At 43.6% G+C, this 144,179-nt stretch overlaps 1 protein-coding gene across 1 annotated transcript; it reads right to left on the bottom strand.

The window, feature by feature from the left end:
• Positions 1 to 24,053: 24,053 nt before the first annotated feature.
• efna5b (ephrin-A5b) lies at positions 24,054 to 120,712 on the bottom strand. The gene is made up of 5 exons (XM_062380039.1): positions 119,627 to 120,712; positions 43,496 to 43,788; positions 28,860 to 28,925; positions 28,357 to 28,437; positions 24,054 to 26,451 (listed from the first exon to the last, which is right to left on the bottom strand). Exons 1-5 carry the CDS (start codon positions 119,749 to 119,751, stop codon positions 26,327 to 26,329), a joined length of 690 nt encoding a protein of 229 aa, XP_062236023.1. The 5' UTR covers positions 119,752 to 120,712; the 3' UTR covers positions 24,054 to 26,326.
• Positions 120,713 to 144,179: the final 23,467 nt, after the last annotated feature.

Raw genomic sequence — 144,179 nt, 5'->3', positions numbered from 1 at the left:
TGTCGTCAATAACGTTGCATCATATTTAGTCATAAGAGAAGTAGGCGGTTGTGTAAAGGCCACAAAGTACCAGCAGCAGTAAATTCTGTAAAAGCTACCACACATGCTAATTTGTGTTTATGCAAAGCCAAGTGTGAGGGGTGCAATTCGACCCCACCAGCGCTAATCCAACACACGCAGCTCGTGATTTATTTCACTCAGCTCCTATATGATGAATGGAGTTAATTTATTTTTAATCTGTTACAGATCTAGCTTGGGAGGAATAATGAAAAGTGATCATGCAAACTAGACCAGCCAACCCCATCTGTTCACACTGGGGTCGACTGACTAATGTGTAATACCTTGTGTGCGGTGCAAAAGGGCAAATGCAGGATTACAGCAGTGAACGATCGAATTTAAGATTTGGAGAAATTCTGTCATAGTGAGATTGAAAAAGAGGGATCAATCATGTGCCGTCTCAGTGATAACAACTGCTGTGTTATTTGATTAATAATAAATCGCATGTGACATCAAATTTGCAATGACATGATGTGGATGTGTGTGAAATGTGTGGCCATAGTAATAAGATATATGCGGGTTTTTTTGTATCTATGACCTTACAGCACAATTAGTGATTTTCCCACCACGACACAGGGATTATACATCAGACATCAAACAAACCACGATAACCAACTTATCTCATCCAGACCAAACAGTTAATATTTATTGGTAATAAATTATATTGGTATATTTCCACTGATCAGATGATGAAAGGCGATCAATATAATGAATGGAGAAAAAAGTCAGAGGGGGAATCAAACATTTGGCCAGACTGACAAGACCCGAAAAAACTTGTACCTCATGACCGAGGACAGAAAATGTGGTGAAAAGAGACTCCTGTCCTCCTGTCCTCCTGCCTGGTGGGGCTCTCATTCTGTGGTGATGTATTCAGCAAGGTGATGTGATTGCAAAATCCCATCTCATTCTTCCACACCTATAAAAAAACAGAACGAGTAGGACAACAGCCATACTGATGTGTGCCTGTGTGGCCCCGAGCGCAGCAGCGGCTGAATGCCCCAGAAAAAGCCAGAAAACACAATTTTGCGCTTAACTATGGATTGTGTGGCATCTTTCTGAGAAGGGAAGAATAAAAAAAACCTACACTTTCATTCACGCCACTGGAATACCACACATATTTGCTTCGGGGTTTACAGAAGACGGGAAGAAAAAGTTGGTAATATGAAACTGGGAATAATGTATAATGCACTGTTTACAATAGCGAAATACCAAAATGCCTTAACATTCTGATACTGACGCTGAAACAATACACTGAGCCTGTTCTCATTAATTGTCGTCCTTAAATCTAATTTGACTAAACAGAAAACTAGAGAATGTGCTCATCGGTGCGGAGACGTGGACCGAGGAGGTTTATAGAGTCATTTGTGTTCAGTCGACTCGAGCAAATGACTGCAGGCTAATAATCCTGGCTTTGAGCTTCATCATCAAGAACGGTCAGACTTACAATAAATGCCATTTATTTATTGTTATTTTCATGCTCAATAAAATTGTAGTGTGTGTTCTGTTAATTGTTTTATTTGCTCTTTCATGTACTTGGGTTTCTGACAGATTAAGAAATTAGTAGTTGGATCAACAACACAATGTTATTTTCTACAAGATATGCAGAAGTAATGTCACCGATGCGATTCTTGTTTATAGTTACTAAAGAAACTATTAAATAGTTAATAATCTATAACTGATTGGACTAGACTTTCTGACTTTTTTAGTTTGAGCAATAATGACATGAAAGACGCCTTAAATCAATTGTTTATAGCTGGTTATTGATCATCATACTTGTGACCATCTGATTATCAGCAGCTTGCGAGTTAAAGTCAGGTTAATGTTACCAATGGCAAAGTTGCATTCACAAAGATACGGACACCACATACATTAGGTAAAAAGACGCCAAATCAAACAACTATCATTTCCCTTAACTTCCTCTTCAAAACACAACTTTATCTAATCTCTGAAGGTCCGTGGGCATATGATTATATCTGTCACATTTGCTAACAAGTTGTTTTTTTAAATATTAAAACAGGTTGCCATGTCTCAGTGTGTTTGGAGCCAGCGTGACAACACTGGAAGTGAATACACAACTAAAGCAGTGACCTTGAGATGAGCTGCCGGCACCGTGTATATAGAAGGGGCCACAGGAGAATGAGGGGAACAATACAGCAATCGAAGGAAATAAATGCATCGCATGTTCAGGGAAAAGAGACAGAGATAGAATGCTAATGCAAAACATGAAAAAAAAATACGGTACAGCTGAATTAGAAGTACTTAGCAGGGCTCTGAGAGAAGCAGACTAAGAGTAGCTGAAGTGCTCCAAGCGAGGAGAAAGTAGAGGAAAATCAAAGACATGTTTAGGCTGCACAGGGCCACATATACTTTTATAGCCAGGCCTAGGTTTTTAGCTAGTGGGAGGGCTGTGTAATTCTTGAAGTAAAGCTTGATACACGCTCTGAAAGCTTTTTACAATGACATGGAAAGTAGAGTCTATTGTACGAGCGTGTTCTAATGGAACCCACATTACTGCCATGGCAACAGGGACAGCAAAACATAACGTCACAAAACAATACGGGAGGAATATAATTGAGATCAGGAAATGGGGGAAATAGAACTGCATTCCCTGGATGAAGTGTATCATCTGAAGTAAAAGACTGGTCTGTGGTCGGCAGTGGGAGAGAGTTCTCCCCCAAAGGAGCTTATTATCCACATATAGACACATCACTCTGCTGCTGAAAGACATAGAGGACTGGGGAGAACTGTAGTAGATCTCATACACACACGCACACACTCACACACACGTGGTAACACACATGAAGACTGGTTTTATAGAAGAAAAGCTGCGGAGATCTTATACACATGTGTGCAAATATATCTGTGTTATGAGAGAACATATACATTTGTCTGTGAGAGAGAGAGAATTTCTGAATCTATTTGAATCTGGTTTCCACATTGTAAATAATCGGCACCCAAGAGGGGTTTGGTGTTTTTTAGTTTTTTACTGTTATATATATTTTGTATATGTATATTTAGTGACAGGCTTTATGAACTCAAACAGCTTCTGTTGCAACACTGGAGCCAGAGTTTTTACTGCATCTACTGGAACAGCTGTTTGCATTCATGACCTTAAGGACAAGCCCTGGCGGCAGCAACGGACAGGTACTTTCCAACTGTACTGGGAATGTAACACCACATAATGTGTCTTTGCGTGCTGAGAAAAATTTGTTCTCGCGCCGACAATTCAAGACAACCGTTTTTTAAGTCGCAGTGTTCTTCACAGCTCGGGTCGGTGTGAACTCACACCATCGTGTTATTTAAGATGCTGCGGCTATGTCAAGAACTTGGCTCCGTTACCGCTGCGTGCAGAAATCCCAGTTATTTTAAGTTGTGGTTTTCATATTTGGTACAAAATCAGACTCCCATAGGGCTAAGATAACATTTCCTGTTGCACACTTTCAATGAGATTTTGAAGATCAATATTTAGATTTATTATTTCATCCTTGTATGGAAGTAGCCTTCGGTTGCTCAAGAGACGTGGGAGTTATAAATTCTGTGTTGTTGGTGGATCAGTGCTGCCGCCGAGGAGGATCGGTTTTCATGGCGTTTGTTTGTCGATCTGTCGGCACGATTACTCAAAAAACTGATTCACACGGAAATCTTGTGTAGGGGTTAGCATTGTGAGATAGTGTCAGCCTCGTTGGAGCTCTCTCCCTTGCTATACCTGTGGACAGGAGAACTCGGGTGATTTACTCATGACAACTGGGATCATGTTAGTGACGTATTTGCAGCTTATTAAAAACCGTGAAAGCAAGTCAAACAAGACCTGGGGCGAGATCTCCCCTGTGGATCAAGATATAAGGAATTCATTCTGACAGACTGCTAACATCTGTATTTCCGTCACATCAAAAGCCTCATCAAAGCAACATGTAGCTCTCGTTGCCACGGTAATCACCTAAAGTGAAGGAAATCTGATTTGTGCGCCAAATCTGATATCTCATGCTCATTTTCCACACTGTTATTTACTATTCACCCGGATTAATGTGCTGTAGCCGTGCAGTTCTTTGCTCTTTATCTATTTTGGTACTATTAAGGCATATTTACTCGATAGAACAGATTTTAATGTCACTGTTTGAGCCCAAACACATACAGCTGCAGCCTGGTTTCAATTTCTATTGACTCGTGAGTTTAATAAATTGTCATTTGTGTACATTGTGTTGAGACACGGGCACTGGATGATGTTGATGTTCATGTTCGGTAATGCACATTTAAGCTTTTTGCTGTGTTCACGCTGTTTACCAGCCTGGATGCCAGACGAACTTAGCCCCACCCACAACATTTGAGTTCGGGAAGTTCGGTCTGGAGTCGCTCCGTTGGGGAGAAATTATGCCCGAACAGAAACTGTCCGGACCAATCAGATTGTCAGGGCGGGCTTTATACGATGATGGACAGATGATCAACGGTAACGTAATCAACCACGTCATCAAAGTGCCCTTGGGTTGAATTCGTTTTCAACAAACATGCCTGCCGCTGGCGAGCTGAGATGTGTAGATGCTGCCATTGAGTCTGTTTTAGAAGACATCGACAGCGCATTCATTTTGAAAGAGGAACAGAAAACGTGGAGGCGACGCCAAAGCACCGCGCTAATCCCTATCTCGCCGCAATTGGCTGTTCACACCGGACACTGAAGCGACGCTGAACCGCCGGGCAGCGCTAATAATATCACCCGTTGATCCAGTTTACTAACACAGAAGTTTCCAGGGTGGCAGACATGAGCCCCACTGGGCCACCTTCTACCACCTTAAACAAACTTAACACACTTAACAAAACCATTGATTCATCCAACACTCCCCCTTCCTGAACATTTACATCAGATGTTTCATTCAAAAACAAGACAATTTGGTTCATGATGGAGATAAATATTTGGATGAATATGTTCACACAAGCAATAGAAGATAGTGTGATACTGAAGAAATCAAAGCGCATGCTTTGAATGAGGAATTAATCCGATCAAAAGAGAACTGTTTTTGGCAAGCTGCTGTCTGCTATATGTGACCACACGCATCTCAATAAATGCATCAAACTGCTACCAGACCCCGTTCTGTCTTTCTTGAAGTGAGTTGTATAGAGGTGGATTGTAAACAAAAAGAGAGAGGGAAGGGGGGAAACTTCTTGTTGTTCCTTTCCCCCATTTTAAACCAAGGAGCCCCATTGTGGAGCATCTGAAAGGGGAACAATCTCTGCCTCCTTGTGCTTCATCCTTGAGTGATTGCGAAGAAAAATAATCAACACCATGAAATCAAAGTTTCTCTCTGACAGCAGTGCAAGAAAAGACTGAGAAGCAAATAAGCAAAGCTGATATGATTGCACATGTCTCTCTCCTGTGTCAGTTCAGGCTCATGTAACTGAACATGACACCAAAAAAAAGCGAGGTGCGTTATGTGTCCGCATAGTTGCACGTATGGACAGATATAGGATGGATGCAAGAATCATTTCCGGATGGACAGGTAGATAGCGGACGCATGGATAAGCCCACATTAATAGCCTGGATGGTTGGATAAACCCACATTAACCAGCCCCGGACCAAAAAGGACAGGCAACAAGAGAGGGCAAATGAAAGAAAGACAAACATTGGGCATGCAGATGGAAGAAGTGACAATACGATAAAAGAGAAAAGGCTTTGGAGAAACAATTGGATCCCTGCGGCGCCAATATTGGTTTTAATCCTGACTCTGAACAGAAGAAAAAGACTCATGTGCAGCCAGATGAGAAAGATTTAGCCACAGCACCTCACATGAATAATAATAAATTGAGCAGGGATAAGAAAAACCAAAAAACTCCCCAGCATTTTATTGTCATGTAAACTGAGTGAAGCTCCCGTTGGAGAATGTTTATCTTTCGCATTAATATCACATGCTGAACATGAACAATCTGCTCTTGAGAGAAATGATTCATCACTTGAGCGTCAAAGAAGAACAGCATCGTGCTCAGACACTTTTACTTTGATGAAGATGAAGATGAATGAATGGACACTGTCTCACTTCCTGTCTTTGATTGTGCTCTCCAATCCTCATGTGTTTCACCTGGTGTAATTGCCCCGGCCTTCCTGCTCTGTATTTAAGCCTCTGTTTCCCTTTGTCTGGTGTCGGGTTGTACTCGTTGTTTTCTCAACACGTCGAGAGAGATGGTTTGTTTGTTCCTGCGGTTTCGACCAGCTCCTTCTGCTTCCTCATTCCTTGTTCTCAGTGCGCCTTGTCGCCAGTGTTACTTTTGTTAGTGTTCTTGTTTTGTTTTTGTCTTGTTAAAGACGTTTTTGTATATTTCATCCCCTTTTTGTTATAACCTTTGCATCCTGGGTCCATCTCCTCCCTCAAACCGTAACACAACACTAAAAAAGACACATGTTGGGACGCTGTTGCTTAATGTTGGAGCAACAAGTAAGTATATGCTTGAATACTACTGGAACTCCGCGTTGTCTATTCCTCTTTCAGGAAGGGCGCTGTCGATGTCTTCTAAAACAGACTAATTGGCAGCATCTACACATCTCAGCTCTCCAGCGGCAGGCATGTTTGTTGAAAACGAATTCAACCCAAGGGCACTGTGATGACGTGGTTGATTACGTTTCTGTTGATCATCTATCCATCATCTTATAAAACCCACCCTGACAATCTGATTGGTCGGAACAGTGTCTGTTCGGGCATAATTTCTTCCCAACGGAGCGACTCCAGACCGAACTTCCTGACCTCAAATGTTGTGGGAGGGGCTAAGTTCGCCTGGCATCTAGGCTAGCTGTTTACCACTCAAAGAAGAGCTTATGAGCAAGCATGTAAACAAAACTTTAGGAATACTTAAAAAATGACTGAGCTACATGTGACTTCAATTGCCTCTGAAATCACATACAAACAAAATTACGGTTAAAATAAAGAAACACTCTGAGAGCACGTACCTCCGTCAAGGCCAATTCCTAGCCATTTTAAAGCAGTGTGTTCCATTATTTATATAGACTGTAGCAGCCCATAATATTCTAATGTACCGCCACAGTTTCATACTGAACCAAAACATTTTTATTTTTACACTTCTAATAATAACATCAGTGATTTCTAAATTGGTATTTTGCTCCATTGCTGCTTTTTCTGCACTATTTGAAGCAGTGCTATAGTCCATAAAGTTGTTACCATCAAGGAAGACAGTCACCACCCATAGTTTCAGCTGCAAGTGTGCAAGTAGCATGTAATGCGGTTGATCTTTCCTCAGACGTTTGACTGAATATATGTTGATAATATTTCCCAGCCTTCAGCCCGGTGCATTCTGGATCTGCTCCATGACACTTCTAAACCTCCATAAGCAGGTGCAGGGAACGGATGGATGAACAATTGATTCCCTGCACTCTCCCGATTAAAACGACTCTTTGGTGATTTTTTTCTGAAAATATATTGTTTGGTTTTCACGTTTCTTAAAACATCTTCACTGCATAAATATTTGTCTTGGATGTGTCTGGTCTTTGCAGTTTAGTCGGGCCATCGGTCTGAATCATGAAATGCTGACTTAAGGGTTACATTGCTCTAAGTGGCCGAGATAGAAATAAATTAACTGAAAATGCCATTATCTGGAGGAAGAGACTAAAATGTTCAAAATAAATCGGTTAAAAAAACCCACCACTGTATGTGATTTTTTTTATTTCTTTGCGTAAGCATTTAGTAATAGTGCACATAAACTGATTATTTCTCTGTAATCCTTTCAGGATTAAGCCTCTTTCAAGACTTGACTGTTGCTGGCTCAGCCCAGAACATGTGTTCAAACACTTCATTGAGAGTTTCCATGGTCGCTCTGGCTTCCAAGATGAACTGCCATTCGGGCTTTTTTTAAATGCCCCCTAAAAAAAATTCACAGCAGTCCATTTATCTCTAATTCTGGTGTGTGTGATGTGTGCCACGGCGCTGTGGTAAGATCTGGGGAGGTTTCCTTTGTTCTTTTCTGTCTTAAGTCAGGATATGATTCTTTGTTGTCGGTCCTTCCCTGGTGACCCCAGAACTTACAATATCTGCTTATGCATAATGAAGGGAAAAAAGTCCGGCACCTCACTGTGCGGACCGACACCCTCAATCCTCTCCTTTTGAATTTTTACTGCCTCCTTATCCCCACGTTCCCCGGCATCACCATATTCATGTTCATTGATTCGGCAATATTAACATGATGTCTGTAATAGAAAAAATCAAAGCTGTCTAATAAAACCAGTCCAGTGAAGTAAGTCTGATCAATACTGTCGAGACAGTAGAATCACAGACGACACTAAAACTACACTGCTTTAGTGGTGATTCGGGAGGAATAACATCTGAGGGCACTTTGCCTTCAACACATGGGTGTAATTTATGGTTATTACAATAGGTCATCAAATTATTTTTATCCACTGAATAAATTCTTAGACAGACGGCACATTAGAAAGGGCTGGTGGGGTGTCGCTCCTCTTATGCATCAGTATATCAAGCTTTATGTTTGGCGTATGGATTCTCTCTCTCTCGCTCTCTCTCTCTCTCACAGTCAGAGGAGGAGAGAAGTTGGCACCTTATTTTGCTTTTGTTTGTTACTGAAGTGATTTAAGTGATACCTATATATTCTTCTGTCATCTGAGATGAATGATGGAGTGAATGAGAAGCTTTGTGCGAGGGGTGAAATAAGGAAAAATCAATAAGACTAATTCAGGGAATGAGTATTATTTAAAGGAAGAAAAGAACATAAGTCATCGGCCCTCAGAGGCCGACGCCAGATGATATCATTGAGAGCTCGCGTCCAGCTGCAGCAACTGCTCCTGAGTTTGTTTGTATAGTGTTTGTCTAAATTATCAGAAAAACAGAGAAAAGTTGATGATTTGCAGACAGTGTTGTTTTTTCCTGCAAATAATTAGCTTCATATCAACTTTGCTAGATCGTCCATCCATCTGTTCGTCCATTATCTACACCAGTTATCCTTTGAGAGTTGTGAGGGGGGGTTGACATTGACTAAGAGGTACGCACTGAGAAGGTCGTCAGATTATTATCAAGGAGTTTTCACCCCCGTCCATTTCTTTGTTTCTTTGTGTCTTTGTAAACAGGATCACACAACAAATCCTAGATGGATTACATTTACCTTTCAATTGATTTATCATACAATAATTCATGGCTTGTGATATTATTATTATTATTACTGCTATTAATATTATTATTACAGTTTAATCTCACATTATCCAAATTGCCAACCTCTCACCTCAACACACATATACACACACACACACACACACACAGCTCATGCAATGACAATGAGCTTGCTCGATTTCACTGAAAGCAGAGTGACATGCTATTAGAGACTCATTTTGACTACAGTGCTGCTTGGTGGCTCTGTGAGAGGCCAGAAACTCTGAAAAGTGGTTATGGCTTTGTTTGCTATCTGGTTTCAGAGATGGATGTGAGTGATAAATTATAATGGGAATGGGCCTTGACACCGGTGCCACGGTTTTGATTAATACTCTTTTCATATTTTTCCACATATGTGATTCAATTTAGGACAGAGATTGAAAAAAAAAAAAAAACACTAACCGCTGCTTTTCGGCGATTTAGAAAAGAAATGATGATTCACTTGTCGCCATGCACAGCTGTTGTCCGGTGATATGAATTCTGTAATGAATGCTGAAGGGCAGAAATGAAAAATGCGAGGATTGCATTAGTGTGTTGTTGCTCACTTGGACTCTATTTGTGCTATAGGTCATTTACTCCTGTGTCCTTTCTTCACATACAACATTATAGAAACCACAGCCTGGATTTAACCTCATCTCACAGCTTTGCAGTATTTTGCAGACCAATGACTTTCTTAGAATTATCCTGGAAAGAATTGTGTTATTGATGCTAATTATTGTATTTGTAAAAACCTAATTGGTAAAATTTACAAGTCGGATTATTTAACGACAGTTCATTTGTAGTTTAACCTACAAAAGTCACTCAATAAATACACAGTTAAATAATTGTAAAATGATTCTAATTGAGCATGTGTGAAGGATAAAGATTTCACTAATAATCACAAATTGATGGACTTAAATGGAGCAGTTAATTATCATCTGCTTATAAACTCAAGATAACAGACTCAATTTCAACTATCTCGCAATTCTCTGTGTTTTCCTAATGTCTGAATCAAATGGCTTCAGTCTTTTCACAAAGAAATCATCAGAAACCATACTAAATACAAATAATGGACATGAGAGAAGGTTTAGTTTTACACTGCTTAACTTAAGGAAGAGGACATAATTACCTGTCAATGTGATGTGAATGGTGTTGTCGCCACCTTTGGACTGACTATAAATAAAGATTGATGATGCACCACAATATCCTGGATGTTTCCATAATTCTCATATGCTGATTACATTATCTGGAGCCAGAATCTGCTCAGTAATTACTTGGAGCCACAATAACCAGATACAAATACCTCAGAGACTACCTCGACCAGTTGTGAGTCTGTTTAAATAGCATTAAATAACTTATTTAAACCACACGTACAAACTTAGAAAAAATATAAGTTGGACAAACATTAGTGCAAATCTACATAAGATGATAGAAACCGTTTTCGAGAAAGTTAGATTTGATGTACATTTTGATTTGTCCCATCTATGGAGGATGCGGGCTGTGTCCCCTACACATAAGCCAGCCAGGGGTTGACGGAGACGGAGACGCTTTGGCTTCACTTTTGGAGAGCTGCCATTCCTTCCATCTTTATGTAAAGTCTGTGCATTTAATTAACCAGCTGTTCACTATTATATTTGACTTTTTCCTGCACACAGTTTCTTTATCGGATAAACCGAGGGGGAAATCTGCATCGTCTGAACATTTGCTTTATCAGAAACCAGTGATCATTTTCATTGCATGCAGTTTAACAGGGAAGGGACAGCTCTTTCCTCAGTATGATATTTATATAAATAAAAAAGGAAAATAATGAAATGTTTTTTGTCAGTTTTTTGAGTTTCTCGGCTGAGTCTTTGGGGATTTTCCTTGAAATCTTGTGTCTCTGATCTTCACATACTGTACTGCACCCACAGATCGTGGCGTGGGTTTGTGGTTTCAGCCGCACATTACCACAGTTCACTCGACTTTTATCCGGAATTAGTAGCTGAGCCCACCTAAGAGGCTCCCACCCACCTGCTTAATGCACATCACACCAAACCTTTGCTCTGTCATCATCCAGCAAACCCACAAACATCCCAACACGTTCTCCACCACTCACTCCAAAGCTTTAACACAGACAGGGTTTAACTGCACAAAATATAACACACGCACAGACACATTAAAGCACAAGTGTGTGCACTTCACTCAACAGCTACAGTCCGGGTGGGATAATTTAATTTTCTGTGACTATAATGGCGTGGGTCTCCTTTGTCCTTGACCTTTGTTGCTGCCGGTCGTCACCCCCTGTGTCAGCATGTCTGTCTGGAATAAATAGAACTGGACCCCAAGAGCTAGATAAACACAAATCCCAAATCTGCCAGTCATCATTTACGTTTCAACCAGAATGGAACCCAGCAGAGTGCATACCTCACCAAGGCCCTCGAGTCGCCTTGAATTCAGTCAAGCTGATTACAATTTCACACATTCATAAACATAATTTTTCCAAATGTTTCTGATTTATTTTCATTGGGATCCCTGAATTATTCCCATAATTAAACCAAATCAACACCTTCAAGCCAAAATAACCTCTGGAGGAGCAGTGCTGCTGGTTAAACAGGAACAAATGTGGTTACATTTGAAAAATAGAACATGTATAAAAGAGAACATATATAAAAGAGAACATATCACCTCTTCATACACTGGTTGTGTTGCCCTGAGTCATTTCCTTACACGTAAGTGTGAAAGCTTTAGGTGTCATCACATAGAGCTTCCTTTCAAACAGCACAAGTGTGATTCTAAATGTAGAACATGAAATCCAGAACATCCTCTCAGGGAGTGTCTATTGTTTTCTGCTGCTAACCAGGTCAGCCCCAGTTGTTCAGGCTTCACGCTCCTGTTGTTCTAATCATGTTACATCGAGACTGTGAAACACGAACATGACTAATCCTCCTACATCCCATCCCAAACTTCTGTATCTGACCATAAGGTTACAGTCATGACAGGTAGCGAGCTGCACAGCATTTGCTCACACAGTGTATGCAAAGTCCCTGTCATATCTGCTGGCCACACACCAAGCAGGGCCTACTGCACCTGTCAGATAACATCTGTTCATCTGTCCTCCGTCTCCCTCCTCTTCCTCTTTCCCTCTGTCAAAGCTGCTGTCATATCTGCACTCACTCTTTGTCTATGTACAGTAACTAAACTCATTGTAGAAACATGTTTAACTTTTACTCTGTTCCAGCATATAAACAACATCTAGGCTTTTCAAATGTTCATACAAATGCTCTTTACTTTTCCTTGCACAGACGAGAAATGATGTGTTATGATAATTTCTCCGTTTCAATAACTTCTGTGGAGGTTTGCAAGTGTCCAGATAGAAATTGCTAATAATTAAACCTCACTACAGCAGGAAAGTTCCCTGTGAAGGCAACTATCACCTTAGAGGAGTTTTAGATGAAAAAGCAATTATTCGTTTCCTGCATTATCTTTGCTTATTAGATAAATGTATCACATACATACTTTCATTAAGTTTCCTCTAAAGGGCCATAGGGGCCATTTTTAATACATAAGGACTCGTTAACTTTATAAGTCTCAATCCACAGATCGCTGAAGCATATAAACATATATATTTTATTTTATGTATTTATATTGATCCTATACCATGTCCAAATCACACCATGTTCATAACTGCACTTCTTGGCTCAATATGCCAAGTGTGAAGCCGACAAGATGAACAGTTCTTAGATATTTGAGCCACAGACAGATGGGAAATTGCTCTCAGAATGGTTATGCCCAAAATCTATGATTCATTAAGGGTCTAAGTAAAACCTTTTCAGCCGTGTCACTGGCTTGTTGCCCCCCCCCCCCCCCCCCCCCAGGTTAAATTAGCAGAAGAGGATTTGGACATATATGCACTTGCACCCTGCACTTAAAACCAGGCCCTTGTTTTTCTGGGGTTTTGTCCTCTCCAGTTGCCAGATGCTTTGCCCATGATGCGCATTGTAACTTATCTCTATAAGGCCTCAGCCTCAGTTAAGTGCCTTGCAATAATGCTAGTTGTGATTTTGAGCTACACAAATATAACTGAAATAAAAACCTCCTGGTACCAGAGGCATGTGAATGCTGTGTACCTAGCTATTGGTTTCATCACCTGTACCCTCCCATTGAAGTAAAAGTTTTCACCACTTCATTAGAAATGAGTAGCAACACATTTCAACTTTTAGAGATGTTGCAATTGTCCATGTGTGCTTGATCTTTCTTGCAGAATATTTTAACAGCCATGACACTTTTAGCTTTCAGTAATAAAAACATTCAGGTTTAAAACTCCTGCGAGACCCCACAGCATATCTCTCTCTCTCTCTCTCTCTCTCTCTCTCTCTCTCTCTCTCTCTCTCTGATGTGCTGTGATATCAATGCCTAGAACACACACATATTCAGTATATCTACCGTCCCTATGACTCTGCTATTCAGATGTGGTTGTCAGGTGTTTGTATTAGGGATGTAACAATTCTCTAAATACACAATTGAGTTCAGATGAAGGTTTTATTCAGGTCACACCTCATTTTTTTATTTGTTTTTCGACCAAAATGTTCCCACAGTTGTGACTTTAATGTGCGTGGGAGGTCCCGAATCAGGGTTATTCTCCATCTTGAGTTAATCAAACCAGGCTCCCTGACTGCAGGGGCGTGATCAATTGTTTATAATTAGCCCAAATAAGTCAGGTGACTCATGCAGCTGGAAGACAATACAATCAGTGTAATATGTAATATCTACAAAATGTTAGAATCACTCTTATTTTGTATAAAGCATTAATTCTATGATGAACATGTGCTGTAGCGATGATATTTTAAATCAAGGAGGTTTGTGTATCACAGTTCCAGCTTCATGAGACCAGATCCTGAATGTTTGGACCATAGTTCTGTTCTCTGATTTAAAGCCGTTATATCCATAGTATTTATACAGATGTGTGGTCACCCATAAACACCACATATTTGTTGCTACGTACTGTGTCTTATGTGCCTATGCATTCAGTATGGTGACCTAGTTATCAGATCAGATGGGAGAACTCATGGACCTTTGCTTGAACGGTGACATTATTATCCCAGCTTAATACAGGAGCCCTTAGAGACCAGACTAAAAAGTCACGGGTCGGCACTGGTGTCGGTCATGTGAAGATCTGACCTCAAAAAATTTATGAGTGGCCACAAAAGTGAGCGAGCCAGTTTAAAGCATCTGTTTTATTATCTGAATAGTCTGAATATCGAGCCAATATGGTATCTGATCGGCAGTTTGCATGTTAATGATCTCCGTGACATTAGGTGTAATAGTAAGTGGGTCATGCTTTCGCTAAAATGCAGTTCCACAACTATCCAGCCGTCCTATTAGGAAATAAAAGAATAAAGGATCAAATTAGAGGATTTATCAGCAGCCCTCCAGTGTGTGTGTGTGTGTGTGTGTGTGTGAACAGAGGATATATGTACGTGCTGGTCGGTGGAAAGGAGTGAGAGTCGACAGAAGGGAGGAGCAGAGAGACGCAGACGTGAGAGAGGTCGTTTGTGTGATCTTTGGAAATATTGCTATTGCCTCAGGCTTTTGCTAAGAATACTGAGTTTAGACTAGAAAATGGAATTATTATTACAATCATATCATATTCTGTCTACATTCTGCCGGTGCATGATGAATAAATTCACATCCACGGTGCATTAAAACAACCACATCAAGTTGTACTCTCACATTAGCTTTGCCTTTTTCACTCAATTAACGTTATTAAGTAACACTTCAGAATAATGAAACTTAATCAGATCCAGTCAGGAAGAATATAATACGCAGTTTTACTATTGGTGTATTTATTATAAGAGGATAAAACAAAAGTTGCACTATAATATGAAATCTGTTTAAATGCATTTGATCTGCTCTGTTGAAAATAAAAAGAATAGTTAGTTAATTAGGTTAATATGTGATGTTGAACAGGTCATAGAAGTGCTTATCAAAGAGTTCTGTGAAGAGTAGAGTTTATTCAACACTGCAGTGTAAGGGAACCGTCACACATATACAAATACAGGCAAAGAATAATAACCTGCTGAGTATATATACTGTATAAAAAAGGCCATGTGAGGTGTCAACAATTTGCACAGATATTGACATTGACAAGAGAGCAGCTGCCAAGCCGCCTGTGCATAAGAAAGACATGTACAACATATAACACAAACACGAAAAAACATTTGAGTTTTAACAGTTTTGATTTCTATTAAACCAGGCTCTTAATGTGGAGGAGAAGGAATGGGAGTTGGCACAGTTTCGTTTGTGTCTGACAGTGAAACCAGATTGGCCAAAACTACTTAGTCTAAGACAAAGTGTAAGACCAGCACCTCTAGTTGTTGCTCTGGTAGTTTGGCTTGTCTTGTTGCAGATTTGATCGCCCAAGGAAGCAAATGTTTAATTCACTCCTTTGCTCACAGAGAAGAGAAGTGAAAGGGAGGTGAAGGTTGGTGTATGTATGACCTAAAGGGGCAAGAGTTATGTGGGTATATTTATAATATTATAATATATATTTCTAAAAAGTTATTTAATTTCTTTGTCACCTTCTTGATGAGAGTATGGGTTGATAATGCGGTGACAGAGTTTTGATTGCATAATATTCTGTGTAAAAAAACATGTTCATATAACAGAGCTAAACAGATTCAGGTGGTTTTGTCCTTTGCTGCCTCTGACAAGAAGGTTCATTCCAATCAGGTCCATCCATGAAGTTACTTAAGACTCGTGAATGTTAATTTGGTCACACTTTTAATTTCACAGTGCGCTAATAAGACTGAACAAGACATTTTGTATATCAAATTAAACTCAACTAATAATAGTATGTTTTTCATCATACATTAGACAAACACACTCTTGCTTTATTTGCGTGCTGGAAAATATAGTTTGACGTTCCGTTTTATAAATAGTTTAATTTAATTATTTAATAGTTTAACTGTAAAGGTAACTGAAAGGTCGTCAGTTAACTACTTTTCAAAGTTAAGTCGTAAAAGTTTTCACCTTCTTGCGTTATACGAAGAATGGAGATGACTTGAGCTGCAGATCACAAAGATCTGAACATTCACACTGGCAATCATAACGTGAATGTCAGGTTTTTTATCGTCTTGATGTCTTGTTCCTGGTATGAAGGTTCCGGATTAATGAAAAGCTGGAGCGCTAAATCACGCCGACCTAATCTGCTAATCTGATCTCAGACATGCCGCATTCTCATTTGAAATACAATATGATGCTATCAACAGCGGGAGTGATAATCCACCTGGAGAAACATTTGCAGAGATGGAGGCTTCAAAGAAAATGGGAGAGAGTGATGTGATATACTGTCGGAGAAGGCAAGTCTTGAATTAAGAATCAGATTAAAGTCATGGCGAGCTTCATGAATAATGCAGCCGGCGTTCACTTCCCCAGAAGTCAACTGTAAAACAGAGTCCTCTCGCCAAGTCTCCCTGCTCTCAGTGCTCTCCACATTTCCTCCTCACCAGTCGTGATGGATGGCATTTTAAAGTAAACTAATTAAACCTGAAAAGGAAAATGGATTGGGACAATATTTCATTCCATCAACATCATAATGGCGCAAGTGTCAGACTGTTTCTTGCCATCAAAAAATTAAAAGCATAAATCAAAGATTATAGAGCCAAAACAAAGGAGACTAGGTTTAAAAGTTAATGTTTTAACAGGATGACAAAATCATTAGAATCTAATTTATGACCCTGAGGCAAAGAGTTTTCCATGATCTAGTGTTGGCATGTCAGTGTAATATCCCTGTCATCGCTGTTGCCTGGTTCATTCAATGGGCCCTGACAGGAAATACTCTCATTTCAATGGCCCACTCACTCCAGCTGATTGGGAGATGTCGGAGGTCACCTCCCCTCAAATCTGGTAAATTGGTGGGATCAAATTTGCCAGCATTACTGATAAATATCATTCACACATTCTGTGAGGGAGACAGATCTGCTGGATATAATTGGGACTCTGATCGTCTGTGATGACTCAATTCTGTAACTGTAAAAATGAGCAGAACTTCACTTTTGAGTCCTCGCGAACAAAGTTGAATTAAAGCTGCTTTCATACTTACACTGACTTTCCCCTGATGTTATCCAGAGGGGCTGTATGTGAGAATGAAAATGTCCAAGTCAGTTGCTCTTTACATTTTCCATTTCAGCCGATGGCCTGGAAATGTCAGAGTAACATGCGACCGACATGAAACCGTAATATTACAAATATCTCAAGACAAAAAGGAGGTGCAAGGCATGTGGAAGATACTGATGAAGATGTCAACTTTGAAAAACAATAAAAATTCTGGATTGACGCAAAAGAACATGTACCTTATGCAGTGGGTTTTTTACTCATTGTCCTGCCAACTACATGCTCGACCCAAATCGCCACCTGTTGCCCTTATGTTCTGACCCCATTTTCCTGACCTTGTTTTGCAGTTCAGGACTTTGAAACACTAGAAACAGAATTATCAGCTCCATCAGTGGGAAAAACAAATCCCCTGTTATCACCATTTTATTGAAGAACCAACACTTACTGACAGTGGGAAATGTGCCATATAAATTTGTTTGCAACCATTTGACACCAAAACTACTTTATTCTATTGTGACCAGTTCTGAATGTTGTTGCATTTCAGAGAAAAAACCAGCCCCCCCCCGCTGTTCAAAACCTAACCAGCCAGTGTTTTAATGGTTTCACAGTGCAAGTTGTGGGGGCCTCATCATTTTTCTCACAGCACCCTGTGGAATTAGCTGTCACATCAAATGAGGAACTCTCAATTTCAGCATGTGTGAATACTTAGTGTAACACATCAGACGTGGTGTGAAACGCTGCGTGAGAACCTGCTGTTTTAATAGCTCCGCCTAGCATCCGACTGGAAAAAAACATCTCTACGACTCTCATATCACCAGGAATAATAATCGTTGTTTTCCTCACGATGTCAGACGTGGGAGGTGGAAACATGTGATCCTCTGAGTCAGCCCCTGTCCTCGTCCTCCGCTACCACCTCTCTCCATCTCTGTCTCATCTGCCTTGAAGTTGATATTTTTGCAGTGGCGTCACATCTCCCCATAATCCTCCTCTGGATTGGCTGCAGCGCCTCATCTCTTAGCTGTGAAGGTCAACATGTGAGAGGCATCAGTAAAAGAAAATGACCCGCCTGCAACACAGCGCAGTGACCTCCACCCGAGCTGAGTAACTTACCTCGGATGCGGGCGAGAGGAACCTTGGTCGTCGAGCGCTGACAACTGATTATGTACCTAAAGCATATATCTTCATGCAAGCCGCTGTGGCCCGTTCCCTAAAGGACCTCTGCAACACAAACATGTCAGCGTGTTGTTTAGAGGACCGGGTCCCTCCAGTATTTAGAGACCTTCCAGCGGTTGGGACAGTTTATTGGACTGGGTTAGCCGTTAAGTGGAGAACTCAATAATACATGGTGAAAACCCCGATCTCTAAATGTGTGTGTTTTCTCTCAGGTACCGACTCTGAAAACACACCATGAAAACCACTGAGACATTTTATTCTGACGAGTATTGATCACACACAGCTGAGCGGAGAGAGGCATCGCGGCTGCTTTGACATAAACGACGTGTTTCTAATAAATTTGTTTTGCGGCTCTTCTGATAAATCTGTGCTGATCGCTTTGTTCAGATTCCCCCCCCCCCCCCCACCGCCCACCAGGCTCTTCCTATTTTATTTTCACTTCCTCCCTCTGTTATTATTTATATTCGTCTTTTTTTAACTTATTCATCAAATGTGTCAAAGCCGACATAAATCTAAATCCTGACCTTGAATGCAATTCCAACTTTCTCACCCAGTAACACTGTGACATTCCCCAGTGTGACTAAGAGTCTGAAACGTATTCAGCTTATCTGTTATTTCTGGCACAAGCAGCCCCCCCCCACCCGCACCCCCACCCGCACCCCCACCCGCACCCCCACCCCCGCCTCACCAAACTCCCTCTCAATAAATATGGGGTTGACTCCGTTGATATGCCTCGGAGGCATTTTAAATATTCCCCCCGAAAATATCTATTCATAAAGCGGGGCCACGTAATTGGGTGATTCATGACCTTTTCACACCGCTGGAGCGATTAACTGAAGACATCATTCAGAGCTGTCAGTCAAACAGATTGTTCACATGGAGACGAGAAGCCATGCAGCCGGTAGCGATGCCGACTGACGCGGGAGCAGCGTCTTCAAAAGGCATCCTCACTGAAGTGGCCTTTTCAGGAGTGGGCCGCAACTTTGTGTAGCTATCGTGTTAACGCTGAAACTTCTCTCGGAAAGCGAATCAGAATCAAGGCCTCTCCAGGGTGACGTGGTTTCAGCCGAACACCATCTCATCCCGAGCGCCCCCATCACCGCCGGTCACAGACCCTGACTACGTTCATAGTTTAATAGCACACCTGGGACACATCTCCACATAAAGCTATCATTACCCTAGATTTAATGATCAGGCGCGGTGATTTGTCTTTATTGGTCCTCGCAGACACAGACACACACACACACACACACACACACACACACACACACACACACACACACACCTGCATCTTCAGAGCCTTCCTTTGCTAGTACCACCGAGAGGAACAACTTGACACTAATTGGCTCATCATGTCAAGTGTGTTCATGCATAAAGCATTTTCTTCTTCCGACGCTCAAAAAAAGGAGCGGCTTTGGAACGGGAGGACATTGGAGAGAATTGCATCCTGGGAGAGATTTTGTGCCTTCTTGCGTCAACATATCCCGTTGCACGTTTCAGAGGTTTTCAGTTTTATGAAGCTGGTAAATCACCATGTTTACGCATATGCTAAACCGTTAATCTTCTGGTAAAGTTCATGATAATGGATCAATATCTGTCAATGGCCCAAGTACTGGCCAATCAGATCACTGCAAGACACTGCAGTCATGATTCCTACAGGATCCTGACGGGGACACAAACATTTCCTCTAAAATGAGGAACAATAAACGTCAACAGATATTTGAATAGATGAGTGGAATCATTTTGCTGCTCCAGAATAGAGCTTTATCAAACTAAATAAATACATAACTATTAAAGCTTCATTGAATTCTTAAATTTGATGGAAAGACACACAAATGATATCATTGCAACCCAGAATAACACAAGACTATGTCTCTATTATGGAAATAAAACCCTAACCCTCTTATGTCTTTTTAGCGGAAAAAATATCCCCACAGTGTATTTATTGATAATATTTTCAGGCATTATAAATGAGAGTTTCAGTCCAAGTGACGTCATCACATATTAACTACCTCTCTAATCTTTGCTTTAGCAGAAACAGTCCGACAAGACTTCAGCTTCCTTTCATTGACAAAGGGGCAAAAAATACTATATATAAAAAACACAATAAAGGCTGAATTATTTGGAGTGTTTCCTTTCACTTCAATGTGATTATATTGTTTATACTTCACTTGTTGAATTTAACTGAATTTACCAGTATGCATTTGCTTTTATTCTCATGCGATGAGTCAAACCTGTTTCATGGTCCTGGTGATTTTGCTTATTATTGACGCTTCTGCCTCATGAACTGAAGATAGAAGATAAACCCAGGATTCACTGAACAGGTGATAACCAGCTCAGGCTCTCCAGACGGCCGAGGTTAGGTTTAGTGAAGCCACGTAACAAAAGCATATTTGTAAACTTGCTTTTGCAACAGAGGCCCCCCGGAATCCAATCTTACTTTCTTTATCAACTCTAATATCTTAAATCCACTGGTTTGTATGCACCTCCCATTCAAACAATGGTGTTTACCCATTAAAAAATCATATTTCACTGATCTTCATGATTTCACTAGGGTCCAATCCGCCTGTCGAAGAGGGGGGGGGGGGCTCTCCCTCCCCCGGTTGGTCCTCGGGGCTTGCTGGCACTCAGTCTAATTACCAGAGATAATGGAGGGTGAAGCTAAATGGCACTGATGGGGTCCAGCAGAAGGTTATTAGGTGTCCTCATTAGTGCCCGAGTGAAGTGAAAGGAGGTTTAAGGTCTTATTCTGATCCTGATGGATGGTGTTCCTCTCGGTGTGTCTTAAGAGGTTGTGTGTGTGTGTGTGTGTCACGGTGTAGACGGAGAGGCACAGACTGGGAAAAACATACTTGTGTGTATAACATTCAATTTACCTCTTGATGAGACACGATTCCAGGCTTATTCTTTTTTTGTATTATTTAGACTTTAATGCAGTAAACAATCCTAATGCAGTGAGAAATATTAGTATATTTATTATACGTTATGAATTAAAGCAGTATGCATTAATATATTATGTATAATATGATATCATGACAGTGATATCATATTGTAAATAGTCTGACTAATACCGTGATTGCAGAACATTTACGTTGTACCCTGTGAATTGCTTAAAGAGAGAGAAAAACAGAAGCACGGTCATCAAAGCAATGTATTTCTGTTTTATTGTATTACTCATAGTTGCTCAGACACGTGTATATACAAATACAGATTATTTTTTTGTCAAAGTTTTTTTGTTGTCGTTTATATACTGTAAAAGAGCAGGTTGGAAATATTCCCCCACTGATGGCAAAGTGGGAGCGGGGTTCAAAGGTGAGGGGGACAAGGACAGCAGGTGGTGTGGTGGAGGTTATACAAGCACAACGAGGGATGGGACAGGACAGTCGCACAGACATGAACAAGTGGCTGGTCAGCAAGAGCGTCGCTGACAAAGAGAGGCTGTGGACCTGGATCGATGATAGGCCCCTCCACCCCCTTACAATCCACTCTAGGATTTGGTGGAAGGGGCCGCACTGATCCTCGAACTGTATACCTTAGGGACAAGTGATTCTGGGGCGTTCAAAAGGGAGAGAAACGTGAAGGGCCCTGTTGTAGTCTCTCCGACGCCAGCACCCATTCCATGTAAAAGCACAATGGCAGAGAGCGTCTTGTACACAGACGGGGCTGCCAGGGCAGAGGCTGAAGGGCTAAGGCATGGGAAACACTCTTCTTTGCCAAAGAGGGTTGCCGCTTCCCATTCACTGCGGCAACAGCGAATGAGACACGCACACACATACACACAAACTCAAACAGTCTCACACATTTTTTTCCAAGCTGAAAAACATCCACACATCGATGTATACACTCGACAACACGCCTCCTCTTGTGAGAGCGGCAGGAGGATGTATAGTCGGAGGAGACTGCAACTACATGGGATGAATGCTGGAGATGAGCACAGACGAGAGTCATACTCAGGAAATGAAAAAAGGTTGTTTTTGAACTACAAAATGACCTACCCCCACTGTAACTTCACAACAATGGATTGTGTTATGTACATTTGTCATCTGAAACTACACAGCTCTATGACATCACTCAAATGGGGATGCAAAACACACACACAACATGAATGTGATCAAAAAATCTAGTACGCCTTAAAAAGGAAAATAAGAGCAAAGGAAAAAAAACATTATTTTTAAACCTTTTTGATCAATTTTTTTTTTTTTTTTTTGTCTTTTTCTTTTTTACATGTCATCAAAGTCCATGCGCATGCCACATAATGAAAACCGGCGAGATCCTGCAGTTGAAAAGCTGACCGTCCACTCAGGGCAGATCGTTGAGCTGCTTTCAAAACGTTGAAGGCAACACAAAACAAAAAGAAAGCGTACAAATAGGCCGTCCAATCTGTCCCAAAGGGTTTCTCTCCGAGGCAGGATCCTTATGTGAAGAGATGGTGGAGGGTCGGTGACTGGTTTGAAACATGTAACAGGTGAGCCACTTGTTGACCAATGTCCAGCCTTCTGCACACTGGTGCGTGCACAGTTCCCACAGGTTCCCCTTCGTATGAGCTCAAAGTTTCATCAGGCATCGAGGATCGAAGCACACAATGCGTTTGTTTGAGGACAGTACACACTCCGCAAAACCCAGAGATAATACCGTGTTCGTTTTTTAGAAAAGACATAAGAACCAAATTAATACTTTAATATCAAACACTATTTACATCAAGAAGTTGTCCTAATAATAATAATAGTCGTAATCATCATCATCATCATAACAATAATAATAATTATACAGTTTTAACAATGATGTATCTCACTTTTTTCTTTTGTCCTCCAGAAAGGTACAAAACGGATACTACCCTAGCACTACATGTTTTATGGTTGACTACCTCAGGATACACAGTATCCAGTTTATATTTTGATCCTCATTTCCCAAGTTTAGGTGTGTACAGAAGAAACCATGGTAATAATAGTAATAATGACAAAGAGTAGTATTGGTAACTATAAGAGAATACAGTCGAAGCTGGTTTCTGATAAAGAGTCTAGTGTTAATCTGCTGACAAGCCTCCATTTTGGATCGTATGCGGTGCTCATTTCCCCACGGTGTTATCCTGAAAATTAGTACCTCATTAAATGGCCTGGTCTCCTATTACCCCCCCGTTGCTGAGCTGCTATTTCCACTGCAATAGCATTGTTACCGTAGCACAAAAAACATATGGCAAAAGGCAAAGGCAGTCTTTCTTGGGAGAAAACAAAAACAACAACAAAAAAAACAGATTAAAGGCAGCCACAAAAATAAAATCAACTCAAAAACAAAACAGTGTGTGCCTTTTAAGACTGAATGGTACTGAACAGTATGTTTGTCATTGAATCTGGTGTTTTTTTGTGTTTGCAGTGGGGGTGCGTGGATTTCGACCCGGTTTGTTAGGCACTCTAGTCACACTACCTTCTGCTGTACCTCCCATGACTCCTCTCTGCGTGTGCGTCCCTCTGTTTTATTCTTTCTGTCTCCTTCACTCAGCGATTCTCTCAAACAGCAAGGTCATTGGTGCTTTAAACCCCCCCCCCCCCCCCCCACAGTGGAAATCCACACCCTACCCTCCTCCTCCTCCTCCCGAGACCCCCCAAGCCTTCCACCATCTATTTTTAATACCAGAAATAACTCCCCTTGCCACAACATGGGGTCTACATGCCTGTCATTTTGAACCTCATTAAAGAGTTACTTAAACCAGTAACACTAGGAGCTGAAGGTGGACACGCGACATGCGCCTATGTCTTGCGCCACTTCTCTCTCTCTCTCTCTACCTCTCCTCAAACCAACTGGTGCCTTATTTGTCATACAACGCCAGGCTCTGAAAAAGTAAGGCAGAGTTTATTCCTCCTTCTGTCAGTACTTGACTTTAGCTCAGAAACATGCCCCTCCGATGTAAAAAGAAACTCACCATGTGCATCTGTGGGAGATGATGGAAGCTGAATATCATTCAAAAAACACAGTGAATTTTAGAATATAAGTGCTAAAACCAACCTGGCTCGACTAGAGCAGTGCATTGCCCTTACTTGAACTTCCTCCTTTGAAGCAATGCGGTTTAAACTAATTGGAGCTACGTTGTAATTATCTGAATCCGAGAACCAACTAACTATCATCTGAGCATGATTAAAAGCTGTAAAGGGACAAAGATGTGAGGAAAAAGTGTATTAATGTAAATTAATAGTCGTGAACCTTCCTTTCTATTCTGTGGCAATGAGGGGGCGAGCGGCCCACTTGCTTCCTGTGACGAGTGGAGTGGAGTTCAACTTTGGTGAATTCAAACCAGCAACATCACAGCCTCGACCAGAAGCAACAACGTTTGTGTGGTCGGCTTTTGGCCGTCATTGGCTGTGACTGTCATAGTGAGCCCAGACCGTGTAGAGATAGAGACCCTGATTTCAGATGCGTTGAACTCGCCGCAACAACAACACCCTCAAACAGGCTATATGTGGCTCCACAACTGGTTTGCATCAAATCCTGCATTGCCCCCAGTAATGTGCCTCAGCAGGTGATTATCATTCACCTGCGTTTGCGTATGTGTGATCGTGGCCTTATTGTTTTTACTACAGAGGAACTCAGACGGAACAAAAACACTAAATTTAATGGGTCTGCAAAGCTAAAGGCAATGTCTGGAGAAAATAGTATTAGTAAAATAACTTGAGGTCCAATTTAGCTGTGAATCATTTTTCAAACAATAACTTTATCAATCAATAGTGAAGGAAAAGAAAAAGCTGTGGATGCAAATTTTCGTGGGAGTGTTAAATATTGACTACAGCTCAAAGGAAACAGGCAACAATTGTTGCCCAGCTGAGTCAACGCAGCATAAAATGAGTGTGACTGTTGTCGGGCAATTATTTGATCAGCTTTCAAAAGATATGGATCCTCGATCTAAATAACAGTCCCACAAAGTATCTGGTGAGAAAGTTTCAGTTTGGTTGGTTGGTGAGTCAGATTCAACCGAGTGCTTTGAGAGGTGTTTGAGCAGGGACTGCACAAAGAGGGACAAGAACCAGTTGCCCAATGGTTCTCGCTCCATCTCTAAGTAGTTTACTCACAAGCAAATGCAATTCATATTTAAGAGAAAACTGAGCACCATCTATAAATCAGGACAGTCTGAAGATCAATAGACTAATGTGCAGGCCATTTACTTAATTTCTCAGCGCTGTGTTTTCCAGTCTGACCTTTGCTTTAAACCATTACTCCTAATTTCCTTCATCGTTCCACTTTTAATCGCATAGCCCAGTTCAGCGGTGGTACAAGAAATCTGCTTCTAATGACGCATCAGAATTCTATCAAGATCTATTCTGAAAGGCTTCGTGAGAGGTCTCGGGATTAGCTATTTATTTTGTGTATGTACAATCATTCTAAGACCTAGAATCTTCACTTTCCTACTGTGTAAGGCTGCTACTGAATACAACTGTGTAAAAACCCTACTGCTATTGACTGTTTGAGGCAATTTGTATGTGACTTTGTAAGCAGGATGTGTGTGTGAATAGGTGTGTGTGTGTGTGTGTGTGTATGTGTGGGTAAACATCAGTGCTGCAATGACATAAACATGATGTAAAGGGATGTCAAGTCACGGGAAAATAAGAATCACTAAGTGTCAAAAAACGAGATTTGGCATCTTAGTTGAAGGTTTAAGAGGGGGAGGTGTCTCCCCCCTCCCCTCCAACATCAACTTTTTTCACTCACAGACGGAGAAAGACCACTTAAATATTTTTTTTGTTCAGAAAAAAATAGAGGGTTCCTTGAGAAGCCTGCTCTGACGCCCAATCAAGCCAACACGCTATACCCAAAGCCCGCCCCTTCCCTGCAGCCCCGGGCAGATTCAGGCCACGCTAGGTGTTAAATGCCCTCCTGGACAGAGGGAGGCGCTATAAAGTGAAGAGTGCTGCTAGGCAGGCCAGCAACAAAGCCAGGAGTGGACTTGTGTTGTGCAGGTGCGGCGCAGCATTTGTTTCCCTTCGAGAAGGCTCTGCTGGTTCGTGACTGGTATCATCTGAAAAGGGTAGAAAAAGAAATACAGTCAACAACTCTTATACAACAGTTCCTTGAAGACAATAATATTTTGCATTTAATTCCCAGGTGTTTGTATATTTCTATAAAGCCATAATCTGACAGTGTTGCTTGCTGAAGTAACAACGGAATGTTTGTAAAGTTTCCACAGTCTAACAATGATATTTAAACCGGTTGCCATATGAACTTTAGTTGCTGTGTAATGATTCTACTCTCATCCTCAGAAACCATTGAAAGCAACTCTCAGGTGAGGGCGCCTCCTGTGTGTGTGTGTGTGTGTGTGTGTGTGTGTGTGTGTGTCTGTGTGAGCAGCCATGTTTCTGGTGCACCAAGGAAAATAGGCTGAACCATGCACAGCAAAGGACAGATTGACAGAACAAAGGGCCGGAGTTACATAAGTCTGTGTGAGTGTGAGTGAGTGTGTGTGTGTGTGTGTGTGTGTTTCTGTGTGTGTGTGTAGGGACAGGGCAACAGCAGATGACAGATGAATGTTCTAATTTCCCTCGTTTGGAGAATAAGAGAATGAGCCAACAGTTGCATGCGAAGGTGAGAGGCAGACGTCGAGATGCAGGTGGGAGAGCGAGGCGGACAGAGAGGCAGATAGAGAATCAGGCGGGGGGGGGGGGCATCACAAAGGTCTTAGGGGTCCGGCCTTGTGAGTGTACTTGATGTGTGTGGCCCATTTAGATGGCAGGTGATAGTATCTGATGGTTACAGTGAGTTTTGCAGTAATGTCATCTTCCCTTTGGTTTCAGAATGGAACAGCTACTGTTTTACTTTAATTTGTAAAGAAGAAAAACTAAGGTCAAGTCAAACATTAGCTTTGAAAATCTGCTGTTATAAACTGTGTAGGAGTGAAGATGACTTAGTGTTGTTTCAGGCTCTGGAGGGAGCTGGTGCTGGGAATCTATCAGCAGCATGTGTTTCACTTCAGTGACTGGGTGGGGGGGTCTGTGTGTGTGTGTGTGTGTGTGTGTGTGTGTGTGTAGGGGGGGGGGGTACTGAATGAAGACATAAACATGCTGTGTGTCCTGAGCACAGACAATAAGGAATGTTCCTCTGCAGAACCAAACAGCCAATCAGTGAAGAGTATAAAGTGCCATATGTATGTTTACTATGTGAATGTACATGCAGCAGGCAATGTGAATTAGTTGTGTGTTTTAAAAACATTGTGGATGTTGCATTATTTGTGTTTGTTTGAACTTTAGTGAAGGGTTGAACTCTGGTCATGAGTCAATCAGGCTGCTTTGCTGTGAAAGGGAACTGGACATCAGAAAGAAAAACTCCTAATCTGCCGCTTTCAGCATTATCATTATATCATTCATAACTCCTGACCACCAATCATCTGTATTGTTTTTATTTATAATAAACATATTTACCAACTTGGTTTTGAACATTTTCAGCTCTTTCTAAACACGATAATTGTGGCGATAACATCTTTTTATAACACCATTATCTAGAATATGTAAATGACTTGTTTCATGATTGTGTGTTTTTAAACTGGTCGTGTTAATCAAAATAATCAAGTGAGTGTATAAGGGCAGACCAATTTCCATTCTAAAAATCAAGACCAGAACATGGAGCAGATGAAAGTGAGTCTCTGTGGCGAATTAGTGAAAATGCTTAACAACCGTGTGAGAGAGCAAAACACAGTATAATTACATAAAACAGCCATTTTAAACATGTAAGCGGCGAGAGTAAGGGGACACCACTGTGGTAATCGGGTGCGGAATCAGATTAGGAGAAGCGTCAGGCAGAGAGGAGGAAGGCCAGATCAGCTTTCAGACAAACGGCATGAAAAGGAAAGAGGCGCAGAACAAGAGACACATGTACAGATGCATGGAGGTCACACTGAAGAGAATCAAAAAAAGCAGGAAGCCATACTAACCTCGTGGTTCTAATGTATTGTCTACTTTGTCGTTTACATCAAAAACACGGTCATGTACGCCTATAGTTTTCACACAGCTGTCTATAACAGAGAATAGGGAGAATGAGAGATCATTAGAGGTATATGCCAAATAGGTTAGTGACATTTGAAGCCCCCCCCCGCTCTCCCCCACCCACGTCTACGCCCTGAAATGAAAACAACCCAAGCAACAAAGCTCATGGCAACGTTCAGATGAGGTATGAAGCGACCTGACTTTCATTTTAATGTGATCGTCTGTCAATCCTTTCTCATGTTTTCATTCAAAAGAGGATAGACAATATTCCTATCAATGAAATAAAGGGGTTTGGACAGTGAGAGCGAAAAAGGTAACTGAAGAGGCAGTGAAGTCAAAACAAAAAACAACAGAAAAAGAAGTAGACATAAATTGTTTTGATTTTCAGTTCATAACGTAGACTCAAACGAGCTCTGTTACAAAGCCTCCGTGTTGCATGGCAAACACTTACTTGATGGTCGAACGAAAACTTTCAGCTTCAGGCAGGTTTTCCTCCCGTTCTCAGCGATGGTGGAGGCTGGAAACAAATAGAGACAAAGGTAAAAAAGCGGTGTCACAGCAGCACTAGATATAGAACAATAGAACATGTGCAGTTAATAACAAAAATGTGTTTCCTCACAACGATCTGCATGAATCTATTCCTAAAGATGAATATTTCATGTCGTATTCCTTCCTGTGGGCAACGGTTAAAACTGAGGTTTATACAGGAGAAGAAGAAAAAATCAGCTTTGAGATAGTTAATGTTGCCTCTTAAGTGGGTTTTAGTGGGTTAGTCATGGTTCTTGGGGAATAATGGCTAGAAAGTATTTACAGATGTGCCTGAAAGTCTCTCTGGGGGGAAGTGGAGTGCTTCGCTCACAGTTTAATTCTCGCATCTTAGATTTGTGCAACTGGCTGCAGCTCAGGAAGGATCAGGGAATTTGCATCATTTTGACTTGTTTAAAATAGGAAAAAATAAATTGAAAAGTCAAAAGCTGGAAGAAGATGTGTTTGTAGTTTATTTGTGTTTCCTTCCACAAAAACCTCAGCACTTTTTTTTCCGGAGGGAGACAAAGTTCACGACCGGGGAATTTACTCGGTGCATGTATGGATGGTTTGCGGCCGCTGTCAGGAAATGGATCCTTTCCTGTCAAGCCCGTCGGGGGTGAATCCCTGAGCGTGAGCCACCGTAGTGGTTCTATCTCATCCCCTTAAAATATAATGCGTAGAGTGTGAGTGTGTGTGTGTGGGGTTGGCCGCTAATAGCGTGGAGGATGTTGAGGCACCAGGTGCCGTCTCGCCAGGAGAGTAAAGGGGTCAAACATTTGGCACCTGGAGCACAGGGGGTGCATCCATCATGGCAGCAGATCATACAGTAGTTTAGAAAATATATTTTATTGTCTTGGGTAATGACATTGTTTCAAATAGCAAATAGTCTCGGGTCTTCTCCCACTCTGGTGACATATTATTGATATTTACTGTAGCTTGTTTTCATTTCCACTTCCCCCTCCGGCTCCGCGGAGACCACACTGTCTGCAGAGCTGTCTGTCGGGCATCGTTTCACGTCTTCTGTGGATCATTCCACAGCTGATGCAATGAAGCCAAGCATTTCCAAAGGCTACCATTTGGGAACTGTCAACTCAAGTCCAGTGAACCTGTACCTAACCCCTCTCTTCCCTTCCCTGGGTCCCAGCTGTGTCACCCTCTCTTCTCGTCTTTCAGCGCCGTCACATCCGCTCGTCAAGGCTTAGCCGAACTAGACTCAGACTTTCACATCAGTCTGGTCCTGTTGCTCTTCATGCTCCTAATTAACAGTTTTTATCTAATCCCCTGTTCTCTCCTTGTCTGCACAGTGTTAAATATTCAAAGATTAATCTGTATACATTACTGCAATCAATGGCCCAGCATCTATTTTTCCATGGAAAAAGCAGTGAGCAGCCTCTGTAGCCATGGGGATGTGTTCATTAAGAGAATTACTGACTAATAACTACGGGAAAGGGTCGGAAGAGATGGAAATATATTCCTCTTTCTTACATTTTGTTGTTCTCCACTCTTGATTTACCCTGAGTTTGGATGCCAGCCTCTTTTCAAATGCATGCTGCATACTCTTTCAATCAGTTTGGGAATCCGTCTGTACAGCTCTTCAAGCTCTCTCTCTCTCCCTCTCTTTCTCTCGTTCTCTCTCTCCCTCCTGCCTCTCGCCCTCGCTTTTACCATTTACATGTTGTTGCTTCATCAGCTGTTCTCTGTTTCTTAGTCATGTGTCAGTGTGAGAGAGAGGCGACTTGAGATCAGATGTTCTTTTTCACAGCTCGGTTCATATTCAACAGATGCTGGTGGGGAGGAGAGTGGAAGGGAGGGAGAGAGAGAGAGAAAGAGAGAGAGAGAGAGAGAGAGAGAGAGAGAGAGAGAGAGAGAGAGAGAGAGGGGGCCTTATTATTTCGGGGTGGATGCAGCCGATGACACGCTAATGAACCTTGGCCACCGTCGCTCACCCACTCATACACACCAGTACCCACACAATTTATGTCACTCTTCCTGTTGCTCCAGTTCTCTTTTCCTACACTACTTTATGCTCCCACATACAATATGCACACACACACACACACACCCTCTCCAGATGTCTTATCTTAATCGTTGTTGAGGGCAGAGCTGAGTCACAGCCATCCACACCAGCCACTTAGCAAAGGCAGCTGATCATGAGAGAAGTATGGCGCTGATGAACATGGCAGAGAGCATGTGGGAGTCTCTGTCATGACGACAGTCTGCCGAGCTGTTTGTGATGTTCTAAGATTTGGCCTTAACACCACACGTAAAGAAAACATTAAGTTAAAGAGTGAACGGATATCTCAATTGAGTATTGATCGAAGTGGCTATCGTCAATTAGAAAGTTCATAGGAAGTATTGAATTTTGCATGTTTCCTCGAGCTGTTTGCATTAAGTATAAAGATTTTTCAGTAGGAGCCCGAGCCTGTCACAGACATATCAATATCAGCATATAATTACAAACATAAACAGTGCAAAAATGTGCATTCATGTTTACATTTTGCAGAAAAAAATTTTAAGACATTTTTATGTATGTTCCTAATTCAAATTCTATACACTTCGCTGTATCTGTGTGTTATTTTTGTTTAAAGTTATTTATAATGATTTGTATGGTTAAATATAAAATATCAAGCTTCAATTACATATTGGCCTGTCCCTTATAAAAACAGAATCTGACATTGACCAGCACCCGTCTCTGTTGTTCTGTTAATGTGAGAAAAATGAAGTCAATGAGATTAACTGCGCCTGGACGTGGCCGCTGAGTTGACATGATCCAGACGAACGAGGTGTGTTTCTGGACATTCTTCACTACAAAGGGAAGATTACGATTGGCTCCACATTCCTTTTCTTGGTAGCAGGCTCTATATTCTGTGTTTGATGAGGGATCTCCCCACCCGGGCCCGAACCGCCTGGGCCAGCGCCTGTTTATTTTGGAATCACACGCTGCCGAGGGCCAGCCTATTGTTCCTTTAGGCCGCAACATCAACACCTGCTATTCTGGTTCCCATCAGGCCCTGCACATGTAGCCTAAACCATCAATCCATCCAGCCGGGGCAAGTGGCTGCCGCTTTGAAGGACAGAGACGCTGAAAAGAAATCTCAGGGATGGGTGGATGGAGGGGGGTCAGGGGGGTGGTGGGGTGGCGGGGACGAGGTCAGGTTACTCCTCCAGGCCGTGTCCCCTGGCTGGTAATGGCTGGTCCCCTCAGTACACTGCATTATGCATCAGCATTAAGGCAAATGGAATGAAGCAGAATCCAATTACGGAAGAACAAACAGGTGGGCTCAGTGCGGCTTAGGCGCAGTATTGTTTCAATCACAGCCCGAGCCAGGCTTCTTCGCAACTGTAATGTTATCTGGAAAACACATTTCCTCTTTTCCTTTCAGTGGGGGAGTCAACAGCGTATTCCAGACGCGAGGAAAGACAACCACGTGTCTTGGCAAGATGGAGAGCTAAATGCAAAGTTTAACTTGGCTAAATAAAGCGCAGAATCTCCCGGTCGGAGGTGTAGTGGCTCTGCAGTAACACAATACTGCAGGTTGAGGCAATCCAAGTGCTACAAAAAGCTTTATTTGATGTTTCTTTTACATTAAATCTGGTATCATTTAGGGTCTCCTCATAGTCTCTTATACTTTAAACAAATTTTGAACATTTGGCAGAACCAGGGCTTAATGCAGTATTGCAGACCGACACTCTGCGAGGTACAGATGGTTTAATAATTTGTAGTATGGAAGTTTCAGGTTCCCCCTTTTGACAACTGTGTTTTAGGCTGTCCTGCTTATAGAGCGGCACTACAACATCTCTTAATAATCTGTGGAGAGTACTTTTCCCAGAGGTCCACGAACTGTCAACACTTTGTATGAAACAGTATTTCACTATAAAGCATTCCTTACATTTCGGCGTCAAAAGCCAAGCCTCGCATTGACTCGTATGCCATCATGTGAAAGTGTAACATGAATATCATCATGTTAGCATTCCTGTTAGTCTGACTTTTCCAGCCTTAAGCGCTCCTCGCCAGCTACCTCTGCCAGCTCACTGAAAAACAGAGCGCTGGCCTCGTCTTGGAGAAAACTCTTCTGTCTCACAGTGCACAGACCAAGTCAAAGTTTAGATCCCAGCAGACTGAGTTCACAAAACCTGGTGTACAAAATACACAATTTGACGTTTCCAGACTCTTTGTGACATCCTCTACTGATGTTTCCATCTATTGTTAATTGGACAGTTTTGCAGCTGGAGGACATTTCTTCTATTCGGTGCATAAAAATCACTTCTGGGATTCTTTAATATTGGTTTCATTGTGTGGGTGCAGTCAAAAGAAGCCAATTTATAACTGAACACATGTTGGAAAGAAAACCTTGAATTCAAAAGTTCCAGCGCTCCAATAGGTAACATCAGCTGCTCCCCTGTCTAGGATATTCTCTTTATGAGGCCTACTAAAGCACACTCATATATAGAATATACTCATATTCAATAAAAGGAACATATGCACTGATACAGTTACTGACTGACACAAAAACCTTCACAAAATGTCCTTCCCACATACAAAGCAGTAGACTTTAACTAGGTCACCTTTACAAGAGAAAAATAAATATTCTGAAAAGATTTGTATCCACCGTTAAAGGGAGAAGTGTTTGTGCATTTGTGTTTGCCTTCCTACACAAGGTGTGATAGTGTGTGTGTGTGTATTAGAAGATGGAGGAGGCTATCCACCGAAGAGGCCCATTAACCAGATGTTACTACAGCGAGCACACAATAGGAGGGGAATGAGGGAGCTGGGAGGTGAAAGACGATGACTCGGATTCCGGCAGCAGAAGGAACATAAACTTCCCTCCCTGATGATAGTTGCCCTCTTGCTCCTTCCTTGCATCTTTCAGCTTCCATCACAAGTGAACCGAAGTCCCCCCCCCCCTGTGCTATTTGCACGACAAGGTCAAAAGCAATGAAGGAAAGAAAAGCAGAATATGTTCAGGGAGGACAGTGGGTTGAATCCTTTTTGTACCGTATTTCAATGCAATGATTCAGATTACATTTATTTCCCCGTCAAGCATCTTAATTCTGTTAAAAACATCATAATGGCGCCCAATCACCTCTCAGCATTTTTTAAAATGAAAAGCTGGAGAGTGAAAAACTGAAAACCCTTGAACTCCATCAACCCCTTCATGTTTACTTAAATCAGTTTATTGGAACTTAACAATCTAAGGGGAAGTTCAGCCTTTGAGAGCAGCCATAGAGTATTAAATCACTTAACATAATAATGTTTCATTACTGCACTTAATGCATCACATGGAATCAGAATATTATTGTTATGGCCTAAGTGTCCACCCACCGAATAAAAGAGAAATACTGTGTGTCTGTCACAGTGAAGTAATAGATGGAAGAATTGAAAATAAATAATAAATAAACGAAGAACAGGCAAATCATCATAATGAGTAATGCACTGTGTAAACAAAGATACAGTATATGTTAATGGTTCAGTGGCCAAGGATAAAATGTCCTTGCCTTTTGCTTTGTGATGATGAATCATAACCAGGGTTCTGAAGATGGCTGTTAAACGCATGAATCATAATGGGCTGAGAGGAACCTTATGCCCTTTGAATCACAGCTCCCGCCTGCACCACTTCTCTCTCATCTCTTGCATTTCACTCTCTCTCTCTCTGTTTTTTCAGGCAGGCAAAGTGATGACTACTTTATTGTGATCAAACTGAAATAACTTGATTAGAGACTTTTCCCCCCCATCTCGCCTTACATTCTCTGGCCTGTCAACAAGTTGTGCTACGACTTAGCTCCTGGCCTCTTATTACCCCGAGTCCTTGCAAAGGGCTGGGTCATTTGACTGTTTTCAATTTAGTTTGAAAAGGGGGGGGCACTCCAATGAGCTCGTCATAGCCAGACTTTGAACATGCTTAGTTCTTGTGTCTCAGAAGTCAGTAGACCAAACTTATTCATCTGAAAAATGTTACTTTGCGTAAAAAGTGACGGATGTTTACAAGCAGTGTTGTCAAATTATAACTTACTTGTCACCAGATTTATAGCCCTTTCACCCCCCCATTAGCATTGTGCTTTAGTTTAAATTAGCACATAGCGAGAAATCTGGAAACTTTTGGAACAAACCAAGGAGAGTTGGCAGTGTTGCTTGGGGAGTGCAAGTTACAACTCTCTGTCTCCTCTCTGTCCAGTGAGCGGCTGAGCAGCAGTTTGTTACCCAGGCTGTGCAATATGTGACAAAAAAAACAAGAGAGAGATTCTGTTGCTTCTAACTTTCTCCCAGGAGGATCATTTGCATCTACAGAGGGATGGGAAATGTTTCTGAGCACTTTGGATTTACCTGGATTTCTGCACAGTAAGATGCTCAGGAGGCGTTCTGCACTTTCCTATAGAACTGCTTCAGCTCGGACATATTCTAAGCATGCCTGGTGTGATTGTCTCTCCTGAGGTCACTCCTCTACATCTCTATAGGTTCAAGGTCTGGGCTCGGACTCAAAATATCGGATTCACTTCATTTGAAGTCATGCTCGAGAAGATTTACTTCCATGTTAAAGGTCACTTTCCTGCTCCCTCACCTAACTTACTGAGCTTCAGCTGGCAATCAGCCACCCTGGAATGATCCTCTAAGATATCTTTATGAAAGTGAGATTTCATTTTTTGCTCAATGATGCCGGCCTGCCCAGCCCCAGCGGCAGAAAGGTAGTCTCAAATCATGATGCACACATCCAACCTAATGTTCCCATGTTGGAATGCACTGCCCTTTTTAAGACACAATACTGTTTTCTTTCAATTCAACTTTAGTTTCGCCAATGCACAAAACATCTTCAAAGTAGTTCTGCAAAGTTTCATAGTCATCTTTGGACAACTTCCATTACGCTCTGATACTTTCCTGGAGCAATAGCTTCCTCTGTGGAATGACACTATGGACAACATGCTCCACCCAACATGATTTGCCAATGACCGACTCACAATCCAGAGTCAAGTTGCTTATGGCCACATGCACAACTCCTGAAGATACCCTCGGCTTCCTTCTTACCTCATTGAGCAATTTGTGTTGAGCCTTTGTAAACATCTCTGCTGGAAGTCCCACAGATTTAAACCATCAGCCTCTATTAGGCAGTTTGTTTAACTTTGGACTGATCAGTATCTATAAGTCAAACGAATCAAGATTATAAGTCTTTGGATATCTCTCTTTCCATTTGTAAGGCACAGTTCACATAAGCTACTTCTTGTGAATTGCAAACCCATATGCCTAAGTGTTTTTATTACTCTAATTAGCTCTAATCAACACCTCCAATCTGCTTTCATTGACTCCTGACTCCAGTTAGCTTTGGCTGATGTCAAAGCTGAGCAATTCACTTTTTCCAGTTGAAGCTGTGAGCATTTGAATTATGTATTCAGTATGGACGAGGACAATACAGTGATTTGAATAGTAAATGGTCTGCATTTATGTTGAGCTTTTCTAGTCCTAATGACCACTCAAAGTGCTTCACAGCAAGAGTCACATTCACCCATTCACACACAGAGCGCGTCTTTATATAGCACTTCTCTATCGTGCATCATTCACACACTGCCAGCCGACTATCGGGGGTAATTTGGGGTTCAGCTTCTTTCCTAAGGACACTTGACCTGATGACCTGTTCTGCTTATTAGAGTTGATGAAAGAGATTGTGTTTGTTCATAATTGCAACTTACATGAAGGTCGGATCATGTGTTAAGGAACATTTATACATACATGTAAGTCGTTTCCAAGGATTCTCTTAGTCCACAAGAAGCCTCATAGATCAACCAAACTGTGGCATAGATAGACCTGTCACATTGAGAGGCCCAATTGATCATCTACAGTATTTATTTATTACAAAAAACAAGCCTCTATGTCATGTCCACAGCATGTTGATGTGTACACATAGCAATCATATGATTAACTTTTTTTTTATCCTAGGTACCAAAGTACCGGAGCTTTGGATAACGGTCCTCCTAGAATATCCAAAGGGGCTTTTATTTAAAGGACGTATCCATAGAAAACTGGTTTTGTTATAACATTTTAACTTGGACCAAGTAAGTCTTCATAATTTGATCCCATAAAGTTTTCCGAATAATAAGTTCCTACAACAGGCATCTGAAGGCAGAACTAAAATCATTTCACCTCTTACTAGTATGTTTACACCTGTATTACACAGACTGTAAGAGAAAAACAGAGAACAAATCCATCTACGTTCTCTTGTGCTTTCACAGGATTATTAAGGAATTAACTAATGTGAGTGGTGATTTTTATCCCACATATAAAATCAGTGTAGAGCAGCAGCTTGGGAAATGGCTTGGAAGTGACGGCTGGTTAACCTGTTGTCTGCCAGAAGAAAATGTAAATGGGATTCATCTATATTCAAATATTGTATACACTGTATAGGACAGAGAGTTGGGAAGGTGCAAACAGATAAAGGCCTGGAACCTGGCTAAGCATTGACAGAATGTAAATAAGATGTCATGCGTTTTTCAATGAGTCCAGTCGTAAACATGGTTTTGATCTAGTCTTGTTTTGTCGCCAGTCTTTACAGTGACTTCATGTTTGCAACTTAGGGGCCAACAATGAATAGCTGACAGTTCTCTGGTGTAAAAGTGGAGGGTAAGTTAAGTAGTACAGACCAAACAGTGATGTAGTAACCAGGGGAGTTAGAGGTGCTGGAATGTCTATCTATCAGAATTACCATAATGCATTCCAGACAGGGTGCTTCTGTGGCGTCTTGTTCATGCAAGTGTTTGCATATTGTACACGAGGGCAGGCGGATCCGTCTGTGTGTGGCTCTCTGTCACATTATTCCATGTTGTCGGATCATTTCTGAATGTTGATGACAGGCTGGATCTTCATGTGAATGGATGAAAGCTCTTGAGTTATGATGGTGTCCATATGCTGGTACCACAAATGGAGCTGCGCTGGCTCTTTATCATTATTAGCAAAGCCTAGCATGGCTCCAACAGAACACAGACAGCACACACCGTCCCCTGCCTCTATTTCATTTGTCCATTAATACCATTTTCCTGCCGCTGCCTTCTCCACTGTCTCTGCTGCCTGCTCCTCTTGAGAGCGGCTCGAAGGCACATGGTACATCACAGGATTTATGATCCATCACAACACAGCTACAGTGCATGTCTTGGGGAATCTGTTTGTGCTACACGCACAAACAGATTGTGCGTGTAGCAGTCCACTAAAGTTGAATAAGACCTTATGAGATTGTGTGTGTTCGGTGGGGAGGGGGGGCCCTTCTGGAGGTTTTCTTTCTTATTAACTTGGTTTTATGATCGCTCTTGTGTTGCGTTTTGCATATTGGCCTAAAGGCGTCTGCAGAGCGATCGACGTCTCGCAGAATGTGTTTTATTTTGTAATTTAACATGTGTAGAGTCATCGCCCACCATTTCCCTCTGGGTTTCGTTTGCCACTTGCTAAGAGTTCATTTGCAATCAGGCCCAGCTTCTCCTCAGGACTCCTGTGCGTTACTGTAAACCTCCTCTTTCTTGCACCGTCAAACCCAGAAGCATCTATAAAATAACTCCAGCCACAAACCAGACACAAATGTGTTATTGATTGTGTGATTCTGCGAGACGCAGCTCCAGTCCATGTAGGTGAGCAAGTCGCACGGCGAGAAAACGTCATTTCTCCAGACGCCAATCTGCCGCCGCATGATCACACCGAGCGGTTTCCCAGTTACCACAAATCTTGCACGCCTAAAACACCGTAACTGCTCTCACTCATCTCTCGCAGGGAGCTGCCACGGATATTGGATTTCTGCCCTTTTCAGATTAAAATCACTCAAATACTAGATTGTGGCTCGTGTCCGTATTAGAAAAACGTGCTCGCATCAGCATTCCGCGGGATGGGTTTCACTTGAACCTTGATTGCACCGTGAACTCCGACACGAGAAGTGCTCCCGCTGTCCTTGCTCATCCTCCCTGTCTGTCATGAAGACATACAGGCCGAGCTGTAACTCACTCACTGCTCAAGCTGCCTTTTGCTGAACTGCCTGCATGTGTTTCCAGGACTAAACGGCTCCTTGCGTCGCTCTGAATCTTGTAAATTTTACATCTTCAATTTATTTTATTTTATCTCTCTGCCTCCCCCCGTCTTGTGAGTCTGTCTTGTGTTGACCTGTAGAAAAAAAAAACTCAGCAGGGTGTCGACTACAAAAAGGATCAGGCTCCTGAATGATTGTAGTTTTCTTCCTGTCTTCAATTACCCGCCACAGGCAGAAAGAGGAGGCTGACGCAAACAAAAATGAAGAATTATGACCTCCATTTGAGTAAATCCCCTCCGTCCTGCGAGCATTGATTAAGCTGTTTCTGTTGTTGAGGCGGATGACAGCAGAAGCCTGTCTCCGCTATCTAATTTTGTTCGGCAATGCAACAAATCAACGTTCGACCCGCATCAAACTCGCAGGGCGAAAACACCATTAACGGGTATTTTCTCCACATGAATATGAGTTGACATCTTAATTTTCCTCTACAAACAAGAAAGCTACTCAGTCACGTCACTGAGGGCAGGCGTCTCATCCCCCATTCCTTCAGGTCATTCGGCTGCAGAACGTAATTAGAGATGAGGAGAAGAGTCATATTTTGTTACTGCATTAGTTTATACACGATATTATGTCCCCTCTGCTCTGCATGTAGTTAAACATTGACTTCTAGAAGTTAGTTAAAGCACGGAAATTCAGCTTGGGGACAGATTTTCTATCAGCACACTTACATAAATGTCACAACTGTATTTCTTGAATTCCTCTTGATGATATATCATGTTAAGTCTTACTTCTATGAACCCATTCACACTTAGTTCTGCTAGCCTGGGCCTCATATGCTCCTGAATGGTGCCCTCTGCCTCAGGACACATTGACATTTCTGTGCAGTGCAGGAGCTCAGTATAACCGGCCTCTGCAGGTAATGATGCGTGAGGTTTTCTCTGTTAGCCGTGCTACACTATAAGCATTCACAGAATGTAGGCAACTCTGCTACAAGGGCAAAGTCCTGACCACTGACTTTCTGCTGAACTGAAGATATCACCCTAACTTACACAGTCGAACCCTCTATGCTGTGTAGAAGCTACATGTTGTCACTGTTTGTGGTAATTTGTTGAGACAGAGACAAATTCATTTTAAATCATAAGTTATAACCAACCTCATAAGTTATTAAATATCTCAAAAATTAAAACAAACAGTGATTGATTGCGATTAGAGATCCATTATTCACAGACATGACCCGAGGTTCTTAATCTCCCTCAATGCACGGAGTAGAAACGTTGAACATTTAATGATTCTCATGGCAACAGAATCAAATATAACCATCTAAAGAAAGTTGGTTATTCCACCTTGTTCCCCTCATCAAGTAAGACCTTTCTGGACTTTTGATATCACTCTAATATCTTTAGTGTCCTTCTCATTAAAGTCACATCTCAACCAACGGTGATCACCGTAAGCTGAAAACTCACATCTCCCCTAGAATGACCTATGTAAATTCCAAACTCAATCAACCGGTGTCCCAAAAAGCTGTCGGGTTTAATCAACGTGAACTCGTGGCCGCACAACAGAACAACTTGAAAACTTCAAATGTGACAGCGGAGTGTTAAATCTCAATTCTGACAATAATGAGACTGGATATCATCACAGGAGGGCTGGCTCACAGCCGTCACGTTTCATAGCTCAACAGGCGTCAGCATCTCGGAAATCAACCTCTTCATACAACGTTAAAATGAGTTAAGCAATGCCTTTACTTCATTAAACCAGCCCGATGTCATCAGACACTGACAATCTGCTGGCACTGTATCACTTAGAATGTTCCAGCACAAGGCTTTGGAGTCTGTTCTGAAAACAAACACCACACTAGCCTCCCACAACATACCTGCTCCCGACAATATCTGCTGCAGAAATAACATGCAGGCTGACCTGTAAGGATTATTGTTCCTGGACTCAGACACTGTTTTCCTATCTCGGCTCTGGCCCTATTATGTATGCTGTGAGTGAGGCTAACCGATATGTCTGGAAGGTTATTTGTTTCCACACTGGACAGTATCTGCAAATCATGCTTTACTGTGAAGTGACATGCATATTACGAAATTCTGAAATATTCAACATCTTGCTCGGGAACGTGACACAGAGGAGCTGATTTTCCTTTTTACACAACCACGCTGCGATTAAACAGACTCCAAATATAAAAGTCTTTGTGTTAAAGTTTGTAAATATCTTAATGTGCACTCACTTGCTATTGTGCCATGTACTTAACAGACCAAATCTTGTTTTACTTCATCGTATAAGCAGTGTTTTGTTAATGAATTAGTGGGAATAATTTAATAAGCCGATAAATATGAATGCCAGAGGGAGCGCATTAGGAATAATTTTACATTTTTATAGGGAGTTTAAGTGAGAGTGCAGGAAAAACCCATAAAACAAACTACCAGCATAAACTTGACCAGCAGTTGAACCTGGTAAAACTGTATGTGCATGTATTTGGTCCACAGAGGGAAACAGAACTTGAAATATGTCTATGAAAAGTTTTCTCCGGCTCCAGTGACCATGAGTTGATGCAGTCTACGCCGAATAGACCGGCTCCTGTTGAGCAAACACGATTAGGGAAGATTTTCCAATGCTGTGGCGTTCGGATCAGGTTTTTCTCCTTTGAACAGATTAGAGATAATCAAGTCTTGGCTTGGCTTGTTTTTCGAAGATTTATAATAATAATATGTAAAGCGAAAATATAATCCTTGAAAAAAATATAGAATTAATTTTATACTCTTATTGATATATGTTAATTTTGTGGCTTGTTTACAGTTATCACTGAATAATTATCACTGAATTCTTAAGTAAAAAATCAGTTTCTCGTGATGAGGAAAACTTCCACATTGTGATGATGAGAGAAATGGAAGCTGCAGATTCATTTCCAGATGTGGAAACTGTGTCCTGTCCCCCCCCCCCGTTCATCTCCCTTCTTCATTTTTGAATTCGTTCCACGACAGAGCTCGTCTTCTCCTCCTGCTTCTTTTGGACATTCAGGTTGGACACAATGGCGCTGGGAAATCACATGTCGTATGACTTCATGGTGGATGACTTTAATATCCGCCACAGTAGCCAGAGAGGCTATACGCTAGAATCGTTCAATAGCCAATGAAGCCGCGGGCAACTAAACCAATATGGCGTGCTACGGCAGAATGGATGTGTTCCATGGAAGCTCTGTCGGTCGCAGTGTAATTTAATCTAGCCCTTAGGACAAGCATCTCTCAACAGAAATGGAAAGGAATATGTTGGGAGTAGAGACTTGAGGGAGTGGCTGAATCGTGTAACCCCGTGCCTGCCACTTTCCCCTCGTCTCATTTTGTATGACTGTCGATGTAAATTGGCTATAAAGGCAAAAGGGAAAATCTGGTTAGTTTTTTTATCAGACAAATGGGTAAACACCTGGCTGTGGAAGCAGCCTACAGAAAGGCTTTCAGGCTATTTGTTCTGCGCACAAGCTTGAGAAGGGAAACACTTACTCACCATGGAAACACGGGCAAACATGTTTTACTCAGGTCCCTAACTCAGAGAGAGAGAGAGAGAGAGAGAGAGAGAGAGAGAGAGAGAGAGAGAGAGAGAGAGAGAGAGAGAGAGAGAGAGAGAGAGAGAGAGAGAGAGAGAGAGAGAGAGAGAGAGAGAGAGAGAGAGAGAGAGAGAGAGAGAGAGAGAGAGAGAGAGAGAAACATGTGAAATGACTAAAGGACAGGAGACTTGGCTGGCTGTCGGCCTAAGCGCTTCATAAAAAGGTGCCAATTTAGAAAACAGATCTCGGCGTGTTGCGCTCGGCTTCGCTCCTGAGTCTTTCAACGCCGTCACCGAGAGAGAGGGAGAGAGAGCAAACACGAAGAGTTTGCTCTTCGTGTTTTGGACTCGTGACATAATGCAGAGAGGACGGCCCTTTTTTTATTTATACAGTATTGTGCATCGGGGGGGAAGAGTGTGCTATAACTTTCAAACTGTCTCAATTTAAGTCCCCCGTGAATTCCATTGCCATTTTAGGGAAGAGTTTTCCCCCCAAATGATTAGAGCGGTGTGAAAGGCTTGGCAGAAGAGCGGAGCATGAAAGCACCCACTCGGATTCACGGTAATGCCACACTCAAAGCTCTGTAGTGAACTTGTGAAAACATGGGTGAGGGATTGTGTGTGTGTGTGTGTGTGTGTGTGTGTGTGTGTGTGTCGCCTTGCTCTGTTGTGTTAAAGGAAAACCTTAAGGTCATGAAAAGGCCATGTCGCTTTTTCAGTTCACGACTTGTGGGGTTATGTGCTTTCAGGGTTTTCTGTGAATACATGTGGGATCTTTAAGCAGCTTTTAGAAAATATACCAGACAACATCATAGTACTTCCAATACCTATGAGAGTAAAAAAATAGAATTCACTGCAGTATCCCCGCAGCTCTCTGATATGTCACTATACATAAAGAGAGGTGATGGATTAAAGGAAAAGCCAGAACAAATATGAGGGGAAACCTCAAACTTGAACTGTTTTTTCCTTTCAATTGTCAGCTTTCTGTTCATAAGCTCTTTGTAATGCAATCAAGATAAGCACTCACAGATGTAGTAGTATTCTCTGCCCGGTCGGAACTCGAAGCCCAGGGAGAAGGGAGTGAAGAGCTGGAACTTCTCCGAAAACTTGAGCGGCCCGTTCGGGGAGTGCGGCCTGTTGCACTCCCAGCGCTTGAAGCCCTTGGCGGTGTGATCACACGTGCTGTAGCCGTCATAGTTGACCATGTAGAGGACGTAGCGCTCCGTCCGCTCCTCCGGCACCGTGTCTTCATAGTGAGGACAGTAGACGTCCAGGTAGTCGTTTATGCAGACGTCAATGTGGTAGTCCCCACGATGGAACCTGAAGGGAAGAGACACAGGAAGAGGTTAATCTTTTTGCTATTTCTATGAAGTACAGACCTCTGGATTCTGAAGGATTTTCCAGCACTTCAGAAGTTACTTGGGGCGAATCCGATAATCATAATAATTTATGTGTGTTTATGCACCAGCGTTGCTACAGTCATTGTGGTTTGAATCCAGGACGTACTCATAGAGAATGGAGGTTAGATCCATCAGTACTCTTTCAGGGCTCTGTGGAAATTTACAAGCACCAGTGCTCTTGTCCTCTGGCTTCAATAAATACGGGAGGGTTGGTTTATCCATAAATCTATCAGTGCTACAGATATTTACTCACACGTACACAAATCTGCCTTCCGAGTGATGGCAAGCTGACGTCTTCCACTCTGAGAAATATGCTTTCAAGAAAACAGCTTTTTTTCTGTTGGTCTTTTCTTTTCTCTTTCATAAAATAAGAGACTGAACTTGGTTAAAAACACCTTAGACAACCTCGGGCTGAGTGCGAAGTCGACATAATCTGAGGGATACAGGAAGGTCCGGACAGTAAATGTCATGGCCGGAAAAATACGCGGCCTGGCTGAGCAGTGAGGCATCTTTACAGCTGCAATGATCTAGAACAGGCCACACCGGGTCAGAGGGCTTCCAGATATAAAGGCATATTCATCAAAGGGCATGCACTGTCACAGCCTTAAATCACACACACACACACACACACACACACACAGTTTTATGTCTGTTGCCCAAAATACAGCCCTTCTACCTGTGGAATTTGTCACAGATACTAAATTTAGAAGAGCAATTCCTGTGTTGTTAGTTTGGGGTCTTGAATTGAACGACCCTGACTCTTGGGTCACAGGAGACTTCCCAAAGAAAACATTGGACACCTGTAAGCTAACGATTTGGAACACACACACACTTGAAGACCTTTCGGAGTGACGTTACAAATCACAAAGTTGAACAAGTAAACACACACACACACACACATGCAGCTGGTGCCACCGACTCATTTTACCTGGGGGCAGGTGGTGTGAGTTGACACCTCTTTAGTGTTGTCAAAACACAACCTAACAAGACTTCTGACAGAACTTTTAATTGAAAAGCACCACTGCTGCCTATAGGTAAGGGCACCTGGAGCCACAGGAAGCACAAGGGGGCCGGGCGCCTGACAGGCTGAAGTCCTTTTATCCTGCGGACCTTGAGGATGGTGACCTCTTCCACCTCCGCTGTTGACCTCATGTACAAAAATCCATTAACGTCCTTAAGATTTTTTTCAAGGTACAAAATTCATGGCGCCTTTGAAGGGTGAATGGGTTGTATGAAGAATATGTTTTTAATTTGTTCTTTTATTCAGTCTTAAAATTCCAGCTGAGGGAAAATTTGGATTTTTTTTCGCTGATTGGCACCAAATGTCTCAGGCTTCTTCAGATGCTGATAAAATTACAGTGCCGCACAATGCTTGTGAGAACGTCTCTTTCTCGTCCCTGTCACTCATTCCACCCACTTATAACGCTTTTCCAAACGGCACTGCTGTTCTAGTTTTTCTTCTTCTTCTTCTTCTTTTCTGTTCTTTTCCTAATGTGATGTTCGAGTTCATTCTCTAAAGGATGGATTTTGAGATCAAATAGCAGTTTGTGCACTGAACGCTCTCGTCCTGCTCGGCTGCGTCGGCTTCAATCTCACAAAAACTGCACAGAATTACAAACGCAATGAGAACCAGACCACTTGTTCTGAAGATCAAATAACAATTTTGGTGCCTGCCCCTTGTCACTTAATTCATGTTGGTTTAATCAAATGATTAATGTAACAGCCAAGCGACAAATCCAAACAACAGTCATTTCCCATTACTGTGATCACATGTGTCCTCTGGCTCGGCTCTGTATGTATGTGTATGTGAGCATGAGCTAGCATCAAATGTTGTTTATCCGGGTTTACCCATGTAGGGTAAATACCAATGCGAGGGTGTTTACAACCAAGCCATGGAGGAGCTCATCTGTAAGATCTCATTTAAAACATGTCTGTGGAGGTCCAGGAAGAGAGGAATTAATGATCACATCCTCCCATCCGCTTACCACAGCATCTGTGTGTATGGGAGTGTATATACGTATGTGCATGTCTTTATGCGTGTGTGTGTGTGTGTGTGTGTGTGATGTTTCAGCTGTCCTTCTCTCTCTGCCTCTGCAGCCAGAGTAGTGGCTTGTGGCCCTGACTGCAAATTAAGCTGAGGATGTTTGGGTGAGTGAGCACATAAAAAGGGACAGGACGGGCATTTGTTGCACATAACACCACCCCCACACAAATATATACAGTAAAGCACGTGCAGACATATATTTAATACACACAAACCTCCACGGACATACGATTTAAGTTTGTGTTATCAGTTCACGGAGCTGCCTGGCACATTGGCAAAGGAACAGAAGTGAGACAGCCAGAAGCTGCTAATGGCACTGAGTGAGAAAGAGAGCGAGGGTGAGAAACAGACAGGGAGGGAGAGAGAGAGAGAGAGAGAGAACCCGAGAGAGAAAGAGAGGACCTGGTTCCAAAAGTGAGTGAGGGAATAAAAAAAAGAGGCAGCAAGACTGAATACTGCTGATAGTACTGCCAGGCTCCCGCAGCGAATCCAAGTCCTTGCAGGAGTTATTCAACCATGCGTTTATCACTACACAAGATTCTAGTACAACTGCATGTGCATGGCATAGGGTCTGCAGTCCCGAGCTGTAAACTCTCCCCAGATCTCTTCACTGCAGGATGTCGTTAAGATTTATAGCAAAAAATGTATTGTATTTTTTAGAAGGCCATGTTTATAGTCCTTATAAAACCCCCTCTTATCAGGGGACTAATTTGGGAGTTTTAGATGTGGCCGGTGTCCTGTTTTATAGTGATGGCAGACTTAATCGGCTGCTGCTGTTCCATTAACAGTCCCCCTCTTTTTCCAGCAGGAATAGGGAAAGCGTTCTCCTCCAATGTGTTGTTCAACATGCATCGGCCTCCCTGTGTGGAATACACAAGCACCGAAGGGGTCGCACCGGCAGAATGTAGATTAAGGGCAGTGCTGTGTGAGAATCCCACAGAGTGAAATATAAGCAGGAACAGTAACCCTGGTTTAATAGAAGAGAGTAATTGCACAGATACTGTACAATCAACTGATCCACGTGGGTACAAAAGAAAATGTAAATTAAACCTTCATTCGAAAAATGGTCTGTTTTGTGCGAGTGTGTCTGTCAGCGATGCACTGCACTGTGTGGAGTGGGGCTCAGGCATAATTGCATTTTCTCCGACTTTAATTAATAAACTCAGCAATTTTAATTAGCAGTTACATGTTGATGTATTAAATCATAAAGATAATCCATTGAAACTCATATATAACCAGCATAATTATATATAATTAAATGGAACAATGAAAAATAGATTCCTAATTGTGTCATCGATAGGTCAAAGATATATAAAACTCATGAATATTAAAATGACAAGCTGCTTTTGTGTATTTGTGTATAAAAGAGGTAAGCAACAATGTGCAACGTGCAATAAGTCAGTCAGAGTTTCAGTGACGCACTCCACAATCACGCAGCAATAGCTTACGTGTTCATTTCTATTAATGTCGCAGTAATGAAAGCTAGAAGCTGGTACACATCACCTCCGATTTTGTCCAGATGGAGTTGGCACCTTGTACCCGTCGCTCTGCTGCCAGTGACGCACACATGCACACACTCCACCCGGCCACCACAGTCGCTTCCCCGCTTTTGAAAAGATGTTGCTAGTGATATTGTGAGCTTCAATCTTTTCCATTTTTCAGAGCAGAGTGACGCAACGAAACCTTGTCCCCGTAAAATAAGTAATTAAGGCGCCAAGTTGGATGGCAGGCTAATTGTCAAATGGTGATAATTACACGTCTTTGTTATGCCACAGCTGTCCCAGTGAGCCGCGGGTCACAGCACAAAGCCAAGGAAAAATCAGCTGGACTCAGAGTGTGTGTTTGTCTGTGTGTGTGTGTGTGTGTGAGTGTGTGAAAAAGATGGGAAGATAATCTTTATTACCAACTGATTACATTTTCATACCACCTCCTCGGGCTCTGAAGGAGTGAAACTGAAGGGCCAAGTACTGTCAGCACAAACACACACACACACACAAAGAGATGCCCAGGGAAACACAAACAGAGTCACAAACACAGAGAGTGAGTTTGGAAGAGCTTGAATCTTAAAGTGAATGCTGGGTAAGGTGGCACACCACTGCAGTCACTGATTGGCTCATTTCCATTTCAATTACACAGCCCAGTGACATTGCTGTGCATACGCTCGAGCACCCCCCCCCCCCCCCCCCCCCCCACACACACACACACACAAGTACATGTATAAATACAGGCCCTGCACATACACACACACACACACACACACACACACTGTACCCAATGAATTCCCATCAGCCCCTTCTCCGAGCTTTGCACCGGTGGCTGCAGACAGAAAGCAAGAAAAGGGGGGCTGGGGGTGGAGATAGCTAACCTCAGTAAAAGAGAATGACAGAGAAAAGGAGGATATCAAGAGCTCAGGGGCAGAAAGAAGCAGAGAGCAATCCCAGTCATCAAACCAGTCGAATAGGCGAGCAACTTTTCAGCGCTGCTCTAGATACGACCGCTCAGAGGTATATGACCGAGAAGGCGGCAGAAGGGAGTGACTACTAACACGACATGTCAGGGGAGTAAACCGATCCTCTAGGAAAACCTTGTTCGGCGTGGGCACAGATGCTCTAGAAAATTCCCACTCTTCAATGCTTCTCTTCTTTTTTTCCCCCCCTCCGTGACATAAAGGGCGACACGGTATAAAATCACAGCAATGCCGAGCGAGCCAAACAGCAGGTCTCAGGGGTAAACCTGAGGGCATCTCTGGATGAAACAGCACTCACTGGTGTCACTCTGAAGCTGGAATGACATTTTGCCTCGAAGGAGCGTCGGTTCATGAATACACCGTCACACTGTAAAGATGCTCAACTTCTTATGGAAAAATAAAAGAAACGCCGGAAAACAATCAACATGCTTTCATGTTCGTTAGCTGCAGAGACTTTGACGAGGACGCTCTGTAAGTGCTGACAGCTGTGTTTGCATTACAGAGCCAGAGCCTCATCTACCTGAGTGGAAAAGATCCTCTGTGTTTGCCTCTCCCTCCCCCCCCCGTTGTCTTTTCTTGCTTTTTTTGTATTTCCTTCTTCCAACCACTCCTCTTTCTCAATTTTAGTTTTTTCTGTTTCTCCCTCGGCCCTGCTGTGACCCCAAATCAGATCCATTTACATTATTTCACCTCTCCCTGTTGAAATTCATACATCTGATATATTTTCCATTCAATGTCCTCGGGCGGTTGGAAGCGCAGCCTGATAAATCAAATCGCAGAAACCTAGAAACTAGAAACGCACTTGGACCTAAAAAGGCAAATCTTTGATTGTTTGGTTCCCAACTTTTCTTGTGTGTGTGTGTATCCTGTTGAGCGTGGGTGTGCTTATGTGGAAGTGGAGTGTGTATCCTGTATGTGTGCTTGTTCCTCACCGAAAGATCATTTGTTGATTTTGGTCCGGAGGGAAAATATGTTTACCCAAGAGGGGATGAACTCTGCCTGAACCCTGACGAGACATGCAAAGGCCTTTTCAGGAGCTTTCAACACATACTCAACACATGTAAGTCACACACACCTCCTGATATAGTTTGTGCAGTTGTCTAATTACAGATAATTGCTCCAGCTGAGGATGAAAGACTGAAGAGTACAAAGAACGACTTGAAAGATAGAGAGGGACAGAAGGAAAGAAGAGAGGATGCTGCATTTGATCGTTCTTGTTTTTTCTAATTTACAGTGGTCGGAAAAGGACTTGTTCTATCCAGAGAGGTATTCACTTTGTTGTAATTGAAAGTGCGGAAGGGGGGGGGGCTTAGGAACAGATAGCTGCATCCTATATTTAAACTTCATAATCTTCTCTACTGGAAAATGTAATTCTTCACCAGACCAGGAAATAGACAGTACCACTTTCTTCTGAGAAATGGAGATGGAATTCTTTTTTTTCGTTTTTTTCTGAAGGGACTGGCAAGAAAAGACAACCCCCCCCCCTTCTGGGATATTCATGTTACAATTCATAACACACAACTGAATTTGCCTTAACCTGTCTAACAATCACACAAACTGTGCAGTGTCAACTTTAACAGTAACTGGGCTCCATTAAATACCAAACGTCAGAACGTCTCATGGTTTCGAGAAACCCAGCTTCAGGCAGGTTTTAAACAAGCCGGGGGTTTAGGCCAGATTCTCTAAACCATCCGTAATGTTGTTAATAATCCCTCATTGCACAGTAAAACTATGTGTGTGCACAATACAGTAGGTTATAGTTGGATCCAATGTTGGTTTGTATTCTCGATCTTTCAAAAAAGGACTGACCATTATCTGTGTGCTTGTGTTTCCTGCTGCTTTTAAACTGGTTGTAGCAAAGTTGCCATGGTTATATCTCCAAATGTCCAGTCACTCTGCCAAAGCAACAAAAAATCAAATAATGAACTTTTCAAATCCAAGATCTCATTCCACCTTCTTGCTCGACACCAATTTAGTAGCAGCACCTTCTCATGGGGCTTTCACACCTAGCTTTGTCTGGTCTGGACCTCCAGACTTTTCAGTTTAGTCCGAACTCAAATAACTGGTGTGAAACGTGCCTCCGACCACAGCCCTGAAAACTGGGGCCAAATTTCAGTCGGGGAAAAATTGGTGGTCTCCGTCCAGATAAAACAAACCATGGTTTGGGTTTGACGCAACATGTTTTTGGATAGTTTGAACGTTTGGACCAATTGCAAGGAAGTTGCAACAGAATTAAACAGTAGAGGAAGAAAAAGAAGAGTAAGCAGTCTGCATGATTGCTTCCCTTCACACGGTATAATGTTTCAACCACACAGACATTTATTTTGCTGTTAGCAATACATAAATCCATCACAGTGGCAATGAAGGTAGATTGTTTTTATTCTATGCAGTATTTATAGAAAAGTAAGCGAAGCCGATCGGCGTATTGACACCTTGCTGACTTCGAACGCACGCCCGCCTACGAGCCAATCAATGTCAAGTATAGGTGGACGCAGCCTACACTGGAGATGCTGAAAAGAAGCAACCACCAACATACTGCTAACGATGTGCTGAGGTAAGTGGCTATAAGGACGAGTAAACAGCAGTGAAGTCAGCGGGAGAACATGCGGGAGTGTCACCGGTTGATATACGAGCTGACAGCCACATTCCTCTCTGGCTAACTGGCTGATAGGCTTACAGCACTGGGAGGGGTTCGGGAGAAGACGTGGAGAGTTCAGACCTATAGGGTATCACACATTACTGGTGCTGCCTCGGGGACAGGGTGGAGGGCTGGGATGTGTGTATGTGTGAACGCAGGCTTATTTTTTTATATGTTTATGTGAGGTAGCCTATATGCCGTAACGGACACACACACACACACACATACATAGCTGCTGGTCACGGTGGGTTTTACTGGTTCCATCTGCTGTAGCTTTATGGACGCTGTACTCCAGGCTCAGAGCAGGTGGTCAGCCCAGTATAATATACAGACTGTCATCAGTGAGGGACACAGAGAGGTAGCCATGCATTCCTTCATCTCTCTCTCTCCCTTTCTCTATCCTTCTCTCTCTCTCTCTCTCTCTCTCTCTCTCTCCCACTCTCACATCTAGCTTCACTCATTCCCCCAACTCAAACCTTCCTCCTTCACGTCTCCTCTCTGTTTCTGTCCCTCTTTCACATCTCTCCATTCATTCCTTGCCTCGGCCCCCTCCCCTCCGGTCCCCCGCCACCACCGCCACCCTCGACTTGTGATCTTACGATATTCATTTCTGCCATTTATGTCCGTCAGCGCTCATTTTGCCCCAGGGGGAGACAATGAATTAAGAGCAGTGACAGACAAGTTCTTGTTCTGCTCCGGGTGCTGAGTGAAGCTGTGAGATGTACGGCTCCGCTGAGTGCTCGATGTCGTCTGCATCAGCATGCTGCAGCTCAAACCCAAATCAGAGGGGGGGGGGGGGGGGGGAAATAGAAGGGGACACATAGATACTTCCTGTGAGCTCATCTACTCATTACTCTGCCAAACAACCATTTTTATGGGTGTATAACACTGATGTGTGTAGGCTATATATGTGAGTGAATGGCTGAGTGTATGTATGTGGGTCTGTGTTTATCTCTCGGCGTGTAAAAGGGTTTCTTTATGTCGCCGCTCGTCACCATGGGATTCAGGGGAAAAATGACACATCCCCCCAACATCCTGTCAGACCCGGGGGCCATTCCCCTGAATCATTGCTGCCCCGCGGACCTACTTCAATCCCTTTGTAAATACTGTACTGCTCTGACATGTTTACTAGGACCATAGTGGGCATATGTGCACGGATGCATGTGAGTTTATGCACAGTCACGCATGGCCTGTTAGTGTCAATTAATAGCGATATATCAAAGGGTGTGGAAAAGTGTTTGCCATTAATCATAAGTCATTGTTTTATAGTGACGTGGTATTTGGCAGCTGAGACAGAACAGCGGCAAAGAAACGGCTCTGAGCCATGTAACATGTCCTCCTAATGTGAGAGACGGAGAGAGAAGCACATCCCATACTGTCAGTGAGAGAGCTGACACCTTGGTCAGTTGTTCAGTCCGTTACTTGCACTCGACTCGGAGCAGTCGGCGAGCTGTGAAAAGCTGCCAGAAGGTTAAATCAACACACACACCCCCAGTGGCCGGCGAAAAGTCACCGTGTATCTGCAGCAATTAATGCTTACATAAGTATAAGTGACATAACACTGGGATGGGTGAGGGAGCACACATGTGTAAATACAGAGAGAAGAGAACATTCCCGGGTGCTTGTGTGCAAACAGGAGGCGACATTGAATAATATCCCTGGTGTAAAAGGGTCTAAATGAAGCAGCTACTGGACTGGAAAAAATCTCACGTGCCACAATTATGGAGTCATGTGTTATGTTTTCAGAAAAACAATTTTGGGATGATGAGCTATAGTAGCAAAAAGGACCTGACGTCATGAACCCTGAAAGTTACTGTTTTATCCGTAAAATTTGTCGGGTGACATGCGGCATCTTCCGGGTGATGTAATTTATTCAATAACCTTAAAAGGATGTATTGAAAGGACCAGGAGTGTTTCACTCAAGGTCCTTAAATACAAACAGTTATCACTGAACGGTGCATTAGACCAGTTGAAAGATAAATGATGGAGGCAGTGGCTAATAGCTAGTTAGGGATATGGTGCCATTAAAAGCAACATAGGATTTAAGACACTGGTGCACACTTCAGACGCACTGTGTGATCCAATAGTGTCTTTAATGCAATATTGAATTGTTGAATGCTGCAAATAGATATGTAGGATTTTGGACAGTTCGTTATCGTGTGATGCATGTTCAGGTTTTTTTGGCAGGGGTTGTTGCTGTTGTTGTTGTTGTTGATGGTTTTTTTTTGGGGGGGGGGGGGGGGGTTGTTACCTACGAATAGACTCAACATAGTTTTGCTTTGGCCCCTCTCCAGTCTACTTCCTGGAGAAACAGAGAGCGCATGTGTTCATCATATCTCCTTCATGTTTTCTCCACCACTTGTGTGTGTGGCCCATTACAGAAGGACGTCAGCCCACTAGTCTTCTGTTGTTCCCATGTAAGCCTCACTCACTCCTTGTCTCACTGCTTCTGCTGGATGAACGAGCAGCAGATGGGTGGAGGAGTGATTTGACTAGCAAAACTGGCAGAAATGGCAGAGATGGACAAAAACAAATAAGAATAAAGGAAGCGCACCGTGTGAGAGACACAGGGGAGACGCAGAGTGGGAGTAGGGGGGAAGAAGAAAAGGCATTTATGAACGTTTTATAGATGCAAAGAAATGGAGGAAAACATAACGTGGAGGGGTAAACATGTGGGTAGAAGAAAACAGAGTAAACAAAGCTGTGTCCTGTGTGTTTCATCTTTGTGTTTTAACCTAAGGTATCGATCAACAAGACGCACGTGCACTTACTGATCCATACTGACACCCTCATATACTGTGTATATACACACCTGGAAACACACACTGACCTTCAAGCTAGGTTGCCATGGAGCTGTGTCAGGGTGTTATAATGTCACCACTTTCATAAAACCCTTGCCCCTTTCACAGTTCACAAAACACTGACTGTGTGCGTGTGTGTGTGTGTGTGTGCGTGTGTGTGTGCTCTCTGTGAATGGAGGCTGGGTTAGTATACAGTATGTAAAACTTAACGAAGAAGCCATTGGAAGCCAGATGTTAACAGTCAGGAAGTATCTGTGGGCTGATGTTGCTTTACTGACAGATTGCAGCTATAGTTGTGCCCCTTCTCCAAATCACTGCTGTCATGTGAAAGCCGTCTTGCCTTCAGGGATCCCCTCACTGAGGGAGAGGAATATACAGCTGATATACAATAATATAGAATCCCCTCAGATATCATGAAAAAAGTATTAGCGTCAATATACCAAAAAATAGCTGTTTTACTTTGTTTTTGCTCAAATATCCAGAACAATTTAATCCGGATTCAACTGAAACTAAGTGTATTAATAGCTGTTGTTTCCAGAAGTTATTCATATGATTCATATGTAATAAGATGAACATCACAAACTTCCTGTACACCTTATATGCATCTTATCAAGGGCCATTAGATTTATTTATAACATCCTTCACTTGCCATTCTAAATTATTGAACACATATATTTATAAAACACTATCACCTCTAATGCACTGGCTGGAACTGCTTCTCTGTGGTGAGGCGGATGTCCAATGGTTGTGATAATGGTGATGCTACTCACAGATGGCTATAACCAAAACAACAAATCCTGCCCTAGCATGGTTTGCAAAGAGAGCTATTTATTTATTATAGTTTCATTACTGTGCAAGCTTCATGTTTATAAACTTTATAAAGAATATTTCATTCAAGGCTGTGTATTTGAACATATTCTTATCTCGGCATTTTTTTACTGTATGAAATATATCGAATTACTGCATATGAATTTGAATAGTTGTTTATGAGAGTGAGCAAAGGCTGCTGGGAATCTTTCAGACGTGAACAGTCTTGTTCAATAAGGGTTAGGGTTAACCTGTATTGGTTAATACCGTCCTCCTCCCTTAGCTTAACACTCATATTTTCAGGGTCATTCCTAGATTTCAGTCTTGATTACTCCGGGAAGGCTTCATATTACCTAGGCGTCACCGGTCTGGTTTAGATAAAATTGTGTTTGGAAATGTTTTGTTTGGCATCAGGCGCCCTCCCCGCTGAGTTCAGACTATATGACAAAGCTTGTTGGGATTGCTATCACAAATGTTTGCTCTAGGCTCATTTTCTCACTCTCCCCACTGTAATCTACATCTTCCCACTGCCTGTTCTCCAATGCCTCTTGTGTTCAAGTATTTCATTTAATGGATTTAGCTTGTTCGCATAATGATGTGAACCATGTGTCATGTGCCAACCCATGATTTAAACTCTACCTTATTTAACAAAAGTGTAATTTGCCACACAACAAACCGAGACAGGTTTGAACTCTACCAGGGGCTGTGGTTTGATTTCCTCCATGGTTAATATAGGTACATTTTTTGTATTCCTTCACTGTAGTGGTGGATCCTCTGAATAAATGCTTGTGCCCACAGAATGTTTTGTCAGATCTTGTATACATGTGTTCCCCCTTTGTTATCTGCATCAGTCTAGACAGTGAACACCTTCCTTAGTCACAAGGCAGTCTACACATTCAGCATTAGGAGACAGTGTTGACACAGCCATCAGATAACAGGGGAAAAACAGCAATATAACCTGATAACTATCACCCCTGGAAACGATCCAAATCGTTTTAAAATTTGAAACCAGGGGTTTTAGCTTTTTCTGAAAGGGCTAATACTTTCATCTCAACAGAGAAAACGCATCACAGTGATCAGAATCAGATTAGAGGGGCTGCACGGACCCCTTTTTTTTCTCACCAGTCAGGTAATAACTTTCAAGTTCAATCATAACTTTTAAGAACAATCGACATTCACCAGCTTTCTCAGCGTTACGGCTTTGTTATTAAACTGGAGATCTGGCAGACAGGAGATGTGGTTGATGTGGCAGCAGAGGGGAAAAGGGGGGTAATTTCCAGAGCATCTGCTGATTGTTAAAAATGGCAGAATGTTTTAAGAGCAGGTGAATACGAGGAGATGATGGAGCTCTTTCATAACCAAAAATGGACTGCTGTTTCTAGATATCACAAATCAAGCATTTATGCAAACATGCACACATACCTTCATAGGCAAGTGCATGCATGAATACTTTCTATAACAACTTGCATTATCAGGGAATACACTTTTTATTGCTTTTCAGACAAAAAGTGAAGAATACCAGTTCAATTTGCAAGGACCCACAGTCCTGTCTTCAAATGTCTTGTTTGGTTTGGCAACAATTCAAAATGCACAAATATTATATTTCTAACGATAGAAAACAGATGTGGCAGTACATCTTAATATTTTAGGTACAAGAATGTTTGAAATGCTTGCTTTAAAAACATTGTCACACATATGTGTGTTTACACATACGGTATTTCAGTGTCCGTTACTGCACATGTGTCCGACAGAGGAAGATGTATAGAGGCAGGGAGACATGGCGAGGCGGTCGAGAGCACGGAGCAGTAGCTGTGACTCCAGGGGGATAAACAGTGGGGGGCTGACACATGGGCCTCTCTCCTAATTCCTCATGCCTGTTTAAAAGCTATATGCTCTGTAAGCCCACTACACTGTATACGCATATGTGAGCGCATGCATGTGCAGGGTCTAAGTCTGCAATACAGACGTGTGTGTGTGTATGTGTTTGGTATGAACAAAGCGTTCTCCTGGACCTTCAGGGTCAGCCTCCCATGGAGAAGCTGTCAAGGTCCCAGGCAGGGGGTTAAGTGGAGTGTCGGGTGCTGGGGCCGTGTGTCTTCTTGTGGGCAAAGCCTGTGTTATATAGGGCACCAAAGGTCTGTATGTAATATAGACATGAGCACACACACACTCACACACACACACACAGACCCACACACACACACACATCTGAATGCTTACAAACATGCATGTGCACACATAAATCCCTCAAAAGTTGAAGCGTGGAGTTCAGGGCCAGTTTGCACTTATCCTTGTGTTGCCTATGTTATATATGGCTTATCTCGCTGAGGCCTTGGTGTGTCCATTTTTTTTTTTGTATTTATTGCACACAGACCTTGTTCAGTGTTAATGTACAGACAACCAGCATGTTTGTTGTACTTTGAAGACAACTCTATTCAACTGAAAAGGAGCTATAACGTTCCATATTTTAAAACAAACAAATTCATGCATTGGACCAATCTAAAAAAAAAGTGTTGGGTGACCTCAATGTGAGAATATTATCTGTTGACAAAGTTTCTGTTCGATGCAGTGACACCTGCTTGTGAAAACTTTGCACGGCCGCTGGAACTTCCCTGTTCTGTTCTCCTGTGAGCCGGCCTGGTGTGTTTCCCCTTTGAAAGAGCAGCAAACAGGATCAAAACGCACAAAGTGGGAGCAGTCAGTCCCGTCCTTGCCTTTGATCCCGAGTCGGCCCCGTTTAAAAAGCCTGAGTTTGACAGAGCAGGAACTCTGCCAGTTTAGCGGAGCTCTGTGTCACGTCAAACAAGCTAAAAGATGCTCAGTGTGCCTTTGTTCTGCCGTCCTGGAGAGTGGGGCCGCAGGCGATTAGTGTTACAAACGCACTGCCTGCGTGTGTGTGGGTGTGTATGTGTGTGTGTGTGTGTGTGTGTTGGCGGAGGTGACCTTACTGTAAAACTGCTTTCAGACATGCACTGAACTCTAGATACTCTTCTGAAATTATCCAGAGGGGCTGTATGTGAGAACAAATCAGTTGCTCATTCTCTGGAGTTTTTCCTGCCACCTCCCCCGGAACGTTGATGAGTGACGGACACAAAATGTTTAAATCTCCTATTTTTTTCGTATTTGTCATATTTGTATGAGATTCAGGACAGAGACAAACAGTCCTTATCCAAGCCATTAACTAGGAGGAGAAACAAATACATTAAGCAAATGAATAATGCTCAACATCCACATGTTGCCTTTGGGCTCAAACCTCATCACGTGTTTCAAATATATGCACACACCCACACACAAATCCCTTCCCAAATCATTTCTCCGATAATGGAAATCCTGATTGTTTCTCGCTGAACCAAAACTAGTTCTGCGTTCGAACTTAATTGGCCCAGTTGTGTTTATCCCCGTGGACGGAGACGGAAGGTTTCCTGGCACTGGAACAAGGTCTGTAGGTCACGTCTTGGTGGGCACAAGCTACATTCTGTTCACACTTCCAACCGTGAGTTTGTGAACTCTTGAACTTCGCCTCGCAAAGCAGGAAATTGAAACAATAAGCTTCTGGAGGGAAGATGAAATTTCAACACAGAGGAAGGATTTGTTAATCTAGCAAATGATTTGACCCCTTTGTGCCATTTATTTATTCGCACTATAGTCGGTTCGGGCAAACAGAGAAATGCTCACCGAAATTCGCCAAACACACACGCACACCCACAGACACACACACACACACACACACACACTCACACAAAGGGGGGTTTATGGAGGCAAGTGGTGACACACTGTGGACAGGTTTTAGGAGGTTTACCGACATGTGTGGTCTAAAGTTAGCGCAGTTGGAGAATGCCTTCCATCCTTGTGTCCATTTATCCCTGAATACACACTTCTCCCCAGCTGTCTCCTTCATCTCATCCCCTGACCTGAGCTGCCTGCCCGGGCCTCCTTCTCCGACACATACTGTACGTTCACCACATACCACGGCCGGGTACAGCGAGGCCTCATAAAATTAAAATTTCCATCAATCTGTGTTAGAAAAGAGCCTCCATTTGTTGCCTTGCAGCTAAAACTAATACCACATGTTGCTCTGGTACATATGGTGTGTTATTACAGTGTTTTTTAATGAGGCTGAGGGGATTCCACATTATTTGGTTGCAGAATTCAGATAATATGAACCGTCTGTTGATGTGTGGTTTCCAACTTTCTCACAAGTTTATTGGGGCGACATTATGTTCATATTCACGTTTACGACACAATGATCGTTCTGTCCAGCGCGAACCCGCCCGCCCGCCCCCCGGTTCACTCCACCTGCTGCTCTCTCTCCACACTCCGATTCTGGTGTGTCGAAAGCCTAAACCGTCTGGTATTGATGTCCCCATCAGGGCACAGCAGGGGCCCCTTCATCATGGACACACACAGATGCCTGGGTGAGATGTCCCAGTTGAAGCATTGGTCAAGTGTGTCCGTGTATATGTGCGAGAAGATGGTCTGTACCAAGTCGAGGCGGCGGGGGCTTAGCGGGGTTGGCTGAAACCTCCCACAGGTGTTAGGGATCAATTCAAACACGAATCATTTCATACGCTAATCCCGGCTCACGCCCTCACCTGCATGTTTTACAGTCCCTGACATTACACAGCTGTTAACAGATCCAGCGCTATCTCCTCCCCTGTTTTCCCACCGAGAAGTCGGCCTTTTTCTGAAGCCACGAGATAAAAAAATAACTGAAATTCCCATAAATACTGCTGACCTTTTGTTTTCATTGCAGGGAAAAGAAACATCAGGCAGATATTTGGGGAGTGAGCAGGAAAAAAAAGACAGATCAAGATAAGGAGAAGAAGAAAAAGACGGAAAAGGTCCAAGAAAAACTGTTCTTTTTTTGTTCCTCTCTTGTGCAAAGAGAAGTTAATATTTCACAGTATATTTGGTGCGAGCTGAAGAAATATGATAATGAAAGAGTGAATATTATACTGGAACAGACAAAAGGAATAAAGGAGATTATGAAAGTGTTGGAAATGGAAATCATATGTCGCTATCTAATTGACCATCTCTGCAGTTCAGCACGTCAGTGTGCAGTGTGAGGCGTTCACAGGGGTGGGTTTAATATCAGACTCTGACTTCATGCTCCCTGAAAGAGGCTCATGTGAAAGACTAACGGACAAAGAGAGAGCGAGAGAGAGAGAAGAGAGGGGGGGAGAAAAAGAGAATTTACACGTCTCATTTCAGCAAATCTGACGGATGACAATGTATCAAAGCAAAACAAGACACAATCAGTGTTTTACAAAATATAAATAAAAGTTAAACCCACTGGCTCATGTTGCAAATGGTCTTTGAGACACACCGGCACACACACACACACACATTCACACGTCAGACATTTTCATAATTCAGCCTTCACCGACTCAATATTTTTCCCAGTGAATGGCAAAATATTTGAAGTGCATCATAAATAAACAGCCGAGGAAATGATTGGCTGGAGAAGCTTATTTATCGGGAGGATGCTGCTGCAGGGGGCAGGGAGGTGATGGGGGCAGTGAAGGGAGGGAAACCTGGGATTTAGTGAAATGGGTTGTGGGTAATATCTCCACATGCTTCCACGGTCACAGTTGGATGGCCTTAAATTAAGCCAGCACACGGGAGGCCGCTGCAGCACTTTCAAACATGCATGCACGTACACACACGTGCAGGAAAACAACACGCACTTACTGTACAAACACACATTTTCAATCATACAGATTAGCCAGGGACTGAGTGAATCAACAGAAATTGTGTTTGTGTTCCTACATCCAATTGAGCTGCTCAGACTTTCATTTTCAGCACCTACGCTAAACAAATTACTCAGAAACAATCCGACAGCCGCAACCACCAATGAGCATCGTGAGGAGAAACACGCTGAAACTCATGCACTTAGGGGAACGCTGTAATGTAGCAGCCCTATATAGCCACAGTACATTTCTGGAGCTGGGCGGGCTCTTGCATAAAACATCAGGCATTGAACATTTTAAGTGCTTCTATTGTAATCAGGCCGAAGCCATAACAGCTCCCATAAAGGCCTGGTGCGAGTAGCTGCAGGTCCATTTAGGCATTCCAAACAAAGAGCATCACTTGATCAATAGACAACCTCGTTAGGGGCCAATATGCTGTGGTGGGCAAAAATTCTGAGACGCAGGAGACTGATGGGAGGTGGGTGATGGGAGGTGGGAGGGTGTGACAGGGGAGGTGTGGCTGGGAGATGGGCTCCGTGCTTTTCCTTTGTGTGAACAGGGTTTGAGCAGAAGAGCAACAGGGTCCAAAATGAATATACAGACATGAACCAAAATGCGTGAATAAGGTGTGTGTGTTTATCTTTGTGAGGACGATTTAATCCGGACTCCCTTCCTGACCCTTTTTTAAATGGCTTGTTTGAGGCAGGTTTAGACTTGGTTTAAGGGTTAGGGTTAGGTTTAGTTCAATTGTGAGGGTTAAGGTTAGGGTAGGGGGTTAGGGACTCCATCATGTCAATGAGTGTCCTCACTATGATAGATGTACTAATGGGTGCGTGTGTGAGTGTGTGTGTGTGTGTGTGTATGTGTGATCGAAAGCCACTAAAAGCTCTTTAGAGGCACCTTTGGGAGCTATCCTTCATGACTTATCAACTAGGTAGACAGGCAAAAGTGAGCGCACACATGGACGCGGACACACACACACATAGAAGCGCCACACACACTTACACACACAAAGTGGGTCCTTAATGAACCCTTGTCAGTTTGAAGGGAACAAAGGTTAGAGAGAAAGAACCGAGAGAAAGAGGAGTGGAGAGTGGAAACGAAAAATAAGAAAAGAGTGGAGGTAAGGGGAGAGGGTGGGAGGGAGGAAGAGGGTGGGAGGGGGGTGAGGGGAAGATGGTGGGAGGGAGGGAGATCCACCCTGGGCTGTTTGGCCTTGAGATCGATCGCTTATCACTGTCACCTAATCTGTCTATCTCCATCTCTCTCTCTCTCTCTCTCCCTCTCTCTGTTTCTTTCTCTCCCTCCATCTCGCTGTGGTGCAGAAAGGTGTAGAGAAAATGAAGGGCAGAGGGAGATATAGGGAGACAGAATGATGGAGTGTGCACCTCTCATGAATAGAATTAGAGGAGGGGGGGGAGAAGAGAAAGAGAGAGAGGAAGTCAGTGCGGAGACGGAGTAAAAAACAAAGGCAAATAAAGACCAACGGAAAGTGAGGCGGAATGACAGTAAGCAGCGAGTGACCGAGTAACAGAGTGAGAGAGAGAGACAGAGAGAGAGAGAAGGGACGTTGTGCGGTGAACCAATACATCTACAGTCAATCTTTTCAGATGCACAATTCAGACAAATCAACAGAAACAAGAGGAATCCGAGAAATTGAGAATCTCACACGATCAGACGCTCTGGAAACTCAAATCCACCCGCCACCCGGTGAAGGCCTTCATCTGTGTGCATTGGAAACCTGAGGAGCAGCAGCAGCATCTCCTCATTTACACCAAACAGCATCTATACTACTGCCAGAAATCGACAGTGACAAACTTATTAGAAACTACATGAACTTGTCCACATGTTCCGGACATTGTACTTTAGGGGGCTGGCAGGAAGATTCAGGGAAGATATTGACTCGTACATATGCGTTCAGCCCCACAGGAACATTTCAGGAGAAAGCCCAGAGATCAGTGCATTTCAGAAAGCAGCAGAGTGAGCTTAACAATCAAACTTAACTAAAATATTGATCTCAAACTATACATGATGTTCTGTTCCTGCCATAACTCAACATGTAACACCATCTGAGGCAGAACCCTGGGCTCCCTGAACGTCCACAGTGCAGCAGGAGGAAACCATCACTCTGTACTTTCTCTCTGTTGCACAATTATAACAAATCGCTTCCCCCTGTCCTCTCTCTATCTCCCTCCCTTCCTTCCGCCCTCTCTCCCTTCCTTACTTTCCTTCCTTCCTTACTTTCCTCCCTGTTATTATCCCTCTCCTCTTTCGGCAGCGCAGGAGGGATGACAGATGAGAGGGAAGAGAAACGAGAGACGGTGGATACCAAGGAGAGAAAGAATAAGCTGTTGTTTGGTGTTGCACCTCGAATCTCAACCATAAGCTATGGTTTGGATTTAGTCCAGTGCTGTGAGGAAACTGGTGTGCATGGAATTTTGTTTTGGTAAAATGTGTAAAATGTGTGTACAATGGAGGGGCAGGCATAGATGTGCAGTGTCTGCCCGTCCTAAAGGGCAGCTGATGGCATGAGAGACAGAATAAAGGACAGAAAGGATGGTGTGAATACTCCCTGAGCAGCTGCAGTGGGGGGTCTCCTCTTAGGGCTGCAATTAACCTGAACACTTAACCCCCATCAGGGAGAGACGGGCGGGGAGAGAGAGAGAAAGACAGTCAAAAACTATGTGGGGGGGGAGAGAACCAAAAAGTTCCCCTTTTTGGATCCATTAGAGAAAGAAAGAACACAGACACTGCCCGTCAAAGGAAAAGAAGACTTCTGATCAAATGAACATTCAAATTACACAAGCTACATCCCCGGCGTGGGAGCACTTTTGTCGCTTCCCTCGTGTGTTTGTCAACATATGCTGTTTTATGCCGTATTAAAAGAACCCTTCGCCAAACTGCCAAGTCCACAGCACGACTTCACACACACATGACGGCTTCTCCGCTCTGTGGTAGAGTTTGTTCCGACTCTGACGTGGTGTATTAGATGTCTCCCTTTCACCTTTTCCGTTCTCACAGAGAGGATTTGTAACTTTTTTTTAGTTATATATCTCTTTAAATCCCCCTGTATTGATTCAAACCGAACAAAAAAGAAGAAGAGAATAAATTCCACTGGCAGGGTGATAACCAGCTGAAGTATTGCCCTGACAGCGAGAAAGGAAGCCAGAGCCGGGGTCTCTACTTTTGTTTTCCTGCGCTCGGTTCTGTTCCAGGGCGTGAGGCTTTAATGGCACGGCCATTGATTAAAAAGATTGGCAAAATGCGTGGCCCAGGGGAACACCGACAGGACAAAGATGTCCCAAAGAGAAGGAATCGATATGCAGACGCTGAGTGTGATGTTGAATGTCAGGAGGGTTGGAACAGGGACAACAAACCTAAGGCAGGTAAAATACAATGCTGCACTTATGTACTGGGTATGACAGGTTTATATATATACACCCATGCGTACACACTCTGCTACAGTGACAGGGCCACAGCTGGGATAAAGACATACCTGAGCAGCTCACCACACACACACAGACACACACACAGACACACACACACTACTCTGAATCCTTCACTCTGTTGCTTTCTCCCTGCTGGAGAGTCTGTGTCCACCTATTTGCTCCGTCTTTACAAATCCGTCTGAATGTGTATCTCCACTTCACGCTTTGCATCGCCACTCTATCACGCTTTCTCCTTGTCATTATATCACACCTCCACAGCCTTCCTCCCACTGTTCTCTTATTGTAAAGGCATATGGGTATGCACGCACACACACAGACACACACGTATACAGTGTGAAGCCCTGCTGGCTGCGTATCTCCATTTCACAGACATATGCAGGAGAAAGTGACCAAGGGCAAAACTCGAAAAAACACTTCAGCTTTCAGGAGTTTTTCCTTTTGCCTATGAAGAACGCAGCAGGAGTTGTTCTGTGTCAGATGCGTTCACAACATGAAGAAGAACACTGGGAACATTCAAACAAGGGGAATTTGGGAGGAGCCTGCAGGAGGCAGGACGGGATTTCACCTGCGTCAATCCTAGATGTATCAGCAAAAGCTCTTTAATCTAATTTTATTTTTTTTTTTCAAGTTGAAACCTCTGTTTCTTCGGCATTATTGACACCTATTCTTCATCCTGAGTTTTGGGCTTTTAAGTATCACTATATTAATTTCCCCTTTAGCCCAAAAGCACAGAGAAATATTCGATTAGCCTCAGTTTCCTATAAATGCCTCAGCTCTGGTCTATGCGCCTGTTGGACACCAGTGTGCATGCGACACACTCTCCAAAGTTTAATTGCCTTCCCCGCGCTCCTGACCTCATCTGGGACATCCCAACCATTAACAAACATGGCTGACATTTGCCTCAGCTGTCCTGCATTGTAAGGAGAAGAAAGAGCGCCATTATCATGCAGCCAGCATCAAGACAGCAATTGTGCTGGGTGATGGGAGATGAATGAAACAATACCATGAAAGCCCAGATTGAGACACTAGCACACCTTCTATCACAATGCCATCTTCAGAAACCCAGTTCAATATGTGTCACTACACTTATTCAGATAGGGTTACTTTTTTTTGTTAGTTAAGAACTACTTATTTAGTATTTGCTTCAGAAGAACACATTTTACGTATACACAGTTGGATCTCAGTTTATCAGGAACACCCATAATGAAACCATATTTGAGTAAACACATTTTTGACAGGATTTTGACTTTTTAGATTGGCTATAACATCAACACCCTTTTGTACCATTGAGCCATTTAACGGGGATACTAAGTAAAAGAAGCGTTAAGAGCTCTTGAAGATAATCTGAGTGAAAGCTGGAGCGTTTTCTGATCTGGGCTGCATTGATCAGTGAAGAGTTAATCTGAGAGAGCTCATCGCTGTGATATATAACCAAATACCATCTGGCAGGGAGGACCACAGTTAAATGTTGACAGTAATGACAATTTAGATCACCGGCCTTATTAAATAAAGAGCTCATTTGTGCAGACATATGGCCAATCAACTCATTCCCTGGCACTTCATCATACACACACACACACACACACACACACACACAAACACACACACACACACACACAACCCCCCCCCCACACACACCTTTTTGGATGCACATACAAAATTGACAGAAAATTGATACAAAATGCACCTCCACACACACGACAGCTGAACACATGCTGGACGTGTTTTGTCTGAAGCCAAGTTTCTGAACATGTTTTACAGCTTTAAATCGGGAAAAAGGTAATTTCAGAAAATGTATTAACGTATACATGGCAACATGAAGCTTGTGGGTTCACATGCGTGTATAAAAAGTGCATGTTTTAGTGTTTTAAGCATGATCCTTTTCTTTTTCTTCCCCCACCCACCTCATAAATCAGACACCCTGCTGAGTGAAGCTCAGGATGGGAATATTGTTTTCAAAAACAAAACCAAATCCTGCAGGAATAGTGTCATACGCCCAAGAGGAGAATAAATATTTAACAGACACACACATCACTCATTCACACAGGTTTTCTTTTTTTTCCCCATACATTGGAGACACTGTTGGAGCAAAAAGAAGAGTTAAAGCTCCTGCTTTCCACACTTGCATTCAACTCTTAACGAGTGAACACACACACACACACACACACACACACATATAGGGATATAGGGATAAATAGAAGAACATAAGAGCGACAGAAGCAAAGACGGGGGGGGAGGCAGGGAGATAGATATCCTTTGTGTTCTCCCAACACACCCATCTGCATCATCCATCTAATCTTTTTTGCCTTTCTGCCGTTCTATCCATCCTCTGCTCCTCCTTAGCTCGCGGCAGCCTGCGGTACCACCGGGTGATAATCTGTTAGCTCGTTGTGCCTGACAGGAGGGAGCAGGTTGGCTCTTTGAACGCAGAAGAAGAGAAAACTCCAGGAAAGCCTCACACACTCATTTAGATCAGGCTGGAAAACATCGATAACGTTGTCAGCGATTTCCACGCTGCACCCTCTGCTTCAGCTAACACAACTGTTTGTGCGTTTGACTGAAGCCTTATCACAGCAGCTGAGAAAATCCCCACATCATAGCGTCTCAAACAAAAGGAAATGTTACACTTAAGTGCTCGTAAGAAATCTGGCGATGTTTGCCCGAGTCTTCTTTGCTCATCTTGTTCTACACGCTGTCTCACAAACTCTGCATTCTGTCGCTTCACGACAATAAACTGTTCTTTTCTGTGTCCCCATTGTTGTGTTTGGCAGCAGAGTTTGCAGGTATTGTGATGCTATGGTGTAAAGTGACAGCCAGAGCGCGGTGTGATTGAATTCTGTGTAGAGCAGCAGAAATGCACACAAGTCGCTGCAGTTTTCGTTATTTCACATCAGAGGGTTCAGTAATTGTGTTTGTGTCTCTGCTGTCCTCGCTGGTTTGAAGTGGCCGCAGCGGGTTAGAAAAAGGTGCCTGTGGAAAGGTCGCACACTCCACACAACGAACCAGGATTGTGCAAAAAATCGGACACACATTACTGATGAAAGTTTATTTCATATGACACCTTTCACAGAGCAAGTGCTTCGCTTTAGTAGAGTTGGTCAAATTAGCAACATTTATAACTATATAAATATAAATGCCTTATGTAGTGAAAGTTCGTTTTTTTATCAGCACAACCTCGATTCATTTTTTTTAAGTATACAACTTTTATCTAAGTTTTTGTTCAGCATGAAAGATCTTGTATAATTATATCTCCACTGCTAACAGCCATTGAATGTTTCCGGGTCAGAGCCTTAAAACCGTGACCTGACTGAGATGACCCAGAACATACAGAGACGATGTGGTCATTTGTTTACGAGTCCTCATGTCCAGATATAGACACTAATAGCTATAGAGATGGTTTTGTCTGGTTTCATTTAAAGACTGCAAGAATTTAATTGGAAACAACCATGGAGGTATTACATTACCCGCTACACGCTACACGCTACACGCTACGTACTGCATAACTATTGCTATGCTTACACAGACCCTGTGTATTATGACAGTGTCTCTGAAGCTCGTTCTCTTCTTCGCCACTCCGTGTATGTTTTTGTGATCCTCGCCTGTCGACACGTCACTCCGCTCTTCCTCCCGTCTCTACTGTGCACATTTTTCATCTAACCGTCTTACTTTTGTCATAGCTCCTCTTTCTTCCCTCTCTGTCCACACCTCGTCCTCCTCCTCTCCTCACCTCCCTCTCTTCTCCCCTCGCCTTTGCTCTCAGGTGTAGTTTAGATAAGGCTAGAGGAGGGGATTAGCGAGAGCTCTCTGCCGTGTTTGCCTTTGGCACAGAGGACAAAGGGACTGGGACGTTTACACTGCAGCGCCATCTCCATTCACCTGCCTGTGTGGGGAAAACATCCATTCAAGGACACACACACACACATACACTCAGACTCACCTATGTAATGACTGTGTCACTGTGCCCCAGTTATGAACTGAATCAGCATAATCCCTTCACACTCCATTAATCAAGAAAAAGCAGGGTGCAGTCTCACAAAAAATGCACAAACACACAGAGAAATACAACGCTGACACCTATTCTCTCCCCGTGTGGTCTGCCCATTTCAGCTGGTCCCATGGGCTGATAGTACAGGTCTGCTGCAACAAGTCAGACACAGTAGAATCCACAAAGAGCTCCCACTGTCTCCAGTTGTGTACAGGGCTGCGTACGGCAATATTGTTTCTAAAGAACAGGACTCAAGCTGTGCAGGGACATTACCATGTGATTGGCCTCATTTCCACCACGGGGCCCCGGCACAGCCTTGCAGGTGGTTCTCATTATTGTAGTATTCGATATCTCTCAACATTTCTGTGATTGTCTTGCCTGCAGAGATGATTAGTCAACTCACACTTCAGCCTTTAATGGAGAAATTTGACTTTTGATCATGTGCTGTAAACATCCGATAAACACAGAGGCAGCTCCAGTGCTGCAGGGCAGACTGGTCATGCACACGCTGTGGCAGTCCCCTCCCAGTGCCTGTCATTCAGATCATTCTCAGGCTATGACTGCAATTGCTCAATCTTGTGCATGTTTGTGTTCCCGTGCAGTGGAAACCGTTCGTCGAACAAATGTGAACTTTTCAGCTGTTTGAACTGTGCTGTACTTGAGTCTGTGCTCTGAGTGAATGGAACGTTCCCAATTGAATAGACTAGTGCACTGGGCCCTTCTGAACATGCCTGTTTGGAATGGGCTGTTTATTTGGCCTGTGGTGATGCCTGGTCACCTGTTCATTCAAGACAGACACAGATTCCTGGAATTATTAGATAGAATTTTCAAAGCAACAGCACTCTGATATGAAGGTAACATTAAAAGCTGCTTGATTATTCTGTGTCGTAAACACCTTTCCTTTTTAGTCCTTTCTTATGTTCACTGTTTCCTCTTTATTTGCAGAATTTGCCATTCCTCCTTCCTCCTACACATCTTTAGCCAAAAAAAACAAAACCAATGCAGCATGATTCTCTAATGCAGACCAGTGATGACTAATCCTTTCACCACTGGCGACTACAAAAACAAGTTTGTCAGAAGGACAAGTGAATGATGTGGCTAAACCTCCACAGTACAGTGCAGATTGGTACTGAAGCATTTTTTCAAGGAGTTGAATACGCCCTAGTTTCTCAACTATCTGCTGCCTATCTGTCAAACCGTCTGTCAGTCCCAGCTGGGCTCAACCTCCGGGACCGGACCGGCTGGTGGTCCGCAGCAGACTGTAATACACAGCTCCCATCATCTGGGGATTCACTGGCCTGCCTGTGTGATCAGAAAGACAGAGTGCTGTGCATTTGATCAGCCTGATACCGAACCCGGTGGGCGTCGAGCCACCGCGGCTAGACCTGACAATCAGCGAAAAGTATCCACAACAACACCAGAGCACAGATGTACAGACTTACACACACAGACACACGCACACGAGCAAAGCCACAAGAAATCGTATAAACATGAAGATGGACGGATCCAAAGGGTGGGCAGAAAAAATATTGAGTTAGTGAGCGGAAAAACAAAGACAGAGAAAAAGGAAATAAGCAAGGGAGGAAGACGAATACGTGTTTGTGTGTGTGCGGGTGTGTGTGCACGAGAGAGAACCTGTGTATATCTGAGAGTGTGTGTGGTTTTCTCTGGCCCCCACCTATCAGTCAGGGGGCTGCAGGCAGGAAGCAGAGCAGTGTGGGTAGGAGAGGTGTCAGCTAATCTGCCATGATTGATGTGTGAGTCCAAAACTGATGAAAGTTTACTGTACTCTGTAAAGGTCTATGTAGCATCGCACAACGACACAGGCGTCTGCACAAATACACAAACACAATAAAAGAAAGAAAAAGTGTGACATTTCCGAGCGATGCACATATATCATGTATGCACGATAATTGCATGTGCACCCTTACATCTCATTTCTAAGCCTCATCCTGAAAAGCCTGAGATTTCCTGCCGTAGCTGAGCTTTCGGGGCGACTCCCTTTACGTGAGAGTTTCTTTTTCACCTATTGGCCGTGAATAATGGATGACAAACATAAACAGTGTCTGCCATTGTATATGCCGCATGACCCGCATGCGTTCGTGCGGTGCGAGGGACGGTTTGTGCCTGCGCACGCTGGCATTTACAAATGGAGGCTGGCAAGCGTAAACCGAAGGTCTCCTATTTGTTTTTAAGCCTAATTGCCGAAATAACTGTACTTTCAAACAGCGCCCAGATGTGGCCGAGCTGGCTGCGCGAATCAGAACACCCACACAGGGCTGAGCGGTAGGAGCAGAGAGAGAGAGAGAGAGACAGAGAAATAAACCGAGGAGCGGACGGAGAGAGTGAATTTTCTTTCCTTCTGTCAGAAGATAATTGTCTGATATTTAACACTGGACATGAATAAAGAAAGATGGGAGAGGAAGGGGCCAAATTCACCAAATTCATCTCTTCCTTCCACTGTCTTATCCTCAAAACCGTATTCTCCAAAGATTAACATGAGCTTCAACTACACAAGCACACACACACACATCCATGAAAAGGGACCTCCCAAACAGTGATGTCATCGGTGTGAGGAGTGAGCAACGAGGCCTGCAGACAGACGTTTCTTGTTTTTCTTTGTTTATAATGATTCATCTGGGTTGCTCTCAATCACAGTGTTTGGAAAAAGAAAATATCACCAAATATCCTGAAGGCTTGTGCTTTGAAAAACAGCTTCAACAAGTGAGGAGATGTCTTTGAATATAAGCCTTTAACTATTTACACAAAGTCTCATTCTGTGTTTTCTACAGAGCACTTTTCAAAATCGAGGCCGTTGCGGTCTTCTGCAACACTCTGTGTTTCTTGTTAATTCCTCTCTTCCCCTGGAGGCCCTGAATCGTAACCAGGCTTTGTGCTGGACTGTGGTGAACCGCCGCACTGCACAGATACAGTGTCGTCCATTCAAACACACACAGCCACAGTATATACAGCGGTGTGCACGAGTAGGTGTTGCTATCTGAACTCCAATCTGTGTATCGGTCAAACAGGGATTAAGTGTTCTGTACAGTACAGAGAGGAGGATGATGCCAGTGTTCATGAACCCTCTGACAAACTTGATGAGCGTTCCTCTTACAAGCACAAGCCTCAGGGCCCAGACTGTCAGTGGTTCCTGTTGCTGCCAATAGAGCAGATGTTTAATGTACAGAGAGCAACAAGTCCTCGTGAGTTAACTAGAGCTGCACTCAGTAGAGCGTATACCTCCACCAAGGCCCTACAGTCCCCTGCAACTAGAACAAACCTTACAGCTAAGGCCAAATTATCACTTTACTTTTACCATTCAGTAAACCTATACGCCTATGACACCACATTTAAATGCACTAGAACCAGATTTTTATTTGGATCCTCAAAAACGAGCTAGCCATCATCGATACCAACCCTCTTAATATGTCTGAATATGATTCAAACATTATTCTCTTTCAAATTAACAAAAATGTAGTCAAATCTCTCAATGTATTTGTAAAAAATAAAAATCTATGGATCTTTACGGATCTCTCTGGATCCAGACCACAAGTTTGGTTTGGCCCTGAACTACAGCAAATCCTTCCACCAAGCTTTCCGATAATCCGATGAAAACATAACCCCCTTGGCGGAAGAATGACAAAACATGTTTCTTTATCTATAAAACTGCCTTCAGGAAAATCCATTGTTCAAAGGAACCATAGTAAATTGTGGGTAGTACACAAAGTAAAGTAATAACCTTCCAACGACCTCATCCCTTCGACTTCCCAGGCTGTTGTAGCAGCGTCCTGTTTCTACGGAGACTGTCATCAGTCATCAGTCAAGTTGCTCGTCAGGAAAACCTGAACAAGGCTCTGTGTGTATTTCAGATAAAAGCTAATGTCATTGTTTCACAACTGAAGAACAAACACAGAGAGCCGTGTTCAACGTAACCTCATGTCAAACCTCCCCCCCCCCACTGGCTGCCTGAACTGTGTATATGTTTGTGAGGAGCAGAGCGTTGATGCTCAGAGCTAAACATTATGCAGGAATGTTTTTTGTTCAGTTAGACCAAATCCAAATTCCCACCACTACTTACTAACACTGTCACACTGCGGCTGAAACACATGGGACGCGCGCATAGTCACGCATTGGAACGGTGCAGCTCCTCTATCTTTGTTTCCTTATTGCAATTAAAACTTAGAACGACAGGCGGGCACAAAACAAGAAGCCAAATGCAAAAGGTCCCACAAATTTCAAAAGCCTCCCAAACAAATCTGCAGTGGGTCCCCAGAGTGAAGGGGCCTGGGCCAGGATTAGAATCAGAATCAGTAGTAAGGGACATTGACATTCTAGCCGAGGTTCGGTGATGGGAAACTTTGGCAGCCTTGTTCGGCCGTGCCGTGCTGGAACTCCTGATGAGTTGATGTTTATCTTATCTGGGAGAGATAGTAATTTCTGAAGTGTTTTACATCAATTCATGGGACAAACAGAGGCGCCGGGTCCAATCAGAAAGGGAACGCTGTCACACGCACACCCCCGCCTCCTCCAGGCAGCCGTGCAAACACACTCACATGCACACAAACACATGCCCTGTTGGGTCAACGCCAAGTAAACTGTGTTCCCACTTGTAGCAAGATGCAGAGTGAGTGCAGTAATGGTGGTCCTGCTGCAGGACAGGAATGAGAAGAAAGTTTCCTCCTTCAGTGCGGTGAGTCCCTTGAGGGCCAATTAGTCAGAGGAGCCATGTTCCACAGCCCTCTTCTCTGCTTTATTTCATCTGATGCTCCTTTACTCACGACCAAAACATGTACAACAAAGCACAGCAAATTGGGGCGACCAGTCATTCAGATCAGATATGGGCAAATTTAAGGATTTCACACGTAATGAAATTTGCAAATTCTTGTAGTGTTATCTGGATCAGATATTTTCTCAATGTTTTACACATGTACATAATTATTCAGAATAAATGTGCATCTAAATGAACTTTACCAGCTCAAATGTAAATGTTATAATCTGATGACAGTTATGTCCACCTGCCAAACTGTGCATATTGAAACGTCTGGAGAAGCTTTGATCAGATGGTTAGTGCTGGTTTCCTTCCTCCTCTCTTCTGGCATTCTGTCCTGGCGAAAACAAAAGTAATTACCACAGACCTCTACCTTGCCCTGGGGACAGAGAGGAGAGCATACACTGTCAGATACACACACACACACACACACACACACACACACTGAAGGCCACAGACACACCTTTAACTATCCTCTCAGATTAATACTGTCCAATACATGTTCACCATTTCTCACTCCCATGGCCGCTGAATGACAGACTAGCTAATTAGAATCTGATTTACCCATTTAATGAAAAAAGGAATAATTAGATAGTTAGATAGCAGCCAGGAGACATTCATTTTGTATGCGTTTACAGTCATAGTATGCGTGTGTGTGTGTATGTGTGTATGTGTGTGTGTGTGTCGTGTGTGTGTGTGTGAGAGAGAGAGAGACCTGAGGGGATAGTGTTTTGAAAGGGCATGCCTGATCGCGCCTCCCATCTAGCTGCTTTCTAAATGAAATTACTGTTCATTAGATACACATGCGCACACACTCACACTATGCCCTCTGAAATGCACACACACACACACACACAGATACTCTGCATATACACAGATGAAAGGACCAGACTGCTGTGTAAACAAGCAACTGTTTCCCATCACAGAGCCGTTACACTCCTGCCTCTGCTGTTCTGTGTAACGCTGAAGAAATGGTGTCGCCTTTATTTTCCATTTTCTATTTCCATATTGGTTTTCTCTCCAAGCCGCTGTGTATTTCCGTGTCAGAGTGTGATTGGACACAGACTAATTTGATATTGGAATTCATTTCTTCTTGACACATCTCCTATTATAAGTGTTTCTGAAAAAAAAAGTTTTCATACCGTTTACAGCTTTATGCTTCATAAACTCTATTGCCTCTGAGATACTGTGTGAGGGCTTTTGTCATTACAAGCAGGGACTTTTTAAATCCATAACCATCATTTAATATTTTTAAAGAAGGTGGCGTGTGGGTCTTTGGGAGGAAAAGAAAATCAGCATTATTGCCTTGAAATTTACCAGGGGGTGATGGATGAGACGGAGCTATTGTCGATGAGGTGCCGCATGAGGCAGCATATGAGACGATACTCAAACTGTTAATCCCGACGGGATTTGAAATCTTACGTGTAGTCGTCGGGGCCTATCGTAAACTCTAGGCTTGTGTTTAAAGCAGTGACACGGAGAGGCAATCTCTTTAAAGACGAGGATTAAATTAAAGAAGCACAAACTTGCTGTTGAGGCATCCAAGTTGTTTTAATTATCCGAGAAATGAGAGAGTGTTTCAGCCAATAAGCAAAGCACATTGGTTCCTGGATGAATTAGGTGTGTTTCCCTATTTTTCGCAGCAAACTTCAATGTCCAAGATTGAAGGGTCAGTTGCCAAAAATCTTCTGATCGGGAGAATAAAAACATATCTGGACGATGTAAAAAGCATAATGAGAATTACATGCATAGGTAAGAAACTGACATCTTGGATGTCAACTTCCAACTGAGGAACCCAAAGAGACTTTTCAGATAATGTTGCCTCTAGGTAAAACAAAAAATCTATAGTAGAACCGTGCATTGGAAATCCTTCACAGTCTCAATAACCCTGCAGGATTTGTAGTGCTTAAAATATGCAAAAATAATTGGTACGGTTGAGGAATGGACAGTTGGATATTTATGGAAATGAACAAATGCAAAATATCTAACTGCAACACAGATGAACTGAGGAGCGTCTGTTGTTTGTCCTTGAGCCTGTTGCTTAAATAAAGTCTCGTAACAGAAAGCTTCCAGGTGTGAGTGTTTATGTTCACGTCTGATACTTTCTCCCATTGCAACTCTTCCCCTGGCCTTTGCTGTACATACTAATGCTTCCCTACTGAAGCTACCGGCACAAATAAGACTTCAAACGAAATTTCCATGAAAAGGTCAAAACTATTTGGGATGTAAAGTGAGTCAAAACCTTCTTCTACCCTTCCGGCTCCAACCTCTCCATATGGCGTAAACAAACACCAAGAAGGACAATTGCTAATGAGGTGGTATTGTTACCGTCTTGAGATGTGGGCATTAGAGGACTTTCACTTTCACATATCTGTTAATAGAGCAGCTACCTCAGCTAAATTAATTGTTAGTTAATTTAATTAATATTTAGTCGACACTTGTCTATATTTTGGTCTATAATCTTTTGTGTATAAGTCACCAGAGGATAAGTTGACTTTTGTTTTTACTTGACAATGAACTCCTTCTCCACTGAGTCAAGAAGAGGAATGAGCACTTCAGTCCAACTCCAGAAAACCGCTTTCAAATAAGATTTCATCTAACTGAATTGTTGGCTTCTAAAACAATGCAAAATAAGCCACAGAATGACAGGATGCATGATCGAATGCTAACGTGGCTTTGCAGAGAGGGTGTCTGGTCTGATGTCATTAATTCAAGCAATTCATCCAAACACGAAGGAGAATGAAACAATAGGACTGGCAAAGACTCAATACATTAGCTAATCCAGGGAAACCACTGAGTTGAATATCCAGAAAAGAGAAAACTCTACACAATCCTAACAAAACCCTGAAGAACTCTTCTGCTGTAAATGTTCACTTTTGTCTGGACTGGGCCTGAAAGGTGTTGGATATATTCAGTGATTTTCCAAGGCCTCTGTGGTGTTGTACCAGACTGTGTTACATCCAGACAGCCTGTGTTTATAAGAGCGTCTCGCTACCGTTTAATATATTTGTAAAGTAAATATTCTAGTTGGCTCATTACTATTTAAAAAAAACAACACCTTAACGTTTCAATAACTTACCTTGAGCTACTCGTGGCGAGGCCTTGATGTGTCTCCTCAGGTTTCTGGTATTCTTACCAGCTACTTCATGGCCTCATCGTTTCCCTTCAGCGACACATTAGTTATTTTCTCTTTCCTCGTCGTTGTGAGGAAAATGGGCCCAAATCTCACTTTGTTTCCTGCCCTCAAGGCCTGTTGTTGTCACTGTTAACTACCAGTAAGTTACTCTGTAGTGCTCATTGTGCGCTTCCTGGGAGGAGGGTGGGGGGGTGTGCAGACTTCAACATAATACCGGTCAATTATATCCAGCTGCAGCTGCGGTGTGGTGCAGAGCTCGGGAAACAGAGCTGCTGCACGGGAAAATAGAGACAGTGATTTCCATGAGTCTTTAATCTATAGACTACATTTTTGAATGGTATTTTTATGTCAGTGATATTGCCGATCTCTTCACCTTTTGTGTTAGTCGTGGGAAAATGTTTTGTTATAGTAATTCACAAGATTTGTTATATTCAAATTGTCCTAAACAGTCAAATTGGCACATGGTGGCGTCTGTTTTTAATAATTTTCAAAGTCTAATAAGTTTGCTGTGCATTGCAGAGGGAGTCCTGGACAGCGAGTGAGTGAGCAACACAAATCCTCTGGCCTGTACGGAGAAATGCCAGAAGTAGCTTTGTTCCCATCCCAAACCTTCCAGAGAATCACTTTCCATGCTGGAGGTTTGAGCGAGCTGCGCCTGAGGCAGAAAAGCCGGCCCATCCTAAGACAGTTGATGGAGCATTCACCCTATGCCTCATTGAGCTGACTCACTGTAGCATTGCACAGGATACGGCATACGGGAGGAAATAAATAAACAAATGCCCCGAGTGCCCGCTCTCCATCTTGGCTCTGTGTCGGCTCACGGCCGGTGGTTGTTTCCCGTCCCCTCACTCGGCTCTGGCATGGGCAGCCCCAAGTGGCTACTGGGCCCGGCGTCGATCCATCATGGTTCATCATTATACTGGATAAACCACCATCCTGACGCCTGAAGAGCAGCGTGCGTTACACAGGACATCTGTCCCACTCGTCTCTCCATCCTCGTCTTTTTCTCCCCACACACACACACACACACACACACACACACACACACACACACACACACACACACACACACACACACACACACACACACCCACACACCCACACACACCCACGTGCACACTCCTAGACACAACCGGTCAAACAACACATCACATGTTGGCCATGTGTGCCACAGTGTTTAGTTCGGCTGTTCTATCTGTCCCACACTTCCAAGACGTGACGTTACCACCTGCAATTGATCAAAACACACACACTCGAGCTGGTCGGCCAGCGAGTTCACATGTAGACACTTTGGTGGTCGGTTGATTTGAATGTTCTCTGGGCCCTGATGAGGTGATTTACTGCTGGTAAGGATTGTGGCATTTTGGTATCTGTGGCACTTTTTAGTTCAAGTCCTTCCTTGTTCCTGCTCCGGCTTCAAAAATATCCCATGGAGACTCGTGTGCAGGAAATAGAATGTCTGCGTGGGAGGGAAAAGAAGTTTGTCTACGTGTAAGTCTGTGACTATACGTGTAGCAGTGTTTGCAAAAAAAAACAAAAAAAAAACAAGCTAGACATGCCTGCATGCATCAACAAATGTTCCTGCATGTGAGCGCAGGCTTCAACCCAAACTTTGAAACTTGCCCAGGGCAACACACTGGCTTGGAGTCACAGCGCTGAGAGACAGAGCAGGAGATAGAATGATTGGCATGAGGGTGTTTACAGTAAACAAGAACAAGGGCTGGCAGACCGGCTGGTTATTACGCAGGAATGCACCCTGCTCTCATCTTCATTCTTTTTTTTGTGTGCGTGTGCGTGTGACTTTGTCTGAATCAGGCTTAATCTGCCCTTTTTCAACACAACCATCATATCTTCACTGTGACATTACAGCATGTGTGAATTATTTGCCCCCCCCCCCCTCTGATGAATCTGACCACAACAGTGTGTGGCGCCACGTTGGAAAAACAGCGTGTGACTCAGTGGAGAGGAGATAAGGGCGAACAACATAGTTTTTATGATTATACATCTGTCTTTGTCTACCCACAGGAAGAAGCCTCACTGAACTGAAGGCACTGCTACGTGTAAGGTCCAATGGCTCTTCATTATAAAGTGGGAATGAGGAGTGGAGGTTGGGCAGCACTGAGGACTTTCAGTAACTTTTAAACACTTTCTTATAAAACAGACTCACTATTACAAGTTAATGACTTTTGAGTTATCTTGTCTTTTTCGATGGCTGACAAACAGGTGGTGCCACTGTCATTTATAAGCACTATCTCCTCTTCTTTGACAAGCGGCTCTCTATCAAACAAATTCACCACACACACACACACACACACACACACACACACATACACACACACACACACACACACACACACACCAGTGTATGTCTTTCTCTGCATATCTACCAAGTCACATTTGTCCCTCTATCTGTCTATAGGTAGGGATGCTAATTATCTTAAGTCAAGGGTGGCACCAGCAAGTCAATTTTGAGATATGATCTAATCTCTCCTCCCTGGTTCCCCCTCCTTCTCGTCCCATCCACTCCTGCTCCATGCAAACTGAGCTCACCACCTTCATCGACTATATGACATATGCTGTTGTTAGACAATGACCCGAGGCGTCATTAATATAAAGTGATATTTACTCTGTGCCTTACCCGCTTTGTTATTTTTGACTCCTCCGAAAAACCGTGCCCTTGCTCTCTTTTTTTGAACTGCTGTTTACTATATATTTCTGATCCTATTATCTATTGTTCTTGGAACCACTTATCCGCACTGTTCCCTCTTGCGGGATGAGATGAATACTTAAACACACAAAGCGATTACAATAAGCTTACTCATATATACAGATGGTTTTGCCGTGATCTCCGAGCTCGAGGGCGCCCCAGATGAGTTGCTTCACTCACGGTTTGTCTTACAGAAACTGGAGGCTGTAACAAAAAGCCAACGCATCTGCATATACACACAGCGTTTACAAAAAGGCATGAAACTAAAACAAATCTGCGGACAAATGCGCGTACATGCACAACCATTCATCACCGTTTTTCTGAGGTTTTGTCACCACGGTAAAAACAACAAGAAGACAAAAGGAAGTTGTTTTTTTGGGGGATTGACTGCGGTTGCTGTGCAGCGATGCCACAGCAGCAAAACGTCTGGTTTTTCACTTTCACCATTCCACCCTAACCACGTGTGTGCTACATTTGACAGCATTGTATTGTTACCTCCGCCAAGGTGGTTATGTTTTCATTTTGTTTGTCAGTTAGCAGAATTACACACAAACCACTGGACGGCCTATACCACAGGAAATAACTTATTGAATATTGTTGCGCATCTGAAAAAATGGGCAGATACAGGAAGTTGTTTACTTTCTCTGCCGCCTTTCCCACAGAATTCATTCGCTTCATGGCGGTCTGCGCGGATGCTCGTGTTCCCGCACGAACGTCGCTCTCGTGCTCAGCAGATTACGAGTGACAGGTACACAGATTTAATGAAAGAGTAGTTGTTGCATGAGAGAGACCAGCATTGCACGCCACTTGCAGCAGAATTTGCTTTGAAATAAGCTTTGAAATGGAAAAAAGAAACAGAAAAGAGAATCAACTTTAAAGGGACTGGAGAGGTGCTCTGAGGGTGCAGACCTCCACCAAGGCTATTGCCCTGCCTTGCCATTTCAAAGCATATTCTAAATCATCCCAAAGTTTCAAAATGTCCCAATTTTCAGAGATCTCTCACTTCGTATTTCACTGCATCGGCTATGCATCATTGCTTTGTGGTCTATGAGGTTTTACTGTCTTTGTGGACGATACAAAGTGGGACATTAAAAACTTTGGGAGGAAATAGAATCCATTTAAGTTTACTCCCAGTTTCTGTCTCATCACTTAAACTTTGCAACTTCTTTCTCTCTTTTTCTTTTCGCCCTCTCCCCCCCTTGTCGGTGCAATCTGCTACCAGCAGCATGATATCATCTCGGGAACTTCAAGCTCGATTGGATCGCACAGAGATCTGATATTTCTCGCTCCTTCTAGCGCCACCCTCACCTCCCACCCTGTCTTACAAAATGTCTGCTCTGGTTAGCTGTCTGGCCTGCATTCCTTTGCTCTGTCTCAGACGTCACATCATCCAGAGACAGGTCCAACTCCTCCATCGTAAAACAGGGTGTGTTCCTCGTGTCCTGGTTCCGGGCCAAACCTCTTCCCTCCCTTTTCTACCTTTTTATTTCTACTAGTTCCTCCACTTCCACTCCTCTCGCTCGCTTCCTCTTATCCCATTTGCCAGCCTTCTAGGAGATATAGTAAATCCCTGTAGTTGTCCCTTTGCTGGTCCACAGAGAACAAAACCGCAGTCCTCCTCTTCTCCTAATCAAAGTGTATTTCCCCCTTTCAGTCTTTTAAAGGAAACCAAACAAAGAGAGGAGAAATGCATAGCTGGTCCTGGTTGCTAGGAGACCCCGTGTCCACGCTTCAAGCAGCTATTCACAAGCTTTTATTCCCCCCCCCCCCCCCCCCCCCCTCTCTCTTTTCCTCATCTTTCTATTTTACAGAGATTCACTGTATCTGTTTGTTGTCCCGTTACTTTATCTCTCACTGACAAACTAAGACAATGAGGGAAGACAGGGGGCTCAAACCAGGAGAGATGAACTTGGAGAGAAAGGGAGGCCTGTGCATTGCAGGGAGATGAAGGGAAACTTGAGGAGGTGGAAAAGAAAAGTCAAACTATTGATTTTTCTTTCTTCTCCTCCCATCTCCTGCTTTGTGTCACACAAGGGGGCCGTTGTGAAACGAGGAGGCCCCGTGCAATTTCTTTTTTCTTTCTTATATTCCATCCTTGTTCCCTCTTCTCTCCCCTCGTCCTCTCTTTTTCTTCATACCTGTTTCTCCCCCCCTCTTTCTCTCCACTGTTCAATGTCGGTTTCTGTTGGCTCTGCCAGGTTTCTAACCTCGTCTGTCTCCACTCCCCTCCCCTCCAGTCACCTACGGCTCCTCCTCCCTTTATATGTTTCTGTCTGACAGCAGCGCCGGGGGCCTGGGCCAGTTGAAGGGAGGGTGTGGTGGCCATTAGGCAAACACCTCAACACTGCTGCAGGGTGGGAGGATGAAGGAGGAGAAGGAGGAGGATGCAGTGTGGCAGCTCCACGATGATCTTAGTTGCATGTGTCCTCCCCTGTTCTGTTCCGTTTCATTCTGTCCTTCCCCTGCATGCTCCTAATGGCTTCCTAATGACAGCTTGCAGGCACCACATACCCGGCCATTTATAACCATCTAGAAAGAGAGACTGGGTGTCTGTGTGTGAATGTATGTTTATATGTGTGTTAGTGTATGTGTGTGTGTGTGTGTGTGTGTGTGGGTGGAGTGTTTAGGGGACAGAGGGGGGGGAGCATTAAAAAGCAGATGCACCACATCCACTTCGGGTGCACAAACACACACATGCTTTTCGCCATCAGCCCACGCCATCCCTGAGTAAACATCAGTAGCCTGAGGCGTCTCTACGTGAACCCGGAGGTGACACAGACTTTCAGAGTCTTACCGGGAGTTGTTCTAGCCACATGCGGTGCAAAAGCCACCAGCATGGCCTGGTTGGTCTAAATACCTGCAGGGTATATTTTTACAAGCAATTTAAAATCCATCCCTCTCTCTGTCTCCACACACCACTCACATAGATGTGCAAACACACCAGCAACTTGGCACCACACTGTCGGACCCTTCACAGATGTTTGTCAAGATAAATGTTGACCTGTGATGAACTAAAGCAGGGTTTTGAATCAGTTCCCACTTTATGCCGTCTCTGAATTCAAGTTGCAGTTTGCAACAACAGTTAGAAGCAGAGACTGTGCAGGGCGGCGACTGAATTAATCCACTAGCATGTTACAGATGTAACTCACTGCCCAGAGGTAAGAGAAGACAACACGGCAAACACCTCTTATTGACATATGGATTACATAACTTCCAGAGACAAGGCTTGCCACGGGAAGTATAGTGTTTCATTTGTAAATGTGCAGAGGGAAGCTCGGGCAGCTGAGGCAGCATCAGCAACAACAGCAGTTTGTGTCATGTCCGAACCACACGAATGAATGAACGGCTGAGAGACTCAATGGAGCATCGGATGATCCGACATGTGGGGACGACCAGTGTCCTGCGTCTCTTTGACTGAAAGCAGCTGTGAACTTGCTGCTGGAGTTAATAACAGGACGGGATGTTTGAGAAAGACACAAAACACCACTGGGGATTGTGGAGGTCACGTAATTTGCCCCAACCCCTTTGTGTCAAACTGCATATGCATAATGTACGTGCAACAATTAAAGCTATGGGTCAGTAGGCCTAGAAAAGAGAGAGAGAGAGCTGGCTGCACTTTGAAATAATGCAACCGACACATCCCACCTTCTCCCATCGGTGCTCTCATCAAAGCTACGCCCACATGAACATGCAACAGCGGCCAAGTCTTCCGCACCTCACTGGCCAACTTCTGGGTAGCGTGTCTGATTCCGTCCTTCAGAGACAGACAGGTCTTCGTTGAGGGGGGTGTGGGTTCCCTGATGAATTTATTTAGTGATTGCTATCGGGATGTGAGGAGAATTTCGACAAATAGGATAAAAACCTTTTTCAGAAACAACCCTACCTTTAATGTCAACATAAAAATGTGCTGTATGGAAAGAGGAGCCGGGCATACACAAGCACATAGAGGGGGTTTCACGCTCACATCCTATCTGCATGGTATATGTGAGACCACTGAGATCCTATCACTGTCTGAAAATCATTAACTACATTCCTCTAGGGCTGGAAGGGAAATCCCTCAGCACGAGAAGACCATGTGTGAATGTGTGTGGGGTGTGGATGTGAGATCGAATCAACACCTTCCCATGGCGTCTCTCTCTCTGATGTTTTAGCGTCTGTTGAAAAGGTATATGCCGCCGGAGTCTGAGAAGAAAGCTGTGACCCCACACATGACCGGACAGATCAGTCACCTGAGAGCAGTGTTTATCAGTGTTCATTGGTTAAGATTAGGCTGTTTTTAATATTCCCTTTTCCTCACCTCCTGTCCCTCCGCACGTCGACCTATCACTCAGCCAGCAAGCTCGTCTCTCCATTCTCTCCTGCATGAGCCTAGGATTCTCCTGAGATTACAAAACACTGAGTTGCCATTGGAGGCACATCCTCAGCTGTTAGCAGAGGCGGTAGCAGCCATATGATCACGGTGATGACAGGTCTCCGTGACCTCATCCATTCAAGTCCACTTTTTTTGGCTCAGAGGCAGAGAGGGGAAGAAAGGAGGGAGGGAATAGATGAATTGCAAACTGAAAATGTAGGAAAGAGGAGGAAGACGGATGAGGAGATAGAAAAGGTAAGGAGAGATACAAGGAGAGAGAGGGCAGAAGACAAAGGGGCTGGGGGGGGGGTAGAAGAAGCGAAGACGGTGGGAGACAGAGTGGGGAAAAAAGAGAGCACCTGGCAGCGAGTCACAATGCAAATACACTTCAAAGAATCGCTGAGGAGCGTGGGATCAAATAGTGTACACGGCAGAGGGACGGGGTTCTCAGAGGTGACCCGGCAACTTAACCTGCATCTTCAGAATCCATGCAGATGCTGGCGTGCACCCGAAAAATGCATATGCACAAAAGAGAAATAGCAAATTCTGAGTGGAACGTGTTGGAGCTGTGATGTGATGAAGCTGCGAGAGTTCAGGCGAGGTGATCAGATCGGACTCGCGGATCGACACGCTGTGTTATCGTTGTGATATGGTGGACGTTCGCTACACCTCATCTTAATGCTCACTTTAAAGTTGTGTCAGCTTCTCACACTGGCCGTCTACTCAGCCCCGCTCTTTCAGTTCTAATTCACTTAACATGGCCGAGAAGAGAAAAAAAGAGCTGATGGACGAGATAATGGAGCTGACTCGCAACCTGTCCACCAGCGTGTACAAGAGGCCCACACACACACACACACACACACAGACACACACAAGCATGCACATTCATTTGAAGAAGCACACGCACTCATGCATGTACGTTCATGCACACAGACAGACGCACACGTCCACAAGACAGAGACCAGGATGGAGTGGATAATGAAACTGCTTCTGACCCTGTCCACTTATGAGCCTCTGCCCATTACCCAAATGGACACCACTCTCTCCTATTGATCACAGCCCATTCTCTTTCACTTCTTCGTTGCTCTTGTCGTTTTTCATCCCGTTACCTCTCCGCTCATCTGCATCGCTCCGCTGATGGTTTCCGTGGCCGCTGATGGGACTATAAATCAGGGGCCGCGCCTAGCGATTATCACCACAGAGACGAACTGAGCACACACACACTCCTCGACCCTGAAAACCCCAAACGTCCTCACTGGGAATGATACACACACACACACACACACACACACTCCTCTTCAGACATGGGTGTCCAGTGGGCGGATTGTCCTCTAGTTCAAGTCTGCGTCCTGCGAGTGGGTGGTAGACGACGGGTGTGTGTGGGCGCGCGTGCGAGAGAGTTATGAGTTACGAGAGCAGTAATGGAATACCTTCCTTGATGTGAGGTGCTCGGCCCATTCGAGATCCCGTCAGCCGTGAAAATGTCAGCCATGATCTAGAGGGGCTGGAGCTGGTTTATGACATCATCAGTGTGCTGCCACAGCAGAGATATGGCGGTGAGAATCCTGACAGTCTGATCCATCCACAAGGACTCGAGCCAACAGTCACAAAATGTTGGAGCGGGCCGCGTTCCTGAGTGCTTCATTCTTTTCCCAAACAAACAGAAGCAGACACTTCAGATTGCGAGGCGGCATGGACGGCGGTTTGAACTCATTCAACAAGGTACAAACTGGAAGCCAAACAGGAAACCTACCAGTGCGTTGTGGCTGAAACAGAGGGACACTGGATACAGGCATTTCAGCCTGGTATTTAGTCTGTGGCAGAGGCTTTGCTACTTGCCTGGTGTTGGCCTGTGCCACTCGCTGTGCCAATTCAAGCAAACTAGCGAGGCTGTAATCAGAACAGGACGATCACAGAGGATTAATGCCAGCATACACCCTTAACCACATACACATTAAGCCACTTAAAAATGCGCAAGAACACACACTCGGATGTTCATATGCACACACACAGAAGAGCCCGCAGATGTACACAGTGGGCGCTCTAACCCCGGAGACGAGCTCCCGACTTCTAAACATATGGTTGTCTCCATCGCGCCAGAGGAAGTGAGAGAGGCTGAGCCGATGGAAATGATGTTTCACTCACTGTCAGGGGACTAATGTAAACAAATGTTCTCACAACAACAAACCTCATACCCACATTGGGGTTGAATTTAGAATGTGGAGAAAGCATTGCTTACAGTTGTATCTTTTTTAGACAATGACGGTTGCTATTCAAGGCCACAACTCCGATTCCTTGTTTAGCAATTAGTGCCAGTGATGGTAAGTGGTCTGTACTTAAATAGCACTTTTCTAGTCTTGATGACCATTCAAAGTGCTTTACAGTACAGGCTTGCTTTTTTTCATACAAACCTTCAAATGGGCAGCTCAGTATCTTGCCCAAGGACACCCTGGCATGGTATGGGAAAACTGGGATTGCACCACTGACCTTGCAAATAGAGGACTGAGCCACAGCCGGTCGCCGTTGCCTTTTTGTTTGCACGCAATCAGGAATACGAGTTTCTACATGCATGTGAATGTGTTTCGTAAGAAACAAAAAAAAAACACTGCTTGAAAATGATTTTTTTCTCTAACCCCCAGGGGACCCCAAACCTCAGAGGAACCACAGGTGGAGAAACAGGGGGGAGACGTAAATGGGAAAAGAAGCAGACAGAGAATTGGGGGGGAAAGCAGTAAAGAGAGAGAGCACAAATGAGCAGGACCGAGAGGAGTAAAACGAGCACTGTGCGGATAGTGGTAAATGATAGGGTGCGACTAAATGAGGGTATGTAATTTGGGGTGTTTAGTAATTACACTGGTTTGACAGAGCCATGTCAAACCATCTCTTTCTTGATCCCCCGCTGCTCGAATGGCCGCATATCTGCCAGCATCCTCATGTTTTCCACATTTAGCTCTTCTCACTCTCTTTCCTGCTCTCCCTCCCACTTGCTGAGGCTTTAAATGCTCCGATCCAGACAGCAAGCATCAGTCAAAAAAAATTTACCAGCTGCATATCCCGTCTACCCCCCCCTTCATTTGACAAGCTTGAAATATAGAGGAAAATGTTAATATATGTTTTCTACTGGCCACTGGTCACTGGCCAGGTCTATGAAATTCATTTATATTGGTGGATGCTTTGCCAAGGAGTTGACGGCGGGTGTGTGTGATCTTGCGATGATTTATTTTATCCCCAAAAGCATATTATTTCTGAAGTGTGAATGTGGTGTGTGTGTGTGTGAGAGGGAGAGAGAGAGCTAAAGCCAGTTTTTGTGTTTATATTGATCATGACTTAAGTCTACGTATGTCCAAGAGCATACTCTTGAGCACCAGCTGTGTCGTAGAGGGTTTATTAGGATTTTTTTTCCTCTTTTAGGAAATTTCCAAAGAAATAAAGGGGAAACGTTACTTTCCTCTCAAACATCTCCATTCACATGCTGAGTTGATAAAATCCACATTAGCGAAGCAGGAAACCGGCAATAAAACCTGACACATGGAAACAGTCAGGCTCCTGTGATTTTTGCACAAGTATATGGGCTCTGCAGTGAATATAAACTGTGATGTTCCAATGATGAAATGAGAATAAAGTGGTGGGCAGAGAAGGATAAAGAAATAAAGAAGGCAGAAATATTGCATGAATGTGTGTTCGCCCCGGTTGTCTTGGATACCAGCAGCGGGGTCACGAAAATACAAAAAGATTCAGTTTCCATCGAGTCTTTCCCAATCAAAGGTTTTCGGCCTTATTATAAACATATTTAAGTTAATGGGCCTGATTCTATACAGTGAAACTTAAGGACAAATCATGAGTCTTGAACCCACGTATCAACACACACGTACACATATAGCAAAGGGCTGAACGGGTGTTGACACGAACATAAAGCCAGCATTAGTTTAACCACTCCAAAGCACTGGGAGATCTGTTCTTTTAAGCCCACCCCCTTATTATATTACACAACCACAGGTTTTTTTTTAACAACTGCACGCAGAGCCATATAAACTCATATCCCCTTCGCCAGGTGCAAACACACAGGAACACATGCACTCTGCCGCCTCTTAGTTCTGTCCGACTGCCCCCGGGCCCCCGACAGTGTTTGAACCCTGACCTTGTCACATTCGAGTGTGTCCGCGGGGGGAAGGGGGTCTGGTTCCAGGGATTCGATTTTACATGGAGGAGGTCGCCGAGAGCTCGATCCTGAGACAAAAGCCCTGGTTGTAGCCGGTGTCTGCGGGTCGGGGTGGGTCACGGGTCAGCCCCGCACTCTAACCCTCTTTCTGTCTCTCGCCTTCTTCTCTTCCTTTCCTCCATCCATCTCGTTTCTCAATGGAGAGGAAGATCCGCGAGGAACAATGGCCTTCTTCTGCCCCCACTATCATCCCGGCAGTGGGAATGCATACTGAACAGGGGCCACGGCGAGCCCAGGGGGTTCCTCTCACTACTTAGCCTATTTTCTCCTCTTCTACATGCTTTCACCTCCCCTTGTTCCCCAGCCTCCGTCCTCTCCACCCGCCCCCTCCTCCGTCCCACTTTACCCTCGTTCTCCTTCGGCTTGTGCCAATTTGAAACAACCTGGCAAAGTTTTTGTCTTCTAAATTAAATACACAAAGGCCAATCAAACTGTAAGCCTGAATTGTTGAGCTTCCAGCCTCTGTTGTTTCCTACACTGCACTCCTCCGCCATCTCCCTCCACCTTTCATTCATTCCTTCAAAGTCTGCCCGTCCGGGGGCCTCACAGGCCTGTCTCCAGCTGGCACTACAAGCTGACCTTTGCCACAGCGAAACAGCTAGAACGCTGTCTGCCTACACACATGCAACCACACACACACACTCACACATACACACAAAGACAAACGGACGCACCACTACAAATGCAGCAGGAGCACGAAAGAGGCCATGCTGGAATACAAAATGACAGCCTTGTTCCTCTTTCAGCCGAGGGTTAAACTAAAGGGTTCCCCCTGTTCTTCCCTCAGCCCTCCATTTTGTGCTTGTCTGACCCCTCTAGTCCTCCTAGTTGCACCTTAGCAAGGGGGCTCATGCTGAAAAGTGGCCGCCAATCTGGGTCCAAATGTGATTAATTTGCTGCTTTTACCGGGGTTGCTCTCCACACACAATGGAAATGGACTGTCTAGGAGTCCATTAAAAAGCCTCACAAGCCAGAGGGCCCCCTTCCCAGGCACTTGGCAACGACCAGGAGGTCACACACTGCAGTCAAGAAGTTTTTAAAGGTGTGTGTGTGAGAGAGAGAGAGAGAGTCTAAACGGCGGGGCACAAATGTGTGTGCGGGGGTGCTTTAAGGTCTTTTTCTTGAACAGGGGAAATAATATTTTGATAATGTGGCACCTCACAATATCTGACAATAATTCAGCGTAACAAGAGGTGCTTCTTCAGCTGTGTGATGGAATTCCTGAGGTAATCAATCATGAAAGGCATTTAACAGGACAGCCATTAAAACGATCCCCCATATTTGTGAGGAGAAACCCACAGACAGCACCAGTTAAGCTGTTTTTTTTTTTAATATGTGTGTTCGTGCTGTGCCTGTTGTCGGCTCGCAGGTTATTGGACCTCCTCCTCAGCCGTAGATGATGATCTCTGGTCTTGAAAGTTGTGTATTTCATGCCACTTTTCGTGGTAGCACATGGAAAACACTTGGAAGGAAACAGGGAGTTCATCTCAAACACTATTTTTATTCACAACACATCTGCACATCTTGTGTTTGTGTTCTCCTCCACTTGTGAAGCCTCTCTCCGTCTTTGTTTCCTTCCCTCGCTCTGCCACTCGGCCTGACTCGCTGAAACGATGCTGAGCGCTAAACAATTTCATAATTAGTCCTGATTGATGTAGCATATTAAGCAGCAAACAATTAGCATACACTATATTGCTACTCTGGCCGCTGGAAAATGACTGATGTCTCTGACCCGCGCTGTGCACACGCTCAATAACACACAAACACACACTCTCTCTAAATGCGTGTTGCTTTATGAGCAGGGCCACAGACTAACACATTATGTTGGGATTTTTTTTTTTTTTGTTCAGTTATTTTTCTCCCAAACAAATGAATCCAATTTGTGAGACAAAAGGTTGAAAGCTCTCATGAGTAATTTTGACGCTGCATCGAATACTAAATGAGAGCCTGTTTTCGCCTCTATGCTAGAAAGGTAATATCAGACTTGTGTTCCTTCTCCTGAGGTTCAAATGGAAACTGGAGGGAAACGGCTTCCAGATTTCAAGCATGAAAGCAAGAGTTCCCAATTCATTATGTACTTACAGTGCATTGTACGTGGAGAGTGAATTAAAAAAACATCCAGATTTGAGAGACATAGATCAAGAGATTAGGAGCAACAAGGTATATTTCAACTCCAACCAAGCGTGTTAAATATTTCTCATTGTTAACTATGTTCTATTATTAATCACAGAGAATTCTCCATTCACTCGGAGGAACGGGGGGGAAAGCCTGCCTATTGTGAAGTTGTCCATCACGGCTGAAAGTTAACACCTAGGCTGTATAACAAAGCAGAAAAGATTACAGGGCGTATATGTTCAGCTAGTGAAAGGCACTCAGGGAAAACGCTCCATGTAGGCAAAGAGACAAATGACACACGGCTCACATTTACTCACACACTGTTTTAGTTCAGTCCGACTGAAACAAGGTCTGAGTAACGTTTGAATGCTGGTGTGTGAGCATGATTGTGCTTGTCAGTGCACTCATGGGTGCACATGTGTGTGCACAGGAAGCTGTCGTTGTCCAACAGGCCATGTGAGCCATGTTCGAGCCTCTGAAGGGGGTCAATTATCCAGCTTTGTTCTTAGCATGGGACATCATCATATCCCTGCACAAAGCTGAGACCGAGACGGGGCCTCTGAAACCAGTGAGAGCAATTGTTCTCTCACTGTCGGACAAATGGGAGGCATGGGTTCACATGTAGAAAGGCTTTTATGGCATATACATGCTAGAGGCGTTTGCTTTTCCATTCCAGAAGTGTAGATTTACAGGGAAATACAAGCCTTTATGATTATATAGGTTCACAAGGAAAGCACTTTGTTCCCTGAACACTATTCCTACTCGCTCTCCTTCTTCATTTCTCTCTGTTGAACAAGTACTTGTGCAACTAGTATGGGGTCTCCAGGGCTTGCCAATCCCTGTGAGGGCTCCCAAGGCGGCTACAAGCCCAGCCTGCGGCTCCCTATCCGGGGCTCTGTACTTTGGATGTTTCCTCGGGGACCTGGATGCATGGGGAGGGAGACTGGAGGAATAAACACAAATCTAATACCACTGGGAGGATTTAAGAGGTGAGAATAAACGAGAGAGAGCTTAGGAGGTTATGAAAGCAGATGAAGTCAGAGAATAACAGAGCCAGAAAAGTGAAGGATAAGTAAAGTGGCTGCTAGAAAAGTGGTCTATTCTGTCAAAGTTCAGAGCAATTTTCCATGGAATGGGCAGGTTTGCCAAATGTTAATGAAATTCCAAGTGACAGCAGGTGAATAGGCACCCAGCATCTCTGTTTCTATGGTTTTTCCATTTTATGTCTCACTTTCTTCTAGTGAGACAGAAACTGTTTATTCTAATCAATGTTGTAAATACTGTTATTTTGCTGATGTTCTCAGTTACACATGGCATCTATTGCACCTCTGTGAGTCCCGGGATTGGGATCCCTCACATGTGGCTCTCACTGAGGTCTCTACGTTCTTTTCCTCCTGTTAAAAGTAGTTTTTCCTTACTGTTGTTGAAGTTTAAGAAGAGAGGCCATTGTTAAGCTCTATGAGGCAAATGTAATTTGTGAATATGGGGTATACAAATAGCTAGTTTCAGTTGTACAGCAAGAGAATTATCATACACATTTTAATTAAACTTATTATCCTTTTTGTTACTATATGTAGCATAAGGAGACACAAACAGAGGTGTGGAACCGAGTGTCTGTCCGAGCATATGTGTGTGTGTGGGTGGGTACAACTTTATTTTTCTGCCATACATCTGCCATTTTGAAAAGAAAAAGAAATACTCTGTGTGTTTGTGTGTGTTTTTGTGTGTTTGTGTGCATCTGTGCAGCGTGATGGTGCTGAAAGAATGCTTGCATAAAGCCACAGGGGATTGAAGGCACTCCTCATCTCCCGCCAACAGGAAAGGTCAAACTCCTCAATATTAACTCTGGCTCAGGTCACCACGCTGATTAAGCTACAATAACCATTTTACCCCCTCCACCAACACACACACACACACACACCTCACATACACACACGTTGCTCTATGCCTGCCCTCACACGTCCATCTGGAATTAAAACCCACCTCAAGAGAGAGCCCTGTCGGCGCCTGGCGGAGACAGACATAAACACGTTCTCACACAATCGCCTGCCATCACGATTCTTTATGAGCGTCACAGCATAAACCCGGGGCCCTCGAGGGACCCGAGCTCCCCACACAGTGGAAATATAAGTTGATATGGTAGAAGTGTGAAAATGCACAGGGACACACATGCATGCACACACAAACAGATCGCAGGAGAAATGATTGCAATACACCATTAGAGCTTGAAGAATGTTGTGGGTTTACATCGGGGACTTGACCTTACCTCCAGCCACTGCCTGCACTCAGCATTTCTTCACACAACACCAGATTGGAGGCAGATTAGACTAAGACCTAAACCCCCTCAACCCTCTCAGTCCTGCCATCCCGTTAGTCCCCGCCGGCCACATGAATTTATTTTTCCTCACCGGATTTCAACAGAGATGCATGTGGAGTCAGGAAAACTGTCTTCTATGTCAAAATGGGATTTTGCATTATGATGAACTATGGCGTGCTTTAAAATTGCGGGAGGGAGATGATGCAAAACTGTTTTGAATTCATCACTCTCTGTGTTTCGCTGAATTCCTCTGCACGCCCCGCCGTCTAACCACACACGAAATGTGGTCACTGTTTCGCTGCGTGTGTATGAAAACTATTTGACGTTAGCTGTCTACATGATTGTAAATCATGTCACAGTTTCTTGGCAAACCTGTTGACAGAGCAAGCTTCTGCAGGCTTCAAAGAAACCAGTAATGGGCACGTGTGAGTGTTTCTAACACACCCCCTCACTCCCCCTTATGTCAATAATTAGAGAGATAAAATTGAATGATTTTCTTGCAAAGTGGTTGAGTTCTGATTTGCTGCCGCAGTGGAAAGAGAGAATGGAATTTAATAACTACGTAAAAATTTTGATGGAGAAAACGGGAACAAATGAAACAGTTAAATATAAAAAGGAAGAGAATGAAAGGAGCAGGAGTCATCATGACTGAATTCATTTAGTCTCAGCAGGAGCTGTATTAACTGACACCTAGTGAAACGTGGAGCTAAGCTGTCATCTCGGGCGCCTCCTTTCTACAGTGAATCATCCTAATCCTGTCTAATACTGCACTGCTAAACGTCTGCTGCCTACATTGTCTTCTAATCGCTTGGTGTTGTGTTAAATTATGCGGCTGAGCTTTTCCCCTCCATTAAGGAACCGGAGGAAAAAGGAATGTGGATACAGACAGATGGTGATTGGATTTAATACTATTCATCACGTCATAACATTCATGATTACAAGGTGTCCTGGTTTGTGAAAAAGTTGGTTGAAAGTTGATATTTCCTTCCGAAGTGTTATATTAACCAATTATACATTCTTGACTGCCTTACTTTCTGTCCTCACACACACACACACACACACACACACACACACAGTAATCGACTTCTCACTTCACTTCAATGCTATAAAAACTCCACCACGGTTTCGACCAGGAGCATCTTCATTATCACCGCTGCTGATTCAGAGTCTCACAGTTCAGCCTCATGATAAATCAGAGTTAATTGTGAGTCTGGCCGCTCCTGTAGCCTCGTCCAATGCACCAAGCAACAGCTCAGTGGATAAATCCCATTTACCACCGAGAGATGCAACACACTCGACCTATCTAAGAGCTGAAAAATGGGTTCCAGGTACAAAGGGAAAGTTGTGACGGATCCCCCCTCCCCGGCCTCATATCTGCTCCAGCTGTGATCTGGGCCATCCGTGGGTGAGGGATGAGACTCTGGGAGCACGGAAGCAACACTTTGTCATGTGTGACGATGAGAAGGAGGAGCTGTCAGGTATAATCAGCAGGGTGAAAGGGCTGGAAGCAGAGAGGGGCACAAGTTGAGGATGTATGAAAGGAGAGGTGGCATCCTTCTTGTTAACACAAATTATTAATCCTGCCCCTTTGGCTGCAGAGCTTAGAGTTAAACAAGGAGGAAAGCATTACTTGATCTGTCACATTCCCCTGTGGGAATATTACACCAGATAGAACAACGTGCTTTATGACACAAAATTGAGAAAAAATAATTTGTTGTTGTGATCGTGACCTCTACAAGTTCCCATTAAGCAAATAGGTGGCCAGGTCTCATTCCCAATCAGCTGCATAAAGAACACATTAAACAAAGCAGCTGGCAAAACTCAGCATTCAAAGTGTTGTCCTCTGACTAACCAGCTCGTCTTCCCTTCAAATTAACTGATGTGCATGGCACCATTGTGTAGAAAGTAGAGTAGAAACCCCAGGAGGAACTTCTTTGTTTTAAGGGAAAGAAATTTACAATGAACCTCCTTCTACACACCTCATGTCATCCATTGGCTGCGGTGTTTTAGCACTGCTGCAGAGTGACATGTAAAACAGCCGACCTTATTTCCTCATGGGGAAATAAGGAGAAATGATCTCTGCAAAGCTGCAGCTGCAGTGCACACACACACCCACACACACACACACACACACACACACACACACACAGGGAACGAAGGGGGAAATCTATCATTTTAAGTTATCAATTACCTCATTTGATTCCCCGGCTGTAGCAGAGACAGTGTGAGCCGCGGGGCAGACCACAATATGATTCATAATGGTACAAAACAGAGATAAAAACATGGAATCAAAACGACTCAGCAGCTACTGAAAAAGAAAAGAAAAACCGACATTGTACAACAACACTGAGTCGTTGCTCTGTGTCGGTTATTAACAACCACATAAACCAACACATGAAACATAAACAGGACTCTGCATGAACTGGTTGAATCCTGGTTTTCAAATTCATGCAGCCTTCACAGGTTTCCATGTCTGTTTTACTCATTTAACATTCCAACACATTTTGAATTATATGTCTTTCCTTCTTTAATCCTCAAGCTCTTAAGTGTTTAAACCCCCCCCCACACACACACACACACACACACACACACACAAACGCACACACGCACACATGCTCACATAAACTCGATGTTGTGACCACAAGGGAAATCGGTCTTCATCAAAGTAGATAAGGAGAGAATAAAATACTTCCATTAGGTTATAAACAGCTGTAATTCAATAATTGCTCTCTAACTATACTTATCCAACCTGAAACAAAGAGACACAGTAGCACTTGTGTGTTCTTATGAGTGTTTGACTTGCCTTGTCGTATTTAGGAATGTTCGGCCTTTGCAGAATAAGTTGTGTCGACCCTTTCGGTAAAAAGAAGAGCTCACGATCCAACTAACTGATTTAGCGAAGCAATCCGGGGCTGAATCTCATTTTGCTGTTGCAAAGCACATTTCTTAATTTCTATTGATTGAGGAGGATTGATGAGATGAGCTGAGTTGCTGAACAGATCTTCGCACCTTTCTAAAGCTTTAAGAAATTAGTGCACCATGGCCTTGTATAATATGTGACAGGAGAGAGAGACAGATCTCTTTTTATCTCTTTTCCAGCCCCTGACCTGCAGATAGAATCAGGGAGCTGTCATGAAGCACAGTGCCCAAAGAGGGCATAGGTTCTTAGGCTACCTTTTCACCATGAGGACCCTAAGACCAGAGTCATTCCCTCACGGGAATGAAAGAGGAGAGACAGATGAAAGCAGCAAAGAGGAGATGACTCCCCTGATCCCCTCCTGTCTTCTCCGTCACCCACCCGGAGACAAATTTAATAAAGTCCACATACCAAGAGCGGCACAGGACAGAGATGAGAATACATGAAAGGAGAGATGGACAGAGGAGAAGATGGAGAGATGGACAGAGGAGGAGATGGAGGGGTGGCAGTGATGACTGACCCCTCTCCCACGGTGTCATCTCTGACCTTCAGAATAGTCAGAGAGCATTGAGCCCCAGGAGGCAGGATGAAACACAGAGGTGCAACACACACAACTACACACACACACACACACACAAATAAAACACAAACAATGCCGTCACAAAAATAGAACCTGTCCTCCGACTTGCTGACAAAAATACACACCTGCCTACACACATCTCCGGTACAGCCCCACTCTGTCACACTCAAGTATTTGCACATTTATTTAAGTTCAACATAAATTCCTGTGAAATTGGTCCCGCGGATTATACGCCAATTTCAAAAATAGGATTTGAAAAGGAAAAAAAAACAAGTCTGTGATTCAGTAGAGAATGAGCCCTATTCATCTAGGTATGAGAAAGCAAGAGTCATGGGATCAGCAACAGACTGAGACGTATGCATACACACACATACACACACACACACACACACACACAGACGTACGAGGAGTAAGTGAGTCTGGTCCAAGTGACTGTGTCCTTGAGGGAGGATTTGGTGAGAGTGTGAGGAGGGAGTGCTGGCTGAAACAAAGTGGGCCATGTTGGCATCATGAGCCACTCAGACACAGGGACACACGCACAGGCACGCTCACGCACACACACACACACATACACACACACACACACACACACACACAGAGGCAACAGTGTTAGCTGTGGTAACATTAATGTGTCCTCTTTCATAGATGATTACTCCCAGCAGGAGAGGGGGGCATCTCTTTAATGATAGTCTTTCACACCCAAAGACTCCCACTAGACAGACAGGAGGGAAAGGGGGGGGGGGATATTTAAGGAGGAAGTGAGGCAAGAGTTGAGGATAAAGGACGCATAGAGAGAGGGACGACATGAAGAAGTGACGGAGGCAGATTAATAGAGGGAAGCAAATGAACGAGGGCAGATACAATATGGAACAACAGGAGAGGCATCGAAGAGATAGACGGAAGGTGAGAGGTCAAGGTGACGACAAAGGTGAACGGAGGAACAAACGTTTAGAAGAAAGAAAAGGAATAAATAAAGTAATGTAAAAGAGTGTGTGAGTGTGTGTGTGTACGCTAATTCCGTTTCCTCTCTGAGACCTTTTCTGTTGTTTTGCACCAAAGCTGCCGGGACCATTACGGCCTCATTGGGACCAAAGCCTGGTCCTAATGAGGCAAAAAGTCATTTCTTTGGTTCCGGTTAAGGTTAAGGGGGTAAGGCGCTAATTGAGGTTATGATTCGGGTCGTGTGTATGTGTGTGTGCATGTGAGTCTGTGTTCATGTGTTTGTCGAGTGACAATCGACAGATGGTGTCTAATCTATGGACGGCTCCCCCCCTCCTCAGGACACAGCGGGAGCCGAGGACCCCAAGCTGCGCTTCTACCCATCAACCACCAATGGGACTTGCTCTCTAAAAAGAACAACACACAAATGTTCACATGACTCTTGCTTGCAGAGTCAGTATTTACACATTCACCCATCCATGTATGGACATTTAAAGTAAAGGTTCTGTTATAAAAATACAAAACATTGTTTTCAAATTTTATGGAAATTAATTGGAAATAAATTGGAAATACATTTAATTGAATGTATTTTTTACAGCATTGAAAGAAAAAATTATTCCAAAATTCTTGTATTGGTCTCTCTGGATCCCCCATAGAATACCATGCACATTTGTTTATTCTAGTAAGTTTTTTCATTAATGAGATTGTGTCTATGAAAACGGACTGAGCCCTAATTTCTCGTTCCTCCTTTGTATTGACGTGAAATCAGATTTGGGCGAACTGGCCCTTTAAGTTTGGGGGTAACTTGATTGTTCCAGGACGTTGATGCCAGAGGTGAATCTTCCTTAGAATCAAATCACAGGAAAAAAAACGTTTTATCGTGAAATTGCAGTCACATCCAGTCTGTCTCAGAGTGAGGTAATTCAGCTGATGCTTTTATCTTGAGCAAGTTGAAAAGAATGAGCAGAGCATCAAACGTACTCATCACTAAACACTGGCTGTCAGATCTGCAACTTCAACTCATGGCACCAGCTGTCTAACCACAGGGCCACCCTGTCTGCCCTCATGAAATAACACAGAAAGGCATTAAACTATACATTTTGCTTGAATACAGGATATAGTGAATTAACCTAAACTACCGGTGCAGGCTCAGACACATAGCATATGCATTCTCCCCCTCAAACACACACACACACACACACACACACACACACACACACAAACACACAAACACACACACACACACACACACACACACACACACACACACACACACACACACACACCATAACGTCTACATGGCAGTGCTTGGTGTCTGTCTGGCACAGCCCCCAGAGCTGACGCTGCAGTGACAGCTGTCTGAATCAGCAAGATGCTAACATTGGCTGACTGGGAGAGGCACAGCCAAGCAGGAGCCGAGGGTGAAGGTCTTCATTTGTGTATAGATGTAAATGTGTGTGTTTGTTCTGTGTTTGTATGTACATGATCACCCACGCTTTGCCACGTGTGTGCAGGTGTAGTCTGCGATGTGTGCCCCCCCCCCCCCCCCCCCGTTCCTGAGTTATGCTGTTGAATAACGGCCGAAAGGTGCTTTTGCAGAACATTATGATGTTAAAGTGAAGTTGACCTTTCACCTTTTGTATATATGCAGCCTTCAGATGAGGTCGTGTTGACCGTGTTGATGCGAGGAGTCCATTCTGAGACCTTGGTGTTTTCTGAAAGCTTGGAGTTCACGAGTTGTGACGTGCGCCAGAGGCCATGGAAGTTCATCTTTTGATGGATGGCATGTTAGTATATTTTCTTATTACTGTTCAGAATTGACTTAGTCTGAAAATGTTGATATTCCCAACAGCCTCCTCTTTTTGCTCTGTCATCCCCCCCTTTTGCATTTCTTGTATAACGTTACACGCCTGCTAGCTCTGTGTGTTCTACACGCTGACAGTTCCTAATGGCGCCCGTTGCCTAGCAGCTGTGTTCCCACAACTTTACGACTTGAATGCCGAGAATTCTGTGTACTTCCCATGTTGTAGCCATGAGCTCACAAGTTCCATATGAAGGCAGCAATAAAATGTCATCACTTCATAATTTTACCCAATTACACATTTGTCTGGAAATTTGTCATAATCAGTGCATTATTTCTTGAGTTATGACCCCAAAACATATTCTGTTACTCTGACCTCTGCCTGTGGATCCCCAAAATCTAATCATCTAATCTTTGAGGCCAAGTGGAAGTTTGTGCCAAATTTGAAGAACTTCCCTCGAGGTGTTCCTGAGATATTGCGTTCACGAGAACGGGAAGGGCAGAAAACCCCGAAAACAAATCCAGCCAAGGCTGCCGACGGTGCAGAGGCATAAAGAAGGAAGAAAAGAGAGAGAGAGAAGGAATAGGGAACCATGTGGGATGAATTAGGGCATTTCTGTTTAAAAATTGAGGTCTTGAAGGCCTGATGAAAACCTTGGCATGAACAAAGAGGAACTGTTAGTCACACCGGCCCCCCCCCTGGGCTGCTCCGTCCTGCGACAAGCACTGAATCAGAGGCCATGCACCAACCTAATACACCGAAATAATAGTGGCTCCAATCAGCAGCTATTCTAATAGGCCTCAATTACTCTGCAGTACCACAGAGTCATTTTGAAGTTATTTTCCTGAATGAATATCAAGAACATGTTGTATTCGTTGTTAGGAATACCCCAAGGAAATTGCAACAGCTTCATTTACTTCATTAGGTGTGTGTGTGTGTGTATTTAATCGTGTTTAGATTTGTACTAGCTGAGATCCAACCTGACGTTTCGACTACATACCTCATGGTAAAAAAAAATATATTGCATTTTGTAATACAACGTTAAGGTGACTCGGTGAAGGTAAAGGTGAATGAGGTCCTTGTCACTTTAAAGGGTCCATTTCTCACAGATATGGGTCATTCTCTCTCTCCGTGTCTCGGCTCCTCTTTTTTTTTTTTTGCTCCCCTTAACTCCCTTCCACTCGTGCCTTTTTAAAATTCAGTCCATAGAACCGGGCACTTTACACTATTAAACCCTCCCTCACCCCGCCCCCACAGCAGCGCCCGGTGTCTGATGTGGAGACACAGGTCATTTGTCATCAGAGAGGGGAGCTCGAGGAAACAGCAAGCCCAGCATGGGGGCTCCAAACTGGGCCTGACAGCTCTCACTGCTGCGCCCCAGAACTGCTGAATATATAGTCGGGTATAGTCAAGTAGTCAGGGGATGGAGCAGTGTCGGTGTGTTTGCAAGTGTGTGTCAGTCCACATCACAGATGGCTTTGCTGTGAGTGTGTGTGTGTGTGTGTGTGTGTGTGTGTGCATGGCTTTGTGTGTATAGATGTCTTTCTATGGTTGTGAGGAAAGAACTTCAGTGCAGGGGCATTTTGGGCCGGTCCACATTTCTTCAAAGGGTTTTTTGATGGTTAAGACTTGGTTTTAAGGTTAGAATTAGAATTAGGTCAGAGAACGAGTGTCCTCACAGCTAGGGATATATAAATGTGCCTGTGTGTGTGTGTGTGTGTGTGTGTGTGTGTGTGTGTGTGTGTGTGTGTGTGTGTGTGAGTGTGTGTATGTGTGTTTGGACCTATACATATGCTTGCGCCTGTTCATGTTTCCTCTCTAGACGAAGCTTGACTGGGGACAAAGAGAAGGTTAAAGCAGAGCAGACTGCAGATAAGAGTCAGCTGTGCCTTTATAGTGTAACCTGAACGAAAAAAACACACACTCGTGCACACATACACACACAAATGCACAAACACACGCCACATCACAACAGCTACACAGGGTGCAGGGTTATAATGGCAAGAGTCATGCTCTGTTGTGCGTGATCGTTCCCAGTGACCCCATAAGAACCAATATGACTCTCATTACTTTCACACATAACACACCCACATACACGCATTCAGACTCTCATTACAAGTCAGCCCGAGGAGGAGGAGGAGGAGAAGAGGAGGAGAGGAGGAGGAGGAGGAGGAGGCACACAGGAGAAGAGGGACACTGTAAATGCGTTCTCAATCTCTTAACTTTCTCACCTCTCTGCATTATACATCCCAGCTGTGATGAGAGGATGGGAGCGAGGAAGGAGAGGAGGCACATATACAAGATGAAATAATCAAGGAGAGGGGGGGGGGTGGAGGAGAGATGCATGGACACACAGCGAGAGTGCATGATAGGGAGAGAGAGAAGGTAAAAGGATGAACGAACAATAGGTCGCCGTCTTTCAGAATGGCCGACCCCCACTGTGACACTTTGATAGTGTGTGCTTGTATTTGATTCCAGTGTACATGCAGATACTGTATTGATTTGGGCTCGGAGGGGTAGGCGACGGCAGAGGGGTATTAAATAAAAGGAAGGGGGGGGAAGAAATAATGAGAAAAATCAATTCCCACTACTTTAATGGCAGACGGCCGTCTTGAAAAAAAAATAAAATAAAAAAGAGGGGAGAAGAAAAGGAGACAGCGGAGGAGAGGAAATCAAATAGAGGAGAGGCGGTCAGCAAGCCGCTTCACTTGAGCTGTTTATGGTGCATCTACTTTCTCTGCACCCCCGACTCAGCCCACTCTCCTTTTGTGGCTGGATGCTCTGCTCAGCACATTCTGCCTCTTTGTGTGCAGAAACTTCACCTTTCCTTCTGTTGTCGATAACTGCATGGCTACCAGGGGTGGGTGGAAAAGCACTGAGGCGCACTTGACTCCACACACACACACACACACACACACACGTGTAGACAGGTAAACAAAACGCACTAGCAACACAATAGCTCTGAAATGCCCGAGCCAATCAGGTTGACAGCCAGTAAAACACTGGTTTTCTGTGTCACCAAAATGTCAAAAAGTGTGTGTGTTGTGTATATGTGTGTGTGTGTGTGTGTAGCAGTTTGTCCACAGGATGTGTGTCCATGCAGAGTTCAAAACATTGCGTGCCAAGAATCGCCCAGGGAGATCTTTTTGTGGGTCCAGCACGTGACCTGCAGCCTACCCCAACCTACATCGACAGCAAAAGCCAGACATCTACCACTTATGTACTGGCAGCCCACTCTTCCTCCTCCTCCTCCTCCTCCTCCTCCTCACCCCACCCTCCACCTCCACCCAAGACCCCATCAACGACACCGGACCAGGCAAGCGTGAGAGACGGGCTGGCGATAGACACGAATTGTGGCACGAAATGCAGAAACGGAGCCCCTCAGACGTGCGCACAAGAGTCAGGGCGCACAGACGTCTCAGCCTTCCAGCCAAGCCTCCAGTGTGGTTAACTCCTGGCGTGCCACGCAGGACCAGAGGCAGCTGTTCTTAAGAGAGACGCCATGACTGGATGAAAGCAAATAAAATCTTCCTCGTGTCGTGAAGCAACCGAGAGAACTATTTTACTTATGGCTAAATTTTTCAAAACAGCATAGTGGGCAAATTTCAAATTAAAATCCCCTTTGTACATTATATTACACTACATACAGTGTTTATTTTTTATTACAGACAAATCATGGAACGAAACGAGAACATTTGCACTTTTATTCGCTTGAGAAAGGACAAATTATTTTATATGGCGTAATTCAAATGTCACTTAAAGGCAAGTTTGAGGCCACTTTTTAAAATACAATTTTTAAATCAATTTGTCATGCAATATACTCTATCCAGATGGCTAATAAAATAACAGGAAAAATTACACTTTAAAGTCCGCGGGTGGGTTTGGATAACCTTTAAATCTGCGGTGCGCGGGTGATCTCCTGCTTCTCTGAAACACGTCCTCCTGACCTTCCAATTAGAGCTCACTACCCAACAGCGGCAACACACTAAATCTTCCCCGGGCTGCATGGTTTGGACACTGGCGTAAAACAGCCTGCTATGAAATCATTACTAGGCTGTAAAACACCGAAAAAAAAACACAATTAAAAGAGCGGCAGAGAAAACAAATCCAGAATGAGGGGAATTATTCTGGGTGCGGATACGTGGAGATAAAACATTTACACAACACGACACGTTGACTTATAATTCAGTAGGTACCAAACAAAGGTTTTCGGACATAAAAAAAATGGATATTACCACTGAGATATAAACAAGTCATACTCACTAACAATGCACGTGTTTATACATAAATCCATATGATAAGCTGGGACAGGCAAACAACACCACATCAATCCTGGATCAATTGCCTTTCCTGAAATTCTTATAAATCACAGCACTGGGAGCAAACACACGTGTGCCTGAGCTTTGCTGTGACATTTAATTAATTGGCTATTTACATAAAAGCTGCACAGAAACAACACAGGTTCTGACAAATGCTTTGAAAATAAAAAAGACTGAAGCTCATCCAGCATCAGCCATGTTTGTATTTAAACTAAATTCCCGCTCTGGGTATTAACAGTGGCATTTCCTGATGAAACTTTTTCCTTGATAATACACTTATTAGGGATAAATTGAATCCATCACACTGTGGACAGGAGGAGCGCAATTCTATTGCTTTGCTGCGGCACATAAACACATATAGGCATGTAGATTAACTGCACAGTTACATGTAAATATGTAAAAGTAAACCATTAAGTGAGGCAACTAAAGGGAGGGCAGAATGATAACACATCTTACCGCTGCGCAATCTAATTAGGGACACCGTAATAAGCTATTATATCACATTAATGACGTTAAATTAGAGGCGATGGGGGGGCTGGCGGGGGTGTCGTCCCAGACGAAGCGTGTAAAAAGGTCGCGGAGAAATGATTCATCCGACGCAGCCCCTTCAGACTGGAGTCGGGAATCGCAAATTAAAAGTGAAACTGCGAGTGCTTGTGCGAGCTGAGTCTGCAGGCGGATCTGAGACAGTCCCGGTCCACCGTGGGAGGAGGATTCCCTCAATTAACTTCACAGTGAGACGGAGAGGTATCTAATCCATACCTGCAAGTGCTGATAGCATTCTAGCACCGGCATGCAGAGCCGAGCTGTAAATAAATAAGCATATGAGCTTAACTAGGCAACCATGCACTGGCCCAGTCACATATCCTGCTGCTGGACAGCCCTGTCCTCCCTCTGTTTCACATGGGGCTCACACTGATGTTTCTATATCTACTTCACCTAATGATTATTGATGTTTCCCTTCTCATTCGAGATGTCAAAACTTAATTTATTTACGTTTAAAAAAGACAATCTGCGATAAAAAGCTCTGAGCCCTTTGCAAGTTCTCTTTTAATAAGATAAAGGCGAGTCTCTTCAGAATTTAAACACGACAAAACAGATAGAAAACATCCATTCTGGAGGACGGGTGCGAACAACCGTTCAATGCAGCATTTAGCCCGTAGGAAGAGAACAATAAAGTAAATCAATGGTAAGCTTGTAAAAGCTGCGATTTTGGTTTGAAGAGGAGTGTCTAAATTAGAAATAACAGGGTAAGTCTGGGATTAACAGGCCCTCTATCACTTATCGATCCAGGTTTATTACTTTTAAACGTGGGTAATTGGAGCAAGTTTGGTGCAATCTCTGTCTGCATCTTTATAGAATGGCTCCAGTAGGTGTACGCGCCCTAAGTGCACTCGTAAATTGCTTTTATGAGTTTCTGAGACATATCGCTGCTAATGTTTCCACTCGACGGTTTTACGGCCACATTGTCGTGACTCGGGTGAAAGATACTTTCTAATATATTGCAAAAGTGACGGTGACTCTATTACACGAAGGAGAATCACCGGATGTTAAAGAACAAATACTTTCAAGTCTGTGAAAATGTGTTGTTATCCTTAAATGTGATCTGGCCGTAATAAAAACGACTTGAATATTTGAGCTACATTATTACTTTTATTGTAATTGAAAGGGGAAATACTCACAACAGAAATATGAGTAACACACTCCTCCGATTCAGTTTGTGTGTTTGTGCGCACCACGCACTCACGTATTGTTCTCCAGATGTTCTTCTCTTTCACCGCTCAGAGAAAGACTACCGGCATTCAGCCGCTTTCTCTATTTTTCCTCATCCCCGCTTCTCCCACTCACACCATCCGATCCCTCTATCAAAGCGGGCCACTTTGCCAAACATGATCCCTGCCTGTTGTGTATTGCTTTGGTTTCAAGAAGCGGATTAAACAGTTCCCACCAGCTCTCTGATGTGGACCTTATCTCAGGTTTCTCCTGACACTACCAGTGCTGCGGTGTTATTAGAAGCTAAAGGGCTTTGTTATGAAGCACAAAAGGCAGAGCTAGGCAGCAGTTAGTGCGGCTTTGTTAAGGGTCACAGAGGTGTTAAATAGGCTCCACCTGGGGCCGTGTTAACACCTTCACCTGAGACGTTCTCACTTCTGTGGAGGCGTGTTCCATTCAGCGAGAGGAACTCACAGAGATGACGGGACGGAAGTTGTGTATAATGTAATACAATCTAATATTAAGCATTTTACTTAAGTCACATCAACTAACTCAGTTTGTCAATAGATGCATGACTTCGCTTTCCTTTTGAAATGGAGCTGATCACTGCACGACTCTGGAGGCTGCATTGATAATTGTTTTACATGGTTGTTAAGTCATGTCAGTGGCTTACTGGTCTCCAGTGTCGGAGCAGGTAGCACTGAACTGGGTCCAAATAACAACCTGAACCCTTCAAGAGTTGTGATCAATGTTCACCGGTAAAACAAACGACTAAAATAAACTTTTATTTACGTCAAAATGTAAAATACATAATGACAGATGCAAATAACTTGTTATCATAATAGCAAATGATAACAAGTAACTAATGACACATAAATACATACATACTGACTCATAGAGTGAAAAATAATAAGTTTTAATGGTGTTAATGAAAATAGATAAAGTATGTGAAGGTGTGATAATGCAAAAACGGTAACAGAGCAACAGTAGAGTTGTGATCTTTGTTCCCCAGTAATTAAAAAATACAAAATAAACTTTTTATTTTACTCTGTAATCAAATCAATTCAATTTAAAATATGTACGTGCCCACAGTGGATCCCCTGAGAAACTTTGGGGTGGGGTGGACAGACCACATTCTGGGCCGGCTCAGCGTCAGGCCTTGTTACTCTGGATCCCCATCTCCTCTCCCTCCACCTCCTTTCATCCCGCTCTTATCCCCCTCTCTTCTCCCCCCCAGTCTAGTCTGGCTGGCCTACACACGCGATCCTCACGATATCTGGGTCTAAGCCCCGTAAAGGCTAACACAGGCTCAGTGTAAAAACTCCTATAGAGGCCCACCTCCATCCATCTATCCCACTCACTACCCCGCCAATCCCCCCTCTTCCCTCCTTGTGCTGCCTGACTACACTTTCGCTTCGCATTACTTCTGCTATTCTAACTTTTCCACTTCTGAGCACCATCAATTATGCACTAGAATAACAGTGAGGCCCGGCTTGGCAGCAGGACATAAAGGCCGATTATGAGTGTGAATAATTCAGCCATCTTCGTGCCATGTTCCTCTTACCAGTGATACAGGCAGGGAGGCTTGGCCGCTAATGTACGACAGCAGACACAATCTGACCCGGCTTTAATGTAAGGACAGGTCTCTACTTCCCAGAGGAAGGAGGGGACGGAGAGAGGCAGGATAAAACACGTGGCTGTCCTGAATTATTAAAGCAGCCTTGAACCTGATGTCACTCAGGTTGACAGGTGTGTCCCTGTCACAGACATGGCGACTGACACCTGTCAGTGTGTTAACAAGAAAACTGGGAATTCAAAGTCTAAAGAAATCCAGCCGAAATAATGAATGTTTAATAAAATCCTGAGGCAAACAAGGAGCACACATTCTCATAGAGGAAACCCGTGCAGGACTGCGCCCTGTCAGCCATCCTTAATGTTTCTAGTTAAGGTCACAGACCTTCACCTCCATCACCTTCAACAACACGTCCACCTCCACCTAATTTTTTCATGATTTGCGTGCAAAGGATTGCAAGTGCTACTCTTCTCAGACATCACAAACAATGAATATTTCATAACTCCAGCCAAAGCCAAGCGCTCGCTCTCTAAGCAAATGTGAGAAATATGATGCATCTCTTTTCCCACAGGCTAAAAATCCACTTCAGCCCCAAACCTCATAAGAAGTAATACCACTCAGATGTGTGCAAATTGTTAGGCTTTTCCACAAAAGGAAAAATGGCTAAAAGGGCAAGTTTGAATTTTCAATGACTGAACTGAAATTCAAATCCAATAAGTTTGAAGATAAATTATGTAGTGTTAACGTAATGCACAAGATGGATAAAATCTAGTAAGAGATGTTAAAAAGTATTGGATCACATCTTATTGTAAGAAGTTGTTTTGTTAAGCTCTACATCTTTTTGAGTGACACAAAAAAATATCAATATATAAATGCAATTCTCAGAATTTCTCAAAACACAATAACAAAAATTTATAAGAGCAGCTGCAAATTTGTTTCAAACATTTGTTGGTCGTTAAATATTTATTTAGAATTAATAAAATAAAAAGTGTAATGTTTATTTTGTTCTAAAAATAGTTAACTTGATATTTTGCTAATGCCTGAATGCTAATGAGGACCAAACACTTTATTTTAATGTGAAAAGCACATGAAGCACTAAACATCCAGGTCAAAAGCCGTTTGTGGAACAAAAGGAAAGCTCCCTCACTCCCTTTTATTTGTGCTTCCGTTTTCCATGCACGCTCTAATCCCGGCTGGAATGTCTCCGGTCGCGGAGTCCCGCAGCCCAAAGGAACAGAACAGCAGGTGAAAGTGAACCCTGAGGAAATGGTCCCGCCTCACAGCCACTCCACCACTTCTGACTGTACAGCTCAACCAGCACCATGAATATAACATATTTTCAGTTTTCTCTGAACCAGCAATTTGGCACATTATGTATATAATGCATAAACTTTTACAGTGTAATTTTAAAACTGGTTTGATCATCAGATTATTACAGATTACACATAATTTAATTTCCTTAAGAAGTTTATCCTTGCTGAGTAGCTTTTATTACAGTTGCCTGATTAATATTTTTTCCCCCCAAATGTCTATAATTCTTAACATTATAAAACAGAAGTGACTCAGACATGGCTTCCATATTAACACACACACACAAACACACACACACACACACAGAGAGAAAGAGAGAGACAGTAGCTCTATCATGGAGTTAAGACTTGTTTGTTTTTAAGAAGGATGATAAGAAAAGGAAAGCAGACAGAGAAACAGTGGGTGAAGAGACAGAGAGTGTAGGTGACTGTCAGTCAAGTGCTGCAGCCACAACAATGATCCTAATGCTGACAGTGGGCATGCTGCCCCCCCCCCCCCCGACCCACGAACAAGGACAGTACAGTCTCCTGTCTCAGGAGAGACGACAGGAAAGAGAGGCAACAAAATGGCACGTAGGGCAAAAGAGCGGGAGAAAACCAACTGGCCTATATTCCAGGGACACTTGGCGGGATAAGGAACAGGGGGCATGAGCTGGTTGGGGTGTGGGGGTTGGATTAGGACAAAGGGAGGGAACAGATCAGATCCTGGTCAGATTCACAAATGCGCTAGTTTATCAGCCCAGAACCAAGATCAACCACTTCCCCGTCACCTCACCACACAGGGAAAAGTAATGATGGCTCTAGTGTAGTGGTTGTTTTGGTTCTCAAAAGATTAGGGACATTAAAAAGTTTTGTTTGCATGACAATGCTGTTGAAAAACACACACTCCTGAGGATGTAGCCACAGGCAGCGCTCATCACCTCTGTTTATCCGGAGGGCTTAGGCCACTTTGGGGACTCCCCTTAAGTCTCACTTATCTCATTAGACCCTTAAAACTGATTAATATGAATGCCAGCAGAAACCAGCTCAAAGCATTCTTAAGAAAGGGGGGAAGGAGTAAAAGAGAAGAGAAGAGAAGGATGGAGGAGGGGGGGTGCGAATTTGGAGGAAGGGTTTTTTTTTGTGTCTCCGGACAATGAGCTGATGGCTTTTTAAGCCTCTCAGTGGCTCTGGGTTAATACCCAGGGCTGCAGTCATGGGATAGGCCGCGGTTCAAAGGCTGCTGCACTCCAAGGCTCACTGCTCGCTGATTTAGAGGAAGAAAATAAATAAGCAGAATAAATACCACATCTCCTGCAACTTGAACCCCCGCTAAAGAAATAATGAACTGCCCTATCCAAACAAGAGTGGTGTATGTGTCTGTGTGTGTGTGTGTCTGTGTGTATTATTCACACTATGTTGTTTGGGGTGTCATATTTGGTTATGTGGGATAATGTTCAGACCAGTCAAGGCTGCGCTCATATGAGAGGAGAGGGTGAAGATGGCATTCATCACACGTTCTGGGGAGCAATAGTTTTTTACTTCAGGGGGAAAAAACACATTCAGTAGAGTTACACACAGGAAAACCATAAACAAAGACAGATAGACACACTCACACACACACACACACATAATACAACTTTACAAAATGGGAAAACTATCAGGCAGCTCCCAGAGAATTGGGTCAAGAATAGTGCTGTGCTCTGCTGTAGTAAAGGGTGTGGGTTTCTGCTGTTTCATTAAAGCAGGCCTCAAAGCAGAGGTCAGTCAGGGATACACACACTAACACACACACACACATGCACACATGCACACACACACATGCACATAAATATCCCCAAGCAGATGTATATGTGCACGAGTTGCCAGCAGACACATGGACACGGCCACATGTAGCCACATGAACATGGGTACCCACAAACGCAAAACACTCGCTCGCATGAACATCAAACCCAGATTGGACGGAGGCCGTCAGATTCAGTTGTGTTCTACATTTTTACACATGATTTATTATCCGCTCGGTTACAGATTCTTCTTAGAGCTCAGATCAGACAAGCATCTGTTGTCTAATGAAAGCCGTGGAGCCAGGGGACGAAATCTGAAAGAAGAGCTTTTCATGCCAAAGGAGTCTCTGAAGTTCAATTTAGCTCATTTTAAATTTTGACATGAGACATTTTTTAAATCTACAGGATGATAGATTTAGAAACAGTTTTAATTTAGCATTTCATATTTGGTCAAATTCCCACTTAGCCTTATTAAAACCCCTGCCTTCAAACTGATGCAGCCAGAGAGACGAGCTGGGTTGAAGACAAATACAAAGAGATTTGTTTCAAAATGAGATATCGACTGCGTGAACTGCAATCATGCATAATTATCCACATTATTCCTCCCAGTGAAAGAAGATGCATCATTTTATGAGGACGAAAGGACAAAAGCAGCTCGTTCTTATTGGTCCAATTGGTCCCTACGGCAGGATATATAGCATTTTGAAATGAAACCCTTCATCAAGCCGCTACATTACACACGCAGCCTGGCATTCCAACTGTGACACGTGCATCTCAGCGGAAAATTCACCTTCAAGGGCGACGTGTGCAATGGGTCACAGCAGAGTAGACCAAGATGCAACTTGGTACCGCGGCTCCCGAGTAAACAAGGTCCTGTGCGTGGGAGTCTTCAGTGTCAGAGGAAACAAAGCAGGGGTCTAAACCTGAGCAGGCTTAATCCGGTCTCTGGTGAGAATAGCCCCGGTGTCACAAAACCCCACGGCCTGCAAAGACAACACCTCTTCAGGGTGAAGACCCCAGAGTCTGTCCCCTGGAGAACCAGCACCAATAAACCAATCACTGCCAGGGGGGGTGGGGGGGGACTGGGGCTGGCGAGACAGACAGCGAGACACATGCATCTCTAAACCTTGACGAGGGACAGACGTGGAGGAAGGGGGGGGTTGATGAGCATGATGGCGTGGAAGGGGGGGGGGGCAGATGAGAGAGGATGGACGAGTTGGAAATGAGAGAAACCTCTCCCCCCTTATGTCTGCCACTCGCATTGTACTCCTCCTCTCCTCCCTTTTATCTGTCTGAAAGCGAACTACAACTTCTGCTGAGCTCTCTCATTCTCCCGCCCTCGCCATTCACGCCATTCTCCCTCACTCCTCTCCTTTGCCCTCCCGTCCCTGTCCCCCCCCCCGTCCATTTAAAGCACATGCATTACTTTAAGCCTCGGCTGTGGAGTGGACAGAGGCGACAGAACAATGGCCGCCTTTCACTCTCCTGGCCCAGCATTTCAGGGGAAGGAGAGAGGTGGAGGGGCATTGGCTGCTAGTATTTGTCTCTACTGTCAATTCAAACAGGCCAACGAAGCTAGCTTATTATTAGTACGTCCAACCACAACGGTAGACGTAACAAACTGAACACAGCATTGTCTGGTTGTATTTATTTATTCAATCGTATTTAAAACAAGGCCAAGCAATCAATTGGTGTTATTGGCTTCATTCCCTCCACCTTTAGACAAATGTTCCAACACAAACAAAAACACGAGAGGCCATATAAGACCGTTCACGACCCACGTGTCAGGAGGTGATGTCACCATGTCTGGCAAATTTTTATGATTCCCTAAAATTTTATATTTGCAGATATAAAAGTTCGGGAATAAAACCAGTGGATTCCAAACTTCCAAAGGGAAAACCAGTCTCTCCGCCGTCCGCCTGTGACGATGAATTACCTCATGAGTCGTTTACAACAGGCTACAAGCCGTCAATTAGCTCTTTATTCACAAGTCGGAGATGTGTTCTCTTCTGGGATCTATTCTCCACACTGCTGCCCAGCTAGAAAAACATCCAGCCTCTCCCCCGCAAGCCTCCCCCAAGTTAAATAAGGAAAACGACAGTGTAAGGTCCGAAGCCAGCCTCCCATGAAAGGAATTATCTGTGGAAAATGTGTCTGGCAAAAGAGAAAAAAAACAGAAAACGAACAGTCTCAATCGTTCCCGTCACATTTTCCAGCTCAAATCGTGAACAGTGACAGACAGAGAGAGAGAGAGAGAGAAAATAAACCCATCAGGTTTTGGCCCCCACTCGCTCCAGTGTGGGTCCTGTAAATCCAATATGACTTTGACAGTAAATGGGTTTAACGAGGTCAAATAAACCAACGCAAAAAGAGGGAGCTATAGTTTAAAATCAAGCAGATGTATGTAGCCTTCTCTCTCACACTGCAATGCTTTTGGCTGAGGAGCAGAGGGCAACAGAGGCTATCAGACCACTCTCAGTAGCGCCACTTTCTGGTCAGGGGTGATAGATCAGCCGAGCGCTCCTACAGTAACAGCTGCTTCCAGGCCTCCATCTTACAGAGGAGAGCAGAGGAGCTGAAGACGGATATGGTAGCGCCATTTTCAGCCATGAACGAGGACGTATCATGTACGACTGCTGGATTTTTTAGATCTGGTATCTTGGCCCCGGTTGGACCTGCAGTAATCCTGTATTCCTGTCAATCGCTCCTGTGTGTGTGGGGGGGGGGGGGGGGGGGGGGGGGGGGTCTTACAGAAACAGGCTTTCCTGTTCCGTGATGGGAGTCAAATTAACCTGGCAGTAAAATAGCTCTTTTTCCTTCTCTGTCTACTGTGTTCATATTAACCACAAATCTACTCGAGTGATCACAGCGAAAATACAACTTTGGACGGCATGTTCCCACAGCTGCTCCGGGGTGGCACAGAGTAACTCTAGGAAAAATAAAGAAACAGTTGGGGAAGGACAGAAAAAAAAAAAAAAAAACTTTCCACAACTTTGAAATTCAGAGCGAAACTGAAGCAGCCAGAGTCGGGATAGAGAAGAAATCTGTCCCTGAATAAACACATGTATCTAGTTTGTCCAGCGAGCAACTAAGAGAAAAATTATTTTCTATCATTCTCATGGTCCTGCATCAAGCTTTTCACATGTGGGTGTTGCATAAGCTGGTTAAGACTTTATTGTTTCCAAGTCGAGCTATAGGAGCGTTCCGCTGCAGGCCGGAGCGAGGGCTAAAGACAGATCGCTCCGCTGATAGCTGAGTTTCAGCGCTGCGTCTGACCTTGGAGGGATTACTCTGAATACAAAAACCTGGACATTAAAACCATGGGTCCCCCCCCCACCCCCCCACCCCAAACACAAGGGAGGGAAACACGCACGATTGAAATGAATCGGCTGCTGAATATTGTCCATTAAAATAAGAGATCCTGACCGTGCTCTTTAGTGGGGAACCTAATAGATGATGGTATTTTAACTCAGTTAACCTTGGTCCGGCTGAGGAATATTATCTAATCATGAGCAAACACTGGGGTTGTTTTTCTATTATGTTCGGGGAAATTAATCACCAAAATGGAGGTCAAAACCCTGTGTCACTTGTTCACGAGTAAAATGAATATACGTTTTTATAAAAGCAAACTAATAAATCCCCCCTGATGAAGCGAAAAATGCTATATTTTAAAACCAAGGATTAAATATGTATAGATATAACAGAGTAACCTCTCATGTAGATCATTAAAATAATATAGATAACCAACAATCCAGGCTTTCTGATAGTGTCTCCTCTTTATGTCTATAGTCAAAGGCTTTTTTTCTCTTCAGTATAATGAGCATATCTCAGACGGCCGCACGTCCACCAGGCGACAGGGCTGCTTCTGTCCGCCACATAGCACCTCCACAAGGGTCACGGCCAAGAGTCATCCCCCTCTCCCACCGTGCGCTGAGGAACAGCTGCTCTGCCAAGCACATTGACTACGCATTGACTACTGCCTGCTGGGCTCATTTTCTAGTTAATGGGGAAAAAAGAAAAAAATCTAATTTAAATGGAAAGTGCATTTACAGGTCTGGTGAGAAAACACAGTTCCATTTAGAGCTAATAAAAGTATTACGTCTCACAACACCATTATTGCAATTTTCTGCTTTTTTTCTCCTGGGCCGGGGCTGGGTGTTTGTTTCTCGGCATCCTCCGCATCTCGCTGTCTCTGCATGTGTGTTCTCCCCCCCCCCCCGCCGCCCGACCCCCCCACCACAGCACTCGCTGTCCCTGCAGCTCGGCCAGCGCTCGTTGCTTGCCAGTGCCACGGGCATAAAAGAATGACAGAGCAAGGGGTCATTAACGGGAACTAATCAGCCCACAGACTCCGAGAGGAGGAGGAGGAGGAGAAAGGAAACGAGAGGCAGAGCAGCGGAGTATGGAGGACCATACATGACATAAGTAAAAATAAATAAATAAATAAATGTATAAATAAATACAGAAATGAATAAATAAATGAATAAATAAAAATGGAAATAAATAAATAAATACAGAAATAAATAAATAAATATGTTAATACCAAAAGAAATGTCAAAAGAAATGTCTTAAATATATTTTAACATTTATTTTTTCCCTGATACATTTCCTTTGCATTTGCAGTGTCCTTATGCTAATGAGAAAGGCGGGCCTAACCGCAGTCTCATGCAGGATTGGTCACAGGAGTGTAATGATCCAGCCCTACTACTTCTGCCTTTCAATGCTGGTGTCCAGTAGCTGTTTGCAGCGTTGAGCCAGTTCACACTTAAAATGAACTAGTTCAAGATCAGAGGGTTAGTTAAGGTTATTTTTTATTGGGATGATTTAGCTGTCAGTAGTCCTGACTGTGAGCGTCACGTCTCGAGTTGTAATGAGCACAAGGAGCGAGCCGAGAGGAGGAGGAAACAGAAACTCCAGCTCGGTACAAACCACCTGCCGCCTCTGCTCTGAACATGAAGCCGCTGATCTATGAGTAGATGTGACCAGAGAAGCTCTGTGTTTTCACTGTTTCCACTGTTCCACAGAGTCACTAACTGGCTGTTACACGGTGAAGAGCTCAATCTCAGTCACTGCCCGTGTCTCTGAGCGAGTGTGTGACGGAGCGCAGGGGCTGTGTGTGTGTAGCTCAGTTGACCAATCCTGCTCGAGACTGAGGTTAGGCCCGCCTTTCTCATTAGCATAAGGACACTGAAATGTGGAAATAAATAAATGTGGAAATAAATAAAAGTTGCAATAAAAGTGGAAATAAATAAATAAATGTGGAAATAAGTTTAAGACATTGATTTATTTAATTCTGCATTTATTTCCATATTTATTTATTTATTTCCACATTTATTCCAACTTTTATTTTTCGATTTCAGTGTCCTTATGCTAATGAGAAAGGCGGGCCTAACCTCAGTCTCGAGCAGGATTGGTCAACTGAGCTACACACACACAGCCCCTGCGCTCCGCCACACACTCGCTCAGAGACACGGGCAGTGACTGAGACTTGATCTCTTCACCGTGTAACAGCCAGTTAGTGACTCTGTGGAACAGTGGAAACAGTGAAAACACAGAGCTTCTCTGGTCACATCTGCTCAGAGATCAGCGGCTTCATGTTCAGAGCAGAGGCGGCAGGTGGTTTGTACCGGGCTGGAGTTTCTGTTTCCTCCTTCTCCTCATGCCTCGCTCATTGTGCTCAGTACAACACGAGACGTGACGCTCACAGTCAGGACTACTGACACCTAAATCATCCCAATAAAAAATAACCTTAACTGACCCTCTGAACTTGAACTAGTTCATTTTAAGTGTGAACTGGCTCAACGTCCCAAACAGCTACTGGACACCAGCATTGAAAGGCAGAAGTAGTAGGGCTGGATCATTACACTCCTGTGACCAATCCTGCATGAGACTGCGGTTAGGCCCGCCTTTCTCATTAGCATAAGGACACTGCAAATGCAAAGGAAATGTATCAGGGAAAAAATAAATGTTAAAATATATTTAAGACATTTCTTTTGACATTTCTTTTGGTATTAACATATTTATTTATTTATTTCTGTATTTATTTATTTATTTCCATTTTTATTTATTCATTTATTTATTTATTTCTGTATTTATTTATACATTTATTTATTTATTTATTTTTACTTATGTCATGTATGGTCCTCCATAGCGGAGTGAGTAAAACAGCTTAGAGCGAGAGAGTAGAAAAAAAAATGGACTAGCGTGGGGGACACACTATCCGATTTAGAGATCAAATGGACATTTAATCATCAAAATTACAGGTTTCCAGCATTTCAATTATAAAATTAAACTAAATATTGTAATAGCCGTGATTTTCACATCTGTTAAAGTCAGATTGTTGTGCGCCACTCCAACTCCGTGCATACGTGCCTCAACACACACGTACCCACAAACACACACACACACACACACACACACACATAAAAGCACAGATTGACGAGACGTTTATTCTCGTTCCACTGGTCTGTGACAGATAATGAGACGTCCGAAGGAGAAAGATGTAATTATTCTGGTATATGAGTCTGAAGGAGAGGAAACAAGCGCTATATGACCTCATGGCTCATTTGGTACTTTTCATGCCCATGGATACACACACACATATGCATGCATGCTCAAACACAAAAACCTGCACAGACAAAGACATGACTGCAACAAAAGAAAGTTAGGTACCAGCTACACAACTACTTTGTGCAGGCCTCCAGTTACAGTGCATTGTAAGGGGGAACTGTGAAAACTACCCACAAGGCAGCGTGACAGAAAAATGCTTCCCAGGCTATTTGTCGCACTACAAATTATGCAGCAAAATACTTACATCACCTTGAGCAATTACCATGATCACAAACCAAGCCAAACTGTTTATGTTAATAACAACTTCCACTTCAAGGAGAGTTCCAGTTACGAGTTTGTCATTCACGGGCCAACTTTCTGCTTCGTTTATCCCTCGCCGTGTGTGTGTGTGTGTGTGTGTGTGTGTGCTTGTGTGTGTGTGTGTGTGTTTGTTGTGTGTGTGACCTCCTCCCCGAGCTGCTCACAGAGTGCCTCTGACCTCTGCGTGTCTTTTTTCACCATCAACTGTGGAGGGACTCCCGAAATATCTAATTGTTTTCCGAGCCCAGCGAGAAGAAACACACAGAGGGAAGAAAAAGAGATAAAGAAGAAGGGAGGGAGGGAGAGAGAGAGAGAAAGAGAGAGCGCTGAGAGAAGGGATACGGGGAACCAGAAAGGGCAGGGCCGTCTCCTCTGCATTATAGCCAAGACATCATCAGAGCGTCCTTCTCTTCATTAGAATAAATATTCACAAGCAAAGAGAGTGGGCGCGATAGCAGAGTCCACAGAGAGAGACGTCCCTCTGTATCTCAACGTATTTCAAGTTAAAGGAACCCTCTGAGGACAGAGATCTCTCCCAACAACTCACCCTAAAAATATCACTGCTGATGGAAAAACCCCCCAAGAAAATCTGTGACCAGATGTAGAAAAGGAGAAAGTGTGGATGCGCTGAAGAGATGAGTAAACAAAGTAGAGGATAAAAGTGTTATTCTGAATAATAAAGACGTTTCTGGACTAGTTGTGAAACACAAGGCGGAACGAGGCCAGAATCAACAGCCAGGAAATCCCCTCCAGTCCTTATACCCTCATCAGACAACAACACAAACACCCAGAAGAAACAACTGTGGCACAGCTCACGCACGTTACAATACTTTGGAGCGATAAAATTCCACTCTAATGTACCGGTTGCTTGTAATTTCTGACCAGTGGAAAAACAAATAAGAGATTTAACAAGCGAAAACATTTTTACAATCTGATATGTCTGATAATCAAAGTTATAAAAGTCTCTACAGCCATGTGGGATTTGTCAGAAGTGACCTCTGGAGTGTCTACGCATGTCGTTTATTTTTGACTACACTTTTTTCACACTTTATCCACATGAGTTTGCATAAAACAGAGCAACGTGTGATGAGACAATTACATTTTCCCCTTTTTAAAAATTTTTCTTTTTCATTTTAAGCTTTTTAAATTGTTTTATTTGTAGTTGGATATCCACTGAAAAGTGAAATAGATGTGCCATTTTTTTGTAAAACAGTTTTTAGATGAAATTCATCTGATGTGAAATCCCACTTGGTCACAATCAAAACTGATTTTCAGACTAAATCAAACTTCAGTGTGATGGATTATTCAGTTCGGGCAATTAAAACAAAATCTGTGGTAAGCTGCAATTTCAAATGTTGTAAAAAATGAATGGTGACAAATGGCTTTGTCTGGAAAAAGCCAAAGAAGCCCTGAATGACCTTGGTCAGATCCAAACAAGAAAGAATGTAAAGGGAAAATATTTTTTTAATGATCCTTCAAGTCAAATCTTTTAAGACAATTACTTATTGTTGATTTAAATTCATTACGCTCTTAACCTGACATGTAACTTGGTGTCGGTTTGGGGCGTTCACAGTTTAAATGGTTGGAACAGCCGCACTCTTCCTGACTCTTCCTCAGAACAAAGGCGGACGCAGGCCTGCCCGCCTCTTTACGGTAATGCATGAAGAGAGGGACTCAATATTTATCAACTGAGTCATCGATAAGACACGTTTGGCTTCTCTCGCTCTCTCCCGGACTCCTCTCAGCTGTTATGTTACCTTTCTGGCTCCGTTCCCTCAGCCCTGCAGGGGTGAGAGTCAAACAAACTCTATTTAGAGTAAGTAGAACGGAGTGACTGGTGTTAGCCGCATTACAGCCTCTGTGAAAACCTGTTTCCTTTCCTCGGGCGAGTCAGAGCGTCAGAAACAGATGAGGCTCGGGGAGCTATCTATTTCTCCCATTTTACCGGGGACGCAGGGAGAGTGAAACGGTGAACGCAGACTAGTGGGGTCACAAACTTCATGATTCCTCTCTCTCTCTCTCTCTTACTCACTGTGTTAATGTGTCAGATCTGAGATTGAGATTTGCCTAAATTCACTGACACTAGGAAAACTTGTCGGCACATCTGGAAGCGATCAAGTTCACCGAGCAGCGAGTCAAGTGAGAACTGTTTTGCCCCCCCTCCCAAAAAACTAAAAGTACACTCTAATTGAAGCAGGTCTATCAAGAGGAGAAATCAAGATTTAACTCAAAATTGTGTTTGCCTCCATTGAAGAAGGCGCTCCATAAATAAACAGCCGGGGCTCGAGTCAGAGCAGAGACCCAGACCACAACAGTCATGGTCTATGGTCTATCACGCCGAGGATCTCTGCACCCCTGCGAGACCGGCCCTGACTCCAGGAGAGCGCTCAGCCCCTCTGTTCGTACCCCTGACCACTAATCGCCTCGAGCAATAAATCATGTTTTCCCCAAACTTCAAGCTGAATATAAATAGTTGTACAACAAATTTGGCGTGCGCTATTAATGGCTTTGAGCACAGTCGGAGGGTGTAAGCTGAAGGGTTTTTATTCAACAAATACTAAGTGTCGTTGGCAGTTTTGAGGCTGAAAGATCTCTGTAAACTCCGGCAGCAGTGTTTAGAGTTAATAAGCCCGGGACAAGGCCGTGTACAGTCTCGACTCCGGGAGGGACTCTCGATGGGAAACGCTGTGTCGACAAACACGCCCGCTGAACGCCGAGCCACTCGAGGCGGCTGTCCGAGCAGAGAGGAGCTGGGAGAACATCTGAGGAACTCGAATTTTAACTCTGCCCCGAGGTCCCCTAGCTTGACCCCCCTCGGAGTCAAGGGTACATCAAACCTTCACGTTACTACTGCCAGAATTTAGCTGGGTCTCCTCACGTTGATTTAATATAAATACTGGAGTGAAAACAACAATTTGAAGTCCTCCACATTTGGAAATATTTCCATTATTTGAGAAAAGCTATATTTATATTTTTTAAAGTGCAATAAAAGTTATAAAGGAAACTTGTTTATTGAGGGAAACTCTTTTTAGGGAAGCTGTGTTCGACAGAGTGAAGGTTTTCACAACTTTTAAAGGGTTAGTCGCCAGTTTCCACACAGCGCAGCCACCACTGCCCTTACTTTAACGACACCCTCTCTCAGTTTTATACAGTCACTGCACTGGGCTTTATTTTCCAGCATTTATTTGCATTCTTTAGGTTTTTGTTTGAGCAAATAAATCCGGGGCCTATTATTCGACCAACTGTCCCTGGATTCTTTTACTTTGCAACAGTTTGCTTTAAATGTCACGTATTCAGATGCATGTATTTTATTATGCTGCACGGTTTAAAATAACCTAATGTATCGCACTGGCTGGAAAATATCTGAATTCATATCGTTCACTCGAAATTAATAACAATTTGCTCCAGTTCTTAAGAGAGCATCTCCTCATTTAAAAAAGTCCAGCTCTACGACTGTGTTAAGGATTAAATGTGAACAGAAAATCAACTTTATCTCCTTTAAGGGCCATAAACACTGACACATTCTCACCTAAAATCATCTTAATATTCCTCTTCAGCTTTTGAGTGTGTTTCACTTTATGGAGTCTAATTCTCTGCCTCTGTAATATTCATGAATCTCTTCTTCAGATACTTCTAGAAGTGCTGAGAACGCCGTATCAGCCCAGTAAATTGTATTAGGGAAACTGGACTGAATTTCGTGAGGCTGCTCTTTAATATTGACTGGTACGTAATGCTCTTGATGGTAATATTTACACTCCTTTCCGGTGATGAATCCACACAACAAACACACAGACCCACGTAGAGAAGCTCACCACACCGGTCTACACGTTTGGCCCGTGCGCCTTCAACTGAAGTTTTTCCAGATAAAGGCACTGAGCCTTTTACGCAGACTGAAGTGCGGCAGTGAAGGGCCACTTTTACAAAGTAAATGGACTTAGTGGATGTTGTGCTGATGTGGACCGTGTTTGCCGTGTGGCCCTGTGGAGACCAGTTAGCCTCTGGTGTTAATGGGTCCAGTGGGGTTGTGCAAATATCCAGCCACCGGTGCAGAGAAACAACACAAGATAACGCTGCGGGTTTTTAGAGCCTTTTACAGCTCTGTCTCTGTACCTGGAGTGTTTCACAATGAGATGCTGGATTTCCTCGGATCAGGAGTATTGACTCAGATTAAAGCGAAGCAACTCAACACATGATCAGGCCTCATTACGCACGGTTCTAATCTATCGTCTCCTCGGGGGACGCGCTATGCGAGCAGCCACGTATTTACAGAATAAAGACAAAGTCGCCTTTTACACTCCTGTCTCCGGCTACGGGCTCTACACCTACAGCTACTGGCATTATGCCCTCACTGCGGAGAATAAACACCGATGTGCTCCACGAGAAACCAGCGAACCCCGTGATCCACGCGAACGCGCGGAGGAGACGGACACATCGCCGACTCTCCGCGGTGAAGCTGCCCGGTGTGCGAGGCCACTTACTTGGTGTTGGTCCGGTTCCAGAAGACGGCGTAGCGGTCCGCCACCACTTTGGAGCTGGGCTCCTGGCTGAATACACACATCAACAGCACCAGGCACACAACGATGATCATTTCCACTTGCAGCATCACTACAGCGAAACTTCGGCACGTATTCCTCTCCGGTGTTGGGTCGGTCGGTCGGTGGACTCGTGTCGCGCGCTGCAGCCGGGACAGGTGACGGGTCTCGCTCACATGTGGCCGTGTGTTGTTCTCTGGCGCAGTTCGGGGTTGAGCGCGCGCACAGATGACAAACAAGACGCGCGGCTCGGGGGGGAAAGGCAAAACAAGGAAAAATGGCACAAAAAGATTGTGACCATTCAGGGGGAGACTGGAGATGACACTTGTTTAGGGTTCAGGAGGAAAAAAAGCTACGCGTCACTGCGTTTGTTCTCTCGGGTGCGGGGCGAGGGTCCAGATGATTCACTGGCTTTATTTCATGCGGGATGTCAGCTCTGACAAATCCGAGGTGCGCTGACAGAACGTGCACAAGACACAGAGATCAGCGAATGCGCATCAGCACAACAGGCAGCGGTCTCCTGCAGGTAGAGCTCCTGGATGCAGCCCGTGTCAGGGCGAATGACAACTGCTCAACACTTCTCCTCCTTCTTCTTCTTACTCCAAAGCCAAAGCGCAGGGGATGAGCCAGTCCGAGATGTGATGGAAAAGAGAGAGAGAGATGAAGAGAGAGAGAGAAGGAGAGAGAGAGAGATAGGGGCCCTATGTGTCCAATGACGCCGTGTGGCGCACGTCAGATGTCCATGTTCTCCAGGCAACTTTTTAAAGCCACACAATCAGTCACTGGCCGGCGAATGGCGGCGTCAGAGTCGGTCTCCAGCGTCCGCGGAGGAACGAACCCACTTATCCTTCTCTCTCGGCGGTTTACCGGGAGGTGTCACGGCCGAGGTGGGGAGGAGTCCGTCTCGGTGTCGGACGCGGCGTCGCCTTCTCTCATGCGCTTCTCACCGCGGAGACACTCGAGTATGTCCACATCCCGAAGTGTCCTCCTCATATATGAGCCATCGTGCGACGCGCAGGAATGAAGGAGAAAAAAAAGAGGCAGCCTCGCGCTCTCCCCCATGTGCGTGTGCGCCGCGCGGTCTTCCTCTTCTCTCGCGTCTTATTTTTTTGGGGGGTGGGTGGGGGGGTAGTGGGTTGGGGTGTTCAAACGCCGGGACGCGCAGGAAGGTGCGGGGCAACAAGCAGGCAGCCTCCGAGCGCCGACTGAGCGAGTGGGTTTGGTTACGGAGGAGCGGGGGACGGTCCCATTGGTTTGGAATTATTTGAATGGGCGTCGCTCGAACAAAGCCAAACCCCTCCCCCCCACACCCCCCACCCCACCCTCTGCCTAAAACCGAGCTAATTCAATTACTGAGAGGTAGAGCTGAGGGGGGGCGAGGGGGCAGGGAGGGGGGGGGGACGCACAGGACAGGGACCCGCTTTTAGACCATCCACTGTCAGATGCGTCCGATAAGTGCGCGCGGTGCGATTTAATAATATGCAAAACGGACCAGAGAGAACCGTGGCTCCAGTGACTCTCGGTCTCAATTCAATTTAACTCAATTCCAATTTTTTTCTTTTTTTCATAATAACAAAAATAGCTCTGAATTTAAATAATATACACTGTATATATTTATGAATGGGGAAAACAATGCGTAATTATATATATTTTTTTCTCATTTGTTAATATTAGCTACTATTTTGTCAGTGTTGGGAATTAAAAAAAAGATTCCTTATAATTTATCTTTAATTATAAGGAATTCTACTCCAGGTCACATCTTTTCTTTCAGTAGGAGAGTCCAGGCAGAGGGTGGAGAGGTCTCTCAGCTCCATGTGTGATATATATCCACGTGCGTAATGCCGGGACACGACGGCCACGCCGGGGGCAGGAGATGGATGAAGCGGTGCAGCCTGTTGCAGGGAGCGGACACCGAGCTGAAGGGGTCCGCGGCGCCGCTCCAGCGCCCAGACGCCCAGCAGTGGCAAACAGGCGGGATCGCTGATTCAGCCGAGGACAAATCCAAGTTCGAGTGCGCGCCGGGGGAGCCGCGTCTGTCGTCGCCTCAAATCACACAAGTGCTCACCGGGAGGATTTATGAAACTTTCGAAGATGAGCAGCAGGCCCCAAAATTCAGGTGGGAAATCCCTAAAGAAAATAGCTGTAACATAATTTCATATGGATTCAGAGCGCGGAGCGTCTGGCTTCGTGTGTGTTTAGAAAGAGTTGTGATATTTCTCCAGATTTAGGAGTGTTAGGTGGAAAAGTCCATAGGCACAGTATTGTTTTTAAAGGTGTGTGTGGTGAGTGAAGAGTTATGAAAAATAGCTTTCTTGAATAATGTGTGAACTTAATTTTCTCTTCTGGCCACTTGACACATAAGTAGAAAACAACGTGTGATTGTTGTATAATTAACACATTAGAGGTCAAGCACCGTAATGTGAGTTGAAGTATCAATCCAAAATACAACTACATTTCAAAATGCTAAAATACTTTATACAGGCATGAAAACCTGATTCCAAAGAGGTTTTTTAGATATGTATTCATTCTTACTTTTACTTTTAAAGTGTTTGTCAGACAGAAAGTAATAAACAAAAATAAACTAAAGTAGTAAGTTCCTGCAACTTACATGACGGTTACATGTATTTTTTATATTTGCAAAGTGAAGAAAATCAAATGCAGTTAGTGTCCGAAGTTCCTTTTCTGTGCTTGTGCAACAGGTGCTGTTTGCTTTAGGAGGGGGGGAGAGAAGAGAGAAGGAAGGAAGACGGGAGGGAGAAAGGGTGAGAGGGCAGCTAATATTTTAAGATAATCCTCTTGACCTCTTTCCTTGGAATGGTGTAAACTAAGGGCCGTTCACTTACGGCTATCATCACACAAGGGCACTTGCGCCACAACACACACAAACACACACACACACACAAACACACACACATGCACGCCATCACTGACACATCCACCACAGAAACTCATGCTAAGTCTTATCACATAAACACGTTTTTTCAAGCACGTTTTTTGCAACACACACATACACACATCATCAGACAGGACACTATCAACCACCAGGGGAGAGGGGTGGGGAGAGGTCAGCCTGGAGGTCAGTGAACATGGCTGTTTTCACACCCACTTTACAGCCATGACTGCATTCCACTCCTGCTGCGTCCCATTTCTCTCTCCCTCTCACTCTCGCTCTCTCCGTCTCACACACACACATACAAGAACACACTTGGTAACAAGCATATTTAACTGACGAGTGCACACAGAGTGTACCCCCAGCTGCTTTCATTTTCTCTCGAAACAGAAACAGAGCATTCCCCCCGCCATCCCCTTCTTAACCCTGCTGTCACTATCATAGAGGGCTGCGTTGATTACTTCTCACGCGGGCCTATTTTCTCCCTCGCCTCCCTTCGCGTGTTCCGGCAGAGTGGTGCGACAGCGGCTTGAACTCTATTCCCCCCCTCCAAAAAAAGGCTGGGTTTATTTTTCTGTTTGATTGATAAGTTTGAAGGGAAACAATACTCACACGCACTATCAGCGATCAAATGATGTGTTTTACGAGAGATATGACAATTTGTGCGACTGTCGTGCACGTAGGCTTATTTCCCCTCTTCTTCACTGTCTCTTAGGTCTCTTTCAACTCCCTTTGTTATGCTCTTTCATAAATTGTGTTGCAATTCCTTTTCTTTCCCTCTAAAACCATTAAAATTTGACATTCTATTGTCCAATTCAATTCTGGCCTCGGTTCTCGTAATGTCTCTTTGATGCATAACCGGTTTCATCGAGGGGCTTCAATTTTTAGAAGTCATTCGGACAAGTGTCTGGCCTCGAGCCCAAGAATTTGCCCCTTTCACACACGGTGAATGGTGTACGCTCACTCAGCCAGGGTCACAGCAGGGTGAGATGGGAAGGCTGAGTAGGTGGTTCATACCCTTTTTTCTTTTTTTTTTATTATGTTATTGTTCTTTTGCCAACAGGACAATTAGAGAGCCCATCATCACACAGACTCATTAAAAAGATGTGAGAGTGTGCCTCGGTTTGTCTGGTGTCAACACGGCAGGTCAGGCATGCCAACAGCCAATTATTACCGTGAAAACCCAAAAGGGTTCCTTTGAACGGATTCCCTCAAAAAGTATATGTCAATTAGAAGTCTGTGACAGCTGAAAAAAAAACAACAACGTCACACTGTTTTTGCAAAGCATTAATTAAAACTGTACAATCTAATCGTCTTTTCTCATTTGGGGATCTGCTGCATCCATTGTATGTGAATTTCATTAACCGCTTTATGAAATGCCCTCCCATCAAAACAGATATAAAACCACAGCACAGACAAAGTGGCACCGTACAGGTATTATGGATGCTTTTAATACCATAAACCATAAAAAAGGAAACATTAAATCTGCTCTCAAGACACCTTTTAAAATCTTACAAGTGAAGTATACATATCCTTTTACTATGCACTGCGAGATATTGCATCCTTCCTAATGCTCTGTCTGTTTACAGAGATGCAGGGCAGCGCTGGGATACAGTAGATCAAGCAGCGTAGAGGATCTGGGTAATGATCTATTCAGACTGTGTCGCTCCAAGTCTCATTGATATACAGCTCACACGTCCATAAATATGATGCTCTCTCACAATCCCAGGGCAGTGGGATCCTTGTCAGCTGGAGTAACAGAGAGCGCTGCGCATGCATCGTTCCCCGTAAGCCCATTCACACTATCATATGCTCCGAACTGCGAATGCAGATTACAGGACGCGGATACATATGAGGAGAAAATAGGATTTCACCTCTTCGGAGCACAGATTAGAATTTTTCTCGGCTACTTCAGAAGATAATGGTAAGAGTTACAAACAAGCCACTGGGTGTAGTTGTCATTTAATCCCATAAACTACTCCCAGACATGCACTGAAGTTCGGGCATTATCCTGAAACTTTCTGTCTGGCCTGTATGTAATAAAGAAAAGGTCCCAGTTAAATGATCATTTTCTGGAACTCTTCCCTCCAGCTGCTTTGTAAAATATCAGTAAAATGTCAGAGTGAGCCCATGTGAGAATACAGCAGGAAATGTCCGGAGAATTCACAGAGTGGATGAGGATCACATTTTCTAACACGAGACAGACGGAAAACTCAATAAACAAAACAATTACAGATATCTCAGGATGCAAAGAGGTGCAAAGAACACGTAGCAGAGGCCAATCAAGACTTCAACTTGGAGAAATGATAAGATTCAAGAGCTTTTGGCGATAATGGCCAACGCCGGTGTCTTGTAAACAAAACAAAAACATATGATTTCTGCTGTGGAATTTCTATCTCCTGCCTCCTCCATCTCCTACTGACTTCTCCATGCGCGAAGGGCAAAATCCGAAAAATGTCCGGGCCCAATTTTCCCGCGCATTCTTCGAAACCCAAGTGTCTGCATCATTTATATTCATAAACTTGACACAAACCTTTCTCATTACATCTGAGCTCATCAAGAACATTACCTCCCCTCTCTGTCTCGCTCCCTCACTCGCTCTTTATTCTCCACCGCCTCCCTCTTTAGGATGCATATTAGATTAAAGATTTTATTGTCACACTCAATGCACTTAGAGCATTGGCAAACTAAATCACAGGGAGACAGCATGTCATAGAAGAGACACCTTGGGTTGACTAAGTCATGACGAGCCAGCACAAATCGATGAGAGGGACTAATCGGATGTATCTGCTGTGACGGGGACCTGCCCTGAATCCCAATGATGGACACCAGGTGGGGACTGATGTCGCCATTAGTACACCACCGGTGCAGTACTCGGAGCGATGTAGGGACAAGGGCTTCCTATTCAATGAGGAATCAGGTTTTCAATAGTGACAGCCAAGGTCCCTCTGTTCATAGAGAGAAAGCAGGAGCCTACGCTGGTGATGGCTTCCCGGTGCTTGTGCAGAGGCAAGAGATGGAAAAGGGAACTATTCGAGGACACGGATTTTGTGTGTGGGCTTTTATTCCTTTGAGGCCCGAACGTCCTCAAGGATAAGGCTGGGAAAAGGACAAGGTCAGAGTTTAAAGGAACTTCCAAACTTAAAAAAGATCATTCAGACTAACATGACTGTTGATACAATGATTTTTCCAGGATTAAGGTTTGGTCGAGTTTGGGTCTTTTCCGCTGAAAGCGCAGACCATGGCCCAAAACAGGCTTCATGTCTTCGGTACATTGTTTACGTTTGATCCAGTTAGTTTTTGTTTCCTTTTTTGCAATTTAGAGTCAAAGACTACAAGCATCCTACAAGTTACCAAGCCTACAAGATCCTTTCAATCCTTTTTAGTTCTTCTATTGTTAAATGCTTTCTCAGGTTCCTGCAATTGGCCAGAAAGTCCAAACTATCCCAACAAAACAGTTTTCCCACGGCAAACAATCTAAACAGTGGTTCAGTTTGCTCCGGACCAAGACCACATCTGTTGGTCGCACTGAATTTATTGTTCATAAGTCCGGATAACCTTTTCACGTTTGTCATTTCGGTTCAGACTAAACTGAAAAGTCCAAAGGTCTGGACTAAGCTAGACAGGTGTGAACGACCCCTAAAGCTACCTGATAAAGTTCAGGAAAGACTGCAGTCATGTTTTTAAAAAAAACAACACTGACTGTTGATATGTGCCTGATGCCGGACACTTTGGCAACTATTCCACTTCTGTCAGTCCTGGGAGAGAGATCCTTCACATGAGGCTCTCCCTGAGTTTTCTACTTTTCATTCCCCTGTTCAAGAGGTTTTTGGTATTTTTTCATTACTGTTGTCGAGGGCTATACAAATCAAATTTGATTGATTGAATGATTGATTGATTGATTGATTGATTGGTTGATTGATTGATTGATTGATTGATTGATTTATTGATTGAATTTGCACAAGTGCAGATTTCGTTACAGACCCAGGACAGCTGCTGTTTACAGTATCTGTGCTCGGCTTAGCCAAGCAGTTACTTGCATACTGTACAAGCATTTTGGGATTGATCCTCTCATCTAATTCTCTTAAAGAAAGCCAACAAGAGTATTTCCCCAAAATGTCCAACTATCTCTGCGATTAAATATCTCTGATTCCATCAAATTGCACAAAAGGTATTTGCCTTCACTTAAGGATGATCTAGGTCCTCAATAGAAAAAAACCTGTGAGTGTATGTGCATGTGTAATGTATGTGGGAGTCTCTAGGCACACGCATACCTCATATCTGTGTATTTAGACTTAATCATACACCTCTCAGGGACTTTTGCTTTTAAAGTCTTATCTTGTATCTTAAGAATAAATATTCCAAAGAGCAGTTTTACTCTCTTGGATGAATGAGAGTGTCCACACAAGCTCGTTTCACTGGGGGAGTGTGGGACATACCATCAGCTGATAAAGCATTAATAAGAGCATTCTTCATTCTTTAGCTGGACGTTATCAGCCAACACTGGTGTGAAAACAGCTGTTTCATGTCTGACCTACACCCAGTTTCACTGCAGCCTTACAGTAACGCTGTGTGATATTTCCCTCCCATTCTGTCCACAGTTAGATGAATGAAGGCTCGCTCACGCACACAGACACACTCAAACACACACACACACACACACACACACAAACAGCCCGCTGGCCCACTAAATGTTTATTCAGTCCACAACAAAACAGTTTGTTTCTTTATGTCTGTGTGGGTGATGCATTATGTTGTGCGATATTTTATCACACAGCGCACTAATGACATCAGCTCCAGCTGAGCGGAGCTGTGTGTGTTCCCAACTAACAAAGTGTATAACTCTTTGTGCGTCCACATGTGTGTGTTAAAAACATATTAGCCACAACAGTATTGAGTTATTTTTCCTTGTTGCCGTTTTAAACCCAACTCTTACCATTTATTACCCCTGAGTGTATTTTACCTCTAGCGGGCGAGCGCAGGGTTAATGATTAAGAATACATGGCGTTGTGGGGTTTTATCCTCAGATCTAATTCAGAGACGTCTAACTTATCCTCATTACAGGGGCCTGTAGAGGAGCAAATGACAAATCACAGTATGTGATAATAAAGGTGACACTGTGAAAATCCCTTGGCTGGGATCCATCTCATCATTATGAGAGCGTTATGAATGGATGTAATAAAAGTGAATTAAGACAGGACACCGCTGATATAGATATTATGAGCACATTGTCCCTTCCCTAATGTGAACAGCGCTTCTGCAATGAGGGCCGTGGTCTGGAGTGGCTATCCTCAACTCGGAGTAATACTTACACACAATCGTGACCAAAAAAGCTGGGAGGAGAGAGGGTGGGCAACTATCGAGTCCTCTTTGTGCTCTGCCTGCTCTTTCATTATAGCTATGAATGTAGAAAGCCTTTGATATCCCTGGGTACAGTGTGCGACGCAGCAGTCGTTCAGCTCTATGGGGCCTCACGTCTCTCCCTTTGAAGTCCCAGGAAGAAATTGATGTTCCACTGTCCCTTTATGGCTCTTCAGTCGAAAGAAAATATGGATTCATAGGCCCAGGACAAAGCTAATAGCCGGCCTTGTTCAAAGCAAAGGAGCAGAATAATAGTGCCGTGTGTCAGTTCGAGCCAAAGAACATTAATCTCTTATTAATACCAGTTGATTCTCTTTTAAAACTCTTCTGTCTTTCCGTCCCTCTCTCTCTCTCTCTCCCTCGTTCTCTGGCGGGTTTTGCTCTGTGGAAAAAAGCCACCACTGAAGAGCTCAGCTATACATCATTGATGATGGTACAATAGCATTAGTGTATGCTTAGCCTGCTAATTCTCACTGCCATTATGGGAAGTTTTCTAATCGGGCCATTTGTAATTCCGCACATAAAAGGATAAGCTGAGATCCAAGCTTGCGAGAGGGCTTATGACGCTGATCAAATTAAGATCATTCCCTCCCAACAGGAATACCTGATAATGAGAAATACAATTGCCTTGGAGAGTATCGCTGACAGGCTATTGACAAAGAGATTTGCCCTGCGGTATTTACGAGGAGCCATTTGTTATTCACGCTGCATATGCAAGACCGTTTCCAGCTACGGGCGATCCATTTTCATATACAGTTCATTTTCATGAACTGAGGTGTTATTACACACATCAAACTTCCACAAAACCACATCATTTTGTGTGTGTTTGTTAGCGGCTCTTGGCCCCATTGTGTCAGTCACACATTCCTGACTGTCTGTATGAATGTGCGAATGTTTCATATCCCCCCGACGCCACGGTAATCCTCTCCCTCTCCAGATATCACTCAGTCGCTGAGATAGTCCACTTGCTTCTCGTGTTCTTAATTTGTCTGTTTTAATGGAAGAAATGACGGACACGTAGGAGCTCAGGGTAAACTCCCATCTGATCTCCTGCCAGTTGTGTTTGCACGCGTTTGCACACAACCGGCAAGTAAAACACACACACACACACAAGCGCACGCACTCACAAAACCCATAACACACAGATTCAGGTTTCAATTCTCGCGCACAACTCGACACATGTAGAAGTAGAAGGGCTGACATTCTCACAGACAAAATCACAGACACAGCGACGTGAAAATACAGCCTTTGGAAATTATGGGGTATAGAAATCTTTCCGGGTGTGTTTTTCCTCAAGGGAAACGTTCAGGCTAATCACATCTGATAGGAAAGTGAAAACGCACATTCTCTGGTTTTTGCCACATAATGAAGAGGCAGGATTATGAGCAGAGCTGCCTGCTTCCTGCTCAGACACTGCACACAGACACACACGCGCCCGTGCAGCTCTGGCCTCTCTCGCTTTGACTTATGACTCTGTGTTTTGAAAGCGACGCCCACCCCACCTGCGTTGTGATGTCATCAATTTCATCCTCAGGTCTTTATGAAATATGATGTCATCACTCAGTGCCCTGTCCACTGATAAAATCCAGGGAAATGTGAGGTCAGTCCAGTTTTTCCCCCAAATGTAACATCAATCACAATGACTCACAGAAAGTGCAATCTAAGGCGGTGGATAGGCACCTCCAAAACACATGGATCAGGAATATATTGTCACCGCCATGTTGATTTAATCATAGCGTAAGCCCTATAGTACTGCAGTGTGACACCTTAATTACAATGATTAGTACCGGTGGAACCTACGTATTTGTTGTCCTCCAGATTTATGGCAGCAAAACTGAGTTAGTCAAGACAAATCAAACATGCACTGAAGAAATTTTTATCTGATAAGTTATAAGAGGGAATTAAGTTGTCAAAGTATGTCTTAATTATTGGAGCGGACTGGGATATAGAGATGGTTCCAGGAATTATATTATTATAATAAATTACATAATATTATTCATTTCACTTTCTCAAACATGGTGAGACAGGGCGTTGATAGAGGTATGTCCTCTCCAAGCACCCTTACAGGTTTAACATACCTTTTTGAAGCATAGCCCACAATATGCATTTGGTGGTTGCAGAAAAACAACAACTAGAATTCTGAGCAAATAACTGACACAATATTTTGATTTGGCCAAACAAAACTTTTTTTATTAGGTTTAAATGCAGTTTTTGAAGTATTTTGAAAATTTGCACCAAATCTTCTCCCAAGGTGAATGACTCATGTAAACATCAGCCATGTTACGCAACCTGATCGTCCCTGTGTGATAAGTACCAGTGTTAAATATCCACCCACCAGACTCCCACACCTGCGGGCCAGCAGAACACAGAGCTGCCCTCTGAACTGCCATGTTTGACTAATACCAACTTGTCAGCACTGTATATCCCTGCAACTCAGGATATTGGAGCAATTACCTTCATACGGCCCCCCCCCCCCTCGGACCACAGGGGTCATCGGAGCCTAATTCATCTGTATGACCCAGTCCAACACTCCGAGCAGCACCGACACCAGACTTGTTAAGGAACAAGGTGCCCGCCATAATTAGCAGTGACATTTGCTGAAAGAGAGGCCAAGCAGGTCTGGCCTCCGCTGAGATTTTAAAAAGAGAAAGAGAGATCTATCGGCTAGACACCGTCCTCTCAAATGGATGCCATTGCCTGAGGGGGCTTTGTGCCAATCAGCAACTTTCCAACCAAATAATTTGCATCATAAACAGCCTCCCATGACGCACTTTGAATGAACTTGTTGTTCCCTTAAACACGGCAATGAAAAAAGCCTTAAAGAGTTTATAACAACAATAATTCAAAATCAGACATTCATTGTAATTACAGCGTTGGGTGGATATTGTTCCAAATGGCCCTTAATTATACAACACAGCTCTTTCTTCCAGAAGTTTTAGTTTAGAAATAACTGTTGATTGCCTTTATATAAATCCCCAAACAGCCCAAAACAAAAAGAGTAGCTTCCCTTTTTATCTCTTCTGACTCCTCGAACAGAAGAAGCGATGATTCAAGTGATGCTGCAGCTGGTAACGCCAGCGACAGTTGTGGTGCCTGCTAATTATTAACCCCCGGGTGAGAAGGGAAGATAACAACTCAGCCTCTCTCTGTTTTTAAATTTGTACCTTTCTCCCTTCCTCTTCAAACGCCATCATCTCCATTGATTCACTCAGTATGCGAGTGAAGAAAAGGAACCTCAAGCTATATCCTCTCTGCTTCGTTTTAATACCCATCACTGCTGCTACGTTCACGTCTGTGAAGGCCACAGAGTTTTCGAGGACATAAAATTGAAACATTTAGTAATGCTGCTGCCTCCATTCACAACTCTGGGGTGGTGTTGTAGTGTGGACAGGCACAAACTGGGGTGTTCCTCCACCTCATCTTAGGACCATGAAACGTAGTCCCTATACGTAGTCTTACTTTTCACCATTCATGTTTCTCGTTAGTAGTATTTAATGTATTGTTAGTATAGTATTGTGGGGAAACGAAAACGTGTTGTATGAATATATATCGACTCAGTTGGTGTTGTCACCATGTGTTTCTCTGTATGGGACCAGTAAGCACTACCACCACCATTACAGGAAGGAGAGAGAGAAATGTTTCTAGTGACCGCTTGTGATCCGATTGTACTTACTCACTTCCCTTCTTCAACAAATAAACCCGTAGTTCATCATTGCTGTGTGTGTGTGTGTGTGTGTGTGTGTGTGTGTGAGTGAGAGAGAGAGAGGGGGACGGGGGATCAATATTCTGCACTCAGCTCTGCAATGAAATAGGATTTAACTCATTTGAAATTGTAAAATAGAATATAGAAAATCAATAGCCTGTGTGGCAATCAATGTTGATATTGTGGCAGGCTGCTGCATACAATCAACGTATGGGTAGTCTGTTATGTATCTGTGGTGGACCAGAGGACATCAGTTGAGTAGGAGGACCTTTGATGTGGCCCAGGATGCATTTGCATGCATAATACTAAAGGAATGTGGCCACAAGCAGAGCAGACCTGCACCTTCAGACCTGGTGTGAGTGATCGGATCTCAAGCACCTCCTCGATGCTTCTTTGGTACATTAACACCTGAACTTACAGCTGTCCACTCGTGAGCAGATCAGCCGTCATGGATGTTAACGAACAGGTCCTGGGACTACTACAGTATATGTGTCACAGTGTGCACTGTAAAATACTGCATGCACATTAAGGCTGTACGTGCTTCCATGAAAACACATCTGGTGTGCATAAGAAACATGTTCTCAGGTCAGGGGCCACAGGATATTTAACATTTCCATCAAAGCGTTCAGATGACAAGGTAATGTCCTGGACAGAGACACGGGCTCATTAAATTACTCTTGTGATCTAGAAGAAGGATGACGGTAATAATTTTTAAGACAATGAAACATAATAACGTCAAAGTCCAGATGATACATTTCTGCAAGTTTTTCTTGTAGTTTAACAAGTTCGTGCAGGACAACTTAATGTATTTCTATGCCGCCATGTTTGCCTGGAGGTAGAAAGGTAACATACATTACATTACAGGAGCCTCACATCACCCACTTCTGTGGCATGTGTCATGTCTGACGAGCAGTAAAATAAAACACGACTCCTGTCGTGTCAATCACCCTCAAATCTTAAAGAATATGACGACGAGCGGAAGCGGGTGAATCGGTTTCAAAGATGAGTGCGCACAAGCGTGTCCTGATTTGTTCACCGCCACCCATGAAGTATGTTCACATTCTCATCTGTAGCCATATCTCACTGGCTTCCCTCTCTCTCTCTCTCTCATTCTCTCTCTCTCCTTCATTCTGTCTTTCTTTCTGTCTCCTTCGCTCTCTCACTTCCCGGCCCCAGGCGGGACATGGGACCACCTGCCACTGTGGAGCAGGAACATGAGCGGCAATGACAGCTCTCCAATGGATTTGCACACTGCTGCAGACCTCGAGGCCTTGGTGCTGGAGCGAGAGAGAGAGAGAGAGAGAGAGAGAGAGAGAGAGAGAGAGAGAGAGAGAGAGAGAGAGAGAGAGAGAGAGAGAGAGAGAGAGAGAGAGAGAGAGAGAGAGAGAGAGAGAGAGAGAGAGAGAGAGAGAGAGAGAGAGAGAGAGAGAGAGAGAGAGAGAGATCTATTGCTTACCAAAGGAAACAAGCCAATTACTTATGCAAATCATCCAATGACTCTAAGGTTTGTGGCAGGGGTACATGCTGCATTGTAATTGGTCATTTAAAGAAACATGTAGAACACAGTAGTGGGGTCACTGCTCCATTCATTTCTGTCAAAAACTCATATTTGTCAATTGCTGCTTTTATAAAAACCCACAGTTCTGTTATAAAATGAATATAAATGAAAAAAAATGCGTCAGTGGTTGTTGGGTCATGATCTCTGGATATGGTTTGGCTCCTTTAAAACCTTGTTTGCTGCTCCAAGCTCCGAATGCACCACAACATCCCCACAGCGGACAGTTACCACCGTGACCCACACCCCTGTGGTATTGTTTGGTAGCAGGACAGACCGACGTCAACCTGAGACGGTTTGAAAGGTTCAAAGGTTTGTCTCTCAGTAACTTGTCGTATGTTTGGAGTTTAGTTTAGTTCCTATGCTCCTGTTCATCCTTCAGTCATCAGCATTATTCTAGAGTTTACAGCCCTGTTGTTTTTAGCTGCTGTAGCTTTAGGAAATGCAATGTGTCGCAGTGGTGGGATGTATCAGGGTTGAATGCAATTACTTTAAAATATTTCAGTGCTTCCTCCCCCACTTGTGTTTGACAGAGTTTGAGCTGAACTTCTATTAAGGGGCTATTTTTGAAAATAATAAATACATGTGGAGCTATTCTTGCCCGCTCATCAGAAAAGAGCATCAGAATGTTTGAGTTTGCTGTGGGCTCATCTCGATGAGGGTATCCGCACCCCATTAAAATGGCAATACTCGGTCTAACCTAAGTTGTCCTCGTGCCAAAATCAGAAAATGCTTGTGTGGGCTGTTTGGGTGGACAAAGACAAACAACCTATTTGATCTAATTCTTTTCGGGGTTCGTTCCATATAAAAGGAACTGTTTGACCCCTGTTTCCTCAGTATTACAGCTGCAGTGACGCATTTTACTAAAACCCATACGTTTCTCATTATTGTTCTGCTGTAATCCCCAGGCTCCACTAATACCATTACCTATTACAATTGCTTATCCATAGTTTTACACATTGTCAGCTCCTCTCTCACTATTCCCCTGGACCCACAAAGTCCAATCACAGGCTGACAAACCTGAGAGAGATTTATCGCCTGGTCCCTCACAGACTTGACACAGGATATACTTCAGATAGGCTCCTCTGTGCCTGTGGAACAATGGCACATCAGACACGCCACGTCCAATGTTGTTTTTCTGGTATTAACTGGAATCAGCTGGGGATTTTCCTCTTGGTGCTCTGAGGGTCCTGCAATCCTTGTGCGAATGTTCAGTCCGCAGATACTTGCTATACAGGATTGTGTGTGTGTGTGCATGTGTTGTCAGCGTGTGTTGGCGTGCATGTGTATATACTTTTAGAGCGTCTACCACGTCGACAATACGGCACAAGCGAGATAAAAGGGGATAAGAAAATGGAGTTAGGCGGAGAATGAGGCAATATATATGGAAGGTATGGACAAAGTTTGATTCTCAGACAACAGATCCCCTTTGAAAGTCTCTGATCATAAATTAAACATGTGCATCTTAATAACGCTGCATGGGAAAAAAGAGCACCACCCTGAACGGGATCTCCGGTGCTTTCTAAAGTCAGTGAATCAGATGCCCGCCTCCTACAAGGTTCAGAATGCATGAATACCCCAACAACGGCATTGGCAAGGCTATGGATGAATAAGAGAGGACAGATTGACGAGAGTTTGACGGCGGTGGGGGACTGGAAGGGTAGAGAGGTAATTGTTTTGGCAGGCCGACAAATAATGGTAAAAGGTCAGAGGGTCATTAAAGGAATAAACACTCGGTTACAAGGCAGGATGTGATGTAAGTCCTTCAAAATGTCATGAGATTCACATCTTTAACAAACTGGTTTTTAACAGTGCTATTACATTGGTCCTTGAGTTATTGGGGTTCATGTGGGCAGCCACAGGAAACAGACAACCAGACAGGGGTGGATGCAGGGGTGGGCCCTGGAGGTCCCTGGCACTTCACTTGAAAAAGGAGCAATTTAAAAAATGTATTTCAGTGATATGCTTTGCTCTAAGCTACAGAGCTAACAATAAATAACGATGACTTAAATGTGCATCTTGCCGAATCAGGAATTCTACATGGACTTTGGACATATATTTGGCCCCTAGATTGGGGCCCCTTATTTGATCCATATAGATCCACCGCAACCGAACCGCTTACTTTCCATTAAATCCATGCTAAAAATGTCCTCTGTCTTTTTTTCAAACTTTTTATTCACATTCAATCCTAGGTGAGAGGTTCACTGCTGCCGTTGTTTGTTGTCTTCTCGTCTTCCTACACAAGTACCTGTGCACCTGTCGGGGTGTGGGTGAACGTCGGTGGAACGTATTGTTTGTGTGTACACTGTGCAGCTCGTGCGAAAGCTACAGGAGCAGACAGATCGGAGCTCTCTGCACAGTGGTGCCAGCGGCAAACCATTAATTAAGCAAAGAGATAGAAATTGACCCAGCTGGTGGTACAACCCACACACCCACGCACAATCTGCACATACACACACATTTACAAACGCAACCCCCCACAATTTGAAAACAAAGGAAAAAATGTAGACAACAAATGCACTTACACATTTCTGTATGCACATGTACACAGACAGAATCTACACAGAGGAACAGTCTGCAGGGGATGAACAGTTAGTCAGGGAGCAAGGAAACACTTTTCCTTCATCAACCAACTGTCTGTTTTTGTTTGTGTGGACGGTTTAATTGCTTACAGCCAACTTTACAACAGGACTACCCCCCCACCCCCCCACACCCCACCTGATCCAACCCACTGTCAAAATATATGTGCATGGCTGCTGCATGGACAGGCCTGCATGTACGAAGCCAACGATTGGATGTGAAAAGTGAGGAGACTTTTATGGCTCGGCTGTGGGGCTCCCAGGGAGCCACTGGGGCTTTGCTTTATCTCTGACTTTACATCTTCGCCCCATTCATCATGTCACACTGATAGTAAAAAAACAAGCTTTACTCACATGCTGCTGTGTTACACTGTCTACATCTACCTACGAATGGCTAACTCTTGTTGTCTCTCTCTCACGCAGGCACACACACAAGCACACACGCACACACACACACTCACAGAAACACACTCATACTGAGGAAAAGAAGTTAAATCAGGTTGTTTAGATTGGCTGTCTCAGAGTAAATCCTCACTGCTGGACCCTATGGAGTGAGGTCATGCAAGAGCAGTCAATATGGATTAAGGCAAATTGCTGGGTTGTCTACAAGAGGAAAGGAGAGGAAGAGGAGAGGAAGAGGAAGAGGAGTTTGAATGGGTGAGTCCTGCAGTATAGAAACTCCCTTCAGAGAAACACACCTATTCAGCATTTGGGGCTTCGATTTTGAATCCCTAAAGTAGAGCTGCAGCCACTAACACAATCCCACCAATTAAAAAACAGCAGCAAAGCAGTAAACACACTCACGCACATATGTACATAAACACTTGTTTATTAATACACATGACCTACACACGCAATATGGAAAAGAACCTGAACACACTGACTGAGTCTTGACCTTGAAACTCACAGAGCACAATGCAGTCAGCTGCAGCCACACGAACAAGCCTGCACACACATGCACACACATACACACTAAAAACATACAGTCACTAGCGACATCTCTGTCACACACACACACACACACACACACGCACACACACACACAGAGAGAAACACACTTCCCTCTGCTTCTTATTATCCGTGCATCACAGCACATTTTTTCAGGCGACATTTCCAAAGTTCTGTCACTCTTAAATCTTTCCAATGGAATGTGGAGTTTTCTATATAAAAAATAATAATAATAATGGCGCCCCTGCTGTCCGTCTTTCACACGTTCACAAAGCTCCATAATGATAATTACTCTTCACTGCCTGATTAGAGCATATGCAGCCAGTGAATGGCCAACAGATGTGGCCTGATAATCCTGTGATTCGGGGACAGAGATAATTTTAACGTAGCTTTGAATACACAATCACCCTCCTTTAGAGAGTTCCCTCGCAGCTCTGTTTTCACTGTCCTGCTGTGGTATTTACCGAGGTGATGAATGGGTTTAGTTATTCTTGTGCTGTGGAAAGATGCACCCAAGAGTTTATTTACACTTTTGATAAAGGGATTAGGGGAGATGTCACTTATACTTTTAAATTGAGAAACTAATGTAATTTTTACACTCGAACATCTCTGTGGTTTCAAGAGGCAGGAGGAGGTCAATCTCTCTGACCTTATCTTGTCCTTATCTTTCATTTCACCCATTTATCCCGGTATTTCTGAAAGTGCTGATCTAGTTTGTTTGTCTTGGCCAGTGCTGCTGTGTGCTGTTATTTATTATTTTGTATGGTTCCTGTTATTGTTTCCCATCTCTTACCGACATTTAACCCGCAGAACATTCAAATAGCATTCACACAGGGGCTGGGAAATCAGCTTTACCTGGTGTGACCCACATGTTCTCCACATTAGCCAATGAGACAAATAAATATCACACAACCATAAATTAAGACGGATAGACAGATAGAAGTCAAATAAATGAATTGATCTAAAATTAGATTGCTTAACTACACAAGAACATTAATAACATGTTTTAGTTATAACATGTATTAAAATGAATATGTAATTCAAACCAGTCCCAGGTTGTTTAGGGCAGGTGGGAAGGTTTCCCCCTCAGATACAGAAGAAGGATCAAATTACTGTCACGGAATTCTAACCTGAGCAATTAAAGGATCACATGCTAAACTGGTGCTCTATCAGCATGTGACTGACACTGTGCCACAGTCCTCAGGAAGGACTGGGCTCCATTGAGTAATATCCATTACCCATCAAGCACCATGGCAGCCCTGGGCTGCCCATCACAAAGGAAACCATCTGCCTGTTCCATCTGCACTCATTTTGTTCATTATACTTCAGCCAAAAACAATCCTTTGCTCAGTCCTGTTACAAGTCACTTTGGAACATTTTAAAGTTTATCTTATGCCTGTGCTTGTTTAAAAAAATTCCTGCCCTCTAATGTTGTTTCTTAAATTGTATCACCTTTCTCCTTCTGGTATTAGTGTGTGGTCATTCATAAAGCAAATTCCCTCTGTCAGGCCCGACTGTATTCGTGTGTGTGTGTATGTGTGTGTGTGTGTTTTTGTGTATTTGTGTGCGTGCGTGCGTGTGTGTGTGCGGCTTAATGTCCTACGTCTTTCAACATCTTAATAAAAATGGAGATTCCATCGCATCCCAACTTATTAATCAGCCCTCCCCGCTGCATCACTCAGCACGTCTGCATGGGAACATGTGTGTCTCCATATATTAAACTTCATAAAGCACAGTCTCTTATCTGATTAAGCGATTAACATCTGTTTAAGCCATAAGTAGCCATAGGTGGTTCATATTCATTAAAATTGGCATGTTGAGAAAACGATGGTCTTTTCACCCCCTCTTACTTCTCCTGTACTCAATAACACGTTTAAAATCCCAACTTCAACAATTGCAAATGATATAAAACATCACCTTTACAAGTTGCATCTTTTTCTCTCACCAGTGGTTAAGATGTGATGAGTAACGTATTTTTAGTTAGTTTATTTGATAGGGACATGAGGTTTAGCTGTATAAGTAATTAGTGCTAAACCGCTTTACCTCTGGGTTGTTAAATGGGGGATAAACAGTGGAGAGGTCATCAGCCTATCACAGAGCTGACACATAGAAACACACACTTACTGTTGGAAGAAACCAGAGCACCCACGCAGTCCCATCCAGGATTCAAACCCCTAAAATGGTATAACCAATTCAGACCATTTAATATCCTTCTCTTCCTCCTCCTCCTTTCCTTCTCTCCTTTCCTTTCTTTTCATACCTCACCAGTTCCTCCAGTTTTCTGCTCTACATCCATTATTTTCATATTTTTTCCCCCTCCCTCTCCTTATGAATGCCTCTCCTTCTCTGTCTCAGTATATCCCTCCTTACTTAACTTTTCCTTCTCTCCCTCTTGAGCCAACCACAGGGAAAAGGTCATATCAGATAGAAATTACCTCAGAAATGCTTTTCATATTTTGTGCCTCTCCGCCTGATCAAGGTTGCGACAATAAGAGCGCCCCGCTGGATAAACTGTGATATTCATCAATCTATCAAGAGAAATATGCATGAGAAGGAAGACGTTGGATGGAATCAGGCACATTACAAGTTCAGGATCGATCAGTGAAAGATTTGTTACAACTTTATAATACATTGTGAAGGAGGAAAAGTGACGGAAGCTTGAAGCCAATGCTTTTCACAGTTAGTTTCTGCAAACCAGTATCATCTTCCAACTTTATTCAGAACTATTAATAACCTTGTCCAGCCCCCCCCCCACAGAAACCCCACAGCCAAGTTTAATAAGTTCCCTACTTTCTTTATCAATGTGATAAATAAGACCAGAGCACATACAAGTCCTCCTGCAACATGTCTGGATATCTCCCACATTGCTACGCGACCTTCTTGACACAGTGTCACATGTGGGCATGTCATCTCGCCCACTTGACCCTCTCCCCACTAAATTTTTTAAAAGGGTAATTGATGCCATCGCACCTCATCTGCTCACGATTATAAACAGCTCCCTCTCCTTTGGATGTGTGCCTGACCTCTTTAAGATGGCATGTGCTCAGCCGCTTCGGAGAGGGGCCCACACTGGAACCAGCTGGCACACACAACTTTCAGACTTTTTTTTCCTCAAGTTATCATTTATTTCAAGTATTAGAGACTGTGGTTTTTGGTCAACGTCTAGAGGCGCTGAGGAACAATAATATTTTTTGAAAAATTCCAGAGCGGTGTTTTTTATAAGGAGAACTTCTTCTTTTAACAGATGACATGTTACTGGCTGCAGAGATTTGAAACTGCTTGAACTTCAATGGAGCCTGACACAATAGAACATAAACTTCTCATTGAAAGAGAGAGGAAATGGGCAGTGATAACTGGAGTTGCACTGGAGTGGTTTGTATACTCCATCCAGGATTTTATATCTACTCAAGTTATATAATCACCTGCGGAATTCCCCAAGGATCTATTCTGGGAACAATTTTATTCTCAATGGACAATCTACCCCTTGAACATATTGTTTTGAGGCAACACATTCTTTTCAGCATTATGCAGATGATACACTGTGACATCTCTTGATTAAACCGTATAAACTGAACAATCCAGCCTATGTTCCTACTCGACCAAGGTCATTGACACTAATATTGAGTATGTGGCAAAAACACCATCCAAAATTGTTCTTATTTAAAAAAGGTCTACATAAGACTCCCTGGACTCTCTTTTCCTGCTTAAACTCCCACCCAGTCTCACAACTGCTTATCCAGAACTCAGCAACCAGATTATGAACTAAATCCATATCCTGTCATATTAGTGTCCATTTAGTGGTTGCCCATTAAATGTAGAACACATTTTTAAAGTCTTATTAAGACGACCTGGCCCGGGAGTATATTAAAGAGCTTTTAACTTCTTACAGCTCAGCCAGCACCCCAGGATCAGCTGATCAAAAACGTTTAGCTCTCCCAGAGGATAAAACTGAGGGGGCATTTTTTAGATAGGATTTGTAACAGCCATCCCTTCAGTGTGAGATCAGACTCCACTTTTAAGTGCCTCCTTAGAACTCCCCTGTACAAGATGGCCTACACGTCACTGTGTTTATACTCTATTGTTATTTATTTTATCTATATCATATTGGTTTAATTAGTTCTATCCATTTTATTATACTTTAAATGTACTTTAGTTAAATTTTTGTATTTGTATGAGGTTTTCCTTTGCATTGTTTAACAGACTTAAACTCAATAGCTTGTCTTTTTTATTGGCATGGTTTTTGCTTTATATAAGAGAAGCATGTATGTATATAAAATAAGATCAATTGAATCATATTTATATTTTTTCTTTAATTTGAATTTGATCACCTTTAAAGTAGCCTATTTTCTTCTGTGTGCATTTTTGTATTCGTAATATGGGAACTTTGGTTGTATCAGGGTCCTAAATGTTAAGAGGGCAGTGAATGTTTACTCTTAAAATCATTTCTCCTAGAGCTCCTAGAGAGTATTGAATCTGTGCTCATGGTATCAGAGGGCTTTCTTATGTTCTGAAATTTATATTACACGATAAAACAATTTGAACTGTCCTCAACCCAGAAATGCATCATGCTTGGACTAGAGTGTGGAAATGACTGCATGAAGGGTGGGAAAACAGGATAAGTATAAATTACTAGGGTGTGTGTCTGTGTGTGTATGTGTGTACTTACTTGGGAAAGGGAAAGTTTGGAGATATACAGTAGGGGTGAAGCTGGAGAGTGTCAGAAGCAGGAGTTTTACAGCCCGGGGCATCGACTGGGGGAGTGTTTTATTAAACTTAACGAGAGGAGGCCGCGCCCCTTCCACTGGCCATGCCCGAGCTTAAGTGCTTGTTCCCCCGTTAGTCTGTGGACGTGTAAATCTCCCTCCATCTTGTTCGCATTGCTGTCTCTCTTCTTTTCCCCCTCACACACTCTGAGATGAGAGAGTGCAAACATGGACACAGGGGAGCGTCCAATAAAGTCTCACGCTGAGTAGGATTCACTGGGCATTTGTGTCTCCTGATATGTTTATGACAGCAGCATATCCAGCTTTAAACACCTCAGTCTTCAAATGCACAGATGCAGACTCACACACACACACACGCACACACACAGGCCAAATTGCTGTGATTGACCCCCCGTGAACTCCTGTGTCAAAGTTGACGTGTAAAAGTCGACGTCCAATTTGTGAGCGGTTGAAGAAACAAAATAAAAAAAAAGGTAGCAAAAGGGCAAGGATTGTATAAACTGGTAGTAAAAATGACAATATATATGTCCAAGTGAGATGTGCTCTCAGCCTCCTTATCTTGGTTTACAAGTTGTTTAAGTTGTCGGTGCCTCTGTGTGGCATTACGTAGGAGGCTGAGGACGGTGGTGAGAGACGCTCTGAGGGAGGGAGCGAGACGAGAAATCAATAGGGCTGAAAATAAGATCGTAAAAAGTGATAAGGGACAAAGAGTAATGTGTCTCTTGCCAATGATGCATATTGCTCTTTCACATTATTACCAGCTTATTAACATGTTGATGAATAACGAGAGTCTGAGAAGGAATCAGAGGAGATTTTTTGATGTAAGACAACCAGGGGCTGTCGGCTTTTTAATATTTAAAATGGAAGAATTTAAAACCACAGCGACGAGTGTTTATACAGAATACACAAGCGTGCAGTCATACCTGGAGTATTATGGTAGAGTTTCAAAAGCGTGAGCAGCTACACCGAACCGAAGACTGTAGTTCAAACATCCATTCAATGCAATTTTAATAATGTATGAGTTCTTAAAACAGCACAAGGCCAATGCAGCGCTGTGATGATTTCAGGTGGTTTTATAGGCAATTTTAAAGCCAGTAATTAAACACATACCAGGAGGAATACGTTAACTTGTTGAACTTGTCTTTTTATTAAGAAACTACAGGGGCACAGGCTTTCAAATACTAATTGTGTAGCATTTATTGTAATCATGAAAGCACCTTCCACATCTTGAATTCCATACGGATCTCCACTTATGTGGGTATTAAGGCACGGCTTCGACATCTGAGGTTTTGACTCTTGTTGAGATTCATAAAGGGAAAGTTTATATAATAATAATAAAGCTTACACAAACACAAACTGTGGCGCTGCAGAAATACAGAGCAGCTGGTGTGGAATACCAGGGGAAGAAAGAGGAGAGCGATAACCAGTAGAAGCCGATGAGTCAGATTCAGAAGAGGGAGAAAGAAAAGAAACAGATGGACGAGGCTTAGTGTCTGTTGTTGATTGAGGATGAGGAAAGGTTGTAAACTGTTCGGCAATGTTTTGGTGAAGTAATGCAAAGTGTCACAGACAATTTATTTTCCTGAGCCAGGGATGTTTGAGTTCATGTTTGGCAACAGGATTCTTCTGCAGTTAATCGCCCAGATTTCTTCTATTTTGACAGTTTTTTGTTGACGTTTAAAAAGGATTCCTGCCATATTTAATACAGGGGCAGCCCTGAGGTTCAACGGCTATTAAGAAGCTTCTTGGTTTGAATCCCGGTGCATGTTCTCCCTGAGTCTGCAGACTTTCTCTCTCTTACTCCATCTGTCCAAAGACAAGCGAGACTGGAGTTAAGTTAATTGACTTTAAATTGACCGTAGGTTGTTTATCTTTGTATGTCGGCCCTGGAACCTGTCAGGGTGTTTACTCCGCCTCAGACTTACAGGAAAAGCAGAATGATCATTTAAGGAATCTTTTCCTTTTTTTGTTCCTTGAAGGAAGAGCGTTTAGATAATGGATGGATGGCAAATCAATACACAAAGAGTTTATAATAATATGACTTTGTGATCATAGATTAATGTATTGCACAGTTTCTTTGTTAATGGTTTTAAGGTATGTGTGCTAAGCCTGGGGAGAACCAGTTTGTTTCAGCACATCAGTTCACAAGTTGATTCACCCTCTTGACTCTGTCTGCTGGGTGTTCTCTGAAGTGCAGCCAAATCAAGCACGGCGTGACCTAAACAACACCCGAGAAGGGATATGATGGCGGTGCCTCCAAGCCTGTGGTGTGAAACGTTTAGATTTTCTCAAAGGAGACTGACTGAGCTGTCTCTGTGTTATGGTTTTTTGTCTTTTTCTTCTTCATCACGAAAAGTTTGTGAGCGGGGGATCCTCTGAGTCATCTGAGAAGAGACCTCTCTGCATCTTCCCAGTCGGTATCCAGACTCTCCAGCTGGGATTGCTTATACGCTCTATGGGAGCTCTCTACCCCACTATGTCACTCTCATTCTGTTTGTGTGTTGATCAGTGACAGTATGCGCCTGCATGAATATCATGAAGATGTATGTGCGTGGATGCATCGTTGGGTATCGGTAAACAGCCACAAATGAAAGGTACATGAAAAAAAAGAGAAATTTCAAAAAGGAAATTGATAAAAAGTGGGAGGCAGGCCGGGGTCAGATGAAAGATAAGTCCTGGGTTTAGTGACAAAACAAGAGAAGGAAAGAGTTCAGGCACATTAGCTCCTTACTTCTCCTA

This window comes from Platichthys flesus, chromosome 3 (assembly GCF_949316205.1).
Source record: "Platichthys flesus chromosome 3, fPlaFle2.1, whole genome shotgun sequence".
Lineage (NCBI taxonomy): Eukaryota > Metazoa > Chordata > Actinopteri > Pleuronectiformes > Pleuronectidae > Platichthys > Platichthys flesus.
The sequence above is the reverse complement of the archived record's forward strand: the minus strand, read 5'-3'. Positions and strand labels throughout refer to the sequence as shown.

Excerpts from the sequence above, each read along its gene's own strand:
- efna5b (XM_062380039.1), bottom strand. The coding sequence starts at position 119,751 with ATGCTGCAAGTGGAAATGATCATCGTTGTGTGCCTGGTGCTGTTGATG. Across the intron at positions 28,438-28,859 it reads AGTTTTCGTTCGACCATCAA|ACAGCTGTGTGAAAACTATA; the intron begins GTAAGTGTTTGC and ends TCTCTGTTATAG. Across the intron at positions 26,452-28,356 it reads CAATACATTAGAACCACGAG|ATGATACCAGTCACGAACCA; the intron begins GTTAGTATGGCT and ends TACCCTTTTCAG.